This window comes from Balaenoptera physalus (assembly GCF_965194825.1).
Source record: "Balaenoptera physalus genome assembly, contig: SUPER_7_unloc_5, whole genome shotgun sequence".
In the NCBI taxonomy this organism is placed as follows: Eukaryota; Metazoa; Chordata; class Mammalia; order Artiodactyla; family Balaenopteridae; genus Balaenoptera; species Balaenoptera physalus.
In genome coordinates this window covers 494,196-638,374 of record NW_028126530.1, presented here as the reverse complement: position 1 = coordinate 638,374, position 144,179 = coordinate 494,196, and positions in this window count along the sequence as shown.

Genomic DNA, 144,179 nt, shown 5'->3' with positions numbered 1-144,179 from the left:
CTTAATCATTCAACCTGAATGGCTTATCTTCCTCTCAGAGCTTTGAACATTTTAATGATTCAGTATCCTTCTTTTTTAGAAGAGAGAGAAGAGAAAAATCACTTGAGCAGTGGAAAGAGATCCCTGGGGAGCTCTTGTGTATGCTGCAGCAAATGCTTTATTAGCTAAAGTTCCCACTGATGGAAAATTCAGACATAGGAAGAGCTCCTACATATTGGAAGCAAATTTGAGAGTTACCAAAAAATATCGTCAGAATGGAATGCAAAATTACTGTGGCAACACTTTTTCATCCATATATACCCAAGTCATAATAAGTGAAATGGTCAGTGAATTACATCGCCAATAAGTTTTCTATCCTGAGATTAAATAAATAATAAATACATGAGTCACTTATGAAAGGAACCTGACTGTGATATCTAGGGTCTTTTGAAAACCTTCCCCTGTCAAACAGTACAGGGCACCTTTAAACTGAAAGGAATTAAATCTCTCCCTGTATGAGTTTCCTAGGGCTGCTGTAACAAAGTACTGGAAATTGAGGGGCTTAAAACAACAGAAATTTATTCTCTCATAATTCTGGAGGCTGGAAGTCCAAAATCAGTGTCTTGGCAGGGCATGGGCAGGGCAAGGGTCTCGGGAGAATCTCTTCCAGGTCATTCTCTTAGTTTATGATGTTGTCAGTAATTCTTGGAGTTCTTTGGCTTGTAGATCATCACTCCAATCTCTGCCTCCACTGTCATGGGGTGTTCTCCCTCTGTGTCTTTATTTCATCTTCCCTCTGTGCATGTCTCTTCTCTTCTTGTAAGGACTCAGGTCATATTGGATTAGGGTCCACTGTCATGACCTCATCTTAACGTGATGACTTCTGCAAAGACCAGATTTCCAAATAAGTTCACATTCACAGGTTCCGGAGTAAGAACTCCAATATATCTCAACGTGAACATGACAGTGGCCTGGAAGGACAGAGGTGGCTATCGTCAAACGATGCTTATCGTAAAGGAAAAGAGGCACTTTCTCATTTTGTTTGTTGTGCCCACTTTTTGTAAGGGAAGAAGAAGATTAATCTGGAATTGATGAGAAATTGATAAGAAATGCTCTGGACACCATGGCAAATGGAATGTGAGAAAATGAGCAAACAACACCCCTGAGTACTACAAGGAGTGGCATCTAGAAAGGGAGGCTGGAGTTTGTGTCAAGGTGAAGAACCGTGGTTGGTGTCTGACATTTACTGAGTGTTTATTGTGAGCCAGTCATGGTTTTAAGCATTTCAGGTGCATCATGTCATTTAATCTTTCTCCATGAGTGTCTTCATTTTACAGACGAAGAAACTGAGGCTCAGAGTTACACAATGGTCAATTTCTGTGTTACTCTGGAATATTCTAAGGTATGATTGAAGTAGCCCTTTATTTTCCTGTTTATTATTATTATTAATTATGTGCAGTGAGATGGATTCCCAGAACACACAGAAGAAAGAGAGGATGAGAGGGAGGAAGACTTTACAACGCAATCGTGTTCTTGGTGGGGCAGAGGCAAGTCTGGGTCACCTCAGGGCTGGGTTTAGGAGGTGAGGGTGCACCCAAGGGCAGTGGTCAGAAAAGACCTGGAGAACTGCTGACCTCAGGATCCTGAATGGACACCTATGTGCTGTGGTTTTGCTGTTGTCCCAGCCTAGGCTGTAGCTCTGTTCTTAGGGATCTGCCATCTTTGCTCAAGGTTCCACATAGAAACAAAGATGCTGGATTGTTTGGTGCCTTTGTGAATTCTGTCTCCCTACTGGGAGTGAGATGTAGAATAGACACAGATGTTCCTGCCAGGTTTGGAAGCCAGCGATGAGGAGTTCAGCGTTGGACAAAATGCATTCCCTGCTTCATAAAGGGGTGTGGACTTGCTCAGCTCAGGACCTGGGGCGTCTTGGTTCAGGGAAATGAGAGACAGAGCAGTTCTAGGCCAGGCTTTGCTTTTCTGCCCTCTTATCTGGACACAACCTCTCTGAGCATCAGTTTTTCCTGAGTCTTTGTCCTTTACTGGTCCTTTCCTCAGTCATAGGAAGCCCTCAAGATGCATCAAGATGTATATTATTCCCTAAATCGATCTGAACCCAATGCCTGGTCCTCAAGAAGTACGTTAGGCCAAGAATCAACCAGGGAAGGGGAGGAAGGATGAAAGGAGGATGCAGGGGAGAGGTGCACAGGTAAGAGTCCTAGCTCAGCTGTCACCTGCAGAACAGAAGCAAGTGGCCTTGATTGTTCACACCTCACTTTACCTGCCTCCAGATTGGAGCCTGAAGAGCTTGACTGGATTCAGTTCTCTCTATTAGAAAGTTGTTAGGTCATTTTCAAATGTCATTTTAATTTATTTTCTCATTTACACTTACTTTGGTTTTGCTTTCTGCTTTTTTCTCCTGATTTTGGCTTTATTACTTTCAAGTAACACTTTTCTTTCAATCACCATTTTCTTCTTCTTAATGCCAGTTTACGTTGTTTGCTAAGGGCTGATTTTGTTACCTTCACTCCTGTTTTGTCTATTTGACAGCCCCCTGAGATGATCTGTTTACTGCACTGTGTTCCCCAAGAAACAGTGGGGAAGCTGCCTAACAGACAATCTCCTGGGAGACTTTCCGCTACCCGTTTTCAGTGGGAAGCAGTTTCAGTCAGAACTGGCTCGCTCACCATAGCTGGGTAATATAAGCATCCAAATCACAGGGGGTGGGAGCACGTGGCCTCTCGGCGTTTATCTTGATTGAATCGTGGGTGTGTAACTTTCCGTCGTTGTTCAGCTCTTGATTTCTATTAATGATTCAGAGTTCATTACCTTAAGATAAAAAAGGTGTTCCTGCTGGCAAGAGCTAGATAAGATTGTGGGCAATTTGAGACTCTCACTGTGTGAAGTTGATGATGACTATATTCCCTGGTAAGAACTGAGAAATTCTCTCCTGTCCTGCCACCGCGTGACACCAAGCAAGGTACAGTCGCAATGGGCTTTGTGTCACTGACATGAAATTGAGGGTGGGCGTGGTGGCACCCACCCAGAGTGCCCAGGAAATCTGCAGCAGTGGCTGGGACGAGTAGAGTTTCCCATTACCACAGGGAGTTCATAGGCAGGAAACTTTCTGTTTCTCATTGTATCAGTCTGGGTCTCATTGCTAACATTTCACCTAAATGAAAATGCACTTTTACTTTGTTTAAATTTTTCTTGTGGTAAAATATACATAACATATAATTTACCCTTTTAAGTATTTTAAGTGGCATTAAGTACACTCACATTGTTGTGTCACTATCACCCCACTATTCATCTTCAGAATTTTTTTGAGAGGTAAAACAACTAATATTTACTGTGTATATTTTTTATACAATTTTTAAAGGTTACACTCCATTTTCAGTTATTACAAAATATTGGCTCTATTCTTCGTGTCGTACAATGCATCCTTGTAGCCTCTCTTACACCCAATAGCTTGTACCTCCCACTCCCCACCCTTTTTTTGCCCCCCTCCCCCCGGTAACCACTAGTTTGTTCTCTATATCTGTGAGTCTGCTTCTTTTTTGTTATATTCACTAGTTTGTTATAGGTTTTAGATTCCACGTGTAAGTAATATCAGACAGTGTTTGTCTTTCTCTGTCTGACTTCTTTCATTCAGCACAATGCCCTCCAAGTGCATCCATCAGAACTTCTTTCATCGTCCCAAACTGAAACTTGCTACCCATTAAAAACTAACTCCCCATTTCCTTTCTTTCTCCAGGCGCTGGCAATCACCATTTTACTGGCTTTATAAATTTGAATAGATACCTCATATAAGTGGAATCATATAATTTTTGTTCTTTTGTAACTAGCTTATTTCACTTAATGTTTTCAAGGGTCATCCATTCTGTGGCATGTGTCAGAATTTCCTTCATTTTAAGGCTGAATAATATTCCACTGTATGTATATCCCAGATTTTTTTAATCCATTCATCTGTTGGTAGATATTTGGATTGTTTCCACCTTTTGGCTATGGTGGATAATGTTGCTGTGAACATGAGTGTACAGATATCTCCTTGAGACCCTTCTTTCAACTTTTTTGGATATATACCCAGAAGTGAAATTGCTGGATCATATGGTAATTCTATTTTTCACTTTTTGAGGAACTGCCATAACGGTCTTGCAAGTGGCTGCACTGTTTTACATTCCTACCAGCAGTGCACGAAGTTTCCTATATATCCTTGCCGACACATCTTATTTTCCATTAAAAAAAAAAAATAGCCAATCTAAAGGGAGTGAAGTAGTATCTTACTATGGTTTTGATTTGTATTTCCCTAACAAACATCTTTTTCTGTGCTTATTGGGCATTTGTGTATCTTCTTTAGATAAATGTTTATTGCAGTACTTTGTGCATTTTAAAATCAGATTGATTTTTTTGTTGTTGAGATGTACAAAGTTCTTTATATATTCTGGATATGAACCCCTTATCATATATATGATTTGCAAATATTTTCTGTTGTTCCATTGGTTGCCTTTTTCACTCTGTTGATAATGTTCTTTGATGTATCCAAGTTTTAAATTCTGTTGTTATGTTTTGATATTTCTTCTTTTTCAGTGTAAGCATTTACAGCTATATGTTATACTGTTATCTATTTTGGCTTATGTTGTCTGTACTTTTGGTTTCATATCCAAGAAATCATTGCCAAATCCAATGTGATGAAATTTTTATACTATGTTTTCTTCTAAGTGTTTTATAGTTTTAGGTCTTATGTTTAGGACTTTGATCCATTTTGAGTTAATTTTTGTATATGGTGTAAGGTAAGGGTCCAGTTTTATTCCTTTACATGTGAATATCCAATTTTCTCAGCACCAATTGTTGAAAAGACTGTCCTTTCTGAATACATGGTACCCTTGTTGAAAATGATTTGTAGATCACTTTGTGAAACATTGACATCTTAAAAATATTAAGTTTTCTAATCCATGAACACAGAATGGTTTTCCATTTATTTGTGTCTTTAATTTCTTTTAGCAATGTTTTGTAGTTTTCAGAGTACAAGTCTTTTGCCTCCTTGACTAAGCTTATTCCAAAGTATTTTATTCTTTTTGATAATGTTGTTAATGGAATTGCTTTCTTAATTTTATTTTTGGATTGTTCCTTACTAGTGTATTGAATTGCAACTGATTTTTGTGTATTGATTTTGTATCCCGAAACATTGTTCCCTGATTAGTTCTAACAATTTTGGGGGGGGGGTGGATCTTTAGGGTTTTCTACATATAAAATCATGTTGTCTGCAGAGATAATTTTACTTCTTACTTTACAATTTGGATGTCTTTCATGCTTAATTTCTGTGGCTAGGACTTCCAGTATTATGTTGAACAGAAGTGACAAAATCTAGCATCCTTGTCTTGTTCCTGATCTTAGAGGAAAAGCTTTCAACCTTCACCAAAAATTATCATGTTCAGCGTGGGTTTTTCATATATGGCTTTTTATTATGTGGAGGTAGTTTCTTCTATTCTTAGTCTCTTGAGTGCTTTTATCATGTAAGTGTGCTGACTTTTGTCAAGTGCTCTTTCTGTATCAGTTGAGATGATCCTGTGCTTTTCCCCTTCATTTCATTAATACTATATATGACATTGCTGGTTTTCTATATATTGAACCACCCTTGCATTCCAGAAATAAATCCCACTTGGTCATGGTGCATAATCCTTTTAATATACTGCTAAATTGGATTTACCAGTATTTTGTTGAGGATTTTTGCATCATTGTTTATAAGGCATGTTGGTCTACAGTTGTCTTTTCTTGTAGTGTCTATGTGGCTTTGGTATCAGAGAAATGCTGGCCTCAGAATGAGTTAGAGAGTGTTCCTTCTCCTTTAAGTTTTGTAAGAGTTTGAGAGGATTGGTGTTGGTTCTTCTTAGTTCTTCTAAATATTTGGTAGAATTCATCCATGAAGTCATCTGGTCCAAGGCTTTTCTTTGCCAGGAAACTTTTGGTTACCAATTAAATCTCCTTACTAGGTCTATTCAAATTTTCTGTTTCTTTTTGATTTAGTTTTGGTAAGTTATGTGTTTCTAGGAATTCATCCATTTCACCTGGATTATCCAGTTTTTTATAGTACAGTTCATAGTAATCTCTTATAATCCTTTTATTTCTGTTAAATATGTAGCCATGTCTTTGTCTTTATTTCTGATTTCAATTATTTGAGTCTTCTTTTTTTTATTTTCCTTAGTCAATCTAGCTAAAGATTTGTCAATTTTGTTGATTTTCAGAGAACCAACTCTTGGTTTCATGGATTTTTTTCTATTGTTTTTCTAGCCTCTCTTTGTTTATCTCTGCTCTAATCTTTATTATTTCCTTCCGTCTTTGAGCTTTCAATTTAATTTGTTCTTCTTTTTCTAGTCCCTTAAGGTGTAAGGTTAGGTGGCTGATTGTGATATGTTTCTTCTTTTTCAATGTAAGCTTTTACATTATATTTTCCTCTAAGTACTGCTTTCCCTGCATCCCATGAGTTTTGGTAAGTTGTGCTTTCATTTTCATTTTCATTTCATTGTTTTCTTGATTTCCTTTAGTTCTTTGTTGGTGTATTCCTTTAACGTTTTGAGCATACATAAGATAGTTGTTCTAAAATCTTTTTCCAGTAAGTCCAAAACCTGTTTCTTGAGGTATGGTGTCTGGATATTTATTTTGTTCCTTTGAATGAGCCTAGTTTTACTGTTTCTTTGTATGCCTGGTGATCTTTTGTTGAAAACTGGGCATTTTAAAAAACAGCCACCTCTCCCAGTCTTCTTATACTTGCTCTACACAGGGGAAGACCTTTGTAATCAGCCTAATGTGATGTCTTAGGGTCTTTTCAGGCCTGTGTTGTCTCTGGACCAGTGCGTGTGTTTTTTTTCCCCCAGTTCTCCTATTTATACATCTGCTTTTAAATGTCTTGCTTTTCTAAGAGTCTCACTCTTGCTTACTCTTGGGGCCTTAGCTGTTCTATTGTACTCCTCAATCAGTAATCTCTTGTCCTTGGTGTCTGTGAGTCTATAGTTACCTTTGCAACCGTTTTTACAAATCATACCCGCTGCTTCCCATGGCTCCCTTATTCTGAGATCTAAGCCATTTTTGTTTGTCTGAACTCTGAGTTAGGTGTCAAAAGACCAATCCTTAGGCAGCCCACAGACAGGTTAGAACATTGCAGATCAGTCTGCTCTCTCTCAGGTTTGCAAAAGGGGGCTGGGGATCTGGCTGCCACTTTCCTCAAGCTGCACTAAAAAGTGACTAAAAAATGCCACAGGTTTCCTACACTTTTAAATGTGACATTTTTTTGATGGTGCGTTCGCTTGGTTGTTGTAGATCTTTGACTCATTTCTATAGTTTGTATAATGCCTTTTTAGTCTGTTTCTGGTTATGTACTTAAATCAAAATAAGAACATATTCTCGTCACTGCTGGAAGAAAAGAGTCTTTACTCTGCCAACCTGTCACGTGTGATGGATAAAAGGGCCCTTAGGACTGCACGTGGACACTGTCACTTTTTACAGAGAACCAATTGACCTTGTATAACTGGAGATGCTTCCCCTCAAACACAGCTCTGCTCCCTCTGCTGAGGGTGGTGTCAGTCTCTCCAGATGCTGCTGGAAATGGAACACTGCATGCCTGGACACCCCACAAAAATAAAGGGTACTGACGTGCTCCCAGGCCAATACTTGTTCAGGAAGTGAGAGAAGTACTGTAGATATAAAAACATGCCAGTTTCTAAGGCAGCCTTCACTCCACATAGGAAGTACCTGGCCAGGATTTGATTTGATAAAAAATAGTATCACAGTTAGAAACCAGACCTGACCCTGAGCTCCTTTAATGACTTCATCTAATGTCTCCCTGTTGACCCACCCAGGCCTTATCTTATCCTGTGTCTGGCTATCATTGGCTCTGCCGGTCCCCTAAGCCCTTCCCTGCCCCAGGATCTCCTCTCTCTAGGTGCATTTCAGGTGACCTACACTTACCAATTTCTATCAGATGTTTCCTGAGGGCCATCTGGATGTGATCCTAACAGCCCGGGCTGAGTGATGCCACTTTGTGGAGTCACTAAATGACACATTTCTGTGGGTCACGTCCTCCCAGCCCAGCGGCCCTAACAAGCACCAGCACGGAAGCTGCTGGCAAACGCTGGGAGGAGCCCTCAGTACTGCAGGGAGCTGCCGGGGGCAGCCTCTCAGGGCCCCACACCCAGGGCTCATCCCAGGAGACACTCCTGAGGAGGGGAAGGCAGGGCTGTGCCCTTGAGGAAGGAGGGACCGCTCACCTCTCTGACCTCGGGCTGGAGAAGGACGAGGGCTCGGGACCGCGGAAGACGGCAGGGAGCTCGCCCTCCTCCCTGAGAGCTCGGTGAGCTGCATCCAGGCGAGGAGGTGAGACCCTGCTCACTGCCCCTCCCTCCGGAATGCAGTCACTGCTACTGAGAACTCTACCCCAGCCCTGATTTCATTGTGGCTGGTTAGAAAAAAGGGAAAACAAACAAAACTAAAACCAAAACCTGACTCTGTACCAGAAGATAAATGAACTTCCATGTGTATGTAGCACCTTTTAAGGATTTGTCTAATTCCAAATGAAATGATCTCTATTTTAACTCATTACTGATTACTAATTTTCTTCATTTCAGATACAGTCTATAACAATAGATTCCCGTCTGTGTTCTGAAGCAAATCCCCCAGCCTCGCCTCCCACCCCTGTGGGGCCTGGGGAGGGGGGAGGCATCTTCCCCCAGAGAAGGTGGGCATATTCCCCCCTCTCCCCCGTGCCTCCCTGGGCACCCCCTTGCCTGGGGACTGCGGTCTCCCTTCCTTACTCTCACACTCAGGGCCCCTCACAGAGTGGCCCTGACCTGACTCCCCAGACTCTTCTCACCATCCTGTTTCCTAAACTTCAGCCAAGTTCCACCCAGCATCCTGCTTGTCGGGAGAGTGTACCGCCTTCTTCCAAGTCCAGGCCTCTGCATGGAGGTTTGCTCTACCAGAAATGCCCCTCCTCTTGTGGCAACAGTTTAAATTCCTCGTTATTAAATTACAAATCTGCAGCCTCCTCCTCCTTGAGCATTGCCTGATTTCCTAGCAAACGTATCTGCTGCAATTCCCTGCAGAATCACGTCAGGTCAGGGGCCACTTGGTGCTAGTTTCGGTTCCTGCATCCCAGCCTGTGCATCCCTGAGCACACAGCTCCGTCTCATTTGTCTCTGCCTTGGGTGTTTCCTCATCAGTTAGTCTCCGTAAACGTTGTGAGTGAAGTATTTTCTACATTTCCAGGTATAAGCAGCTGCCATCTCATAAGGTAACTTTCTTAAAAGAAGTGATTCACGGTGTATAGAGCATATTGTAGTTTAACCAGTGGTGGGGGGCAGGGTTGATACAAGTTTCTTCTCATTATTCCTAATACCAGCTCACCAGAGTGATGCTTAAAGGCAAGGACAGCTATGCTAATTTTTGCAGAATAATTTTTAATTCACAAAAACCATTCATTCTAAGACTGAAAAGTTGTATGTGAGATAAGCGTATCGTTAATACATCCACAAGCAAATTTTTACAGCCCTGGGACATTACGATGCCCTTAAATCCTCTTGGAACAGGTTGAAAGTTAAACTGCATTGAGGATTTCTGAATTGCTGATACTATGATATACCATAGTTCTATAGTTCATCTAAATTAATAAAATGAGATTTAAAAATCATATTCAAAATTGAGCAAAAGCCAAACTAACTCTTTTCATATTAATTAAATGATAATAGTGAGAAGTATGATTGTCCCTTTCGTAAAACATACCAAAATTATATGTTAGATTACATTCACTTAGCACAAAATGTCTTTCAAAAATAAACTGTAAGCACTAAACAATCTGAGGGATACACCTGCACAATTTTAGTTGCATATCTGCGTGTACATGACTGACATCCCTGACAGCTTGTAATTCATGTTTTAAAAAATGATTCAGTATTTTAAAAGAATATAGCAGAAGGATAGCTTCTTATGCCTAAATCACCTGTTGTGCAAAGTCCTCACTCTAGTGCATTTTACACAATAGGGTTTTATTAGTCATAAACCATGGCTGACAGTCCTAAGCGCCAGTGTAAATGGGGAGGATGAAAATAAAGATGGGGCCTGAGAAACTGAGCTATTGTGAGCCAAGGTCCGGGAAACAGACTCTCTAATAGCTTATTGGGTGTCTAGGAGCCAACAGAACCTTCTAGATAGTCTGTATAGGAAATCATCTAGCTTTCCCAAACTGCATACATTTGGAATTAAAATTCCATTTGCTGCCAGTATCATTGTAAATGGGGGAGTAAGTCCCCCTTGTAGGGTCTTTAAGGGCCACTGCAATATTTCTGCAGAAGAAATTACAGGGTTTATTATACTCACAGGTCCTAGAGGAGAAGACAGGGCGCACCTCACCATTCAGCAGCCACCTAGCAGGTGGGGAGTCGAGAGAGAGTGAGGACCTTGGGCAAGTCTGGGTGGAGCAGAAACAAGGCTTGAGGAGATTTCATTGTTTCTTGGAATGTCTAGGTCACAGTCGGGGAGGGCAAAAAGGGAATCTTGCGGCAGGAACCAGCCTGGGCACACCCACGCACCTGGTCCCCTGGGTGTTGAGGCAGCAGGAAAATAGGAAATTTAAAAAAAAATTTACAATCCAATCATCTTCACTCTTTATTCTCACTTTCAACCTTATTTTCCAAAATATACAATCCTTAGTTCTCCGAAAGTTAGGGAGAGGAAACTGGCTTCCTATTAGTTAACGGTGATGCAACATTGAAACACTGGACATCCTGCTGAGGTTTCCATGGTGTCCGCTGGGCTCTGCAGCACCCAGCTCCTGGAACTTTTCAGACTCCTCAGTGAATTCATTATTGTTTAACAAGAAAAGAACACCCCGTCTTTCTGTTTTTGTTCCTTCTGTCACTGTTTTTATTCTACCTTGCCTCATTCTACAAACCATCGGCCATGGAACTCCTGTATAGTTTTTCATTGTACATAAAACACCAATACATCTTCCATCGTGGAGGTAGTCAGGGCAATCACTGTTACCTCTCTTTTGCGCAGAAAAATGGAGGTTCATGGAGATTAAGAGATGTATACAAAGTTGGAATCACAACAGGTCAGGAACTCTAATTTAGTTCTTTGGACTTAAAAAAATATTGTTTTCTCCACAAATTCATCACTGCCTCACTAAGTTTGTATGTGCAGCAAACATGGACAGAAGGCTCTTAGGTCTGGGCATTCATCACTACCTCCAGGGAGGGAGCCCAGGGGCAGCGGTGCTGAGAGCTCTCACTGCCCTCAATCTCCACCTTTGCTCCCCTGAGCTCAGGTAGGACCCTGTGGGCAACTCATATGGCCCCCCAGGGCTCTCCTAATGGGTCCAACATTGAAGCCAGGACACAGACCCCATGGGGCCTGTAAACTGCCTGCCCATTTGCACAAGGATGACAGGCAGACTCAGTGATAGGACAGGCAGAGCCCACAGAGAAACAGTAAGGAAGTCACCTGCTCCTCTGTGCTTCATTGAACCTTTGAGAGACAGGCACGGAACCGAAAATGCCATCCTTGTATCAGGACACCTACCACACTTATGTCACTTTCAAACACAAAGTCAAAGAGACTTTATGTCACTCAAAAACACCAAGTAAAAGCTTCTTCAAGACAGGAGGTGAACAGAAGAATTCTATCTTTGACTATTCCTACAATATTTGTAGTGAGTATTTAACATGAAAAAGTAGTCAAAGTATTTTTCTTAAAATCACCTCCTATGCAGCTATATAAATCTTTAAGTAAAATAGTCCAGGATAGAAATATAATAGAGACTGCACACATTCATGAATTTATCTGCCTCCTAACAAGCCCAACTTGTGAAGTGTAGAGCATTTTATATGTTAGAGGCATAATTATAAATCGCTAAAATACCCGCTTGATCACACTGCAGTACATTTTCATTGCTTTACTTGAATGCTCACCTAAGATATTTCTCTGAAATGTACTCAGAGCAGAGACAGTTATACAATGAAAGTGAGAAATTGTAAGAGCATAACACTGTCTTAGAAATAGTCCATGTAGAAACCACTTACCCCAGCACAGTCTTTCCACATGTTTTATGTTCTGTCCACAGAGCCAGCCCATGGCAGCTCATAGTAAGGCGGTCAAAGAGAGTGTTCTGTCCTTTCCCTCTTACCTACTCAGACATCAACATTTTCTCCTGCTCTTTCTGTGTCAGCTGCTCTCAGGTGAAAATAAAGGAGGTGAAAATGTGAGCTTTCCTAGGAAAGCTCTGCCTCTGTCTCCCATCCTCTTCAGAGCCTTACACGGCGCCTGCTGGCAATTGTGGTTCAAGTAATATTGTTGGATGAATAAACGGATGAGAGACCCTGACTTGAAAGATTCACTTTGTTGTACAACAGAAACTAACACAGTATTGTGAAGCAATTATACTCCAATAAAGATCTATTTTTAAAAATAATTAATTAATTAATTTTTAAAAAAAAAGAATGCCACAAAGGGTAGTTCCATTTCAGAAAGACACTTCTTAAGATTGAAAAGTCTTTGAGATTCACAGTAAATCAATATTTCAATGCCATGGTGCCCCCTTAGACACTATGGGGAAGACTAGAAGGGATATTTTGAAAGACACTGCTATTTCTAGTATATTTCAAATCGTACCTCATGGTTTGCCCAGTGATTATAAATTTGATGCTGTTCATCATATAGTCCTTCTGTATAGTGAGGCGAGCGGGGGCTACTCTTCGTTGCAGTGCGCGGGCTTCTCATTGCGGTGGCTTTCTCATGTTGCAGAGCTTGCGGGCTCTAGAGCACAGGCTCAGTAGTTGTGGCGCACGGGCTTAGTTGCTCTGCAGCACATGGGATCTTCGTGGATCAGGGCTCAAACCCGTGTCCCCTGCATTGGCAGGCGGACTCCTAACCACTGCGCCACCAGGGGAGTCCCTGTAGTTTGTCTTCTATAGACGTTTATTCATCTGTAGTAGCCTGTAGTAGTCAGGTGTTAAGTAAGTTTAAAGCATTAATTCTGCTATCTTGCTTTTTTAGCATTTTTGTGAATGAGATAAATCTTTGCTTTTACTTATTTGTAAAGAGTATATTATATTATATTACATTCTATATTTGCATTTCTGAAATTTTTATAGCTAAGACATGATAAAAACATGGGAAGATCTGCTAAACTAAAATGGGGAATTTTCTTCTAAAACTTCGATCTAATGTCTGTGAAATAATCCAGAAGAGAAGTAATAACAAGCAGTTTTCTTTATAAACCAGGGAACATCAGTGAACTCTTCCTTGCATTTCAACCAGTCAGACTGATTGAATTCATATTTAGGTGAGAGTGATTACGCTGTCGAGACAATTAAGTGAGGTGATCTAAGCCAAGTGCTTGGCTCAGGGCGTCATTTATGGGAAGCTCTCCACAAACACACAACATCATTATCATTATTATTTCATGAATAATTTGATAATATATTTGCTCCTGGCTTGGATTCTTCTCTCTTGGATACTTTTGCTAGCACAAAATTTTTTTTCAATTATTGTAAATTTCACTAAATTTTGGAAACTGCTGATGTTTTGTTGCCTAATGGTAAAATACCATCGGATTCTGATTTGAAATGGTACATAGAAAAACTCCTCTCTCATGCAGTTAAGAAGTGATTAGTTAGCAGTGTGCAAAACATTCAGGTAGAAATAGTGCCTCCAGGAGTCTCTATTTCAGAATTCCCCAGATAAGGGTAAACTCCCTGCTCCCTCATGTAAACCGACATGTTCATGTTATTGTAGCATGGTCTGTCATCCCGTTGGTTTGGAAGGAAACTAGGATGGTAGAAAGAAACATGCAGAAAGATGCAGTCCCACTTAAGTAGAACCTGTTTTTAAAAAGTGACCCTGTGATACTAGCCCATTAAAAGCTCCCTTAGGAACCTCTGACATCCCCAGGGTCAAACGTGCATCATTCAGTGGCTGTTTCATTATCTCAGTCCAGTGGGTGTCATCCTAGGCACAAGCTCCACCATCACCTTTATTTTTGTTCTTCACTCTGCCCAGATCAGAAGCTGCAAGTTGTTAGGGAACCAAAAGTGCAGCCCCACTAGAAATGGGTAAAAAAAAAACCCCAAATGTTTGTTTAGATGATATTATCTATCAGAGCTGGAGAGACACGAAGCCAATCATGAGAGAAGAGTCTCTGCTGTATATTAATGTGAACTTTTCTGGAACAACATGCTCTCTTTAGCTTTTCCACATGTCTATAATCACTAAGGGCTTGTCTAGCTACATGAAAAAAACAAAACCAAAAGCCCCACAACTGCCTAGAAGCTTATCAATATCAGAAGGGTACATCATTTTAAGTCCATTCAGTATAACACCATGCAGCTGTTAAAAAAGAATGAGCAACACTGAGATGTTCTGACATGGAAAGATCTATAAGACTTGAGTGGTTTAAATGGAAACAGGAGGTTGGAGAATAATTTGCAAAATATGATTCCATTTCTCTTAAAATGCATGAAGACAGCTCATGAGTGTTTGCACAGATTAAAAATAGGTATGACTATGATGGTAAAGGACTAGAAACACATCCACTGATGGTGACCCCTGGGAAGAGGGTGGGCAGGTGGGTAAGAGATGATTTACATGTTTTATTCTGTACACTTAGTCTTGGAATATTTTATAAGAATGCGTTGATGTCTATAAAGTAAATAATAATAAGAGCAGATACTTAGCACTTACTATGTGCCTGGCACTGTTCCTCAAAGCATGCTTCTGAAGTGAGTACTGTAATCATTTTACAGATGGAAAAACCGGGACACAAATGGGCTGAGAAAATTGTCCAAGACCCCCCATTTAGTGATTTAGTGATTGACAGTGAGGTAAACAAATTTATTCTATAGCATAAAGAGGGTTGGATCACATGAGCTCTAAGATCGCTCTTATTTTTTTTAAACGTTTGTTGTTGTTCTATTTTATTTTTGGCTGTGTTGGGTCTTTGTTGCCACGCATGGGGTTTCTTTAGTTGCACCCAGCGGGGACTACTCCTCGTTGCAATGCACGGGCTTCTCATTGCAGTGGCTTCTCTTGTTGCGGAGCATGGGCTCTAGGCATGTGGGCTTCAGTAGTTGTGGCCCACAGGCTCAGTAGCTGTGGCCCACGGGCTTAGTTGCTCTGCGGCATGTGGGATCTTCCCGGACCAGGGCTCGAACCCGTGTCCCCTGCCTTGACAGGCGGATTCTTAACCACTGCACCACCAGGGAAGCCCTCTAAGATCTCTTGAGTGATCATGTCTCAAAGGGCTAAGAGGCTGGGCCATGGATTCAGATGTCCCTTGTAATAATCCAGCTCTGAAACTGGCTAGTTGTTCACCGGGGGCAGGTAACTGAGTCCTTCTGAGCCAGTTTCCTTATCTGTACAAGGTAGAGTAGGCACTGCCTCACAGCATTACAAGTGAGGACATATAGGGAGGAATGCCTAGAGACCCAGTTGGACCCTCAGAGTTGGTATGGAGATTATTTTAAGCTCAAAACATTTGGGAATCAACAGATGCAGAAAGAGCTTTCCTTATTTGACGAAAAGCAGACATTTCTGAGAAATGAGGCTTCTATGATTCCCTCTTCAAGACAGGTCTACTCCCAGGAGAGAAATCAAGAGTTAACCTACCACAAATCCCCTCTCTGGGGAGATTCGCATAGAAGAAGGAAAGACCCCTTGAACGTGCAGACACAAAATAATCACAAAATTACTTATCGTTCATTTATTCTTCTAAAAGAATAGAAGTCCTTTCTTCCACTTTCCTTTTCTCTGCTAAGTTAGATATATAAACCTCTAACTTTAAACATTTAGTGAGATAGTTACTTCTCTTGTTAGCTCCCATATATATGAATAAACTTCTTCTCCTGTTAAACTATCTTTTGTCATTTTAATTTGCAGGCCTCTAATTACTAAACCTAATAGGGCAGAAGAAAAGTCTGCTTCCTGACACTAGCAATTGGTTGGTGAATGATACCATCATTGCCTGTGACTCTGAAATCGCAAGATCATAGATTAATCTGCATATCTAAAGAGTCCAACCTGTACTCTGAGGTTAAAAATAAGATCATCAAAGCATACTGAAGTATGGATATAAACATTTTGAAATGATAAAGACCTGGCTGTACACATAACATGTTTCTTCAATTCTGTTAAATTTTATGTAGGTGGAAATTTTACTGCAGAAACAAACTCAAAGACTGAAATTACATGAATAGAATATGGTGTAGCAAAATTTAGAGCTGAGCAAATGTGACATATAGTTAACGAGATGCATGCTTTTTATTATGTCACATTTTAATTAAAAATGAATGGTAATCAGTTCACAATAGTGACTTCAGTTGATCCTGCTTCTACATGGTTAAAGCAAAAATAAGCTCCTGATCTGCTCTTCAGAAGATTAACTATGGCCATGGTAGATCTTTTTCTCTTTCCCTTTTGGAAGAGAAAAGGGGAGGGTGTCCCCAGGTGACAGGGACTGGAGTCTTGTGGGCCCAGCACACTTCCCTGTTGGGAAGAGGAAGGAGGAAGTATTTGCTTACGTTTCCCCCAGTGCCTGGAACCTAAGCTGCAGCTTCCCTAGAACATTGTTAATGATGAGAAGGATCTCATGGCAGAGGGATGGTGGCCACCGTGCCTAAACCAGGAACCTGATGCCTTCCCTGTCTTAGATTGTGGAGTTTCCTACCAGAAAATCTGAAAAGAAAGGATTTATGGGAAGCAGTAAATGCAGAAGTAAAAGACAATTTTTTTTAAGCAGATATTCATTTTTAATTATTTATTTATTTATTTATTTATTTTTGGCTGTGTTGGGTCTTCGTTTCCGTGCGAGGGCTTTCTCCAGTTGCGGTGAGCCGGGGCCACTCTTAATCGCGGTGCGCGGGCCTCTCACCATCGCGGCCTCTCTTGTTGCGGAGCACAGGCTCCAGACGCGCAGGCTCAGTAGTTGTGGCTCACGGGCCTAGTTGCTCCGCGGCATGTGGGATCTTCCCAGACCAGGGCTGGAACCCGTGTCCCCTGCATCGACAGGCAGACTCTCCACCACTGCGCCACCAGGAAAGCCCAGACAATTTTAATAAGCCATAAAAATGGTTAAGTTGGTGCTGGGTTGGAAAGAGTGGCTTCTGTGTTTCTTAAGCTTTTCTGTACTATTTGAATTTTCTAGCCAAGTGTGCCTATGTCTATTATTTATTTTTTAGGTCACCAGGGATTTTCTGACTAGTGAGACCACAGACTACATTTTTTTTCATTGTTATTTTCTATCAAAAAACAATGCAATACATACCATTTTTAAAAAGGAAACAAAGAAGAATTTCTAATCATGCATCAATAAAAAACAAAAGAGCACAAACATACATATATATTTTAACATATTGAGCAGATCAATATGTTAAAATATATAAATGTTTGCATAGTGACCTGAAATAAATAGATTATTTAGTCATAGACCTTTTCATATGCATTCTATAGTAAGTCTTCTGAGAGATGAACTTTAATCTTTCCATCCAGAACTTTGGAGTATCTGAGATTTTGCCCTATTTGCAACAAGTTAAGCTGCCGTTTTCCATGGATGCAGGTAGAAGACAGAAGACTTATGGGTCAGAAACAAAGGACTCTATTACTTACTTGGTTACTCATAAACCACTGCAGCCAGCATGGGCATCCGAATATTTGCCTTGGTTCTCCTTGACCCTGAGTCACACAGGGGCTGTGTGGCTAGGCCCAGATGGATGCCTGCACACACAGTGGGTTATAATACAAGAGTTCAGGGAATCAGAATCTTTTGGGAGGTAAGCATGCTTGCCCTTACCTCTGGAAGAAGACATTATCTTACAAGGCTGTTTTCTATATAAACATCCTTGGAAAGATAGCTGAGCATAAAGGGCTGTCGGTGCTTCTGTTTGTAAGATGTGCAGAAATGTGAGAAGCCCATGGAGAATTGTCTTACCTCTGCTCTGACTAACACACAGCCTTTTACTTTTCTTATGAAATGGCAATTATATGTTGCAAAGGACTTATTTCACATTTACTTAAACTTAGTTTTCAAATATATATTTCTTTGTCCTATTCTAAGATTAACTTCTCTTGTGTAAGAGTTAATTTTGAAATTACAGTGTGAACCGTATGACCTTAATCATTTTGGTTTAACAGTATTGCTAACTCAAATTTAAAAAGCATCTCTATTTTGTCACTAAAACTACCAAAAGAGCTTTAAATACACAATTAGTTTAAAAACAGCTGTTTGATCTTGACATATTTTTTTTAAAGAGCTTTTTCATATGGACCATTTTTAAAGTCTTTATTGAACTTGTTACAATATTGCTTCTGTTTTATGTTTTGCTTTTCTGGCCCTGAGGCATGTGGGATCTTAGCTCCCTGACCAGGGATCAAACCTGCACCCCCTTCATTGGAAAGCAAAGTCTTAATCACTGGACCACCGGGGAAGTCCCAATCTTGACATATTTTTAAACATATTTGGCTAAATCCTATGTAAGTTAACACTTCCTCTGAAATCGAAATTGTGACAAACACTGTAAGAGAGCTACTATTTTTTGCATAAATGAGAGCAAAATCTTGTGGTAGTAAGTATGTTTCCCTTACAAACACAGTGTAGGATAAATCTAAATATTCTGATTTGAGAAGAAAATTTTGAATGGAGGAATTTTTCATTCCACTGTTGCAGGATTGTCTACTTTTCCCTAATATTAAAATGGACAGTTAGCCTCTTGAAAGAGGTTAAAAATCCATACGGAATGTCTCAGAAGGGTTTAGTTGTTCAGTGGCTTTCACTCTTCCTCACAAATTATTTAAAAATGGAATTTTTGTTCAAGATGTCTACCATTAGCGTGAAATTTATTTTCCAGTTTTATTGAGACGTAATTGACACATGACACTGTGTAAGTTTAAAGTGTACAACAGAATGATCTGATGTATGTATATATTGTGAAATGATTACCACAATAAGCTTAGTTAACAAACATCACTTCACATTGTTACACATTCTTTTTCTTGTGATGACAAGTGTGAAGTTTGATGCTTACCTGGTTCTCTTCTTTTGGACTTTGGCAAATCTAAGAATTAATCCTACCACACATACCCTATACTAGTCTACCCAAATCTAACAGTTAGTACAGACATTAACACATTTATTTGTTTGTATGTTTTATTGAGTGCAAGATAATAATCTCATTCTCAGAAGCAATGAAATCACCGAAAGAGCCAAATCTTGAGAAAGCCTCGTAGAGTTGCCCTGTTACTAGATAAAGCGCTTGGAATATATAAGTATGTTGTGTCACGCGTCTTCCTGTGACCTGTGATTGTTACTTGAAAGTGTGGAAATGCAGAACAGATCTCCTGTTATTATGAAAGGCCCATCTGTGACAGGTGGAAAGGAGGACGCTATGTTAAGAGCTTGTTCTGTGCAGTTCTCATGGAGGTGACTTGTGTCCTATAGGGAATGTCTCCAGGCTGCATTCCACTCTGGGTTCTTTGCCTCTGGCAGTTCTCCGTGATCACTCCTGTATTGGGGTCCCCCACGCCACTCCCAGGCTCCATGAGTCACTGGAAGGACTCATAGGAATCAGCCTAGGGTTATATTCACAGCTGTGATTTCTTACAGCAGAAGGACACAAAGTACAGTCAACAAAGGAAAAGGCAAGTGGACCAAAGTCTGGAGGAAACCAGAGGCAAGTTCCCTCGAGTCCTCTGCCAGTGGAACCACACAGGACACGCTTAAGTCCTCCAGCGATGAGGACAACATGTGTGAAATGTTGCCAACCAGGGAAGTTTAGCCTCAGCCTAGGAGCCCAGGCTTTTATGGGGGATGGTCATGTAGGCACCCTCTCCCTGGTACATATCAAAATCCCAGATTCCAGAAGGAAAGCAAGTGTTCAGCACCAACCACATTGTTTGCATAAACATCTTAGGCAGCAGTGAGCCACTCTTATCAATTCTGGGAGTGGTGAAAGCCCTCCCAAAATTCAGGTGCCTAGACACCAGCAAGCCTTTCTCAGGATGGTGACTCAGGCCTGCGATGTTATCACTCTTATCTCTTTTGGTTCTGATTTTTTTTCTTCCTTTCCTTCAGTCTTTCTTACCTTCAATCTTATATTCTATTATTTTAATAAGATGATCTGATTTAACACCCTTAGTTTCTTACATGACAGTACCAGCATGGTCCTGCGCTAAGGTGGACAGAACACACCAAGTCCTTCTGAAGCTCTGGAGGTTCTGCTCCTGAGGAGGGCACGACCAAGGCCCTTCATTCATTACCTAAGAAATGGTCATTCCCTAGTAAGGCGCTTAATCTGTCACATTTCAAAAATAAGTGATGCCACATTTCAAAAATAAGGACTCAGGGTGATTTCCCTGAGTCCTTAAGAGCGATGGCTCATAGAGGACACCTCTGGACTGGCCCTCTCTATAGGAGAGAACAAGGAGCCTGCGCTAGAAAGAATGGAAAGGCCTAGAAATGACCAATTGGCCCTGAAAATTGAGTCAGTGGACAAGTGTCTGTTAGGCACGGACGGTGTGGAATGTGGTTAAGGATGGTCTGAGTTAGCTAGGAGGTACCATCGTGGTCCTTCTCAGACACAAACTCTTCCGGGAATTCAACTGGCAGACACAATTAAACTTGAAAACTTCCTGAATTTCAACAATGCCACCGAGTGCCTTCTGCTTGCCAGAACTAGACTGGTCAGTGATGGTCTGAGGAGAAACTTAAAGTACTTTGGAAATAAGGCAGACTTAGAGAGTGGTAGCGAACATGGCACCCACCTAGCATACAAACCTTGTGAGACCCTGAGGGTCATGAGTATAACGGATTGTGGCTGAGCCGGAAGGGACTCACCGATCCAAGTCACTCAGCAAGGCCACCACAGGCCAATCCAGAAGCTAAGAGTATTATTTTCCTCGGGCTGCAGTAACAAAATGCCACATTCAGACGGTTAAACAACAGAAATTTATTTTCTCACAGTTCTGGTAGCTGGAAGTCCCAGATCGAGGTGTTGGCAGGGTTGGTTTCTTCTGAGGCCTCTCTCCCTGGCTGACAGATGACTGTCTTCTTGCTGTGTCCTCACATGGTCTTTCCTCCGTGTGCACACTTCCCTGGTGCTTCTCTGTGTCCAGATTTCCTCTTCTAGTAAGGACGCCAGTCAGATTGGATTAGGACCCACCCTAATGGCCTCCTTTTACCTTAATCACCTCTTTAAAGACCCTTTCTCCAAATACAGTCACATTCTGAGGTACTGGGGGTTAGGGCTTCAACATAACAGTAGGTTAAAGGAATTCCCTACCATTTGAAGTAGTTTAATGTTGAACTAAACACATATTGGTATCACTTTAAGTCAATGGAACTTCTTAATGAGAAATCTTCCTAAATTTTGTACAAATGACCCAATTTGCATATTACTATTTTCAACATATACAGGAGGCCACTGGGTTAGTGCTATTCTCCCAGTAGTCCTAAAACAGTCTAGACTCACAGTTAAATACTTTAATTCCTTTAATTTCATTAATTTATTTAATTCCTTGAAGCTGCTAATAGAATATGCCCACTACCCAGCACTCCTTTGAGGCATTCCTTAATAACACTAAGCATACTTCATTTTCTTCTTTTGTGTTACTCTTGAAGTTTAGAAGCCAATTCATTTGTCAGAACTAAATTTGTGCCATGTATCAAATAACATACTTTTATTTGCAGTGTTCTAGTATTGTATTCAACAGCCATATATTGATTTTGAGACAGGCTGGGACCTGGGACCCTTTGCTGGGACCTGGGGCCCTTTGCTGCAGTGTTGCAGTGCTTGCACCTCGACACACCTCTCCTCGAGCAACAAAATAACAAAGAAACTGTATGGGACTAAAAATAACGACGTGCATGCCCAGTTGGGGCAAATTCTGGACAAAAGATACAAAGAGACCAAAAAACCCAACTGCCACTTTTGAAGATCCCAGAGCAAAAGCAGGGTACTGCACGTGCCGCCTGCACACAACACCACCTAAGCGGTGGGCAAACCACCTAAGCCACCCTTCTGGCCCGACCCCTGGACACACCCCTGCCCTCACGCCATATAACAGGGGTCCCCAACCCCCAGGCCGCAGCCTGGTAGGAAGCAGGAGGTGAGTGGCAGGGGAGAGAGTAAAGCTTCATCTCCTGCTCTCCATCGCTCACATTACTGCCTGAAACATCCCCCCACCCCACCCCCTGCCGGTCCGTGGAAAAATGGTCTTCCATGAAACCGGTCCCTGGTGCCAAAAAGGTTTGGGGACCACTGCCATATAAGCAGCAAGCTCGCCCCCGCTTAGGGAGCACGCAAGCAAAGGAACCTGTTGTTTGTTCTCGCTCCCCCCTGCTGCAGCAGGGGCCCCAATAAAGCCTTGCCTGAATTTCTTGTCTGGCCTTTGATCAATTTTTATTGTTTAAGGACGCCAAGAACCCTGGTCGGTAACAATTTCAAAATACGGTCTTGATGTCACTGGAAGTAATTTTTTTCTGACTTTTTCTCTGTTTTCAACATCTTTGCCAGCAAAAGATATGTTCCCAGATGTCTTCTAAAATGTTTTCTTCCTGATCATTTAGAAAGATTGGGAACGAAAGAGTATTGAGAAACTTGAGCTGTACTTTTGCTGCACAGGAAGGGTGAGCTGTGTTCCATCCTAGATTAATAATATTTCAAGCAGGAGGGAAAAAAAAAAAGTAAAAGCCTATAACTTTAGCAATGTGTTTGAAAAATACTTGATTTCAATAATATTTCTATCATGCTTACGTTGCAGCTGTCTAAACAATACAGATAACAAAAGCATGTCAATTAAAAGCAGCATTTAGGACCCAGTTTCACAGATCTGCATTGGCCCTGGGGTTCGGATTATTTCAGGGCCAGGCGCTGTGAGTTCCTGTGTGGTGTAGTTGTGCTCAGCCATGGGGCAGGTGGGTTCCCTCTTGCTGTAGGAGAAGGTGGTGGGACACACGGAGATGGTTATCTCTTTCTGCTTTTGACTCTCCTGACTTGTTTCCACCAAGAGGCCATAAACCCAAACTGGAAATACTGATTAAGTGCATACTTTTTCCAACACATTGACCACAACTTGAGATTTTCATGGCGGAATATATTACCTAAATGTCTGGAAAGCAAATATTTTAAGTGCACTTTAGGTAGATGTTTGCTTACTTTAATCAATCAGAAGGAGAGATTATTCTTTTCCCTTCTGGAACGTGTTGAGGTAAACTTATCTACAGAAGGGAAAACTTTAGAGTTCACCTGGTACAAAGCACCCGCATCCGGATAAACTAAGGTTGTTACCGAGTCCAAGCTCGCTGTGCTTGCCCCACGACAGGCCAATAAATCAGAGATGACGCATTGAGGGAAAGAATACGACTTTATTCGGAAAGCCAGCAGACCGAGAAGACGGCAGACTAAAGTCTCAAAATAACCATCTTATCGGGGTTTGGATGCCAGTTTCTTCTATAGCACAGAGATGGGGAGGAGATGAGGAGGTAAAGTAAAAGGGCCATAAGTTTTGCGAATATCCCCTGGAATGGCCAGCCTCAGGGAGGGGATGTGTTAATTTCTTTTTAATTGCAGCCATCCACAGGTGGACAGAGTCCGTATGTTTCTCTGAACAAAGGCACTTTGGATTAACATTCAGACAGAGGAACAGGGTTCCCAGAGGCAGGCCATTATGTATCCTTTTAGTGAACAAAAGCAGCGGAAGGCAAAGGTTAAAGTAAAAGAAACAGATCCACCGTGTAGTCAGATTTGGTTCTTCCCTGTAACAAGGTCTCAAAGAGTGAGTGACTCCCTCCAGGTCACATATAATAATAATATATAAAACAATAAAAATTATTCTGGTAGAGAAAAGAATGCAGAACTCTAGCCACTCTAACTCCTTAGTTAAAAAATGAGATTTATTTGCAGGATAAGAATGATGCTGCTGTTAAAAACAATAATAGAAATAGCAAGTTTGAAAACTTTCACGTGGACCTATTCAGGTGCTTAATTGGCATTTAAGGCCTTCTAAGTATCTGTACTAGCCTCCTTCAGGTCAGCCTGTGTTGCTGGGAAACTGCTTTTCTCACTACTCTCTGGACAAAACTCTGGGTCTAGTTTCCATTATTCCGTGGAGTGTTTTTAGATCCCACCCGTTGTTAAACACACACACTTTTGTTATTAATACAAGAACAGATTTTTCAGAGTTTTTTCTTTGTCTTTTATTGTTAAAATTTTTTTAATTGAGGTATAATTGATGTAACATTACATTGGTCGCAGGTGTACAATGTCATGATTTGATGTTTGTAGATGTTGCAGAGTGATCACCGCAATAAGTCCACTTAACATCCACCACCTCACATAGTTGCAACACTTTTTTTCTTGTGATGAGAATTTTGAAGAGCCACTCTTCTAGCTACCTTTAAATATGCAATACAGTATTATTAATGTACATAGTCACCATGCTGTGAAAGTTCCATCCCCATGACTTACTCATTTTATAACTGGAAGTTTGTACCTTTTAACCTCCCTCACCCATTTGGCTCACTCATCCCCTGCCTCAGGCAGCCACCAGTCTGTTCTCTATCTGTGAGCTTGACATTTTTTTGTTTGTTTTTTAAGGTCCCATATATGTGAGATTATATGGTATTTATCTTTTTCTGTCTGGCTTATTTCACTTAGCATAGTGCCCTAAAGGTCCATCCATGATGTTGCAAACAGCAAGGTTTCATTCTTTTTTATGACTGAATAATCAAAAACAGATTTTGTATTGGTTCTTTAGTAGATGCCAGCTTCTGATATCAGCCTTTAGGTGAAATTCTTGTTAATCTTTTTATGTGTGATTTTATGAGTCAGAATTCAGAAGAACATTTGGATTTGCTATTGTAGGCAGATGTTGAAAATTCAGGTTTTTAATAGAATCTTGTACTGTTTTGTAGATTTTACTTTTTGGATTTGATTCTCAAAAAGAAATCTTAACCTGTAAAATGTTTCTTACTTCCTTTTCTTACCAGGAAGAGATATTAGGAATCATCTAGGAAACAAATGTAGCAGTTTTATGCAATTTAAGCAATAAAAATGAGTTTCAAAATCCTCCTTTACTACCAGTAAAGCTTGAATTTTGTACTTAAATATAATATTTTCCCCCTTCCCCTTTTACCCAAGATTTACCCGCCTATTAATGTGCTGCCCTCGTTGTCTCGGTGAATGAAGTGGGCTATTGGAGAAGGTATGACCAGAAAGGATCATGCCGATGTATCTAACCAGCTGGTACGTATGTTTTCTCCAGGATTGTGTTTAAAGAAATGAATACTTTCTCAGTTCATTCTGCTGTCTTATACCTCTTGTCTTTCTTCCATATCACTTTTCTTCTCCCCCCATCAAAGTAGAATTTTAATATAGAATATATAATACAGAAGACTGGAATACAGAAACATTCATTAGAGCCAAACAGTCTTTTTCATAAGGATAACTGCTCATGACAAAGATTAAAGATCACATGCTTGAAACCCACCTCTAATGCTGTATGAGGTAGTTTTTAAATAAAAAAGGCATAAGACGATTAAGTTTTTAGTAGTAACCTTTATTATAGAGTATTTCTGAAAGACTATTCTAACTAATTTTTTGTTTAACATATTAGGCAATCACCAGAACGCTAAGGGATACAGCTGTGTATATTCTATGAAATCCTTGGTTTCTATAGTCCTGAGATTGTATACCAAGCATAATTAAAGAAAAATACATTTGACCTTAAAGTAGAAATGATAAATAAACCTACTGATAACACAGATATTTTTTTTTGAATAGAATTTAGAGATGGATTTCTCCTATTGTGTAAGTTGTGATTTTTAAATGCTCTACAAAATGGAAGCTCATTGATATATTGAGGGAGTGTATTTTTTGTAGAGTGTTAGTAATGTCTATGTATTGCATGCCTGAAGACTCCTTTCTTAGTGAGACTACTGTATAATAAAGTCTTTCCAGTACTTGCATATGTGAATTATGTTTGGAAATAATGTGAAATACTGTGAAGATAGCTACAGCAATACACTTATATAGCCCAGAGTACCGTTACCATTTATAAAGGTTCATGTAAACCTTCTTTTCTCTTTAGTATGCGTGCTATGCTATTGGTAAGGATGTGCAGGCCATGAAAGCCGTAGTTGGAGAAGAAGCCCTTACCTCAGATGATCTGCTTTACTTGGAATTTCTGCAGAAGTTTGAGAGGAACTTCATTGCTCAGGGTAAGATTACTATTTTCCTATGAATAGAAACCGCATCATATGTAGTTTTGAGGACTTCTTTCCTAGTCTGAGAGAATTTACATTGGTCTCCATACAGTTTTCCTTCTGATGAGAGAAGAGGTTCTTCCAGCCGCCTGCCATGTCTTTGTTCTTAGCCCTCTGGTTCCTTCCCCTCTACCTTCGATGTCTTTATCCCTTTATTTAGCTCCTGTCTTATTTTTTATCTTCCTTACAACCGGTCTTCTGCTCTCCTACCTCCATTGCCGCTTCTCCTCCCTCTTAACCTCTCTGCAATGCTCTCCCCTGGCTTTGGGGGTTTTGGACTTTCCCAGTCCATCTGTTTTCATCCTCCTGATTTCTTATCTTCCTGCTTCTTAATTGTTAATGTTCCCAAAGGCTTAATTACCTGTTCTTTCTGCGCTTTTTTTCCCCTATGCTGACGACTAACTTCCTGTGTATGAGCCTTTACCCTCTTTCTGAAGCTCTAATCCCACATCTCCAGCTAGGAAGCCTGTGTTTATGCCACCATCCTCTCTGGCTCAGCGTGGTGAGAGCCAGAGTATTTTCCCAACTGACCACCTGCCTAGCAATTCCCTTTTCAATTTCTGTCTACCTCTGGCATGACCATTACCCTAGTTAGCCCAAGCTCAGGAATTGGGCATTCTTAAGCCTCTTCATGTATTCTCCAGTCATCAAATATTTGCTAATTTGCATTGTTCTCCTTTGAAACATCTTATCCTGTTCTCTTTTCATTCCTATTAAAAAAACTTAGGCCAGTGTTTCTCAAAGTTGAATATGCTTTTGAATCTACCAGGGATCCTGTTGAAGTGCAGATTCTGATTCGGTAGGTGTGGGTGGGGCCAGAGAGCCTGTATTTTGACAAGTTCCTGGGTGACATTGAAGCTGCTGATCTCTGACCACTCTTTGTGTCCCAAGACCTAGTCCAGACCTTTGTCCCATCATCCTTGACCGTTAGTGCCAGCATCTTCACCAGTCTCCCTGACTCTCTATGTGCCATTGCCGGGGTAAATTGAGTATTAATTTTATTGATTGTCCTTCTGTTAAAAAGTCTATAATGGTTTTTATTACATAGCATGTGTAGGGCTTTCAAGCTGTTTTGTTTGGTCTCTTCCCTGCCACCCCTGCTAATGCTGGTAAACTCTATTTTTGACCTCAGTGATACTTACAAACGATGTGTTTGTTTATTTTGGAATAATGCATCAGCTGCACACTTAGGATTTGTGCACTTTTCTATTTGTGTGATACATTTTTTAAGTAACATTAAAATCCCCAGAACATATGATTGTTGGGTTTTCTAAAAAAAAAAAAAAATTTATGCAGAACCTTAATATCTTAAAAAGATAAAAATTATTCGGGTAGAGAAAAGAATGCAGAACTCTAGCCACTCTAACTCCTTCGTTAAAAAATGAGATTTATTTGCAGGATAAGAATGATGCTGCTATTAAAAATAATAATAGCAATAGCAAGTTTGAAAACTTTCACATGGACCTATTCAGGTGCTTAATTGGCATTTAAGGCCTTCTAAGTATCTGTACTAGCCTCCTTCAGGTCAGCCTGTGTTGCTGGGAAACTGCTTTTCTCACTAATCTCTGGACAAAACTCTGGGTCTAGTTTCCATTATTCAGTGGAGTGTTTTTAGATCCCACCCGTTGTTAAACACACACACACGCACGCACGCACGCACACGCCCAACGTCTCGCCTGCGGGCTTTCTCCCTTTTCTCTGATTCCCAGGGGTACTTACTGTCTAGGCCCTCATTTCCACATTTGGTCACATCCAGTCCTGGGAGACCTGACTGCTTTGTGTCTCTTTTTTATACTTCATGCTCACAGTGCTAGACCCATAACAATAAATTTTGAAAAACGCTGATAAGTTGGAAGTACTTGGCCTTTATTCATCTAATCTCAATGTTTTGTAAGGTCCTTAACGAAAAGCACACTGTCTATGAGACTTTGGACATTGGCTGGCAACTGCTCCGAATCTTCCCCAAAGAAATGCTGAAGAGAATCCCTCAGAGCACCTTGAGCGAATTCTACCCTCGAGACGCTGCAAAGCATTAGCTGCTACTTCATCGCTGGCTCGATGCTCTTGTGAAATACTGGTTCTGTTTTCTTTATTCCTTTTGCACTCGCCCATCCCCACCTTTGTGTTGGAGTTTACTGTGTTGCCCTGTAATTAAAAACAAAGAATAGGTAACATATTGTGCCAGTGTTGCAATGTTTCAAACTGCTAACAGACTTTAAAATATCCCCTGTTCAGAAAACCTGGACCTGCAATGCTTTGTTTAAAGTAGCTGAGGGTTGGAGGTGAACTTTTCGTACTGATGTGTGTATTTGTACGTAGTGGTGTAGTTAGCTGCCTAGTGTCCTCATTATTTGGGTCTCTCAGACCTTCCCTGTCCACCCCCTCCAGAGTATCACTATCTGAAGTTCTAATGCTTTGATCTCCAAACTAGGGACAAGATAGGGTCTGAAAGACGCTTCCTCTCTGAGCCGAGACGCTTTCCTGAGCACTTGTTTTTAGATTTCGGTGTGCCTCTGGGTCTGCTCTAGGCAGACGGCTTTTCCTGTCCACCTGCTGTTTCCTGTTTAATGAATAGATTAGAAAAGGAGTTTCCTTTTCCTCTTTGGTACGGATAAGTTTCAACTCCTGTGTCTTACCGTTCTCCCTCCCTCTGAGTAACACAGAATCATGCAGCTTTTGCCCAACTGGCATTGATCTGATAGTAGTGAGATGCCCTGTCTTGATGATCCCTTACTGGGTTTCCATGCAGAGGAATCATAATGAAAATAATTAACAGAATTGTTGGTTGGAAAGAGTTGGGATACAATTTTTTAAGAAAGAAAAAACCTATATCGGTTCTACATTCGGACATGCTAACAGTGGTTTTAAGTTTCTAAAGTGTTGACCGGATGCTAGAGGCAAGGTGGGGAAGAGAAAGCTCTTCTGTGTATGGAGTTTTATATATATATATAATCTATGGATATTTTAAACTCTGTTAGATAGCAGCCTTTGGAAAATCCCCTGTTTGGTCCTGCTTTCTGACCTATCTGCCTTTTCAGGGTAATCTTGAGGCACAAGTGATAGCATTTAAAAGCTTTAGTCTTTTAATTCCTCCTCCTTCCTGCTGCGAGCCCTGAGCTGTCTTCTATGCACTTCTGACATGTCTACTGTTTGGTCTCTCTGTGTTCTTTGTTACTTGGGTGCAATAGCAACTTCTCTGTGCATTCCATCTTTCTTTCAAGTTGTGTAAAGTTCTTCACTTTTTTTCTCTGAGGGTGTAGGGGGTGGGGGGAGTCAGCATGATTTTATATATATATATATATATATATATATATATATATATACTTTTTTTATGATTATATTTTAATGTAGAAAATGTGACCCGGATATAAAATGAAGATAAATATTAAATTAAATGGAAGTTTCCTAAAGTGACTCTGTATCTTCTAATCAGAAAAGCAATAGCAACAAGCAAATATATAATAATGCACCTCTCTTTGATTGACAGTTTTGAACATCATGACCAGTATTGTGAACCAGCCCCTTGATTCACAATATTATGAACCATGTCCCCTTTACAGGGACATGGCCCATGTTCTGTACCCTCTGCCTTTTAGGCTGCCCTTTCAAGCTCTTTTCAGTAATACCTCTTCCAACATATTGTAGTTTGATCCAAGGTTGAGAGTTGCTAGGGTGTGGGGTTGTTTGTTTGTTTATTTGTTTGTTTTGCAGATCGTTAGTGGCTGTAAGTTCTCTGAAACTTGAAGTTTTGATTCAGGGTCCACTTAGCATTTTCGAGAGTTACTAAGGTGTTTTATAGCATTCTTTGTTTCAGACATTCTCAGGACCTCTAGAGCCTGTCTGCCATGAATGAAAGAGGGTAATAAATAGAAAATGAAATACATACTGAAGCAAGCCAAAACTTGCTTCAAATAAAATCTGAAATAGATGGTCCAGTATATAAAGAAAACATACTGGTTAAAGCACAGGATGTGGCATCACGGTGGCCTCCCATTTCTTTCCCCTCTTCAACTCAGAGTGACATTTAGGAGATGTAGAGGAAGAGGCTCAGTCATAGCAAGAGTAGGTAGACCTGTGTTCTGATTCTGGTGCTGCCACTAAGTGTATGGTCTTGCTTAGTCATTTAACAGATTTGTATTCCTTTCAGGGTTATTATAAGGACTAGAGATTTTGCTTTTTATATTGCTTTTTAACTTACGTAAAAAAAAAAAAAAGTTTGTTGTATTGGCATGTGTCTATTTCTGTATTCTCTATCCTATTCATTGAACTATGTATCTATCCTTCCACCAATACCACACTGTCTTACTTATAGCTTTACAGTAGGTCTTAATATCCTCTAACTATATTCTGCTTTCTCAAAATTGTGTTACTTGTTCTGGTTCCTTTGCCTTTACCTTTTGTTCATACATTTTAGAATAAGCTTGTCCATGTTGACAAAAAAATTCTGTTGGAAGTTGACCTTTTATTATGTTGGGTCTTCCAATCCATGAATGCGATATGTCTCTCCATTGATTTAGGTCTTGTTTGGTTGTATCATACAGATCCTCTATTAAAATATTTATAATCAAATATTTCATGTTTTGGAAGCATTGTGTATGGCATTGTGTTTTGTTTTGTTTTTTAATTTTTCTTTTTTTCTTTTTGTCTGTGTTGGGTCTTCGTTTCTGTGCGAGGGCTTTCTCTAGTTGTGGCGAGTGGGGGCCACTCTTCATCGCGGTGCGCGGGCCTCTCACTGTCGCGGCCTCTCTTGTTGCAGAGCACAGGCTCCAGACGCACAGGCTCAGTAGTTGTGGCTCATGGGCCTAGTCGCTCCACGGCATGTGGGATCTTCCCAGACCAGGGCTCAAACCCGTGTCCCCTGCATTGGCAGGCAGATTCTCAACCACTGCGCCACCAGGGAAGCCCCGGCATTGTATTTTTAGTTTTGGTTTCCAGTTGTTCATTGTTAATATTTGGAAATATGACTAATGTTTTTGTGTTGATCTTGTATCCTGAGACTTTGTTAAAGTAATTGCCACTTATTAATTGCTTCTTAGAGATTTCTTGGGATTTTCTATGCAGACAGTCATGCTATCCATGAGTATGGACAGTAATATTTCTTCCTTTCTAATCTGTGTGTCTTTCTTTCTTTTTCTTGCCATGCTGCACTGGCTAGTACCTACAGTACTAAGTTGAAAAGGAGAGATGAAAGAGGACATTCTGGCCTTCTTTTGAATTTAGGAGGAAAACATTCATTCTCTCACCATGAAGTATGATGTTCACTGTCGGTTTTTTGTAGATATTCTTTACTGGGTTGAAGTAGAGTCCTTCTATTCCTGAGAGTTTCTGACATGAATGTGTGCTAAAGTTCATCAAATGCTTTTTCTTCATTAATTGATGTGGCCATGTAGATTTTCTTCTTCAGTCTATTAATATGGCAAATTACGCTGATGCTTTTTGAATAGTAAACCAAGCTTGTGTTCCGAGAATAGACTCCAGTTGATCAGAGTGTATTGTTATTTGCTTCCTTCTTCATGTGTTGATTTTATTGTGCAATTTTTTTCCCGTTTCCGTGTGTGAAAGCTTAGATTATTGATCTGAGACCTTCCCTCTTTTCTATTCTAAGCATTTAGTGCCATTCGTTTCCCTCTTAATAATGTTTTATCTGGATCCTTCCACATTTTATGTGTTGTATTTTCATTTTCACTCAGTTCTATTTATCTTAAAAATTTTCCTTGAAATTCCTCTTTAACCATGGATTATTTAGAAGTGTGCATCTTAATTTCCAAATGTTTGGAGGCATTCTACTTCTCGTTCTCATTTTTATACAATTTAAAGCTTAGACTGTGGACACAGTGGAATAAAATGCGATTATGTTTGTTTAGTTATTTTATAGAGGTTCTTCAAATATCACTGGAGTGAAGTTTTCAAATATTAGTTTTCCATAGTAGTTCTCAGTCTTTTGCACTTGTAACCATAAGAGAGTTCCCTAAAAATATGTAACCCTGGCTGCTGGAGCCATGTTTATCAGGGGAAGTTCACAGTCACAGGAATAGTGGGTAGTTTGTGGGTCCCCACTGCACACTTTGTTTTGGGCCAGCACACAGGGATCCAGTAGGGATCCAGGGTCCAGGAGAGGGACCCAAACTTTGGGCTCTGGTGTTTATATTGCAGAATCAGGGAAGCCCAGGTCCCGTGTGGGCAGGAACTAGGACCAGCACTGGGACACACAGGACCCAAGTCCAGTCCCTCTCCATGGAACGAGCACTCAGGCTGAGGGAGGCCCAGCCTCTCTCCTGCTGGTCAGGGCTGAGCCAAGCTGCGGTTGCAGCTGTATTGCTCAGTAGGCCCATGGCTGAGTCACCAGCTATGACAGCCGTAAGCCCTGGCTATGGGGAGTGTCCATGAAGTCTTGAGGAAGGCCGGCCTTCCTCCTGCAGGGAGGCAGTCTTGAACAAGTCAGCCCTGCCCTGTCACTACTTCAACAACCCAAATTTTCATTACTCCCTCTTGCTCCCCAACCCCACTCAGATAAAAGCATAGTTTCTCATGGGGTGGCCAACCTTTTATTTTTCAAACATTATCAACATCATTTCATCCAAGAAAGGACATTCGAACCCTAATTAACTAAGAAGCACATATTGCAGAATAAGCTCGTTTGCCCTAAAACAAGACCCTTCGCTATTTCCATGGACCATCCTTGATTTCTCCATTTTGCTGCTGAGTAGTGCAAAGTTGGTGCTCAAGAACTCCTTGGATGATGGTGTGCTATCAACAGCTGCTGTGAACGCAAGCAGCTGGCACCCTCGGTGGCTATATGGGCAGAGGAGTTGAGGAGACAGTAGGTGATGGCTCTGTGCTGTCAGTGAGGGCTGTTTCCTGCCCGCACCCCTTTTAATCCCTTTGTATCCCTACCACCTGAGGAATGAAGGCAGTGATGAGTTATTGGCAGAATTGCCCTGTCTGATAAGAGGGTCACCTGCAAGCCAGAGGGCCCAAATCCTCCCTGGAACACATCACTCCCTACCCACCACTTAACAATTCCCTTCAAACAAAGGTGCAAATTTGTAATAGCTGTACCGTTAAGATATGCCGTCTGTGATTTGGACAACTGTGACTCCTTGGCCTGTTCTTGGAGGAACATGACATTTTGTAGGGAGAACCCAGGCCAGGTGGCCAAAGTCTCTGTCAAGTCTGTTTCTTCAGCCAATACTTGGATTCAAGTTGAGGGTGGTGATGAGTGGGCCTTCACCATGATAGCCTTTCCCTGGTATCACTGGCCAAGGTTCCCTTTGGTGAACATTACATACAAAAGCTTGCCCAGCACATGCCTCGCTCTCAGCCGAGCCGTGGCCACGCTGCTCCTGGGATTAGGCACCTCCTTTGCACACCCTGTGGATGGTGCTCATTTCCTTGATTCTGTGAATGGGGCATTTGTTAAACTATTATTTCTTTTTTTTTTTTTTTGGCTGTGTTGGGTCTTCGCCTCTGTGCGAAGGCCCTCTCCAGCTGCGGCAAGCGGAGGCCACTCCCCATCGCGGTGCGCGGGCCTCTCACCACCGCGGCCCTTCCCGCCGCGGAGCACAGGCTCCAGACGCGCAGGCCCAGCAGCTGCGGCCCACGGGCCCAGCCGCTCCGCGGCACGTGGGATCCTCCCAGACCAGGGCTCGAACCCGCGTGCCCTGCATTAGCAGGCAGACTCTCAACCACTGCACCACCAGAGAAGCCCTAAACTATTATTTCTTGATGTCTGTGCAAGTTTCAATTCTGCAATTTCTATTTCCTTCTTCTTACGGATTGAAAAACACTAGTGAAATTCCTCATCTTACAATCTATGCTCCTTAACATTAACCGTAGTCTTCTTAAAGTCCTTGGTCTTGCTCTCTCAAAGGCTCCCTGGGGCTTGATTCCAGTGGGCTGGTGAGGTGGACACCACTGAGCTTGACAACATGCCATACTCCACCCAAGCCTGGAGATCTCCGGTGTCTGGGGGAAAAGGCAGGGGCCGTGAGACAGGAGACAAGAATGGAGGTAAATTCAGGGGTAAAGCCCAGGGAAGAGTCCATATGTCAGTTACAGGTCAGCTATGGGCCCTGTGTCCGAGAAGACGCCCCTCAGTGTGGGATGACCAGCTGCTCTCAGAGAGAACGAGGCTCCTGGCCCCGGCTTCTCATGTGATACTGGGGCAGATCCTATGCACAGAGGCTGTGGCCTGCAGGGGGCGTGTATGAGCACCTCTGCAGGGTCGAGGGGCCAAAGGGGGCCATGGGCAACCTCTCCCAGGAGAAGTCACCTGCCCTGGGCCTGGGGCATCAGTCCCTCAGACCCACACCATCTACCTTTCTACCTGGGTTCCAAGCCCAGCAAGGCACAATCCTGACTTCCCCAGTGTAGGATTTCCCCAGTGTGTGACAAGCCAGGCTGTGGCCACCTACCCCGAGGGTATAGTTCAGCGGGGCAAAGCACGTCACTGCCCCCTGGGGAGGCAACTACAACAGAAAGGTGAGCTTTGGAGAGCAAGGGTCAGGAGTCAGGGAGGAGAGGCAGAAACCCAAGAAAGGACCCATCGCCTGAGCCCACATCCTTGTCCACCTCTGTGGGGTCAGTCAGCCTCCAGTGTCTGCTCTGAGATCACAAGACCCCACAGTACTGGCCATCACAACCACCTGCCTCAGAACAAAACAAGAGGGCACAAGAGCAGGAGGCCCGTATGATAAGCGTGGTCCGTTGAGGAGGTGCTCCCGGGGCCAAGTGACAAGACATGGCTTCTCAGGGCACAGCTGCCCCCAGACTCAGCATAAATGTCTGGGCTGTGAGCCCATTGGTTCTGGGAAGGGCACCAGCATAAGGTGAACAGATGCTCCATCCTGTGGGTCAGGCAAGCCAGGAGCCTTTGACAGTCAGCCTGCGCTACACCCTCATACTTCACAGGGCAGGAGCCTCGGGTGGGGGGGGGGGGGAATGGGGCCTGCCCTGAGGTCACAGCAGAGAAGGTTTGCTGCTGGAGGGCCACACACAGGACAGCTGTATAGAATGTGATCAAAGGCTCTCTGGTGCTTCATGCCATTCAAAACCAGGGGTCTTAAACAGCCCGAGGGTAAGATACCACCAAATCCTTGCTGAAATTTCTGAGCCCATCCTCAGATCCCAAATTTTGCCCAGATTGCCAAAAGTTTCCTGGACTTCTGGTCAAGGACCCGATTCATCTGTACTGCTCAGTGCACAGCAAGATTGCCAGGACGGGGCCTAGGGATCTTGCCCACACAACCGTCCCTGACATTTGCTCCTGGAGAACCACCTGCCCAGCTACCGACATCTCCTCCTTCCCTCTCATCAGGCTAAATGCAACTGGGAGAAAGGCAACACAAAAGGAGGCAAATGTGGAAACATAAACCCGACAGTGCTGTCTCCCCCAGCCAAGACTAAGAGTCCATGAGTCTACCCGCTGCACTCACCTGAAAGCCCCCACATATCACCAGGAGCACAGAGAGCACACAGGCCATCAGATACACCTGACCTCAGTTTCCTCCTGAGAGAGCACTCAGGGGCCTCCCTGGGATTTGGAGGTGTCAACAATTCACTGCATTGTGGCTTATGCCACAGAGCAATTTTGAACAAGGATTCTAGTACCGGTAAACTTTAAGCACTGCTTTAAGTCCAATCACTTTCTGTTTAAAGAGAGAGGACTTGGGACTTCCCTGGTGGCGCAGTGGTTGGGAATCCGCCTGCCAATGCAGGGGACATGGGTTTGATCCCTGGTCTGGGAAGATCCCACATGCCGCCGAGCAACTAAGCCCGTGCTCCACAATTACTGAGCCTGCGCTCTAGAGCCCACGATCTACGACTACTGAGCCCGTGTGCCACGACTACTGACGCCCGCGCGCCTAGAGCCCGCGCTCCGCAACAAGAGAAGCCACCGCAATGAGAAGCCTGCTCACCGCGACTAGAGAAAGCCTGCGCACAGCAACGAAGACCCAACGCAGCTAAAAACAAATAAATAAATTAATGAATTTGAAAAAAGAGAGAGAGGAATGGAATATTTTAAACAGAGACATATGAGCCCTTTAAAGGGCAAAAACATGTTGCTTACAGCTTTTCACATGGAAAAGGAAACAAAAAGTGACTGGGTTTGCCGTTTTCCTTGAATTTGTCTAGTACTAGCACTAGATAATATTGACGATCTTCACGCTTGATCACAAACAACATGATGCTGTAATATTCAAACTGTTGGTGAAACTTTTTTAATCTCATGATTTACTCTGGAACAATTGTGTTGACATAGGTACTGATGGTGCAAAAGCAAAGGTGGCAGAAGTGCTGGCACCTTAACCCAAATCAAGGAGTAGCACCAAACTGTACTAGTTGGGCTTGTATTCACTATCATTCACTTGTATTAACAGTGCCAGTTCCAGTTAAGAATGTTCTGTCTTCAACAGTAAAAATGATTGATGTTAGTAAATCTTGACCATTGAAATTGAATATTTTATAGTGGATGATGAAATTCAACATACAAACATCACACATCTGTATATCAAAGGGAGTGGGAAAAAGTTAGATCAGATACTGACAAAGAGGAAGTGGATGACATGGATGATAGATGTGAAAAATTAGCTAAAATGTAGCACAGAAAAGAAACGGTCAGAAATTATGAATGAGAAATATATGGACCTAGAGTCTGCTGGTGGCTTGATTTTGGACTTTGCAGCCTCCAGAACTGTGAGAAATATACGTCTTTTGTTTAAGCCACCCAGGCTGTGGTAGTTTGTTATAGCCTTTTGAGCTAAGACATATTTTAGTACCAAGAAGTAACAAATACCTAAATATGTGGAAGTGGCCTTGGAATTGGATAGTAGGTAAAGGCTGAAAGAGATTTGAAGTGCATGCTAAAAAAGAGCTGAAATCGCCATAAAGTCCTTTCAGCCTATACCTATTAAAAGTGATTCTGGTGATGGCTCAGAAAGCAAAGAGGCACACTGGAGAGAAAGTCTCCATCTTTGTAGAGAATACAGAAATAATCATGAACAGATAGAAATATGGACGTTAGATGCTATTCTGGTGAGGTCTCCAACAGAAATGAGGAAGACATTATTAGAAATTGGAGGAGAGGCAATTCTTATTATAAAGTGGCAAAGAACTTGACTGAACTGTGTTCTAGCGTTTTTGGGAAGGTAGACCTTGTAAGTGATGAAATTGAATATTCATCTGAGGAGATCTCTGAACAAAGTTTGGAAGAAGTAGCTTGGTTCCTCATCACCGCTCCTAGTAAAACACATCAGGAGAAAGATAAATTGAAGACCAAATTGTTAAGCAAAAAGAAATCAGAACTTAGAGATTTGGAAACTTCTCAGCCTATCCATATTTGAAAGTGAGAAAGCTTGTTCTGAAGAAACTCTAAGGGTGCAGCTGAGCAACCCTTTGAAGAAGAGATCATAGGTGTGATATTAATTTAATTAGTCATCTCAGCAGAGGCCAGGAGTAGAGAAGGGACACTGCCAGTTTGAACGAAAGGGGACAGAGAAAGCCAGGCAGAATGAGGAAGGCTGTCAGAATTCTTGGATTCTACAGAATGGGAGACTAGAGCAATTTGGCTGTGCATGTGTACTCCTCTTGAAGAAAAGGGAAGAAGGACCCCAAAGGTGATTCCGAGGTCATCGGGTCTGTCAATCCCACCACAGGCCCAGGGGTCTCAGTTTCAAAGTGTGAGATTGTCGCCCTCACAGAGAGTCATGGTGTAGGTGGAGGCCCTACAGAGAGCTGCAGTGTGGGTGGCACCCCACCAAGCTGAAGGAGTGGGGCTGCCCCACCGAGCTGTGGGGATGATGTTGCCACCCCAGTGGGCCTGGAGGGCAAAGCATCAAACTAAAGAGGGTTATTCTCGTACCTTAAGATCTAATGGGACTGGCCTTGCTAGGCTTTGGACTAGCTTGGAAACTGTCACCCCTTCCTTCTTTGCTATTTCTTCCTTTTGGAGTAGGGATGTCTATTCTATGCCAGTCCCAACATGGTATTTGGAAACACTTAACTTGTTTGGGTCACAGATTTACAGCTACAGAGGAATTTTGCCTCAGGATGAATAGTACCTCCTGTCTCACCCATATGTGATTTAGATGGTGTTTAGATCAGACTTTGGACTTTAAATTTTACAGTTGATGTTGGAATGAGTTAAGGCTTTTGAGGCTGTTGGGATAGAATGAATGTATTTTGCATACAATAAGGACACGAATTTTGGGTCCCAGGGGCAGAATGCTATGGACGTATATCCCCCCCCACCAATTCTTATGTTGAAGCCCTACCCTTCAATGTATTTGGGGATAGGGCCTTTGGGAGGTAATTAGGGCATGGGAATGGAGCTTTCATAATGGGTTTAGTGCCCTTAAAAGAAAAGACACAAGAGAGATCCCTCTTTCTCTCTGCCACGTGAGGACGCGGTAAGAAGACAACCATCTGAAAAGTAGGAAGAGAGCTCTCACCAGGAACTAAATATGGCACCTTGATCTTGGACTTCCAACCTTCATAAGTGTTAAGAAAGTACCGTCTGTTTTTCAAGCCACCAGGTCTAGGGCATTTTGTTATAGCCGTCCAAGCTGATGAAGACACAGAGAATATATAAGATGGTCTAATATACATATATCCAGGGTTCTAGAAGTAGAGACAGGAGAGAATGAGTAGAAGTAACATATGAAAAAGATAATATTATGTTCTAGATGAGATGAAGAATGTGGATTATCAGTTAATGAAGCAAAATAGATCACATGGAGGATACATTTTTTTAACCTGAAACTAATCACACGTCAAGAAACTGGAGAACACAAAAGACAACAGACAGTCTTCCAAAAAACAATCAGCAAGGAAACTGATCACCCACCATGAAAGGGTGTATTGATGGCATAATTTGAAAAAAACAGTAACAAAAGCCATATTCGATGGAATAAATACTCAAAGTTCTGAAAGGAAAAACTTTTCCTCTGGAACTGATTACCCTGTCACATTATAATTTCTAAAAGTTCACCAACAAGGGAACTGATAAAATATTTTTAATGTATGCATACAATGCAAAATTATAAATAATTAAAAAATTAAAGAACATCTAATATATCCATTTTTCTTAAAGTAAGAATGTTGAAAGAAGAAGCCAAAGGCAATATGATTTACATGACACCATATATAACCAAAAATATTGTTATTATACATAATTTTGATTATCTACTGCTCTGCTAAAAGCATAAACATTTTTATAAGATGGATATATACCAAGTTCTTGATGGTAGCTATCTTTCTCATTGTTGGTGAGAGGTGTAAAATGGGACAACCCTTACGGAAAACAATATGAAGTTTCCTCAAAAAATTACAAATATAACTACCATGTGATCCAGCAGTCCCACTTCTGGGTATGTATCCAAAAGAATTCAAAGCAGGATCTCAAAGAGATCTTTGCACACCCACATTCGTCGTAGCATTATCCAAAATACCCAAGACGTGAAGAAGCCCAAATGTCCATCAACAGATGAAGGGATAATGGGGGTCTAAAAACACACGGAAATATTTCCTTCCTTGAAATAAAAGGAAACCATGTCTCATGCTACAACATGGATAAACCTCTAAGACATTATGCTAAGTGAAATAAGCCACTCATCAAAGGACATATCATAGCCACTCACATGAAGTATCTACAGTAGTTAAAATCATAGAAACATACAAAGGTGATTGTCAAGATCTCAGGGAGGAGGAGGGAGAATTAGGGAGTCTCTGGTGTCCCAACACCCGCCTGGGTCCTGGGGAAGGAATCAGAACTCAGAACCGGGAGAAGAGGCCTTGGCCAGCAGGGAAGGGGGGGTGAGGCCCAGGGCGGGTCCACAAAGGATCAGAGCATCTGAGTGCATTAGGAGGAAGGGGCTTCAGAGGTGGGCCAGCACAGGCCGTGACGGGGGCTAAGCAGGCTGCGAGGGGGGGCAGTTCAGGGAGACAGCAGGGGTCTGCTCCCTGCCCCTCATTGTTTGCTCGTCTCACCCTTATGAGCGGGTCATTTCCCCTGCTCTGATGATTCAGTCTCTGCCGGCAACCACAGGACGGTGACTGAGGCCTCTACACTCCTCAGCATGGATCCCAGCTCCCACCCAGATCTGGGGCCACAGACACCTCTCCCCACCCCTGCTGCCCCTGTGAGCAAGCTGTTCTTGTGAAACACGGTCATAGTTTGTCAGGAGGAACTGTTTTCTATGGGAATACAAATCAGTCTTGATACCAATACACACACATGTCCAGCCATGGGTGGAAAGGGAAGGGACAGTAGTTCTGGGGTTTCGTTGCACACCCCTAGGCCCCTAAGGCCAGTCCCCACAGCCACAGCCAGATGGGTCCTCCTCCCTCAGCTGAACGAGATGCTGCTGCACAGAAATCCCACAAGTCCCACAAAGGGGCCCCACTGTCACTACCCTTATACACACCTGTAACAGGTGCCCCATGAACTTCCCCGCGCCCATTCCCCTTGTTGCATCCTCATTGGGATTAAGAGGTAGCTGCCTCAACCACGCTCCACATTGCAATAATCCCAGTGGGACTAGAGAACGCTCCCGCTATGACGAGGCAGACAGTCCTGTCCCCATGGCCAAGACTTTTCCTGTCTGGTCAGGCCACCCACACAGGAAACCCTGGATGAGCGGAGGGTCACCCCAGCGCCATCGCCTGGCCACTTCAGGGAAGCAGAGAGAAGCTCCATAAAGACAAGGGCCGTCTCCAGGCTCCGTCCTAGAAACTGGTTAGTGTCCAGAGGGCTGAGAGGCACAAAAGCAGCTCTCCCTCCCCAGACGGTTCAGGGATGCAGAAGATGCTACAGATGCCCCAGAAGGCCCCTAGCCAAGCAGGCTTTAGAGAAGGGGATGATGAGGGGGTCCCTGGGGAAAGTGAGAGCTGTGCGTTCCCAGGGGCAGCCTGAGGAGTCCTTGTCTATGTGGAGGAAAGGTTTGGTCACCTGTAGATCCATAGCTCCTGTGACCTCCCTCACCCTTCCTTCCTCTCAGGATCGCTCTCTGTGGAGCAGCTCCACACGAACAAGATGACAGTGGCCTGAGAGCATTTCCCACCAAAACTATCTTTATTCACCATTTTCATACATCACTCCAAAGGTCCTGCCCACACCCACCTCCCCCACCTCCCTAACCCCCCACAATCCCACTCCCCCTCCCCGCCCTGGTGGTCCTGCCCTCCCTCCCTTCCCCCCACATCCTCCAGGATCAGCACTGGGGTGAGGAGGAGCCCCTAGGCTCCCGTGGGGGCCGCCCTGGGGGGCTCGCCCTGGAGGGCCGGCCCGGCTGTTCCCTACTAGCTGCAGCGCTTCCTCTTCCTGTTCCTCCTCTTCCCTGTGACAAACGGGTCACGCTTTCTCTTTCTCGGCTGTGAGGGGCGAGCCAGCCCCAGAGCCAAGGCTGGCCTCGCAGAGACCCCGTGGGCAGCCCCGGGGATGGGCAGCTTCTCAGCAGCGGCTGGGCGCCCACACAGAGCCCGCTTCTTCGACTTGGGAGCGGCTGGTGGAGCTGGACTGAGGCCCCTTCTCTGAGGGGAGGGGGCCTGGGGAGCACTCTGGGCCCCCCAACCTCCAGGGGAGGCCAGGCCTGAGGCAGGGGCACGACTCTGGGACAGCCGGCAAGGCGGCAGGCCCTGCGGAGAGGCCAAGAGGGAGGCCAGGCTGGGGCGCTCCTCCTTGTCCTCACCGGCCGCGTCCCTGGGCCTTCGGGCCTCCCGAACAGGAGGCGCCACTCTGAGAACAGACGCATCCCTGGGTCCCAGTCGAGGGCCAGTGCGCCTTTTACCCTGGGGAGGGGAGGGCCGCCCAGCCCGGGATGGAGAGACCTCCTGACGTCCTGGAGAGGGAACAAAGACTTTGGGCCCGACCGGGCCAGTGTCTGCTCGGATGGGCCTATGAAGAGCCTCAACATCAATCTCTGGTGGGCAGGCTTCATCACTGACCCCTCGACGGCGGTCCTGGTCGTGCCTCTGGGCACCTTGGCCAGCGTGGGACTCAGATGGACTTGAGCCCATTCCGGGTGCACTGTGGCTCGGGGCTGCCGGCCCACCCTCGTCCTTTTTCAAGGCCAGGAGTCGTTTCTGCACCAGCTGGTAGGAGGGAGGAGGACAGTGACGGCTCCACGCGCACGTGTGAGAGGAGGAGCACTGGGCAGTGGGACAATGGCCCTGGGGGGGAGGAGGGGACGGGTGACCCCAGGACTAGACTCCAAATCCAGACACGGTGGCATTCCTGCCATCCTCCTGCACCTTATTCCCAGCTGTGTGTCCTTCCCTGCGCTCCCGGCTCCCCATCCTCCCCTTCCTATCACCCTGCGCTGCACCCACCCCAGAGAGGGCCCTTCCCCATGCCAGGCCTCCGAGGCAGGGAAGGGATGGACAGAGCCATGTGGGCCTCCTGCTCTGGGGCCCTACCTCTCCCCTGCTCACTGGGGTCCCTCCGTGCCCTGGTCTTCCTGGGTGTCCCTTGTCTCCCCTGTTCTACCTGCGATCCCTCCCTCCTCGGGCTCCCCTGGGCCACCTGGTTTCCCCTGTCCCCTGGATCACCTGGGGTCCCCCCTCCCCTGGAGTCCCCTGGCTCCCTAAGTGTCCCTCTCCCTCCCCTGGCTCACTTCTTCAGGGGTGAGTCCTTCCTCCTGCTTCGACTCCTCAGCAAGGGCCGAGACATCCAGCTGTGGGTCTGGGGAAAACAATTCTGCCGGGAATCGAGGGTGAATGACTGCCTCCACCTCGGACAGAAAGAAGAGGCTGTGAGCATCCTTGGCCAGGAGTGGCCTGTGACACAAGAAGACCAGGAGGGAAAGTGAAAAGCAGAGACCCACCCCCACTCTCCTCCACAAGGCGAGGATGGTCAGCACACACACACACACACACACACATGCACATACACAGTCACACAGAAAAGAGCACATATACAGATGCACATACACAGACACACAAAGGCATACACACAGACACAAACATATACACACATACATCTGCGTAAACCTCCCCTAACACCAGGCTCAGGAACAAGGAGCTGAGCTTAAGTCCCATCGGCCTGAGCAGAACCCAGATCTTGGGTGCTGAGAGTTCCATGCCCTGGCATCTTGTAGACCCCAGGCTCCAGGCCCAGCCTACCTTGGTGACAGAGTGTTCCCGGGAACGCAGCTCGTCAGTGTAGCTCAAGAGACACGGGTCCAAGTAGGTGTCGTCCTCTTCCTGCTTCAGCTCATTTCCGGCCTTTCCACATTCTGCATGTGACTTGCTTGGGGCTGAGTGGACGGGCCCCACCAGCGCCTCCATCCTGTCCACATCCTCCTTCACAGCCTCAGGGGGAATCTCCTTGGGCGCCTTGGGCTCCGGGTTCCGCTGGGATCTGTGTGGCTTCGGGTGCGAGGTCTGGGCCCTGGGGCCGGACATCCTGGGAGCACAGGCTGAGGCAGAGCAGGAGGAAGGGAAGGAAGGTGAGGGACTCCCGGTCCACCTCCTGACCACCGAGCGCACGTTGGTGAGGGCATTGTTTGGGGGACGTTGATGTGGGTGTGGGAGGGGTCAGGACCATCTGAAGCCTCATGCACAGTTGGAGAGGGGAGGTTAGGGGGTCATCTAAGAGAGTCACAAGTAAGGAAGTGGGGAACCTCCAATTTTCTAGGGGTCTCCCCATCAAGCCCACTTCTTAGGCAGACTTAGTGTGGGGTCCTTTGAAAGGGAGGTGTGAGAGGAGTTACAAAACTGACCAAGTCAATACCCCCTAGTGAAAAACGGCAGCTGAGACCCCCCCCCCACCCCCCGCCTCGGTGGCTGTTTTGGTTGAAAGACCAATGCCCCTGTCTTGAAAGAAAAGGATCCACATGGGGACGGTGGCCAACCCTAGGCCCCTGTTACCTGTGCCTTCAGCTCCAGTGGGAACCTGGGTGCCTGGCTGAAGGCCCACTTTCGGGGCTGGGGGCCCCCGAGGATCCAGCTTCGGTGGGTCCTGCGCGCACTGCATCCACTGCAAATTCTGAATGTGCATATCCTCCTCGGCTGCAAATTCCATGAACCTGGGGGGTGACGGAGGCACAGGCCACCCTGAGAAAAACGCCTGGGTTCTGGAGCCCAACAAAGGCAGCCAAGAATGAGGCACTGGGAGAGGATGTGCCTTGGGGCCGTCAAGGCCCTGTGAGGTGCTGTCCACAGGAGAGAGCTGCTCCTGGAAGTGATAACAAGATCTGGGACCCTTCCTGCCTCACCAGCACTGCAGGGCATTCAACAGCATAGACCCAGGTCGCTGAATTGAACCAGGTCAACGGGACACATGGCTGACCCAGGGGGCACCCTCCTCATGCCCCCGTCCCCATCCAGGACCACATGCAGGGCTGCCAGCCAGAGGCTGGAACAGGCATGTGCTCCCCACAGGGGTCCTTGCCCGAATCCAGGACCCTGGGCTAGGACTGAGAGTCCTGCAACATAGACCTGGAGACAGGGCCCAGGAGAGGCTGGACGATGTGGATGCTCAGCTTAGAGGAGAGGCCTTCCCTTCCTCTGAGAGGCGCTCGTTTGTTTGGTTTTGTTTCTTAAACCAAGGGGATTACCATGGAGCAAACACTGGAAGGGCCGGAGACCCTTGGGCTGACGACAGCTGGCTTCCCCAGCCTCTTCAGGGATGCCAGGGTACCCACTCAGGGCACTCTTCATGAGGAGAGGTGGTCCCAAATCTATGTTAGTGGCCGCCAGCCACCCACCACTAAGGAAGCAGCAGGCTGGCGGGTGGAGCTCTTTCCCCGGCCCAGCCCATATGGCCGGAGTGGGACCCCTACTGGACTCACAGCTTCACCCTGCCCCGTCCTGAGACCTTCATGTCAAGGTAAGGGTAGGTCAAAATCAGGGGAGGGCAGAGCTCCTGGTGGAGGAAGGACAGAAGTCTCAATCTCTCAAGGTGAGGGAGGGGTTTCTGGGGGACAGTAGGGCCCCTGGACTGCGGGGACCCTGTGCTGGGTGACAGCCCTTCTCCTCTGTCCTCTCTGATGCGCACCCCCACGGCCAGACCCTGCCCTCACCCACTCGCCTCACCCTCCACGCAGCCCCTGGGCCCAGGACGCTGACTCACTTTTGCGCCGTCTCGTAGTAGATCTTCCGGTCAAGGTTGCTCAGGCGCCGCCATTCCTGCACGGCCCTCCACAGTCCCTCCTCCAGCAGCATGGTGGGATTCAGGCGGGCCACGGATCGAAGCACTGGGCTGTAAGCCCTCGGGGTCAGTCTCCGGGCCCAGCCCAGCCCCCACCTGCCTGACCCCACCCGCCCATGTGGACCACACATCACTGAACCCAGAATGACTGAGCAACAGGAGGGTGAGAGGCGGGCGTCTGGGAGGGCAAAGACAAGCCTTCCCGGCCACTGCTGTCACCGCCTCACACTCACTCAAGGATGACCATCCACTCCCAGGCTAGAGCTGGCACATTGTGCCTTGGGGAGCTCTTTTCCTCCTCAAGGCTGCATTTTCATAATAAAAATCACTATCATCAATGAGGCATGGCAAGTGCCAAGCAATCTGCTCACACTTCATAGATTAGTCCAAGGCGTCTTCTGCACAGTCCTCTGAGTGAAGTGTAATTGTCCCCTTTTTACGAGGGACCGGAAGTTTAGGATGGAAATGCCTGCCAGGCTCACAACTCTAGTGGGAGAGAGCCCACGCCCTTAGGAGAGCTCTACCATCACCCTGTTCCTAGTGGAATTCTCCACAACGAAGTGGAGGCATGCATAAAGCGCTCTCCTGGGCCCCGCGCTCCTCCCCCTCCTCTGAAGTGACCTCCCCTGGCCATGTACGCTCAAGTCCTGTATGAAGGACACGGCACCACAGGAGAGTGCGGCATCCGCTCCTCGGCTCCTCACCTTACACCACGACCCTCTCTGACTGCAAGTCTTCAGTCCATATTACCATGAGAATCATGGAAGAGCAAGCTGGCCAGACTCACAGGGTGGTGGGGCCAGTTGAGATAGGGCACATGTCAGTCCTGATGTCACGGACTGGCAGGCCCACCCATGTGACCGACAGTGTGCCTTCTCATAGCATGGACATCGCCCTCACACCTTCCTTCCAGTATCCCTAGAAACCTAACGTGCGAGTGCATCCCCAGTTCCTCTTTATCTAAAAGCTCCCATAAGCTCAGGACCCCCTGAGCGTTCACTCACATGAGAAAGCAGGAAAAAGCTTCTGCATCAGGACTCAGGCAAAAGTGTCTCCGGGCCAGGGGCTTGACGTGCTGCCAACGTCGGAAGTTACTGTACTCTCTCTGGGGGTTAGAGGAGCCATCCTGCGAGGCGTTGGACTGGTTGGTGGCCAGGCGGCCCTCCCTGGAAGTGCCATGTGGCCATGGCCCAGAGTTCACTGGGCGAATGAGAGGGGCCAGCTGGGCAGCTGGTGGTGGAGCTTGAGGAGGAAAGCCTGGGGTCCGGCCTCCCTTGCCAGCCTGACTAACTCCAACAGCTGAAGCAGTCACAACGGTCCCCATCACAGGGGTTGCTACGAATACGGGTGCAGGACATGAAGCACTCCTGCTGAGGGCCCCTGCCGCGCTCCAGTTGAGGGGGGCCTGAGTAACGACAAAGGTCTGAGTCTGGGGGACCTCCACTGTCCTCCCTTGTGACCTGACTTGAACAGTGAGGTTGCAAGCCCCAGGGGCACTGGGGCCACGGCCACCATTAGCCACCAAAGGCGTCCTGGGGAAAGCTGGCAACAGCAGGCTGCTGCCAGGAGGGAATGCTGGCGTGATGGGACGTGGCAGGTGCTGCTGCCAGGGTGGCCGGTGCTGGGCGCCAAGAATGGGTGGAGGGAAGGGCACTGCCGTGAAAGTAGACAAGGAGGCCCCGGGGCTCATGGTCATATCCGTTCCCAGCACTGCAGATGCTGTGGAGGCAAAGGAAAGGAGTGAATGCAGGAGGAGAATGGGCACGTGGCACTGAGGCTTTCTGTGGCATCAGAGTGTAAATCTCCACAGGGGAGGGACACTTGGACAAGGGAAACTGTGCAGCGTGCAAATGTCTTCCAGTGATTTTCATGCCCTGACCTCCAGTTGAGAATTATTCCACTGCTGACCCCGCGCCCATCCACCAAGGTCCCTGACCCCTGTCTGCCGAGAAGAAATCGCCTCAGCAAGCACTGACTTGGAGAGCCTCCCTAAGGCACCCCCTGGCACCTAAGCCTCACAGGCTGTCTCCCAAGACCTGGAACTGTGTGGACATCCGCTCTGTGAGAAATGCCCCTCAGCCGGCGTACTAGCAGGTAGGGACCTTCTCCAAAGTAAGTTCTAGGCACCCAAAGGCCCTTTGTGGACAGGTATTGTGTAAAATATTAGGGCCCCACCTCCTCCTCAGTCCTCCTTTTCCTGATGCTCAGTAGAAATCCCCTCTTTCTTTCCTAGCCTCACAAAACAAAACAAAATGCTGGAAAATATCTCTCTAATGGAATCCCGATACAAACCCAGAACACTGGCCCAGAATGCACCTGCATCTCAGAACAACCCACAGCAGACACGTAACATGGGCCAGGTCCTGCCACCCCCTCCCCAGTGCCCAGAGTCACTGTCATCACTCAGGAGTTCTGTTCCTAGGAGGCGGGGGTGGGGGGAGTGGTGTGTGAGAAGTAGGCACGTGTCCCTTAGATTCTGTCATTTCACAGCCAGTGATGGCTGCAGAGGATTAAACAAGGGCCAGGGAATTGTCATGTTACATTGGTCATGGGAGTACAGACCGCCTGTGGTCCTTCCCCCTCCAGCTCCCAATAACGGAAAGACAATCTGAGAAGCAGGCATAAGCCAGTTGCCATGGCGATCAAGTTGTCTGGATCACATCCCTGTTCAGGAAAACAAGGTACACACCACGCTGCACCTAATTAACCGGAACAGGTGTCATAGGACGTTTAATAATAACACAGAAGATCGTCTTCCTGCCCCTGGGCTACACTCCTTCCCCCTTTAAAAGAGGAAGCAGCCTTCACAGACATTCCACCCGAAACAACCCCACTCCACATCTGTCCCCTGTCCATGAAGGAGTGACAGGAAATATGAACAAACTCTTCCTCTCAAGGCAGCCTGAGGGTCCACCATGAGATACTGGACGAGATGAAGTAGGTCTGAAGTACTGCGATTCCACAAAAGGAAGAACAATTCAGAGCAACTCAGGAACCTGAGCCCTCTCTTGGCTGAAGTTACACGGTTGCCCATCCCCTGTGGAATCCAAAGCAACAGTTGCCTGAACTGAGAAGTGAGCTCTGGGCTGGGAGGAGTGGACGAGGTGTGGGCTGCGGCAGTTCGAGTAACCTCCTGCCTAGCTCTCGGAGAGGACACTTCACTGCAGGCGTGGCCACACACAGCCCCACTGAATAGCTTTCTCACCAAGACCATCTCTCCCCACGGCCCCCTGAGACACAGTATGCTCCTGTTCAAATCCCGTAGAAAGATACGGTGAGGCAAGCTTCAGGCGCCTCAGGAACACAAGACAGGTCTAGGCTTTCCTCATGACCCTCCCTGTGTCACCACCAGGACATCACACACATCCTTACACACACGTTTCAAAGTGGCTGGTCTCCCTTCTAGAAAGAATCAACCTGCCTGCTGCCATCCTTTCTCCATAGCCAGGGCGATTCCTCTTGATCCACCTCCAATGACCCCTCCTCCCCAGTGCAGTCTCAGGTTTCTTCAGGCTCCCCAGTCTCCCAGGTGAAATGTCCTTGTGTGTCCAGGGCTCTCTTCTCCCTCTACTTCAGTCCAACTGTGTGCCCACCGTGAAGTGTCACGTGTGAACCCGAAGGATGGGAGGGATGGCAGGGTCTCTGAGAACACACCCCCAGCCTATAGGCTTACCTCCTTCTGAAGCCATCCTGCAGGCTTGGGCACGGACTACTGCTGCCTGGTAGCCTCCATGAGAAAAGTCAAGACCAGGACCCAGAGAGTGACCTGCTTCAGCAGACGCTCAGGATCCAAGTGAAGGAGGGCCAGGTTTGAATCATAAAAGTAGAATGTGGCTGAAACGTTCTGCAGTGGGGGAGGGGCAGAGGGCACGTGGGTCTGGGTAGGGTGGGGGTGGGGAGACATTCCACGAGGGCTCTGGCAGGTAGGCAAGAACCGGAAGTTCCTTCCACCTCACACAGTGGCAACACAATTGGCGTGGGCCTCTTTACGCAGTTTATAGACTGTTTTCTTGATTCACGGCACCGAGGTTGGACTTGACGGTCCCTTCCTTTCACTTCTTTTTCCATCAACCTAGTTTTGTGTCCCTCAACACACTCTGCTTCCTACCTGGCTCTTGACTTACTTCAACAGAGACTAGACTTCCTGAACAAAATTCAGAACTGTTAGTCTGATAAACACTTGGGTATTTATGGCCACATGGAACTGAGTATTTGCAATTAGGATTGTCTCAGCAGATCCAGTGTCTTTGACTGCTGTATGTACATCACTCCTAAGGGAGTGGTCCTTGTGCTCCAACCAACATCCAGCAGGACCAGCCTTACTAATGTTCCTTTGTGCTGGAAAGCCCCCGTCCATGAAAAAACCATCATGCAGCCCCCATGTCCAAGACCAGAATTCACTAAATGTCTTTCTCATAGTATTCCATGGTTGTAAAAGATTTAGTTTTGTACCTTTTAAATGATTTTAGTATAATATTTTAAGCGAGCCACACCTTCTCATGGTTCAAAATTAAATTGTGCAAAATGGAATATGCAGTGGCGAGTCCTCCTCCCACCTCTTTCCCCTGTCAACCCAATCCTCTTTCCCGGAGGAAACCAGTGTTATCTCTTTCACTAAAATCTTCCCAGAGATACGTCATGCAACTAAAAGCGAAGGCAATCTGTTTTCAGTTTTTAAAATGCCTTCATTTTTTTTCTAGTTGAAAATTCATATATGTTCCAATATATCTGAGGATATTTCCAATGATTGTCTTTGTACGGGTATCGTGGCTCCTCTGTTTCTGCACTAGATTCCCAGAACAAGAATTTCTAGTCTCTTAAAATTCAAAGCACCTGAAAGAATAGGGTGGCTCGATCTAGTAAAGAAAAGTAACAAATGCCTAACTGAATTTGACTTTTGAATTTCACATAAACAATGAATTCATTTTTAGTACAACTTTGTCCCATGCAACATTTTGGACATAGTTTTACTGCAAATTATTTCCCTGTTCATCTGAAATTTACATTTAACTCGAAATCTGTATTTTATCTGGCAACACTACCAAAAATTCAGAACATACTAAGCTATTCTCAGTTACTCATCCTTATGACAAAGAGAACTTGGAGTGACGAGACTCAAGTGTGCACCTTGGCTCCAACAGAAAACACAACTGTAAACATCCACAAAATCTGCAGGCTCTTTGGATGAAATGGATTTGGAAGAGTCATCATATAGCACTGAACATCTTGGCTTCGTAGCGGTAAGGACAGAAGTAAGGAACAAGAAGGCAGAAAATCTTCTTCTCTTTCCTTATGTTAAAGGGACTAAACACCCTAGAGCCCTGGTTTTTCTAGGTGTTAAAAGTCCACTACCCATGAGATGAATGTGCACCTTGACACAGTGCCAAGAGTTTATCCACCAGTGTCCAATCCCCAGACAAGCCCACTTCCATCGAAATCCTAGCCTGCAAGCCCTGCTTACAAGTTTGTTCATTTCCTGTCTGCATTACATACACTTGCTCTTTACAATCTAGGCTCATCATTGCATATGGCCCCATCTGCATGGGAATCATGGTAGCATTCCTTTTACAAAACTTGTTTGATTATGATTTTCATATTGAGAATCCATGTCAGTCAGTTTACCACTATCAAAATGATATGAAAGAGTATTCGTGTTTTGTGTTGTGAGAAGAGAGGACTGTTAGGAAACTTGTCAAGGGAGATGAAGGCTGAAAACCTCAGAGGATGGCAACCAAATCACTTGGGAGACGAGATTCTCTCACTGCTGTAGCTGCAGTAGAACTCCAACTGATTGTGGGGTGTTGGGGAAGGAAACAGAGGTTTAGAAGGACTGTTCCACAGTGTGAAAAAGACTCCTGTTGGTGCTTAAGAAGTTCCTTGCCCCTTGTCAGGAAAAACTGACTCCGAAGAAGATGAGAAGATAAGGTGAGAATATTTCAAGCAACATCATGGTGAACTTTACATCTAAAGAAACTGCTGTCGGGGGCTGAAAAAAATAAACAGTTTGGGAATATCGCTCAGTACTGGAGCTTTTACAATGAAGGAAAACGCATATGATTTTCACCCAATAACTTCATACTAGAGGGATGGTGAGGCAAAATATTGTACCCAGGCACTCGAGAAAGGCAGGCTTCCTTGTTGCTTCCTCCCTTTGTTCAGTCATTCAACCAATTATTTACAAGAATCTCACTCATAATTCTGATACAGGATTTGAAGGACTCTTCTCAAGGCCACTGATACAAAAATTGCACTGTGCAAAAATTAGCCAGTCCCAATTCTGCAATCACTTTTGTAATACTTCAAAATCCCACACCCCAGAGACAGAGATCATCAAATTAGCCCAAATGTAATTTGGGAAGAGCAGTCACAGAAGGGAGTATCTAAAAGTCCTTTGGATCATGATCTCTGACTATTCCTGCACAGAGGCTGCCGGCAGGCGTTGACTACTGAGAAGAAACAACTCTGGACATGCATCACAAGCCTCAGAAGACAGTTCATCTTCCACTCAATCACGAAACATTAAAGAAACGAAGAGATACCATGTTTGTGTCTGGTGGAGTTTTCAAGTCTGTGCACTTGGAGGCGCTTAGTGCTGTTAGATGTGAGGGGTCTTCAGAGGCATCCTGTTGAGTGAGAAATGCTCTAATCTTGCAATTGACCAGAAAGAGGATCTGATGATTGAAGTTTCTTTGGGAAGTATTACAAAGTTAGGGCAGTAAGTTGATCCCGCTACTATTTTTGTTGTTGTTGTTGTTTTTTAATGCCAACTGAAAGTCTGCAAGATATTACAAAAAAGGAGGGAGGGAAAGTAAAATTGTTCCCATACTACCTGCTGTGTTGAAATTGGCCCAGATTGTCCACTCTCTCTCAAAGTTATTAAAAAAAAAAAAAAAGCCGTACAAAGGAAACACCTGTGAATCAACATTTATTGAAAAACCTCCATGTATTAAATACACTGAGAAAAAATATTCTAGTAGAGTAAATGCGTTTGGAAAAACTCTAGGAACGGAGTCAGGAGACAGTATCTTAAGAGTGTTTCCCAGGTCTGAATTCTTTGCTAGAATTGTTTAACGGAAACTTCAGGCTTGCTAGGAAAAAGGACCTACTGTTTTTTGAAAGGCATAAACAAGAACCAAGGAACTGCAGTCCAAAGGGCATGAAAGCACTTGCCCCAATTGGAGGCTACTGTGCTTAGAGCAGAGCTCTCCAGAACTCTTTGTAGCTAAGTGCATGGGTTTCACGTGTGCAATAGAAAACTCACGAGTGCACATCTCACAAGAGCTGGTTTTAAGAAGAGACCATCACGAGAGTTCCCGGCGAGGAGCGTCGCCAGAGACGCTCCGCAGCGTGCCCGACACTCCACCTCGCTCCTCTCTGGCAGAGAGCTGCCAGAGCAGGTCCCCGCGCGCCCCGCGCCTGCACGCCTGCGCACGCTCACTAGGGCGGGGCTCTCGGGCACGCGGACCGCCGTCCTCCAACTGCTCCTGGCGTCAGTTGGGGCAGTCGGCTCCGGAAGACAGGAGCGCATGCGCGAGCGTGGAGGGTGGGGCCCCAAGGGCCGTCCGGCGGGGGAGGGGCCTGTCATGGCGGCCTCGAGAGTCAATTCCAGGAACCCTGAGGTAAGGGGTACGGGGACTTTTGACCCCTCAGGTGTCACCGCTCTGCGCTGTTGTTCACCCTGTGGGTTATTTGTGCCCTTGTCCGTGTAAGGAGACTCCCCACAATGTGGATTCACGCCCCCATAGAGCTCGATTCCCTTGAGGGGTTTACCCCAGGGTTATTGGCCCCACTGGAGAGCCGGCTGCATGAAGTGTTCAGTGATTGCGAGGCCTACAGTGGGGGGGAAATAGTGTGTGTGAGCTATTAAACAGGTGCCGTTCTAGGCTGCGCGTTCTGAAGAGTACAAAAGCTAGAGGGACGTTCCTGCGAGTTGAAAACCCTCATCTGGTTCCAAAGGTGTAGCTCAGGTGATTGGAAAATGAGTGAAGAGCGAAGGAACACACTCATGGTTTCACTAGTGTCTTCCTTCTTATCATAAAAACATCAATCACCACTTATGTCCAAACTGCATTCTTTTGTCAGTGATGGGAGCAACTTTGCTGAATGTGGTAATAAACATGTATTTGTAGTCTGATGTCACATCATGATTGATTTGCAAGCATAGATGGGGTCTGTACATATTTAATTGGTTGGTGGGAATCTGATATGTAGTCAAATGTGTGGGTTGGTTTTGTCTGTGGATGTTTGTGTCTGAAGGGAGGTCGTGCCTGTGTTTTTGTGAGAGCGTGTAAGAGTGAGTGTTGTACTTGGAGGGTGTTGAGATGTGACGCAGGCATACTCAAGGAGTTGGTGGTTAGGTGTTTGTAATTAGGTGTTTGGGGAATATGTTTACATGTGTTTTTTTCACCCATGAATTTGGGGATTTATGTGTGTCTAATGGTGGATTTGGAAGGATTATCTGCATGTGCATAAGGGCAATGTCAGGAAAAGTAGTGGTGTATATTACTTTGGGTGTCCAGTCTGTTTATTTTGTATATTTGGGGAATGTAGGATGATCATTTGTGTATTCAGGGCATGTTGTATGGTTATGGGGTGTTTGGGTGTGTGCATTTTCAGGAGCTGTCTATGTATATTTCGATGTGTAGAGGGCAAGTCTGTGGCTATTTTATGGGACTGGTGGATGTTGTATATGTAGGTATGTTGTGTTTGTATGATTCTGTATTCTGCAAGATGGCAGAGTTAGTTCTGTGTGAGATGTTGGGAATGTGGGGTTATGTATATGCCAGTAGTGTGGTACTGTATGTGTATTTGGAACAAAGGGCATATAGGGTGATATTATTGCATATTTGTAGTGTACTGGGTAATTGTGGTTCTATTTGGAACTTGTGGAGAGTTATGTGTTAAATGAGTTTGTGTGTGTATTCAAGGGGCATGGCCACTTGGAGGAATATTTGCTGAGGCTGTGCATTTGTAATTTTCGGTAGGAGCCTCTGAAGCTTATGTATTTTGGGAAGTGAGTATATGTGTATCCGATAAAGAGGTGGGGTTCTATGTTTCTACAGGGAAGTTGGACAATTGCATTTCTATGTATTAGAAATATGTGATACGGGTATTTGTGAGTACTTGCATATGTGTGAGCTGGCTCCTAATAGCTAGGGATAATTTGATATATGGAAGTTGTTTCATAAATGGTTTGCTGGAGACACTTCCATGTATCTTACTTGTGTATTCTAATCTGTGTGTGTGTCCATCATCAGGTTCATGCATTATCAAAGTTTGTTCATAAGGTATGGAGTTGTTAGGAGTATTCAAAGTGTATATCTTTGGAGAATGCTAGGGTGTTTATACATGTGTTTGGTAGGAGTAAGAGGTGGTCTGTCTATATATTCAGGGTGAGGGTAGAAATATATATGTATGAACACCCACACACACATACACAGTTTATATGTTGGGGTAGTGGCGGGGAGCTTGTGTTCTGGAGAGGTAGCATAATGTATAGTGTTTGGGAGGGGATCTGTATGTTCAGGGCTTGGGAATATTTGCATGTGTGTGTCCATACGTGTGTGAGAATTGTGTATGTATATTAGTAAGACTGCAGAGGTTGTTGGTGTTTTTCTGTTTTGAGTGTGTCTGAGCATTTGGGGTGTATACTCATGAGTAGTTTGTGGGTGTGTGTATTTGTGATTTGTGAGTATATCAGGAGGCTTAGAGTCCTCTATGTATCTATTTCAAAATGTAATGCCTGAAGAATTGAGTGGTGTTGCTTGTATGTGTGTTCTCAGTATTAGTGAGGTGGACTTATATGTACCGTTGACCCTTGAACTACACACGTTTGAACCACACGGGTCCACTTATAGTGGATTTTTTTCCCAGTAAATACTACAGGACTACTACACGATCCATGGATGCAGAACCACTGCATGGAGGGTTGGCGCCCTAACCCCCAAGTTGTTCAAGGGTCAGCTGTATTTGATAAGTATAGGTTATTTGTGGCTGTGTGTGTTTTTGAGTTCCTGGGGCTTCTGGGGTATGTATTCTGGGGGATGTGAGAGTTTAGTTTGTGTGTTTGGAAACCAGTAGACGGTGTAGGTTATGTGTGTGTGCAGGAATCCTGAAGTATATGTATTTTAGGGCTGTGGGACTGCATATGGGTCTTTTTTGGGTTGCACGTGAGACAGTTGTGTACTTGGTGAGCCTGTGTGTTTAGGTACTCAGTGTGTACATCTGGATGGCATATTGGTTGCACGTGTTTGTTTTCAGGCCCATGTTGTGCGTGTATATATAGTTGTGAGAGTGGAATGTGAATATTCAGGGTGAGTAAGGTTTCGTTTGTAAAAATTTACATAGTAAGAGGTGGTCTGTTTGTGTATCTATTCAGGGTGAGGGTAGAAATGTACGTGTGTGTTCAGGATATATATATATATGTATGTATATGTACAAACACATATGTATATGTGGTATCCTTTTGGTTGTATATCTGTGGTGGGAGTTGAGGGGTCTACTTGGGGTGTAAGTGGATTGTGTGCACAAATTCATAGGAAAAGGTATGGGATGTGCTGGAACTGGTTCATACTATCTTGGGATAGTCAATGGTGCATACCTCTTCCCAGCTCTGTGTTCAGTGATGTCAGGTGGGTAGCTTGAAATTGGTCATGCTGGGAATATTTATACCATGTAGATAGCATAAGTGAAGTCTTTCCCACCTTTCTCGGAGAGTTTTTTAGCGCTTCCCAGCAGACCACTGATGTGCGTGTTTGGATGTATGTATGTATGAAGCAAGAATATTTGGGCATCGGTGGATACGTATGGGACACCCATGTGAATTGTGACTGGGGCACCTGGGGCTATGGGCCCCTGTATATGTGCATTGACCCTGGTAATTGTGAATCATTGCATTGCTCCTATCAGGTTGGTCTGTTCTTTAGGGCCAAAGAATCCCCATAAATGTTGTAGATTCCCAGTAGAAATCATGCAGATGGATACAGGGGTGTCTGTACCTTAGTCAGGTGGACACTCCTTCAGCATTTGTGTGGTCCTAGCATCTGGGTCCCTAGAAGGGGGGGCCTGGTGGACAGATGGCCATGCAGAGCAGAACCTTCACAGGTGTGTTGTTGGCGTGACAGGCAGCAGTCAGAAAGTCACGGGGCTTCCTGGATAGGAGGTCAGATGACCAAGGGCTCTCCCAGGAAAATACCCTGAGAATCAGTTGGACAGCTACAGGCGTTACTGGCTCTTCTGGGGCACAGCTGACGTGCAAGGACACCCTCCACATGGGGTCCAGAGCCACGTGTCCCTGAGCCCAACTGCCCCAGGGTGGTGGGAACTGTTGCGTATCAGGCTGGTCAACTGTATCACTAGGTCTCAACCAACCTGTCTCCATGGAAATCTAAGTCCTCAGGGGTAGGCAGGACCTCTAGGGATCAGTGAGCTGACTAGGACAGGGGTGGGGAGGCTTTGTCCCTGAGGGAGAGTTGGGGACTGAGACCTGGAGAGCCTGGGGAGTCCCACTCTGAGGAGATATGGCTCTGTTGTTCCCAAACCCTTTAGCCATGTTCTCTGTTCTTTTCTGAAGGCTCATGATGCTTCTAGCAGTGGGAAGCTTATCTCAGTTTCATGTTTCTCTGATAGGATGAACTGACCCTTTTATTCACTATTCCACATCGAGCTGCAAACCCATCAGATGGAACCACGTGATCATTGTGGCCACCAGCTGACCCCACAGCCACCTTGTGCCTCCCTTGGACCCACCCAGGAATTTCTGAGCCTTCTTTATGGTGAGTCTTGTGGCCTTTTCTCCCTCATTGGGAATCCTCCTGCCAATAAAACATGCTGTGAATGTTAACAAAAGGAAACCTCAACTAGAATTGGAGTCTGGAAGGCCCGTAGAGGGAGCTCTCATGCCGTGTCACTCATCATCAATTACCCCAAGAGGAAGAGGTCATTCACTGACCCCAAACAGGAAGTGCGACCACTTTACTACCCCAGCTGGAGGAGGCAAGACTTCCTTCCTGGCCAGCAACAAGAAATAGAACATAGAAATAGCTAATAGAGAATTCCGCAGTTTAGCCAATGAGAAGCCATTGTCACCTGAAGTTTCACTTTCCTCCAGTGAACTTTCATTTTTTCCCTTGATGATGACTTTCTTTCCTTGTCCCACCCTCTTTACTTTGAAATCCTTCTGGGACTTTCCTGGTGGTCCAGGGGCTAAGACTCTGCTCTTCCAATGCACGGGGCATGGGTTCGATCCCTGGTCGGGGAACTAAGATTTCCACATGCCATGTGGCGTGGCCAAAAAACAAAAAGCCTTCCATGTTGTGTAACCCGTTGGAGTATCTCCCTTTCTATCAGATGAGATGCTGCCTGATTCATGAATCGTTTAATAAAGCCAATTTATTCAAACTTCAAAGTAAATCTTCACATTTACTCAGTTAAATTTTGTTTTTTAATACATTGGTGGCATTCAGAGGTGGCCGCTAACAGTTTCATATGTATCCCTCCAGAAATGTTCTGTATCAAAATAGGTATGTGCACTTTTTTAAAATCCACTCTTATGATTCCTCTTGCTAACAGGATGATCTTATGATTAAATGCTTATCTTTTTAAAAAGAAAAACATAAATATATTGGTGGCAGTGATGGGATCTGAAGCAAATTTCTGATAACATTTGGGACAAGGAGAAACAGGTGTAGTGCCCACAACTCCTTTGAGTTCACTGTCTTTCTTGCCATTCCTGAAGGTTGTTGGTAAGCTCCTCTTGGTTTGAGCTCCATTCTCTTTGATTGAGTTTGTGCTCGCAATCTAATTGGCTTTCCTTTACAGGGCAGGTCAGTTTGTCTGGTAGAGGATTCTCCCTGAGGCCAAACCCCTAGCCTTTCAGATGGAAATTCCCAGGACACAGTAACATCTCTTGGTTATTGCCAGTATATTTTTGAGTGGGAAACCCTAGCCCCTAATTTTGTTCCCTGGATTCCACATTGGGCACTGCTGGCAGTGTAGTCTGCACTTGCCCATCTGTTTGGAATCAGCCCTCAGTTTCCATGCTTGGAACTGTTGGTGGCGGCTATAGTTCTCCATTTTGTTTGGCATCAGTTTGCAGTCCCCATTCCTTGGGATTTGCTGGTTGGATCTTTTTCCTCAGTCCAGGGATCCCTGGGAATTGGTGGTGGTGCATACCAGGCCTTCTTTTGGCCAGGACATAGTGACATCTCTTTGTTACTGCTGATATATTAAGGCGCAGTTCTTTTGTGTGTTCTTTTGGGTTGACAAAGGCTAGCTAAGGAAATGAGATCCTTTATCACCAAAGAGTTGAGAATGCCAGCTTCTGGCACACCTGCTTATTTTATATTTGAGAACTATGGTCCTGGAGGCTGTAGATATTTAGAAAGATGGCAAAATTATACTAATATTGAGCTAGAATTACAATGGTCATTGTGGGGAATGTTCCAGTTAGACAAGATTGTTCATTTAAGGAAAACACTAGAGAGCAAGTGTTCCCAAATTGGACAGGGAGAATGAGATGCCTGCTTTAGTTGGTATGTAAAAGTTTACAGAAGGTTTCAAGATTCCAAAATAGCTTCGTTTAGAGACTTAGAACAAAAAGCTAATGAAAAATTGAAGAGACAAAAGGTACCTGAAACAAAAGACCATAGGACGGATGTGACTGCAGATTGAACTCCTACTGTCCCCCCCTTTCCTTTTTCACCTGAGTACTCTTGTTTTACTCATTTTCTGTCTGAAATACTTTTCTATTCCCAAGAGAATATTTAACAATTGCCATTTAAAGTAAAACTAGCTGAGGTTGCAGGTGAGCCCCCTCAGGTGTCCTTTACCCCTTGGTCAAAGACTGAACTGAGAGCTATAGTCAAAGAATTCTCTAAACCTAGCGAGGAACGCCCAACATTTTTTGAAGAATTTAGAGTCACTGTCACAGCCTATGTCCCCAAACTGCTAGATCTTTATCCGCTTGTACACATGTTGGTAGGACTGGGGGAAGCCCCAGAATGGACGTGGGAAGCAAAATGACATAATCCCTAGGATGATATTCAAGATCCTCGACCTAAAAAGGCTTGCAGAATAACAACTAACCTTTTATAAGCTATTCCTAAAATCTTCCCTGCTCACACTTGGTCTATTATTAATTGGCCTAATAATGATTGGCCGATTATTCACTCATACAAACAAAAGAGGGGTGAATCTGTGGAAGACTTTAGAGCCAGTTTGTAGGCTCTCTTTTTACAGCATTTGGGGTTCCAAGCAATAAAAAGGCCACTCAGCCTACTTTAACTGCCCTCTTTGTAAATGGATTATCTTCTGAGATTAATGGATTGATAAACGGGCAGAAAATAGGCTGGGAGGCTGTAGGCCTGACTGAACTCCTGACTATAGCTGAGAATTTTGAAAGGACCTTGGAGTAAGATCACAAACAGAAATCCACCAAGCTCATAGCCTTACAGTTACAGCAGCTCTAAGGCAAGAGACACAAAATAACACCTAGGCCTCCCCCATTACAACCTCCTAGGGGTCCATGATCAATTCGATGACCCAAAGTTGATGTTTCATTTGTAATCAGTGAGGACACTGGGAAAAAAGGTGTCCTCAAAGGTCCTATGCAAACTCTTCACAAATGCTCTCATATCTGTCTCAAAGGGAGGGCCCCCCCATGACCCGCTCCCCTAGTTGGCAGAACTCCAGAGGTTCTCTGGTAAACTATTACCAGCAATTACCTTAAACAGCCCAGAGGAAAATAGAATGAAAATTAATGAAAAACTGCCAAATTTTAGTTGATACTGGAGCTATGCTTTCTACTTTAAACCCCACTCTCATATTCTACTTTGAAATCTACATTAAACCCTAACCCTAACTGTAAACGTAATTACCTAACCCTTTAACACCCTAGCCCTAGCCCTAACCAGATCTGTGCTTTCTACTCTAAATCCCACCCTCAAAGAACAACAGGTCCCTCTGAGTCAAGAGGATGCTTCCATGGTGGGAGTACCTAATAAAGTTCACAGAGAATTTTTATCTCAACCAAGACTCCTTTTTGCTATGCAATATACCCCAGTTAACCTATTTGGTAGAGATCTCTTTTCTAACTTAAAAGGGCCAGTACATTTTGCCTCCAGTGGAGATCTCACCTTAAAGTTTCCTGATCAACCTGAACCTGATTATTTATGTTCCTTACAATCTGTCCTGGACATAAAAGAGGAAGTTCAGCACAAGTTCTCTAATTTGATGGAGATGCCTGCAAATTTGGGGGCTACTTCTGACAGCGTTAACATCAGAAGAATAAAAAAATGCAAACCTATAAAGATTCAGATAGATGTAGCTAAACCTCTCCCTAGGTTTCCTCAACAACTATTAAAGCCTGCGGTCATACAAGGTCTCACACCTATTGTAGAAGACTTAATTTCCCGGGAGGTAGTCATTCCTGTACTCGTCCCTGCAGCATGCCAATCTTGCCTGGTTGGAAACCTGGCAGGATGGCGATTTGTCCAGGACTTGGGAGCTGTTAATAAAAATAGTTATTCCCTGTTTTCCTGTTGTTCCAAACCTAGCCACCCTTCTGTCACAAGTTTCAACTGACTTGGAATGGTGTACCGTTGGAGACCTTTGTTCACCTTTCTTCAGCATCCCGGAGACCCAACAGCCAATATCTATATGCCTTTACTTGGAACAATCAACAATATACCTGCACTTTTATGCCTCAAGGGTTCACTGGGACCCCTTCTTTTTTCTCCCAAGTACCTCACCAAGATTTAAGTACCCTCTAGTTCCCTGAGAAATCCACCTTTTTACCATATGGAGATAACCTCCTGCTGTACTCAGCTACTGTAAAGATTCCATAAGGCATGCATAAAAGATTCCATTTATTTGCTGCAACAGTTAGCTGAGAAAGAACACAAAGGAAAAATTACAATTATCCCTAGACACTGTTCATTACCTAGGACATAATCTAAGCACTGAAGGAATTCAGCTATCTGCAGAGAGAATTCGGCTGATACAGGAACTTCCTAGACTCACAACTAAGTGCTAGCATTGTGGATTTCTAGGTTTAGCTGGTTATTGCAAGCTCTGGGTTCCAAATTTTGCTCTGTTACCTCTTCCACTCTATGAACTTATTAAAGATTTAGTCCCTGAATCCTTTGCTTGGGAAGATAAACATAAGCAGGCTTTTACAAGGCTAAAACAAGCACTGCAAGAGCTGCCTGCCTTAGGGTTCCCCAAATGATCAGGTTCAGGTTGATCCGGAAACTTTAAGGTGAGATCTCCACTGGAGGCAAAATATATTAGCCCTTTTAAGTTAGCAAAGAGATCGCTACCTAATAGATTAACTTTAGGTTATTCAAAACCTTTTACTTGATTTGTGCATGAATGGCATAATCAGGCCCCGCGGAACTATGTGAGCATGGTAGTAAACATAGGCCTATTGCCTATTATAGCATGCAACTTGATTCAGTTGCTTATGCCTATCTCAGTTGTCTTAAGGTTATAGCCACAACTGCAAATTTAGTGGAAGCCTTGGCAGATTTGACTCTAGAAAATGAAGTTTATTTGCAAACTCCACACATTGTCCACAGTCTTCTTAACTCTGAATTGGCAACGTTTCACTGCAAGTGTCACAAGATTCACTTCCTGTGAAATCCTGCTTTCACCACCTAATCTTTATCTTAAACTTTACAACGTTCTCCATCCTGCTGCACTACTACCTCTGTCTGACAAAGGTGAGGACCATGACTGCAAGGTAACAGTGTCCCATGGGAATTCCCTGGTAGGCCATTGCTTAGGACTCCGAGCTTCCACTGCAGGGAGCGCGGGTTCGATCTCTGGTCGAGGAACTAAGATCCCACAAGCCACGTGGCGCAGCCCAAAACAAAAACAAACACAAAAACAAAACAAACAAAACAATGTCCCATTTTGTGACACCGTGTCCTGAGTAAAGATGTTACCAAGTCCAAGCTTGCTGTGCTTGCCGCACGACAGGCCAATAAACGGGAGATGAGGTGTTGAGGCAAGGAATATGACTTTATTCGGATGGTGACAGGGAATACCTGGAAGGGAGTTTTCCTCTTCCCTGACTCATATGCTGCCACTTCCCGTTTAGGGTGTCCCAGTCAGCCTCGGTGGGGTCAAGGGATGATTTGCAACAGCAGCAAGAATTGCAGCAACATAGGAGGCACTTACCTCAGCGGCATTTGCCCGCTCGGGGTGCCATGATGCCCCTGGTAGAGCTGCCTCTGTCATGGGTTAGGGCTGTGTGGGGAACTCATGGATGTATGTTTGGGGTATAGGACGGTTTGGGGTAATAGTAAAGCTGTGTAGAGACTGTGTATGTGTGATCTGGGGAGAGATGAGGGGCCTGAGTGCCTTTATGAGTGTACGGTTGGTGTAGCATGGTGCGGCTGGGTGGTGGGGCTGGTTCTGGGTGTTTTGAGGCTCTGTGTGCAGGCATTTGAGAAGAGGTAAGGGTATGCATTTTAATGTTTTGTGTGTTGGATCTGTGTGTATTCAGAGTATAGGGGTTATACATATGCTCATCCTGTAGGGTAAGAGTTTAGGGAGTGTATTTTTGGTGTGGAGGAATTTGCAGAGACTGGGGATGTCAGTGTAAATTGGGGTTGTTAGCTGTGTGTGTATAATCAGGGGATGTGACAGAGGCTGTTTATAGTATCTCAAGAGGGAGATGGGTGTATGTTTGTATTGGGGGTGTGAGTTCATCATGTGTTCTGGGGGGAGTATTTAGGAGAAGGTTGGAAACCTTGTGTCTCTCTGATGGTATTTTGTGTTTGTCTCAGCTTCTGAGGCATTGTACATACGTGGATGTTCACAGCTGTGGGGGGACTGTATGTGTTATATTTGGATTTTGGGGGTTGTGTCTTATGTTAAGAAGTATGTGAGTTTGGTTTGAATGTATTTGGCTATTGTTGAAGGGTTTGTGTGTTTGCATTGGGGGGTTATATGGGGTTGGGTGGATTTTTGTGGGATGTGAGGATTTCGGAGTTTGATTATCGGGGGCCGTTGGGGGTGTGTTTTTGTATTCAAGACTGTGGCTGTGATTTTATTGGGGTTTGTAGTGCATGTATATTGGAGCAGGAGGGTTCTGGGCACACAGGCATCTGCTTATAGGTAGGGAGTTTGTGTGTTTGAGGATGTTTGGAGCTCTGTGGGGCTGTGTGATGGTGGCACAGGCGACTGTGGGCAGGTGGAGTGTGTGTTGGGCTGGAAGGGAAACTCGAGGGCATGTTGGTGACTGTGAGGCGCCCATGTGAACTCCCACGTGGACTGACCTTTGTTCCTTCTGACCTTCTATGGCTTGTACCCATCCTGATCTTCTGTGGCAGCTACTCCCCTGGAATGGTCAGCAATACTCTGCTCATTCTTAGCCAGATGAGTCAGGAAATGTCACTTCCTCTGGCAGCTGGATGTGTCTCTTGCAAGTGAGTGGTCCTGGAGTCCAGGGTGCAGGACTGGTGGACAGATGCAGAGTGAGGCTGATTCCCCCGTGAGCCCTCTCCTCAGTGAGGTGGCCAGGAGGTCAGGGCTGTATCTCCAGAGGGTCAGACATGGCCAGTCCTCTCTAGAATGTGCTGGAGGGGCCAACTCATTGAACGGACCCTGCCAGGAGATAAACAGACCCCGAGGACAATTCCTAAGGGAGAAGTCTATACCTACCCATCTTCCACTTTCTCCTTTGGATGGCCTCTACCACAAGGTAAAAGCTAAGCCCCCTCACACGGCCCTTCTTGGCCTGGTCTTACTGACCGGCCAGTCTCTCCCCACATCCTGGCTCACTCTGGGCCCTCTGGTGATACCAGCATGAGGCCCCCCTGCATGTCAGTTCTCACCTCCTTGCCTTAGCCCTTGCTGCCCTTGCTGTTTGCCCTGCTCTTCCTCCCCCAAGGCCGTGAGTCACCTTCTCCAGGTGGGAAGGATCCACTGAAAATGCAACTTTGGGTAATTACTGCATCACCTGAGTCTCTAGCACGTGCCAGGCACTATGACGCTTGCCAAATCCATAAAAACCCCACAAAGCGGATGTGCTATTAGTTGCACTTTGCAGGTGATGAAGCTGAGGTTCAGAGGTGAGCAACCATGACCAAGTACCCTGTATGTACCAGAATATCAATCAGACTGGTCAACGTATCCAATAAAGCCAAACATTAGTCTGATCAGGACGCCTAGATGCCAGGCTGTAAAGGCGCAAAATATGTCCCAGCCAGAGAAGGAGCAGTGCCAAGTACCCCAGCAAAGAAGCAGAGTTCATATCCTGCTTTCTTAATCAAAATAGCTGCAGATCAACCCACAGTTTCCTACTCTGTTAATAGGAGGAAAATACCAATGTGCGTTGCCCCATAAAACTACCTTAAGACAGTATGTATGATCCCGAGTGCTTTGGTAATGACCCCAAATCATCATCATGAAGTTGGGATACTTCTTAAAACACTGCAAGTCTTACACACTGGCATATAGAATCTGTAAAGTCAGTTCTTTGGGTAATGATGGTAGATAGAAGTGGCCCAGAAGGACAGAAGACAGAAAATAGAGCAGAAACTATTTGTCCAGAGGTGACAATGGGTCATAGCCAAGGTTCAAGCATTACTAGGGAGGTGGTGAAAATAGTAATGGGCATAGAGTGTAATAAGTCAAGGATATCTCATGTAGTTTCCAATGAAAGTTTGTGAAAGACATATAACTAAAAAGATAATAGGCTGGGAGGTGAAATAGTACAAAACATTTGATATATTTTTTACAAGGATAAAAGAAGATAGAAATGAACATTAAAGAAGTCGGTCAAATAGAAACACTGTAAGATGGTAATAACCTCACAATATGATGAGGCAACTTAGATTTATTTTGTTTAAATAAATTGGTAGACTATATTTAGAGTAGTTTTAAGTTTAAAGAGAATTTGAGCAGAGTATAGAGTTCTCATACACCCCCTCACATCTATTCCCCAAACCAAAGTTTCCCCTATTATTAACATCTTGCATTAGTGTGGGGCATTTTTTACAATTGATGAGCCAAAGTTCATACATTACTATTAACTAATATCCATAGTTTACATTACAGTTTACTCTGTTGCATATCCTATGGGTTTTGACGAATGTATGACAAGCGTTGACCATTACAGTATCATACAGAATAGTTTCAGTGCCCTACCTTTTCCAGGATGTCATATAGCTGATATCATACAGTATGTATCCATTTCAGTTTGGCCTCTTTCATTTAGCAATATGTGTTTAGGGTTCCTCCATGTCTCTTCCATTTAGTACTCTTATAGCTCAAGCTGCCATAACATAATACTATAGGCTTGGTGACTTTAACAACTCACAGTTCTAGAGGCTTGGAAGTCTAAGATCACGGTGCTGGCCAATTCAGTGCCTGGTGAGGGCTCTCTTCCTGGCTTGCAGACAACTGTCTTTTCACTGTGTCCTCACATAGTGGAGAGAGACAGAAAAAACTCTCTGGTTTCCTCTTACAGGGGCACTAATAGAGCCTAATCCTCATGACATCATTTAATCTCATTACCTGCCAAAGGCCTCATCTCCAAATACCATCACTTTGTTAGAGCTTGAATATATGAATTTTGGGGGGACAGAATTCAGTTGATAGCCTCATTCTTCTAACAGTATAAAATATGACGAATAAAGAAAGCTCATCATTAAATTATCTCTTTTCTAGAGTTTCTGTCCCCATGTAGTTATCAACTCCTGGGTAAGATAGCCTGGGAAAGCAAAATTTTAAAAAACACATGAACAAGTTTTTTTGAATCTCAAAATGATTTGAAGGCAAGAAACAGTGTTTGAGAGAAAATTGGGGAACCTTACTTGCATAAGAAAAGGTGATATTCCTCCTGTTCAGAGTTGAATGCCATTTTGGAGCCAGTCAAGCCAGGCTGAGGAAGCACATTCTAAGCAGAAGCAATAAAAATTGTGTGCAAAGAGCCAGGCTTGTTCTAGAAATTAAACAAGCCCCACTGTGAATGTGGAAGAGTGAATGAAGGGATGAGAAGCAGGATAGGTGAATGGAAACTAGGTTACAGAGGCCTATGAGTACAGATGGGCATATGCATGTAAGAACACTACTCATGGCAGGGAAAGAACCACCTGGATGTATCAGAAGGAACAAGTTCTTAACACTCACAAAGGGAAAAAAAAAAAGAAAGCCTGGTCTTCCCAGCTAGAATGGAAAACTGTTTAATACATGAGTATTCAGAATAGTTTTCAATCCTGAAATGTGGGGAAAAACTTAACATGGTCTAAACATTACTTGGGTTCCACCTAAAAAGCTTAAAAGCAAGACTCAGAAGGATAAAATTATTTTTAAGTAATTTAACTGCATCCCAGAACAAAGTTCAAGAATATGTACAGAAATACTAAAATATTTAGCACCAGAAAAAGAAAATCTACAGTGACTGTCATCCAATAAAAAAATTACCAGGTATATCAAGAAGCACGAATATAGAACCACAATGAAGGGGAAAAAACCTAATTAAAACTGACCCAGAAATAGAAAAATTAAAGCATTAGTAGACAACAAAACTAAAGTAGATATTATAATTATATTTCATATTTTCAAGAAGCTACAGGAGGGATTGGACATGTAAAGGAAGGTATTTTTTAAAAAGCAAATCAACGTTTTAGAGATTAAAATTAAAATAGCTGAGATTAAAAGTACATTGGATAGAATTAACAGTAGATTAGACATTGCAGAAAAGAATTAGTTAACTGAACAAAAAGCAATATACATTATTCAAAATAAACACACAAAGAAAAGAAAAAAAACTTTAAAAAGATATGAATATCAAGAGAATGGGAAGTCAAGTCATACATGGGGAGAAAAAATTTGTAAAAGACAAATCAGATAAAGGATTGGTATGAAAATATACAAAGAACACTTACTGCTTACCACTAAAAAAAGAGGACAACCTGATTAAAAGTGGACAAAAAATCTAAACTGACACCTCAGTAAAGAAGATATAAAATATCAAATAGGCATATGACAAGATGCTCAACACCTTATGTGTTTGGAGAACTGCAAATTAAAACAGCAATGAGAAACCACTATGCAGCTATGAAGAGGACAAAAATTCAGAACACTGACAACACCAAATGCTGGTGAGGATGCAGAGCAGTAGGAACTCTCATGATTGCTGTAGGGAATGCAAAATGGTACAGACTCTTTGGAAGACAGTTTGGCAGTTTAATAAAAGAGTAAATATACATTTACCATAAAATGCAGCAATCAAGCTCTTTGGTATATACCCCAAAGAGCTGAAAATTTACGTCCATACAAAAGCCTGCACATGAATGATTGTGGCAGCTTTATTCATAATTGCCAAAAATTAGAGGCAACCAAGGTGCCCTTCCATAGATGGATGGATTAAAAACAAACAAACAAACAAACAAAAACCTGTTCCACATTCATACAATGGAATATTATTCAGCAACAAAAGGAAATAAACTACCCATGAAAAGACATGGAGGAACTTAAATGCATATTATTAGGTGAAATAAACCCATCTGAAAGGGCTACGTACTGTATAATTCTTAACTATATGATAGTTTAGAAGGCAAAGCTATGGAGACCGTAAAAAGATCAGTGGTTGTTGGGGGTTTGGGTGGAGGAAGGGAAGAGTAGGTTGAATAGGTGGAACACAGGGGATTCTTAGGTCAGTAAAAGTATTCTGTGTGATATTACAGTGGTGGATACATGTTGTATTAGTCAGAATTCTCCAAAGAAGCAGAACCTATAGAATACATGCATGTGTTTGTAACAGGGAATTAGCTCTTATGATAATGGAAGCTGAGAAATCCCACAGTCTGCCATCTGTAAGCTGGAGGCCCCAGAAAGCTAGTGATATAATTCAATCCTAGTCCAATGGCCTGAGAACCAGGGGAGGTGGTGATATAAATTCCAGTCTGAGGTCAGGAGAAGATGAAATATCTCACCTCACACCATGAGGCAGGAAAAAGGGGCAAATTCTTCCTTCCCCCAGCTCTTGTTCTATTCAAGCCCTCAACAGACTGGATGATGTCCACCCACATTGGGGGGGGGGCAATCAACTTTACTGAGTCCACCAATTTCAATGCTCATTTCACCTGGAAATTCCCTCACAAAATATACCCAGAAATAATTTTTAATCTGGGTCCCCCATAGCCAGTTAAGTTGACACATGAAACTAATCATCACAAGTCGACCCTGTGTCAACATGACACCCATATGCATCTCCTCAAATCTTACTTAATCCCCAAGTAAGACAATAACAAGGTCTTAATTCCACTTAATATGATACAACAATTCTGAGTCCAATCAAAATACACTAACCCTATCCCCAGAAGAGGAGGTAAATCCTTGTGATATAACTTAAAGTACTATAATGTAAAATTAAGAGTACTTACATATTATGATATAAGATCAATCCAACTCATGTTACATAATAAGGGAATATGAGAGAGAAAAAACAAATACACACTTAACACAAATATATTCATAGCAAAAAAAAATGGTGTACTCATGACAATTACAGTCCTCGTTTCTGTAAGTGGTCAGTTATAGCTGGTCTTTGTAACTACTTTCTTATACCCATTCTGTATTCTTTCTATCTTCAGCAAGCACCTCAGCAGATCGTGGTTCTTCCCTGGTGGGTGACCAAATCCTTCCTTCTTGAATAGTCTGGGTCATTAGTAGCCCTGCCTAGACTGGGTTGTTGTAGTTTTCCACTGAGCTTAATCAAAGAACATGGTAATACTAAGGGATGCCTTAAGCGATCTACTATATCCAGATACACTTTTCCTTACCCGCCGGTGGGGTCCGCATTTCTGGGGGGCCGGGCGCCTCAAGCCGCAGAGGGGATGGCGGCTCCGTTGCCATAACGGAGAGCTGAAGCGGCAGCAGCAGCGAGAGCAGGGAAGAAAATAAGGCGGAGGGAGGGGACGCCGGAGAACCCGGGGGTCGCTCAGGCTCGGCCGCGAGGAGGCCCGGGGGTTCCTGCGGCTGGTGCCCTCTGTGGCCCGAGGAGGGGGCCCATGACGCCGCGAAGGCGCGGTCTCTGCCCTGCCCAACACTCGGCGGAGCGCGTCTCTCGGCTCCCGGCTCTCGCTGCTCAGCCGCCGCGGCCGCCGACCCGGGCGCAGCCCAGGAGACTGACCTCAGCGGATAAGCGGCGGCGGCGGTGGCGCCCCGCGCTCCCTCAAGAGTTCTTTATATGTTCTTTATAGATACAAGTTCTTTATCAAATATGTTACTTACAAGTATTTTCTCCAGTCCATGGCTCCTATTTCGATTTTCTTAACTGTGAATGCTTTTTTCAAAGAGCAGACATTTTTATCATGATGAAGTCCAGTTTATTGATTTTTTCTTTTATATATTGTGATTTTAGTGTCATATCAAAGAAATATTTGCCTAACCCAAGTTCACAAAGATTTTCTCTTATGTTTTCTTGTAAAAGTTGTATAATTTTAGGTTTTACAATTAGGTCTACAATCCATTTTGAGCTAACTTTTGTATAAAGTGTGCGATATGAATGAAAATTTATTTTTTGTTTACACAAGGATCAAATTGCTCCAGGACTATCTGTTGAACAGACGATCTTTTCTCTACTGAGTTGCCTTTGTAGCACAAAATCAAAACTATTATGTCATGAGTTTTGCCCAAACCCAGTCAGATTCCCATCTTGAAAATCCACCTTAAACCATTGGAGTTCAGACCCCTAATCTTGTAAATATGTTCCCACAACTCCTGCTTCTGATAACTGCTAAGATTCTGCCAAGGTGTGGTGTTCTCACTCGCTGATGGAGGTTTAAAAAACTTAGCGGTGCTTCATGGAGAGATAACCAACTGACAAATTCCAACCCAATCTGATAATTTCTTTATTTTAAATTGAAATAATTATTTAAGAATGTGTTTAGATAGGAGATATTATACATAATTAGGGTTCATTTTGTCAGGTGTGATTTCACAAGGAATTTTTTTATCATAACTTAAGATTTACTGTTGTGAAAAATATTTGACAGTAGCTTTTGAAAAGCACAATTAGTCAAATTTGCACTTAAAATTATAATTCTTTTATTTTTCAATTAGAACTGTTTATCCTTTCATATTTAATAAGGGCTTCATAGGAGTGCTTCTCACTTTTATTTGTTTATTCATACAAAAATTACTTTTGGGAAACATTAGTTTGTAACACTGCAACAAGAAACTACAGGAACTATAGGACTAAAAACAGTAACATTTGGTCACAGCAACTCGTGGCAAACATAATATAAACTACAGCTTAGAGACCACGATGGTATAGATTAAATCTTTGGGATAGAAATGAGTGATCCAAAATGCATTAGGTTATAAAACATATTCTTATTAGATTCTTGTATTTATTTTTGTTAGTAATTATAAATATAAGCCATTTATTGAAGTCTCATGATATATCTAGCCGTGACCATTTTCCAGGAAGTGTTTTTATAAAATACACGTGATTTTATTCTCATATTAAAAATGTGGATACTGAGGGCTTCCCTGGTGGCGCAGTGGTTAAGAATCCGCTTGCCAATGCAGGGGACACGGGTTCGAGCCCTGGTCTGGGAAGATCTCACATGCTGCGGAGCAGCTAAGCCTGCAAGCTACAACTACTGAAGCCCGCGCCTAGATCCCGTGCTCTGCAACAAGAGAAGCCACCGCAATGAGAAGCCTGCGCACCGCAAGAAAGAGTAGCTCCCGCTTGCCGCAGCTAGAGAAAGCCCACGAGCCCAAGGCAACCAAAAATAAAATAAATAAACATAAATAAATTTTTTTAAAAATGTGGATACTGAGATTTAGAGAGCTCTGGTGAGGAGCAGAGCTCCAACGCCTTCCTTGTCTCCAATCCTGTTGGGCTCTGTACCCTCTCCTTCCCTAGGTCCACAGAGCCTCAAGTCTATTGAAACTGATTTGGTCCTCTCTCTTCAACGTCAACCTGCCTGTTTTCTTTGTTACTTCTTTGCTCTAATACACTACCCAGGTCGTGGCTTGGAGGATTTGTATGCAGGGTTATTTACCATACACATTTAGGAAACCCCTCCCCGTGTGTTCTTCGGTCTCTGGCCATGGCGTTGGCAGTAGTCTGGGCTCACTCTCACTTATCACTGAGCCTCTGATTGGAGTCCTGGCGGCCGAGGCACTGTCACTCATGACAGCACAGCCTTTCTCCTTCGATACTTTCATAATCTGAAAATGAAATACACATCTTTCACTGGTAGATTAGAAATAGAATTTTCTTCTCTACTTTTCGTTTGCAGACTAGGTTTTAAAGCCTCAAGTGACTGTGTGAACTTTATCTTGTCTCTGCCAGCTGTCTGCATCAGCAGCATGGGGTGACTTTGGTTGCCAGACCTTTCTCATGCTCTCCACCCATCAAATGGCTTCAACCCAGGGTCCCAGGAGTGTGTTGGTTTCCTGAGGAACAAAATCCTATCTTCCAATAGAACGCTTACTTCCAGCTACTCACTGGCACATACAGAGTCATACAGAGTTTGTAAACCTAGCTTTTCTTCTTACTACTTGGAGATTAATCCTATAATGCCCTCATTCTTCCAGAACAATAGTTCTCCACATGAGAAATAAACAATTGCTTCTTTAAGCCACATTGAGCCACATCTGGCAGGAAATGTTGTACTGAAAATTGGAAGATCTAACTGGTGGCTGGATTTGACATCGCTGAGTCTTTTGTAATATTCTCTGCTTCATTTTGCTGAGAAATGAAAGTTTGCATTAGGTGGTCTGGAGTTGTGAAACACAAATGTGGACATATGGAAAAAACTCTCAAAGCTCTTTTTATTTTTCTTGAAGTGACAATATTGCCTTATGTTTAAATCCACTGAGTAGAATAATATTACTTATTTAAAAGCCTACATATTTTCAGCTTTATAATATCAGGCACGCCTATGGAAAGAAGCCTTTCATCAGAGAGGGGAAATAGTGAGTATTTAGAATGACAATTGTAATTTTAGCAGTTTAACTGGGACTTTTTATTTTTTATTATTTGGTTAAAGGGCCAGATAGTAAATATTTAGGCTCTGTGGGCCTGCAACTCCTGAACGCTGCCACTGCAGAGTGAAAGCAGCCTTGGACTGTACTTAATGAATGGGTGTGGCAGTGTTTCAATGAAACATTGTTTAGACAGGAACAAAGCAGATTTGGACCTCATGCCAGTTTGTTGACCCTTACCCTAGAAAAAACTCTGAGTTTCACATTCTTTTTTTATATCCCCATGACCCTCCTTTTTAAAATCATCTGCCATCTATACCGTGCAGTGCAATGTTAGGTTGCCAGATTTATATTTGTTGATTGTAAGTATGTCTCCCAAACTATATATTTATATGAAATTCAAATTTATCTGGGCATGGTGTATTTTACCTGGCAACCCTATCCCAGTGACCTTTTTCCCACATATTCCACCTTAATTTGGAGCTTGATGTCCTTCCCTAGATCAAAATCTTCTTTGGAAAATGTCTGAAGTTCTTAAAGATCAGCTGAGGGGGAATTTAGGGCCACACTGCCTTTCCTACAATTGCCTTTGTCGCATGTTAGGAACAATAATGAAGGAAAAGGAACAAAGTTTTTGTCTCAGGCTAAATACAAACACATCTGTACTTGTGCAAGAGAGGTTTGGTGGAGCCGTAATTTCCTTTCCATTCCCTGAACATCTGCCCTGGTCACAGGTTACCTATTGTTTCTAGGTAAGTGAATCCTGATGGAGTCAACATGGAGGACGATATTCAGAGAGGAGGCGTCTTAAAGGGATATGATACAGAAGAGAACCTACCTAGTACAGAGTAAATGCTTCAGTGCATACATGTTCATTATCATTCCCTAGTCCTTTAACATCCCAATTATTTCAATTCATTCAATATAAAATATTCAAAGAAAAATTCTGCCCATATACTCTGTACTTGCTTAATAAATAAGCCTCATTAAAGTTAAAATTTAGAAGAATGAGACTATACAAGTCACAAGATCAAGGTATTATTTCAGTCATTCTAAATGATGTTGGTATTTGAGTTCAAATTACATTGCACGCTGGCTCTGAAAGGGGCGGAATTATTTTCCAGAAAATGTTGGCAAAGATCTGCTAGGCTGTGAGAAGTTGGTTCTCATGTACTCTGGGCTGTGAGAGAACACTGTGTCTTTTCCCATAAACACGAGGGAAGGTGAACGGGCTCTGGGGACTTCTGATGGGGAAGATAATGAAAGGTGCCTTCATACCTCAGCTGTTCAGCACCATTAACCTTCCCAGTAATTGAAACACACAGAAGGGGGTGGTAAGTGAGAGGCCTCCCTCTCGTCTATTACCTGGCAGGTACAATTACTTAAGCCTTCAAATAAAGGAACGACTTTAGGTTCCTTTTCAACCATTCTTTACAAAAAAATCAACCAAAGCTTTTTGTTTTTTAACTCTAATGTTATAATCATTTCTTTCTTTTGATTTGTGCCTGTGGATTAAAGCATACCCAGCTCAATAAGGTGGGCATTTGTTATTTAATTAATGTAACTAATAAAGTCCACCATGTAGAAAAGGTTACAGCAACAAAAAAAAGAGGTCTTAAAGGTTTACCATAGGAGACCAATTTACGATTCAAAGTGGTTTTAGACTAACAGGCAAAAATAAGATTTCATTTTCCACATGGAAATGAAAAATACAAATGCAACATTTTAATCTAGTTCAAGCTGAGGAATAACATCATATTGTAATTACAATACAAGGAAAATGAACCTAATCCTATAAATGTGTGTATGGACATGAAGGAAACTAGTTTTCATCAGTTATGTCAATGACATAACAATAGAGCAATGGAAGTGTGTGTGTGTGTGTGTGTGTGTGTGTGTGTGTGTAGGGAGTTGTTATTAACACTTCTCTATGCGAATTATACATGTACATATAAGAATGTATTTCTGTGATAAGACAAGAACATCTAGAAAAGCATTTTAAAAAGTAAATATCTTTGCAAAAGCTAAAAGTTCCTATAATTAAAAAGCAAGTCATCCAGCTCATGTCACATACTCACAGTATCATCCAGTGGCATTTACATCAAAACTTGCTATTATAAGTTAGATTGTATTTGCTTTTGAATCTACTTGAATTATGCAGCCATTATTTGAGCTAAATTACAAAAATGTTAAATGTTTCTATTATCTAAATCACGATGAAACAGAAAGATATTTCAAAGTTTCTGATACAATTTTTTTTTCTTTTTTAAAGGGGAAGAGGAGGAAATGAGGAGTCTTTTTTTTTTTTAATTGATTGATTGATTGATTGCTATGTTGGGTCTTCGTTTCTGTGCACGGGCTTTCTCTAGTTGCGGCAAGCGGGGGCCACTCTTCATCGCGGTGCGCGGGCCTCTCACTATCGTGGCCTCTCTCGTTGCGGAGCACAGGCTCCAGAAGCGCAGGCTCAGTAGTTGTGGCTCACGGGCCTAGTTGCTCGGCAGCATGTGGGATCTTCCCAGACCAGGGCTCGAACCCGTGTCCCCTGCATTAGCAGGCAGATTCTCAACCACTGCGCCACCAGGGAAGCCCTCTGATACAATTTTAAGTGAAAATGGTGAGAAAGTGAAGCTGCCAGATGGCAAATATTTAATTTCTGCTCAGTTTTCTTCCATCACAAATACCCTGTGCTGGGCAGAGACTGAGGTCTAAATGGTCCTCATTCTTCACGCTCCTGGATTCACCCTCTTTGCCACATGGCTTTTCAGCTCCTTTTACTGAAGAGGCAGAATCTGTTCTCCCGACGCTTGATCCCGAGTTAGGTTATGAGATTTACTTCGGTCAATGGAATGCCAGCTGATGTGACACACGAAGATCAGAACAGACTTGTATTTTTCTGCTTCTTCTCTTAGTTCTGTGCCACCGCGGTGAGAGGTGCCTGGGTTTGTTTGCTGAGCAATGATACACAAGTCCAGTCATCTCAGATGGGGCCATTCTCCATCAGCGGACAACAGCCTCCCCAAGGCAGGTGCGCAGGAGACCAGAACACCTGCTGAGCCAAGAGTGTGGTCTTGAGACCCCTGAGCTCAGTAAAGTGGTGTCTGCCACTGAGGTTTCTGGTTGATTCACAGCATTATTATGGCAGTAAATAACGGATATTGCTGCTTATGTTTTTTAACTCCCATTTTTCAGTTACATTTCTATTTGGAATAGTGTGGTAAAGTAGATGTCAATGGATTCAATGTTTTTCTAGAGTTTCTGTATTCCTTTTTAAAAACAGCTTTGAGATATAATTCACCTACTGTACAATTCACCTACTTAAAGTGTCCAATTCAATTGTTTTTTTGTATATTCACAGAGTTGTGCATTCATCTCCACAATCTATTTTATCAATTTTATTGATAAAAAAAATTTTGGAAATTTTATCAATTTCCAAAAAAAGAAATCTTTCTTTTTCTAGCCTACAAGTCTCCCATCTCCCACAGCCCCAAGCAAACACTCATCTACTTTCTGTCTCTATAGGTTTGTCCTTTTTGACATTTCATATCAATGGGCTCATATAATATATGGTTCCTTATGACTAACTAATTTCACTCAGAGTATTTTCAAGATTCCTCTACATTGGAGTACTTCATTCATCAGTACTTCAGCCTAAAAATATATCACTGGAATTATGGAATAAACTTAATCCTTAAGGGTGTATTTTTTTAATTAACCAGCACTATTACGAGTTCTCAGTCTTGTTTTCAATTTAAAAAGACTTTTAATGATAATCATTAAAATGCTTATGGTTGAATTTAGATTCAATTCTGTGCAATAATATCAAATTGGTTATAACACAATAAAGGCCGTATATGAGAAGCCCATAGCTGATGTCATACTCTGTGCTTTTCCTCTAAGATCAAGAATAAGAGAAAGATGCCCACTCTCGCCACTTTTATTCAACATAGTATTAGAAGTCCTAGTCAGAGTAATTAGGCAAAAAAAAAAAAAAAAAGAAATCAGCAGCACCCAGCTGGAAAGGAAGAAGTAAAATTGTCAATATTTGCAGATGACATGATATTATATATAGAAAACTCTAAAGACTCCACCAAAAAAACACTGTTAGAACTAATAAACAACTTTAGTAATGTTGCAGAATACAAAATCAATATACAAAAATTGGTTGCATTTCTATATGCTAGTAATAAAACAATACCACTCACAATTGCATCAAAAGAATAAAATACCTATGAATAAATTTAACCATGGAGGTGAAAGACCTGTACATTGAAAACTATAAGACACTGATGAAAGTAACTGAAGGAGACACAAATAAATGGAAAGATATTCTGTGGCTCAAAGATTAGAAGAGTTAATATTGTTAAACTGTCCATACTACCAGAAGCAATCTACAGATTCAATTCAATCCCTATCAAAATTCCAATGGCATTTTACACAGAAACAGAGCAAAAAAATCCTAAAATGTGTAAGGAACCACAAAACACCCTGAATAACCAAAGCAATCTTAAGAGAGAACAAAGCTGGAAGCATCATGCTTCCTGATTGTAAGTTATATTACAAAACTATGGTATGGTATTGGTATAAAAAGAGGCACATTGATGAATGGAGCAGAATAGAGAGCTCAGAAATAAACGCACACATATATGGTCACTTAATTTATCACAAAGGAGCCAAGAATATACAATGGGGAAAGGACAGTCTGTTCAACAAATGGTGTTGGCAAAACTGGACAGCCACATGCAAAAGAATAAAACTAGACTACTACTTTACACCATACAAAAATTAACTCAAAATGGAATAAAGACTTGAATTTAAGACCTGAAATCATAAAACTCCTAGAAGAAAACATATACGGTAAGCTCCTGGACATTGGTCATGGCCATGATTTTTTGGATATGACACCAAAAGCAAAGGCAATAAAAGTAAAAATAAACAAGTGAGACTACATCAAACTTAAAAGCTTTTGTACAGTAAAGGAAACCATCAACAAAATGAAAAGGCAACCAATTGAATGGGAGAAATATTTGCAAATCATGTATCTGATAATGGGCTAATATCTAATATATATAAAGATCTCGCACAACTCAATAGCAAACAAACAATCTAATTAAAAATGGGCAAAGGATCTGAATAGACATTTTTCCAAAGAACACATACAGTTGACCAACAGGTATAGGAAAAGATGTTCAACGTCACTAATCATCAGGGAAATGCAAATCGAAACCACAATGAGATATCACTTCACACCTGTTTGTATGATTATCATCAAAAGGTAAGAAATAACAAGTGTTGGCAAGGATGTGAAGAGAAGGAGACACTTGTGCACTCTTGGTGGGAATGTAAATTGGTACAGACAGTATGGAAAATAGCATGGAGTTTCCTCAAAAGATCAAAACTGGGACTACCATATGATCCAGCAATTTCACTTCTGTGTATTTGTACAAAGAAAATGAAAACACTAACTCCAAAAGATATATGCACACCCATGTTTATTACAGAATTATTTACAATAGTTAAGACATGGGAACAACTTCAGTGTTCATTGATGGGTGAATGGATAAAAAAATGTGATACACACACTGGAATACTATTGAGCCATTAAGAAAAAGGAAATTGTGCCATTTGTGACAACATGGAGGGACTTCGAGAGCATTATGCTAAGTGAAATAAGTTAGAGAAAGATAACCTCTGGTCTCACTGATATGAGTAATCTTAAAAAGAAAAAAAAGGAGCTCATAAATACAGAGAACAGATAGTTGGTTGCCAGACTGGGGGGGTGGGGATGGGGGTGGGAAGTAGGTGACATGAGTGAAGGGGGTTCAAAAGGTACAAATTTCCAGTTATAAAATAAATAAGCCACAGGGATGTAATATATAGCATGGTGAATATAGTTATTAATACTGTATTTCATATTTACAAGTTGCTGCAAGTAAATCTGAAAAGTTCTCATCACAAGAAGAAAGAAAAAAATCTGTGACTGTGTATGGTGATTGATGGTAACCAGACTTACTGTGATGTTCATTTTGCAGTACACACAAATGTCAAATCATTGAATTGTACACCTGAAACTAATATAGTGTTCTATGTCAATTATACCTCAATAGAAAAATTCTTAGGTCAAGATCAGATGTTGATTTTAATTTTAAATTAGAAAAGGACTTTTAAGGATGCACTCAACTCTGCCTCCCTCTTCCTACCCCAAAGGAGTAAAGAAAAATTGTGACCTTTTATGCCTTTCATAAAATTAGAAATTTTGTTTAAAGGGTATAATATATCTCAATTTAAAAAGTTTAAAAAAAAAAAGAATTTTTTTTCCTGGACACTCATGTAGTTGATTCTGTGAATTTATCCTTCTTTGTGATATGATAGAAGGAAGTTCTAGAATCTCCCTTTTCTCTCTATGTATGCACCTCAGCTGCTGCCATCAGTGGACATGTGTGCAAGATGCTATTGGAGACTGTGGTGCTTGAATTGGGTAGAATGCTGGACAGCTGACTCTGCACTTCATTTTAACGTTAAGCCTCTCTGATTCTACTTGTGCCAGAATGTCAGAAAAAGTGTGTTGTTTATGCACAATCCTGTGAAATGTTTATTAAGCACTTTTGGAAATACCATGCAGTATTGCTTTTATACTTCAAGTTCTTAGTTGTGGTTTGTTCTATCTTAGATACCAGTGTTTGTTAGTCCCCAAAAGTCCTCCTGGGTTGAAATGGGCTGAATTGGAAAGAAATAGTATAAGCAGATAAGGTAGGGGGTCTATGGAGAAAGAAAACCAGGCATGGCTTTCTGGACATAAGAGAACACCTATTAATTTAGTACAAGCCATTTTGTGATCTAAGCCTGGCCAGAGTGCTTGCCCTTGAACAGGTCTCAGTAATGAAGGATCTTAAGGGAAAACAAGAATGCTGACTGTTATCAGGCAAGAGAAGTAGCACTAGTAATAATGTATCAGTTGTAAAGACTTCCAGTTCTGTTTCCATGGTAAAGATTAGCCTGAAGCACTCAAGCACCAGGTCAAACGGAACCTAAGGGATGATGGCGTTGACCTTTTCTGATCCTCCGGATTTCAATCAACTAAAGCCTGGGCTCTGCCTACCTCCCAAGCCCTTTCATGAATATACATGTACCCTTAGCTTAAAACTTCCCCAGTTTTGCTGTTTGGGGAGACACCGCTTTGGGAAAGATCCCTAGTGTTCTACTTACTTGCTGCAAGTAACAAATCCTTCCTTCTCTCACTCTTTGTGTTGGTTGTGTCTTTTGGCTCGACACCCACCAAGAGGCAAACTTAGTTTTTCGGATAACAATATGAGGCTGACTATTCTCTAGCTGAGATTTATGTAATTAGATGCATAATCCTTTGGTTGTTAAAACCAGGGCTTCCAAGGGCTAATTATAGGGAACATAGCTCATCAGAGATAACCTGCGAAGACACCGTGCAGTGTGTTTTTTATCACACATGTGATAATTCTTCTCCCTGCAGTCTGTCTCTCCATAATTGTTCTTCAGGATTTGTTGCCTGGGGGCTTATGGGAAAAATGACTCCTAATAGAAATACTATTCTATTTTATTCACAGTATTCTTTCAGAGGATTTAATGATACATCTGTTCCCATTACAAGAGGAAAGTTAAATGTATTCCCAGATTTAGATAAAACAGGCAGAAATAATTTACAGGGAGAAAACTGCTGAATAAAGAAGAAAAATGAATGGAGTCATGTTTTGATCTATGGAGAGCATTGAGAAAGGATTTCATTCGGGTGGGGTGAGTTGATCCTTCCTCTTCTCGGTAGGGAATCCTGAGTGCACAGACTGCTCCCAGGTGAGCAGGAAAACAGAAGACTTTGGTCAGGAAATGCCAAGGGTGTAGTTTCACTTAGAATATACTTTCCTAGGCAGCCTGTCTGCACTTACACATATGAGGGTCCACACACTTCTGAACATCGGAAGTTGATTTCTTGTCTTTTATTTGTGACGTGTGCTGATTTCAAGTTCTCTTTTGTGTTTGGTGTGAACTCTGCAGACACATACATATATGCGCATGCGTGATTTGTGGGGTTTGAATCATCACTTAGAGAAATGTGCAAGATTAGATCTACACATTTTCTTCACCTTTGCTTTGTTTTGATTTTTTAAAATTTAATTTAATTTTATATTGGAGTATAGCTGATTTACAATATTGTGTTAGTTTCAGTTGTACAGCAAAGTGATTCAGTTATACATATACATGTGTCCATTCTTTTACAGATTCTTTTCCCATATAGATTATGACAGAATGTTGAGTAGAGTTCCCTGTGCTATTCAGTAGGTCCTTGTTGATTATCTGTCATCTTTCTTACATAAAAGAGCAAAGGGCTGTGGAAACAGGTCACAGAATGCAGCGGACTGCCCCTGACCTGCAGGGATTTAGCTTGGAGGCCTTGGCGGTCCCGTTAGGCATCCTTTCTCCTCTGAGCCTGGAGCTCTAGCATCAGCCTACCTGATCCAGCGCCCTGTGGATGAGCATGGTGTTAAGTACTTGACATTCATTTTCTCCTGTAACCCTTGGATCAGCTGTCTGCTGGTAAGACTTCTATTATCTTATGAAACAGACAACGAAGCTGAGGATCACAGATGCTGAGCAGCTGCCGGGGGTCTCACGGGTGGGTACCAACTCCCAGGGCAGCTCTGGGGCTGGTACGTGGAATGCTCAGCAGTTTCCATCCCTTTGTGGGGGTTTCAGACCTGTAATTTCATAATGGCTCTATGACTGGCTATCATCACCATTCTACACACAAGAAAAGTGAAGCACAAAGCCACGAAGTCTCCAGCGAAAGAAGGCAGCTGGAAAGGGGTAAAACCAGGAGTCGCATCAGCTGTCTGCTAGCAAGTCCCTGCTTTGGGCCCTGCTTTGCCTGGTCTCTTCAAGCCTCCTCACCTGGGGCTGCCCTTGTCTTGGAAGATCATGTAACAGCCCCCGTGCTGTCCAGTGGTCAATGCTGTGCACCGCACAAGGACATCTGCCTGCAAATCTCAATCCCTCGTGGGCTGTTTCATCTCTGACTTGGAAAATCCATCCTGAATGTCTGCTCAAGTAATTTACCAGCATTGCCCTTTTTGGTTTTAATTGACATCAATTATTGAGGCGCCTTCTAACCCATTTTAAATGGATTTCCCATGAACAACTGAATAGAGTTTTCGCAGGTGACAACTTTTCTGTTTCAGAGACCTGAGGGCCAGTGAGAAGGGGTTTCAGAGCTCAGCTGACCTGGTCCAAGTCTGGCTTGCTTTGTGACACATCCATTAAACTCTCTGAGGTTAGTCTGTCTATCCATTAAATTGGCATAGTAACATTTACTTCAAAGGAATGCTGTGACCATTTATTTAGATTACACACACACACACACACAGACACACACACACAGACTGTCTGTTGTATAGGCTTTAACAAATATTAGACACTTAATGTAAATCATTAATTTATATTTGCTTTATAAATTAGAAATACCATATTCAGGTTCTGGGACATGTATTAGGCACTAGGAAAATGTCTGACTAATAAATGAAGGTCACTCTACCGCTTGTGGCTTTTTTCAAGGTTCTAAATGCACCCTCCGAGCAAGCTTTGCTCAGTGTTTCCCAGGACTGCTGATTGATGGGGTGGGTGGGAAGAGTTCCTGATTCCCAGGGGCCCTGAGTAGGAGTGGAGAAAGCTGGAAAGTTGGGATCAGAATCTACATATTTGGGTCAAATTCTACTTGTAAATTCTGTGGCCTTGCCAAGCTATTTACATTTTCTATTCCTGTTTTTGTTTCTTACCCAGGTTGCAGAATAGAAATAATAAAAACAGCTTTTCTGCTTTGTTCTCAGGCATATAATGCCCTACTCAAGGTTAAAGTTACTTTCATATTCTGATCACTTTGGATGGTGCAAGAATGCCTGGACACTGTTCCTAAGTCTCAGCACATTTGTCATGAGTCTGGTCACAGTTTTAGGAGAGTATTGATCCTAGTGATGCCATGCTCATACCTCCTTCATTTACATCTGCTGGCAGCCTCTTTAGGAAGTAGAGGAGGCCATGTGACTTACCTCAAGGTCATGGGTCTTGAAATCCTTCTTCCTCCATGGGCCATCAGGCCTCTATCTGTATACTCTGAAACAATTTATCTATTTATCTGCCTATCTATCTATCCATTTATTTATCTATCCATTTATTTATTTATTTAAGATGCCTTTTATATTCCATCATTTTTCAATATGAACTTTTGGGTAATTGTATTAAAGAATTTGAATGGAAAGGAATACACATACAGTATATAGAAGTTGATTCAAAACTCTTCATTCTTCAATTAAGTGTATTCAGTTTACCTACTTAACATAAGGTCACTTCCCTGATGATATTTGGAGTAAGATTCCTTCTCCCAGGATGCCAGTTTTTAGTTTTATATATCTGCTGACCACAATTCTCAAATCTCCAAGTAGGAATATACATAATAAAATGCTGACATTATAGTAGAAGTCGGGTCGGTGTTTTAATTAATTATTTTTTACTTTGAATATTTTCCAGCTTTATTGAGATGTATTTTGACACATAACACTGTATATATAACCGTATATATTTCGAAATGATTACCATAATAAGGTTCTTTAGGTTTTTATTTTTAAATATGAATCATTAAATGAGTTGAGAAAACAAAAGCAGTCTTTTTTACAACAGTTCTCAGTACATGTAAATATTTTCTTCAAACCGGGTTAGTTACTTGTCCTAACTTCTTTTCAACCAAAAAAAAAGAAACTCACATTTTTCCTACCATCGGTGTTAATGCTCAAGCATCATCAGCGTGGTGAAGCTCGGTCTCAGACTGAAGTCCACTGACCTGCTCAGCTGTTCAGAGTGGGAAACCAGCCGGTGAAGGAGCTAGGACCGCGGATTCGGATTCGGAGCGAGTGCAGGTTGAAGACCTTCACCGACTTGACTCGCACTTCCTCCCGCCACCGCCAGGAGCGCCCGGGATGCGTGGAGCTCGCAGCGCGGCGGGAGCGGGTGGGGGTGGGGGTGTGGCTGCAGGTTGGGGCTCCCGCCCCGCCGGCTGCGCGGGTTCGCCGAGCCCGGAGGAGGGAGCGCTAGCTACCCCGAGCGGGAGGGAGCTTGCAGACTCCGGCTCAGAGCAGCTGTCTGGACACCTTGGGTTTTGGGGTGGGGAGCCCAGGCGACTGTGAACATGGACTCCGCCGCGGGAGCCTGTCTCAGGATGCTCTTTCTTTTGTCTGCCCAGCCCTGGAGTACATTAGCAGCAGGGAATACTTGTGAGTACAGCAAATCTTTTAAAACTTATACTGACAACTGAGAATTCGTGTTTTTTAAAAAAATAATTGAATTTTACAAATGGAATCACTGGTCTGCTTCTGAAAATGAGGCATTTAAAAAACATCGCAAAGTCCCAACGCTTGGATAGGATGGTTTACAATGGTTTTTCCACTTTTCAAGTCTGTAATACACAAAGCCTGTTTTGACTTGTCTGTGAGCTGAATTTTGTCTGTGTGCTGTTGTTTTGAATATTCATTGAGAAAGCTCAAATTCTAGTAAAACCTAAAATTAGCATGAGAATATTGAGGCGGAGAGAGACCAGAGAGAGAATAGCAGGAGATGAGGAGAGAAGAGCATGCCAATATGTCATTTATTTCTTTTTACTATGAATACATTTTGCAGGATTTATGTCAGAAAGGAAATCGTTGTCCGACCTGGCCGGGTCCTGCATTAGCGTAGATGTTTGCAGTTGGCGCCCTGCGGAATCGGGTACCAAGAACTCGGGCGCTGCAGCGGCGGGCAGGCTCCGCAGCAGAGCCCAGGCGGCAAACCTGGTTAGTCCCCAGAATTATGAGAAGGATAGACCCCTCAGAATTAGAAGGCTTTTGCTTAAAGGAAAAACATAACCTGCCATTCAGGTTCATTTGCAAGTGCACATGCTTGTATATTGTGATGTGCTGTGTTTCTCATTTTGTTGGTTCACTGAAGATGTATTAACCTCTCAGTTCTGGACTGGCAATGTGAGTCTGATCTAAAGATGCTAGCCAAATTGATTCAGCCGACCTCAAGGCATTTTAATCTGGAAATCGGAAAAAGTTTTCGAAGTGTTATTCAGATTGAAATCTCCATCACAGGGCTTTTCTTTCCTTGAGGGATTGGAAGAAAGCCCCGTTAGTCCTACATCCACACCCCATCCCCATCAAGAATTTTTTTTAAATCAGGTTGTAGGGAGTAAGGCAAGCTATTATGCATTTCAAGAAAGTGCTAGTAGGCATGTTAGAAACCGACCTTGCTGCTGGGTATCCAGTGTTATCTGGGGGTGGGGTGGGCTGGGGAACTCTGCCCTTACCAGGAAGTTTGTGCTAAAGTGAAAAGCATATTGTACAAATAGTTACCCTTCCAGCATTCATCCATATATGCCCCGAGGCTGTGATAAGTTTGTGTTGTCATCATTTAGTATCAGCTCATTTAATGCCATATTATATGAGTCACTCCTGAAAATGAGCCTTAGTCTCCTTTAAGAAAATACTGCTCCGTGTTTCAGACAGAATTTTAATTTAGCTTTGGGCACAATTTCCATGAATTAATTAAAATGGAGGCATTTACATGAAATCCTTAGGTCCTGCAGTAAAGCATTTATCACTTTGCTAAGAAATTTAAAATGTAGTACTAAATGATTTGCTAGTATAAAAGAATTGTAGAATAATTTAACATAGTACACTGAGGTGCAATTAAAAAGTCACCAGAGGTCACTCTTACTTAAAGGAAACATGGCTTCAAAAATCCTCCCCTTATAAGAGAAGCAGAGTGCTGTGCTGCCTTTCTTGTCTCCTTAGTTGTGATTACAGGATATTGCAAGATCAGTTATTTTGATATTTCTTTATTTTCTGTTTGTATTTTATTCCCTGAAATCCACAGAGGTATCATGTTCTTCATACTGAGCATCTTTTTTAAGAGTCACATGCTCTGAGGTGCTCCATGTCTGAATATCCAGGCAGATAGCCTTTTCTGAATTGAATATATCTCTAAGCTCAGTTCGTCTGGGTCTCTGGCTGACTCTTCAAATGTCAATGCTAGTTTTCACTTTTCAGCCTCTGTTTTATTTAGATGTGTTTAGTACTCTGATTAAAAGTTCAGTAAGTTAAAAGTACCTATGTAAATTTGCATGGCTAAGAACATTTTAGATACTATAGAGTCCTTGATCACCGCAAAGATGGCTACTATAGTTGTTCAAGTGTCAAGTATATATTTAAATGTCTTTGCAGACTTAAAGATTCATAGAGGGTACACAAACTGTGTTTGATAATTGCTTGCTAATCTCATTTGACAGTATCCTTTGTAGCAGTAGAAGTAATGGTGAATGAATCTTATTATAGTCTAGATTAGCTAATTTGACCAATTGGATTTTTCCTTAACTCTCGAATATTTGGGAGGTGTTTGTATGTGTAGATGTATATACAAGCAAGGTATTTCAAACCCATATTTGAAATTTGTTACTACATAAATCAAGGTAGAGGGTTCTTTTAGTCCTGTCCCATCCTTTGAGAAATTCTAAAGAGGAGTTTGCCAGCAGGATGGGATTTAGGCTACCAACAAGAAATCACGAACACCAGCATTTGCTCAAGTCTTTTGATCGCTAACCTTTTATTCCTAAGAAGTGTTTTAAGAACTCAAGTAATCTTTTCAGACAAGACTTTAAGACTAACAAAAATGAAATATTCTTAAGCCCTGATAAAATAATGAGAACTGTATGTAAATTTTTAAAAAGGTAAAGATCTTCTCCCCAAAAGGATACAGTGACATTTTTCCTCTATTTACAACTGGTTCTCAGTAGTAAATTAGTCAGACGGGGCGGGGGGGGGGGGGGTCAACCTGGGTGAGGTTCTGGCATAAGACATACTCTCATACAGGACTTGGTTGAAACATTTGACATCTCAGAAATTATCCATGTTTTGACATGAATCTTTATAATTAATGGGAAATTTTAAGTCAGGAGGAGTCTACACAGGGCGAGAGTAATGTTTCTAAATAGCCAAAAACATGGGCTTTTTTTTTTTTTCTCTTATTCTCTGTCTTTTTGAAGGTAAAACAAGTTGAATGGACAGCATCCTCTAGGACCTGATATTTAAAAATTGTGCATCTCTACTTGGTCTGCCTTCTAGAACTCTTTGTATTTAGTCAAGATGAAAGTGTTGTTCTAATGGAGTTATCCTCTTAAATGGAATGCAAGAGGAAAGTTAGAATATAGATTCCAAGTTAGAGCCCTGTTTTCCAGAAGTTGTTGTGCAGACAGTGGTTGGTTTGCTCACTTCCTACCATGAGCCACAAGTGGAAGAGGGCAGTAGCTCTCTGTTTTAGGATTATCCCTGTGAATCTACTATTTGTTTATGAACTTTCAGATCTTTTGGGGGGGGGGGAGGAAGAAGAGATATAATCTGAATAAGAAAATGTCAGTATTTTGATTGCATATTTAGTATTGTAAATCTGTCTCCTGGATCGCATGTCACTTTGAGGAGTAATGTTCACTCTTTCCCGATTAAGGAACAACACAATTGGAAGTTAATTTACAGCTGAATTATTTTCCCCATATAAGTAAAGTGCCAGCTATAGCTAGTAGCTGCTGTCCTCCCTAACTCTGCTCCCCAGTGAAAAGAAAAAGGACGGAAGTCTCTGAAAAGGACTGAAGCCAGTGTTAGACATTTCAGCCGCTGTTGATGGTGATTATTTGACGTAAATGATGATATTTGTAGACCCAGGGGTTCAATTTAGTGAGTGTTACACACTCATCCGCACCTTGTTAAATCTCAGTACTTGTAATTTTCTCTAGAAGTCTTCTTTTGTTTCCTTCCCCTGTCAAAAGTGCCCTTCTTGTTGTGAAAAGAAAAGATGTATTTCTGGCCCACTACAGGTGGGGCACACAACTTGAATCACTGTTCTAGGAGTGGTAATCAGGATTTGTTTTTATCCAACAATGTCTCCTCCCTGTTATGTCCTGCATATGTATGAGAGGTCTCTGCCCTTGGTTGGGGGAGCAGATCAAGCCCATTTTGTTGGCCAGCATGGGAGACAAACATCATGTGCTCTTCATGTAATACCTAGTGCTTGATCTAGGCAAATATATTAGCACCTCAATTTGAAGATTTGTATCAGATTTGAATCCTTTCTTCACTGGAGCAATGGCTCCTTATGTGCTAAAGTGTTACTGTATCATCTTTAATGAAAGTTTATTAATATGATCCTCTAATAGATATTATCACACAATATTATTCTTTTAAAATAAAAATAACATACATCGTATAATAGTGAGACACTTGTATAAATTATCCTAACCCAATAACATGATTAACCTTAAGAATTTGGTATAAAAATACATGAATTGCAGAATGGAGGAACTGAACATAATGCTACAACTGCTAAGAAGTATAAAATCGTGAGAATTGATTTAAGTGAATGTCTAATAGTGTGTTTATCAAATGTCTCTTCTCAAGGGTATTGGTTGTCAGAACTCCTGTCATTTCAATGGGCACAGATTCTTTGTAATTATTTGCTAAGTGTCATCAACATATTCTATTGCTATGTGAGCACAGTCAATCTCAAGTAATGCCATGTGTGCTAAGACAATACAGTCCATAAAGAAGTTTTCACCTTGGGTAATATGGACTAAAATCCTGCTGCTGTTTTAATTGGTGCAGGCTTCTTTTTGTCTCAATAGTGTGCTTAGTGGTTTTCTAGAGTGAGTCGAATCCTCCAAGTTAATCAGGATTATCCCTGTGAATCTACTGTTTCTTTATGAATTTTCAGATCTTTGGGGAGGAAGAAGAGATATAATCTGAATAAGAAAATGTCAGTATTTTGGTTGATATTTAGATTGAATTACTTATGTCTACCTATTTCTGAAAGGCATTAGACCATATGTAATATGTTCCTTGGTTTAAGGAGGGAGCCTATCAGAAGATGTGCCCCTGGAGCAGGTGAATGGGGAATCCATTTGTGATTCAGTGAAACATGTTGGGGAAAATGAGCATAGAATATGGAGAGAGGTATTTAGTAAGCACTGGAGCTTGGACTTGTTGGAAAGAGTCTTCAACAAACTGGTAAACGGACCGATTTTTTTAAAAAATCATATTTGAATAAACTTCCCAGAAATACTGAGGTCAGAATATTTTTGAAAACTTCGGGAAAACAACAACATTTTTTTCTCCAAAAAAACTTACAAAGTCCATGTGACTGTCAACACAGAGTGACAGGCAAGGCTAGAGCTGTGAGGGTCCTGAAGCTTATGCAACTGGGGGAGACTCTTTAAGCAAACAAACAAACAAAATGACCCTAAAGACACATTATCAGTGACCCTCCCACGCCTGAAAGCCTGTTTTGGGGAGAAGACTGGAGCTCAAGAATGTCTGCTCCTTTGAGTTGATTTGGAAAAAAACCCCCAAATCATTCAAGAGTACTAAATAAAGGACATATTCACTGACAAAAATCTCAATTAACTGAGCAAATTTGAATTTGAATTTTTCCCTTTAAATCAAAATCAGAATTTGAATATAAAAGTATACTTATAAAAGTATAAAAGAGTTCAAACAATTTGGAATGAATAGATCCAGGGTTTACCTGCAATTCTAATTCTAATCCTGAAAAACAAATATGAAATTAACCTCTGGATCTTCTCCCCACTTAACTTTTCAGAGCCTTTAAAGGCTTGGCTTCAACATACAAAGTTCTTCAGAGTAACTTCCAAAGTGTCCCCACTCAATCTGCCTACCTGGGGCCCGTTGTGGTGCTGATTGCTATAGGCTCTGTTGCATCATATTGAATAACTTTTAAAAACGGAATTATTTATGTCTACCTATTTCTGAGAGGCAGGAAACCATATGTAATACGTTCCTTCAAAATATCATACTTGTTTTTTCCAGTTTGAGTTCTATGGCATAAGGTTAAAATCTTTGTGCTAATTAAAGTTATACACAACTTGTAAATACTGTAAAAACGAACACAACATTGTAAATCAACTATACTCCAATGTAAAATAAAAAGTTAAAAAAAGAGAGGGTATGATAGAGTGACCTTTTGACATTATGCAGGAACATTGTTTAATAGGCCCACATGATTGTTTAATTACCTAGAAGAATGCACCCATGTCTGACTTGGTCATTTACCATTTGATTGGAGTTTAGACGCTGAAATTGATGATTTCTTTCTTTTTTTTTCAGGTACATATGGTAATTACAAAGGTTTTATTGCCCTGTAGGACATTGATCAGTGTTTTTGTAACCTAGCAATCTCATTCTAATGTTCTTGTATAAATGCCTGTAAATTCCTAGTTTCTCAAAATGCTCTTTTACTGGATTAGTCATTAATGAGTTTATGATTCTTTGGCATGCATTTGTTCTATATTTGTACGTGTTGTGTTTTTAACTTTTTGAAAACAATGCTTTGACATAGAGATTGCACATGTCTGGTAGGTGTACACATAACCTTGTGTGATAATACATGTGCTTAGTTTGAGTGTTGCTTTACAATAAATTTCCTTTCTGGTTCATTAGAAACTTTACTTTTCAATAATAATATAGGGAGTCTGGCTCGCCATAAAAAATAAAAATATTCTCCTTAGTTTCCAGGTAATGGGTATTTTCAGTGTACTGATTTGAAATAGAATTGAAACATAAAGTACTTGAAATTTTGAGTAGTTTAAAGTTAGAAACTATATAATTTTTATTTAAATATATGTCCGTTTAATGGACCAGTTTAAAAAAAAACCTCCCTCCAAGGCTGTTAATCACAAATGAAAAAATGATATATTTTATCTAGGCTATGGCTTTTATTGTTTTTACTCGGTAGTATATCAGGAAAAGATACTCATGGAGGATGTGCTAGTTATAGCTAACTCATGGAGAGAAACTTGAAAAAAGTTTGTTTTTTAAACTGGCAAATATGATACTTTCGGATGAGTCATTTTAGGGATATGGTAAATGGTGTATCGGATATTTAAATTTGTGTGTTCCTAAGTTGTATCACCTGTGGTTCCATCTCTGGCCTTAGTGGCTGTCACCTGTGGAGACACCTGTGGAGAAGGAATTTTTATGCCTTTTTAGTGTTCACTGGACCACTGTGGGAGGAAGGGGCTGGTGAACCTTGTTTGGAATCAGTGGCAGTTTCGATAACCTCAGAAGCCACTTAACGCTGTGGCATAGACCTAGGGTCCCCACATGCTCGTTTCAGTAGCATCTCATTACTTGGGGTGTTCGAGACCCAACAGAGGGTTTCTCTGGAGCTTAGGAGCAAGCAGTGACATTGCTGCTTGGATGATGCAGGAGCGACCTGCTGCCTTGAGACATAAGACCAGGTGCCACCTGCAGTTCTCAAGGTTGTAATTAGTTTTTATTTTAACATTTATAAATCCTCAGGCAGCCAAAGAGCTTGATAAAGTTAAGCTAAATACACTCTTCCTCGGAGTGGTGAATTGGTGGGAGAAGTGGCAGAATGAACCATGTGTGTGTACGTATGTTTGTGTGTCTTAAGGGAGGCTGGTTGGGTAGAGAGACCTGCCGAAGGAATTAAAAACCACTGTCAATAGTTGTAAGAGAGGCACAGATTGGATTAGGTGACAATCCAGTTACGTGGGATTGAGCTATTTCTTACTTGTTACAATGCAGAACGGATATTCTCCACTTTGGATTTCTGAGCATGTGAGCAATCAGGAAATACAAAGACATCTGCCCTGACCCAGTTGAACCCCAGTTGAAACTATTGCCTTCAAGTGTCGGAGGTGTTTTGTGTTCTAGGATATTGCTATGCAGCCACCGTTAGAACCAGCAGCACTTAACCTGCCTCTGAGGCCTTCCCAGGTCCTGGTTCCTGTTAATACAGTTCTAAGGAATGGCTGGTAGGATTTTGATTTAAAGGCGAGTAGATATAATAAAGGGAATCTGATTAGCATGCGAAAATAATTCAGTAATTTGATTCAGGTCAAAGAAAGTAATTTTAATATAAACTTCTATTATGGAAGAAAATATTTTAAGAACTGTTAACTATTTTAATGTCTCAGATTTGGCTGATGTAAGAAAAATAATATGTTTCTATAGACATCTGTTCAAATGTTTGGAGATTATCAAAATTAAGGATTTGTCATATAGCTTTACGTTTGCTGTGTCTTTGATGATTAGAAACTTGAGAATAAGGACATTGCTATACACTAAAAGTATAATAATACAACATAAAAAGAAAAATATAGCTGTGTAATGTCATCAAGCTGGCTAGCTGCTGTGTGTCTGTGATTCTTAGGCTTCTCTGCAACGTTGTGTTAATTCATGGAAGTTTTCTTTTTTTAATTAATTAATTAATTAATTAATTAATTTTTGGCTGTGTTGTGTCTTCATTGCGGCACTGAGGCTACGGGCTTTCTCTGGTTGCGACCAGCGTGGGTTACTCTTTGTTGTGGTGCGCGGACTTCTCATTGAGGTGCCTTCTCTTGTTTCGGAGCGTGGGCTCTAGGCGCAAGGGCTTCAGCAGTTGTGGTGCGTGGGCTTAGTTGCTCCGCGGCACGTGGGATCTTCCTGGACTAGGGATCGAACCCGTGTTCCCTATATTGGCAGGCGGACTCTTAACCACTACTCCACCAGGGGAGTCTCGATTCACGGAAGTTCTGATAAGAAAACCTGTGAGCCTTGACATTTCAGAGCACATCCTTTTCTATGGTGTGAACCATGCCGTCATTGCGAGGGGTTAAAAAAATTGGGGGACTGAAAGAGGATATGTTGACTAGAGTTTAGTTAAGGTATGTATAAGAGAGTTTAAGGGAGCAAACGCCAAATTACTCTTTGCTTTCTTAAAGTGACAAGGAACATTTCTGAAAAATATTTTTTCTGGCATAGAACACAGTAGAATTGACAGATCTCAGAGTCAATTACCTATTAGAGGTAAGTCAAATGATCTATTTTGAACTATGGTACAAGGTTAACAAACATAATATTGATTTTCCAGATTATAAGAATAAATTTTGGATCATAATTATTTACTATTCTTTTGTCATGATGAACTACTGATCTAGTTTAAGAAACCTGAAAACCTGATCTTTGGGAGATTTGCATCGCTATGGACTGATTTCACTTGTTCTTCTTGTAAGTGATAGGATTCATTTGTTGGAAGATAGGCTGCATGTTTGCCTAGGGAAAGTTCCTTTTCCTCATGAATATTGCTGCAAGGTGAAGCAGGAGTGGGGAGATACATCCTGCAGGCTATTGCGCATTTGAGCATGAAAAGGACATATGTTGTATCTTAATCACCATCCCAATTCCCTAGGGATGAGACTGGCTTACCCACCCTCCCAAGGCCTCCTTCCCAACCCCCAGCATCAACATGCCCAGAGCCTTCACGAGCATCTTCTTCCATTTTCTTAGATGGAGGTGATGCCGAATGACTTCCTGGGTTGACTTGCGTGGATTTGGCCAGCCAAAGAGGTGTCCTTCCTCCTTCACTACTTCCTGTGGGATCCATCCCCCTGAGGTCTTCCACTGTTATTCCATTTCCCAGGTGTAAGAGGGACTGAAGTGGGAGGATGGCAGTGAGAATGAAAAAGTGACACTGCACACAAAGAACACTTTCAGGACTTAATGGTTGTTTGATTCTATGTGGAGTAATAAGAAATGGGAGTGTGAAGGACTGGGGTATTGGCAAGTGACTTAAACAAAACGGGGAATTGTTGGTTCACATCATTGCATTTCAGGCAAGGTTAGATCCAGATGAGGCTGTGCCATCAGGATCAGCCTCTCTTCATGTTTCCGCTCTGTCTTCCCAGTGTCAGCTTGATGCTCAGGCAGGAATCTGCTTGGTAGCTCCATGTCCAAGGTCGACCTTCCTAATCACAGTGATAGAGAGAATGCTTTCCTCTATTTGGACTTTGGTCCTTATTACCCTGAAGCACTAAGCATGTATTTATTTGTTTATTCCCTCAGCTCAAGCTCCAAGAAAGCAGAGACTTCCTCTTTCTTTTTTGTTGTTATTCCTACTTCCTAATCCCCAGAGCACAGGGATGGTCCTGGAAGACAGTGGGTTCTCAATACATATTTGTTGGATAAGTAAAAAGGTGAATGATTCTCTTTCCCCAAACATCCAGCAAGATCCCCAGATCTGACTTCCACTGTTTTGTCTGTGTTGTGACTGCTCTTATCCAGCTACTGTGACAGGAAAGGTTGGCCCTCATGGCCAGTGGTGGAGCCAGGAAGTGATTGCAACTTGATCCTTGACCAGGTGCTTTGACTGCATCACTTTGACAAGAAAGCAAAATGCACAATCCATTTAGGTAATTAGTTTAACATCTATTATGAAAAGCACTAGCTTTCAGGCTCTTACTGGCTTCATAGAACAGATGCTTGGTTACGTGTCTCCCTCCTTAATCAGATTTTAAACTTCCTGAAAACAGAATCACGCTTCTTTGTTCCTGCAGTGCTTTGCTGATGGTACTCAGTAAGTACCAAATAAATGGAGAAATTAATATATTTTAAATATGCTACCTTGAAAGTATATAGAATATCTGCAGAATCCCCCTGTGTATTTTATAATCATTTTTTAGGTGGCCTAATAAAAATGAATTTTTATGTGACTATCCCTGAGCTCTCTACTAGCCAACTGATTTTGTTGAGGATTTTTGCATCTATGTTCATCAGTGATATTGGCCTGTAGTTTTCTTTCTTTGTGACATCTTTGTCTGGTTTTGGTATCAGGATGATGGTGGCCTCGTAGAATGAGTTTGGGAGTGTTCCTCCCTCTGCTATATTTTGGAAGAGTTTTAGAAGGATAGGTGTTAGCTCTTCTCTAAATGTTTGATGGAATTCCCCTGTGAAGCCATCTGGTCCTGGGCTTTTGTTTGTTGGAAGATTTTTAATCACAGTGTCAATTTCAATGCTTGTGTTTGGTTTGTTTATATTTTCTATTTCTTCCTGGTTCAGCCTTGGAAGGTTGTGCTTTAATAAGAGTTTGTCCATTTCTTCCAGGTTGTCCATTTTATTGGCATAGAGTTGCTTGCAGTAATCTCTCATGATCCTTTGTATTTCTGCATTGTCAGTTGTTACTTGTCCTTTTTCATTTCTAATTCTGTTGGTTTGAGTCTTCTCCCTTTTTTTCTTGATGAGTCTGGTTAATGGTTTATCAATTTTGTTTATCTTCTCAAAGAGCCAGCTTTTAGTTTTATTGATCTTTGCTATTGTTTCCTTCATTTCTTTTTCATTTATTTCTGATCTGATCCTTATGATTTCTTTCCTTCTGCTAACTTTGGGGGTTTTTTTGTTTTTCTTTCTGTAATTGCTTTAGGTGTAAGGTTAGGTTTTTTATTTGAGGTGTTTCTTGTTTCTTGAGGTAGCATTGTATTGCTCTAAACTTCCCTCTAGGACTGCTTTTGCTGCATCCCATAGGTTTTTGGTGATCGTGTTTTCATTGTCATTTGTTTCTAGGTATTTTTTGATTTCTTCCTTGATTTCTTCAGTGATCTCTTGGTTATTAAGTAGTGTGTTGTTTAGCTTCCATGTGTTTGTATTTCTTACCGATTTTTTCCTGTAATTGATATCTAGTCTCATAGCATTGTGGTCGGAAAAGATACTTGATATGATTTCAATTTTCTCTAAATTTACCGAGGCTTGATTTGTGACCTAAGATATGATCTATCCTGGAGAATGTTCCATGAGCACTTGAGAAGAAAGTGTATTCTGTTGTTTTTGGATGGAATGTCCTATAAATATCAATTAAGTCCATCTTGTTTAGTGTATCATTTAAAGCTTGTGTTTCCTTATTTATTTTCATTTTGGATGGTCTGTCCGTTGGTGAAAGAGGGGTGTTAAAGTCCCCTACTATGATTGTGTTACTGTTGATTTCCCCTTTTATGGCTGTTAGCATTTGCCTTATGTATTGAGGTGCTCCTATGTTGGGTGCATAAATATTTACAATTTTTATATCTTCTTCTTGGATTGATCCCTTGATCATTATGTAGTGTCCTTTTTGTCTCTTGTAATAGTCTTTGTTTTCACGTCCAAATAGTTATTTTATCTTTATATATGTATCTAATGAGGTACCTGAGAATGCACTGCTTTATTCAATAGTAATCTAATTTTTTAGTTACTTGTTAAATATGTGCGTGCACGCATGCGTGTGCATGCGCACACACACACACACTTCCTAAAATGATTGGGTTTTCTACTCTTGTAACAGCAGTGGCCTGTATTTTTGAATAAACATGAACAATTAAACATAATGATTGTTTTATGGAAACTTTTTGGTCAGAGACCCAAGTTTTCAGTGAACTGTTGCTATTAATAATTAAATAATTTTTAGGTAAACATTACATTAAACAGCAATGCTATATTATAATAGTGTACCTCAGTAGATTAAACCTGAAAATATTTACCAGGAATTAATTGTTTTAAAACTTTAGGTGTCATTTGGATCCAAATTCTAAAATATAAAATTTTCCTTTTTCCCCTATATATTTTGTGTATATTCTTGGAACTCTACAAAGAAGTTACTGTCTTGTTTTTTTTCATCTCCGGCAAAATGAGAAAAGCGGTATTTTATGGAGGGATCATTAACAGGTACTTGTGCTTTGAATGGATTGATTGTACTTGCTGCCTTTAGCTATGAACATCTTTTTGACAACTGTCCCCTGTTGAATATCTTGGAGAAAAGAAGGAAGAGAGGAAAGGAGGAAGACAAGGAAGAAGGAGAGGGTGGGAGGAGGAGAGATGGATGGACAAAAGGAAAGTATTTCCAAATTGCAAGACAGCGTATGAATGGAGTTTTATCCTAGTTAGACAAGCTTTTTGAAACTCCCAGTTGATTATTTAAAGCACCAAATACACATTTCTTTGCAATGATGTGTATTCTCTTTTCTCATTCTACCACAAAGCAGTGAATCTTTAGCTTTGGAATATGTTGGTTATTTTATTTTAAATTTTTTCCAATGAAAATGCCCAAATTACCAAACATAGTGTAAAAATTTCTTGTGTAACGTAAACCTTGTCCTAAAATTTTAACAATTGTTATAGTATTTATGGATCAAATATTATAGTATAGGTGTTATTTTTTTGTTAAATTTTGTAAGTTTTTAAAGTTACATGGACTTTTAGAAGACGCACTCCTGTAAATATAAAGGAACATCTCACCCTTTCATGTTCATCACAGGTTTTTTAAAAATTTGTGCAGCAGTTTTTAACTCTTCTACAATCATATAATACAGAAAGAAATACATAATTTTGTCTCCAATTTTTAGTGGAGAAAATTGAAGGATAAAAAAAATCTCTAAAGTTTCAAAATAAATTATTCACTCAAAAAATATTTATTAGGGGGCTTCCCTGGTGGCGCAGTGGTTGAGAATCTGCCTGCCAATGCAGGGGACACGGGTTCGAGCCCTGGTCTGGGAGGATCCCACATGCTGCGGAGCAACAAAGCCTGTGAGCCACAACTCCTGAGCCTGCGCGTCTGGAGCCTGTGCTCCGCAACAAGAGAGGCCACGATAGTGAGAGGCCTGTGCACCGCGATGAAGAGTGGCCCCCGCTTGCCGCAACTAGAGAAAGCCCTCGCATGGAAACGAAGACCCAACACAGCCAAAAATAAATTAAAAAAAAAAAATTTTATTAGGTCCTTGCTCCATGAAGCAACTTATATAGCAGCAACATTTGTAGAAGAAAATTATGTGATTTTGGCAATTACAGTAATTTGGTAATTCACGTGAACAATGTATGAACAGAAAAATATAAAATTGCACACTTTTTTATTGAGTAAATTTGACTTGTAACATTGCATTTGTTTAAGGTATACAGTATGTTACTTTGATACATTTATATATTGTTAATGTGATTGCTGAAGTAATATCACATTATATAATTATAATACACATGATCACGTTATATAATTATAGTACAGTATTACTGTCTATTTATTATACTGTTCATTAGATCTTCATGGCTCATTTACCAATTCTTACAAGTTTGTACCCTTAAAGACCATCCCTCTTGTCCCTGTCCCTGGTAACCACCGTTTTATTCTGTTTTTCACAGGTTTAACTTTTAGATTTCACATGTAAGTGACATCATACAGTACTTGTCTTTCTCTATCTGACTTACTCTCTTAGCATAATGTTGTAGCAAATGGGAGGATCTCTTCCTTTCTCATGGCTGAATAACATTCCACGATGTATGTATACCACATATTTTTTTACCCATTCATCCACTGATGGTCTTTTGGGTTGTTTCCGTATCTTGGCTATTGTGAGTAATGCTGTGATAAGCATGGGAGTGCGTGTATCTTGTCAAAATCCTATTTTCATTTTCTTTGGTTGTATACCCAGAAGTGGAATACCTGGAGTATATGATAGATCTACTTTTAATTTTTTGAGGAGCTTCCATCTAGCTTTCTATAGTTGTTAGACTAATTTACATTCCCACATCCTCACCAGCATCTGTTGGTCCTTGTCTTCTTGATGATAGCCATTCTCACAGGTGTGAGGTAATGTTTCACTGTGATTTTGAATTGCAGTCCACTTAGGATTAGTGATTTTGAGCATCTTTTCATGTGTCTCTTGGCCATTTTGATGTCCTTTTCGGAGAAATGACTATTTACTTCTTCTTCCCATCTTTTAACCAGATTGTTTGTTTTCTGTTATTGAGTTGACTGAGTTCCTTATATATTTTGGATATTAATCACTTATTCGATAAATGGTTTGCAAAATTTTTCTCCCATTCTGTAGGGTGTCTTTTCATTTTGTTAATTAATTTATTCTTTTGATGTGCAGAAGCTCTTGAGTTTGATGTAGTCCCATGTTTTGATTATTTTCTTTTATTGTTTGTTATTTTGGCATCATGCCCACCAAATTATTGCCAAGACCAATATCAATAAACTTCTCCCCTAACATTTTCTTTTAGGATTCTTATGGCATCAGGTCTTATGTTTAAGTCTTTGACCCATTTTGAGTTAATTATTGTGAGTGGTGTGAGATAGGGGTCTACTTTCAGTGTTCTGCATATGTTTCTCCAATTTTTCCAGCACCATTTGTTGCAGAGGCTATCCTTTCTCCACCGGGTATTCTTGGCTTCCTTGTTGAATACTAGTTGACCGTATATGCCAGGGTTTAATTCTGGGCTCTCTATTCTGTTCCGTTGGTCAATTTGTCTTTTTTCCCCCCAAGTACAATACTGTTTTTCTACTCTGGTTTTGTGGTATAGCTTGAAATCCAGAAGTGTGGTATCTCTGGCTTTGCTCTTTTCTCTCAAGATTGCTTTGGCTGTTTGAGGTCTTTTGTGGTTCCACACACAGTTTAGGATTGTTTCTTCTATTTCTGTGAAGAATGCCTTTGGTATTTTGGTGAGGACTATGTTCAATTTGTTGATGGCTTTAGAACTATTGGTATTTTAACAATATTAAGTCTTTGGATCCATGAACATTTGTTTGTGTCTTCAATTTCTTTGATTTTGTTTGTGTCTTTCCATTTGTTGGTGTCCTTGATTTCTTTCAGCAGTTTTGCAGTTCTAATTGTACAGATCTTCCACTTCCTTGGTTAAATTTATTCCTAAGTATTTTATTGTTTTTGATGCTATTGTGAAAGGGATGGTTTTCTTTATTTCTTTCTCAGATGCTTTATCATTAGTGTAGAGGAATGAAATTGAGTTCTGTACGTTGACTTTGTATCCTGCCAATTTACTGAAATTGTTGATTAATTTCAATAGTTTTTTGGCTGATTCTTTGGGATTTTCTATGTATTCAATCATATCATCAGCAAATAATGACAGTTTTACTTTTTCATTTCTGATTTGGATATATTTTATTTCTTTGTCTTGCATAATTGCTCTAGCTAGGACTTCCAGTACTATATTGAATAAGAGTAGTGAGACTGGGCATCCTTGCCTTGTTCCTGGTCTCAGAGGAAACACTTTCCATTTCTCTCCATCAGGTATAATGTTACCCTTGTGTTTGTTATACATGGCCTTTATGTTGAAGTATGTTCCTTCTATACCCAGTCTGTTAAGGGTTTTTATTATGAAAGGATGTTGTTTTATGTCAAATGCTTTTTCTTTCTCTATTGAAAAGATCATGTGATTTTTATTTTTTCTTTTATTGATGTGATGTGTTGGATTTATTGATTTGCATATGTTGACCCATCCTTTCATCCTAGGAGTAAATTCCGCTTGGTCATCGTATATACTTTTATTAATGTGTTCTTGAATTTGGTTTGCTAATATTTTGTTGATGTTCATCAGGGATATTGGTCTATTGGTCTATATTGGCCTATGTTCATCAGGGATATTGGTCTATAGTTTGCTTTTCTTGTGGTATCTTTATCTGGCTTTGGTATCAAGGTAATGCTGGCCTCATAGAAGAAGTTTGGAAGTGTTTTCTCCCCCTCAATATTTTGAAAGAGTTTGAGGAGGATTGGTATTACTTCTTTAAATGTTTGATAGAATTATCCAGGGGAGTTTTCTGGTCCTGGAGTTTTCTGTGTTGGGAATTTTTAAATTACTGATACAGTGTCTTTACTCATTATTGGTCTGTTCCTACTTTCTATTTCTTCCTGATTCAGTCATGGTAGGTTGTGTGTTTCTAGAAATGTATCCATTTCTTTTAGGTTGTATAATCCATTGGCATATAACTGTTCATAGTAGTCTCTTATGATTCTATGTATTTCTGTAGTATCAGTTGTAATGTCTTTTCTTTTCATCTCTAATTTTATTTATTTGACTCTTCTTTTTTTTCCTGGGTCTAACTAAAGGTTTGTCAATGTTGTTTATCTTTTTGAAGAAACATTTTGTAGTTTCCTTGATCCTTTCTGTTGTTTTTCTGGTTTCTATTTCATTTATTTGCATTCTGATACTTACTATTTCCTTAGTTCTGCTAACTTTGGGCTTAATTTTTTCTTCTTTTCCTAGTTCCTTGAGGTATAAAGTTAGGTTGTTTACTTGAGATTTTTCTAACATCTTAATGTATTTATTGCTATAAACTTTCCACTCAGATCTGCTTTTGCTGCATGCCATGATATTTGATATGTTGTGTTTTCATTTTCATTTGTTTTGAGATATTTTTTATTTCCTTTTTGACTTCTTCTTTGACACAGTGATTGTTTAGACGTGGGTTTACTTTCCACATGTTTGTAGATCTTCTCATCTTCCTCTTGTTGTGGACTTCTAGTTTCATACCAATTGTGGTCACAGAAGATAGCTGATATGATTTCAGTCTTCTTAAGTTTGCTAAGATTTGTTTTGTGACCTATCATATGATCCAGCCTGAATGTTCTATGTGCACTTGAGAAGAATGTGTGTTCTGCTACTGTTGGATGGAATATTCTATATGTGTCTATTAAATCCATTTTTTCTAAGGTGTGGTTCAAGTCCAACGTTTCTTTGTTGATTTTCTGTCAAGACAATCTATCCATTGCTGATAGTGGGGTATTGAAATTCCTGCAATTACTGCATTGTTGTCTATTTGTTCCTTAATATCTATTATTACATACTTGTATATTTCAGTGATCAGGTTTTGGGAACGTACATATTTATTATTGTTATATCTTCTTGATGTAGTGACCCCTTTACTGACCTTCTTTGTCTCTTCTTACCTTTTTTGGCTTGAAGTGTGTTTTGTCTGATACAAGGATGGCTATACCCACCTTCTTTTCATTTCTATTTGCTTGGAATATCATCTTCCATCCTTTCACTTTGAGCCTATGTGCCTTTAGAGCTGAAATGAGTCTTCTGTAGAGAGCATAGAGTTGGACCTTGTTTTTTCAGCCATCCACCCACTATGTGCCTTTTGATCGGTGAGTTCAATCTGCTTACATTTAGGGGTGATTATTGCTATGTAAGAATTTACTATTGCCATTTTATCTTTTGCCTTCTGCTTATTTTGTCTCTCTGTTGTTCCTTTTTTCTTCTCTTTCTGTCTGCCCTTATAAGTTGGTGGTTTTCCATGGTGATTTGCTCACTCTCCCCTCTTTTATGTTTATGTTTCTGCTCTAGATTTTTGCTTGTGGTTACCATGAAGTTTACATAAAACATCCTACAGGTAAAATAGCCACTTTCCTGCTGATGCCAGTTTATCTTCATTCACCTATAAAGGTTTCATCTGCTTACTCTTCCCCTTTTATATTTTTAATGTTAGAAATGATCTCTATGCTGTGATTTCATTACCAAGTTGTAGTATCTATAGCTATTTTTAATGCTCTTTTCCTTTAACCATTATATTATAGTTAAGAATTTAATATACTGTTCTAGAAAAGATTTACAGTATTCTAATTATGAGTATTTATCATCTTAATCAGAGTTTTGTGTACTTTTGTCTTTTTGTTTCAGCTTGAAGAGCTCCTTTCAACATTTCTCATAAGGCAGGTCTAGTGGTGGTAAACTCCCTCAGCTTTAGTTTGTCTGGGAAAGGCTTTAATTCTCCTTTATATCTGAAGGATAACTGCCACATATTCTTAGATGGAAATTTTTATCTTTCAATATTTTGAATATGTCATTCCACTATCTATCTCCTGACCTTCAAAGTTTCTGCTGAGAAATCTACTGTAGCCTAATGGGGGTACCTCTGTAGGTTGCTGTCTTTTTTTTTTCCCCCTGCCTGCATTTAAAATTGCTTCTTTATAATTCAATTTTGACAGCTTCATTAAAATGTGTCTTGGAGGTCTTTCTGTGATGAGATAACAAGATATTCTGTTAGCTTCGTGGATCTGTATATTCATCCCTTCCCCAGATTTGGGAATTTCTCAGCTCTTATTTCTTTAAATAAACTCTGTCCCCTTCCCACTCTCTTCTCCTTCTGGGATGCCCATTATTCTTACGTTTCCCTTTCCAATAGAATCAGATATTTCTCATAGGCTTCACTTTTTAAAAATCTTAGCTCTCTCTTTTCTTCCACCTGAATTATTTCTATATTTCTATCCTTGAGCTTGCTAATTCCTCTTCCACCTGATTTGCTCTATTTCCAGTGCATTGTAATGCATTCTTTATCTCATTTGAGTTCTTCAGCTCCAGAAATCTGTCAGATTCTTTTTTAGAATTTTAATCTCTTTGGTAAAGTATTCCTTCTGCTTGTTATTTTCATTCCTAATATCATTGCATTGCCTTTATGAGTTTTCCATTGAATTTTTTCGTAACAGCTATTTAAAACTCTTTATCAGTTAGAGCACAATATTCCATACCTTTGGGTTTGGCTACTGGAAAATTGTCTTTCTTTTTTTTGTGATACCGTATTACCATGATTCCCTAAATAAAAAATGGAACACCATTTTTATTTAGTTAAGACTTTGTTTACTTTGATCCTAAGAATGCAACAGGTCGGTAGTTAGGAGCTTTCCTTTCCAGAAGGTGGCGCTATGGCACAAGTTTTTGGTTTCTCTTACCAGCGTTAACTAGGGGCTTCTAAGATTGGGAACCCACACAGTTAAAACAAAACAAAACAAAAACAACAACAAAAACAATGCGTGGTGGCAGAATGTGGGCGCAGGGGGGAGGTGTGTGTACTTAGCACTTGGGGCTTTGTGGGTGTCCATGGCCTGGTAGAGGTATCCTCAAGTTGGGATGGGGGCGGTGTCCCAGGAGTCCTAGGGTGGTCGGTCCCCTTGCCTCCAGGGGCAGACAGCAGGAGACATTTTACTTCAGTTCTCTTTGTCTGTCTACTTACCTTTCCTTTCCCTCTGCCCATTCACTGCAGTCTCTCCTCAGAGAGAGCAACTGGTCCCGCCAGCTGTAACACACGTGGCTGGGCAGACTTCCAGTCACTGCCTTCATCCTCCAGCTCCTCTGCCAGAAAGGTGGTGCTGGCTCGCTGCCAGAACAGCAGCCGCCTTCTGTGCTGTCACAGCCTCCTGCCACCAGCTCTGCAGCCACTTACCTCAATCCCTGCTACCTGCTCCATGGTCCAATCCACCCACTTTGGATGCACAGGTGGATGGATCTCTTGGATGTCGTTGTATGCTGTGGATAGGTGCTTTTTTTTTTTTTCTGGTTATGGACGTCCTAATAGTTGTAAATCAAAGGAGAGAGAGAAAAAAGGAACGATTCACACTATCATGATACTGACGTCACCCCAAAACTGCATATTTCATTGCTCTGTGACTATTTCAACAATTTGAGTAAGTTGTGTGGAATATTAGACTTTGCCCCTTAAATGGATATTTCAGATTTATATACAAGCAAGGAAGTTTTCCAGTTAATGAGCTATGGATAGTGAAAGTCTTTTTAAACTAAATATCTAAAGTAATATCAATACTAATATGAGTCAACAGCTGAGTTTCCCAAGTGCATCTTTCTGGGCACTAGCGTGATAGGGCTTCAGATTTTTGAAAGTATGTCTTTTACACTGCCCAACTCTCCAATTCTGGTTTAATAACCACAGAACATAATACAGATACCAGGGCTACTCATATGAAAACTGCAATTTAGTGCACACTCCTGGTGGCCACGTTGAGGGTCTCTCCTGGCACAGTTGAGGTTTTCATCCACTGCAGAGATCTCTCAGCTCCTGTCCCGAGTGTTGTACATTTTCTTCTCTGAAGAACAGAATGTGTCTGCCTTAAGTACACAAATAACTCCTCTCACTAAATCAGAATTTCAGGGGCAGGGATGGGGAATTGCCCCTTGGGTATCAGTGTCTGAAAAACTGCTGTGTCTATTTCTCCCCTGAATTTCATTGCACAAAATTATACAATCTTGATAAATCTAGACATGTTACTTCTAACACAGACATGTTCTCATCTTTCCATTTGTGAATTATTTTTGAAAAATATCTGAGTGTGTTGGATTGCTGAATTTTACTGACATGCCCTGTTTAAGCAGGAATGAGAATGCCTTCTGAAATGAATACTTCATTGGCAGTCCCTTCCTATTAGTGAGAACCCCTCTTCTCTATCTATATTTTCCTGGGTCCCACTATCACATACCTACCCCACACCCAGCCTGGAAGTTAAGACCGCATGATTTTTCTGTTAGGATGAACTTGGCTGTTTCAGTGTTTTAAGCTCAATATATGTCAGGGTTGAAATATAACTTAGATATGGAGATTTAAGAAAGTTGCTCTCGGACTTGTGATCAATTTAATTCAGCAAACATTTATCAAATGCTTACCATGTGCCAGGCACTGTGATAGAAGCTGAAGAAATAAAGATAAATAGTGGTTCTTTTAAAAAAAAAAAAGTGCTGTTCCTGTATGAGAAGCAGTATGATTCATTAAACTGCCACAAGTTATAATTTTAGAAACACTCCCACCACTGGGAATCTGTTCCTTTTGTCGAGTATAATTTTTCAGCAGTCATGAGTGAATAATAATTGGGATAATTAAAATTGACCTTTAAAACAGGTCTAAATCCTTGTCTGCTTAGGGTGCTGAAGCAGGACAATCCATGAAAAACTACAGCCATTCTCCCTCCAGATATTTGATTCCTCTGAAGGCTGGTAGAGTCACACACCCTTGCACAATTTTAAAACCATGAAGGGATAGAACTAAGTTTTATAAATGGGCTCCAGGATGTATAACTGGGGGGAAAAAACCCTGAAAGTTTCTCTTCTTTCTCAGTAAGTTATTTAAATCATAGCACTTATTTTTAAGTGAATACTCAGGGTAGTTGATAAAGAGAAAGCCCCCCTGCCCTTTTTTAAAAATAAACTTTATTTTTTGAGCAGTTTTAGGTTTATGTAAAATTGAGCAGAAAGTACAGAGATTTCCCATATACCCCCTTCCCTCACACATGCTTAGCCTCTGCCATTACCAGCATCCTTCTCCAGAGTGGTATTGATACTTTTTTTAGTTTACAATTGGTGAACCTGTGCTGACACATGATAGTCACCCCAAGTCCATAGTTGATGTTTCACTCTCGGTGTTGTACATTCTGTGGGTTTGGACAAATGTATAATGACATGTATCCAGCATTATATTATTATACAGAATAGTTTCACTGCTCTTAAAATCCCTTGTGTTCCTCTTATTCATTCCTCTCTCCCATCTAAACACTGGCAACCACTGATCATTTTACTGGCTTCACACTTCTGTTTTTTCCAGAATATCATATAGCTAGAATCGTATGGTATGTAGCCTTTAAAGACTGGCTTCTTTCACTTAGTAATATGCATTTGGGTTTCTTCTGTGTCTTTTCATGGCTTGATGGATCATTTCTTTTTATTACTAATGTTCCACTATATGGATGTACCACAGTTTGTTTATCCATTCCCTACTAAAGGTGTCTTGGTTGCTTCCAAGTGTTGACGTTTAATGACTAAAGCTGCTATAAACATTTTTGTGCTTGTTTTTGTGTAGACATAAGTTTTCAACCCCTTTGGGTAAATACCAAGGAACAGATTTTAGATTGCATGTAGGAATACGTTTAGTTTTGTAAGAACCGGCCAAACAGTCTTCCAAAAAGGCTGCACCATTTTGCATTCCCACCACCAATGAGAGTTCCTGTTGCTCTACATCCTTGCCAGCATTTGGTGTCATTAGTGTTCCAGATTTTGACCATTTTCATAGGAGTGTAGTGGTATCTCATTGTTGTTTTAATGTGCATTTCTCTGAAGACGTATGATGTGGAGCATCTTTTCATATGCTTCTTTCTCATCTGTATATCTTCTTCGGTGAAGTGTCTGTTAAAGTCAGCTTAGGACCATTTTTTAATTGGAGTTGTTTGTTTTCTTATTGGTAAGTTTGAGTTCTTTGCATATTTTGGATAAAAGTCATTTGTTCGATGTGTATTTTGCAAATATTTTCTCCCATCCTATGGCTTGTGTTTTCATTCTCTTGACTGTCTTTTGCAGGGCAGAAATTTTTAATTTTAATAAAGTCCATCTTATCAGTTCTTTTCTTCATGGATCGTGGCTTTGTATCTACAAAGTCTTTGCAGAACACAAGTTCATCTAGATTTTCTCCTATGTTATCTTCAAGGAGTTTTATAGTTTTGTGCTTTACAGTTAGATCTGTGAACCATTTTGAATTAATTTTTGTGAGGGGTAAAAAGTCTGTGTCTAGATTCATGTTTTTGCTTATGGAAGTCCATTTGTTCCGTTACCACTTATTGAAAAGACTATCTTTGCTCTATTGTATTGCCTTCACTACTTTGTCAAAGGTCAATTGATTATATTTGTGTAGGTCTACTTCAGGGCTCTCTGTTCTGTTTCACTGATCTATTTGTCAGTTCTTTTGCCAATACACTGTCTTAATTACTGTACCTTTATGGTAAGTCTTGAAATCAGGTAGTGTCATTCCTACCACTCTGTTCTTCTTCAATATTGTTTTGGCTATTCTGGGTCTTTTGCTTTACCACATAAACTTTAGAATCAGTTTGTTGATATCCACAAAATAACTTGCTTGAATTTTGATTGAGATTGCCTTGAATCTATAGATCAGATTGGGAAAAACTGAAATCTTGACAATATTGAGTATTGTCCATGAACATGGAGTATCTCTCCATTTATTTAGTTCTTCCTCGATTAATTCCTCAGAGTTTTGTAGTTTTCCTCATATAGATCTCATGCATATTTTGTTAGATTTATACCTAAGTATTTTATATTTTTTAGGTGCTAATGTAAATAGCATAGTGTTTCAGATTCCTAATTCCACTTGATCATTGCTGGTATATAGAAAAACAATTGACTTTTGTATTTTAACCTTGTATCCTGTGACCTTGCTATAACCACTTATTAGTTCCAGGAGTTTTTGCATAGATGATCTTGTCATCCATAACAAAGACATTTCTTTCCTAATCTGTATCCCTTCTATTTCCTTTTCTTGTCTAATTGCATTAACTAAGACTTCTAGTAGGATGTGGAAAAGGAGTGGTGAGAGGGAAAATCTTTGCCTAGTCTTGATCTTAGTGGGGAAAGTTTCCAGTTTCTCACCATTAAGTGTGGTGTTAGCTGTAAGTTTTCGGTAGATATTCTTTATCAATTTGTGAAAGTTCAACTCTATTCCTAGTTTACCAAGAGTTTTTACCATGGATGGGTGTTGGATTTTGTCAGATGCTTTTCTTCATCTATCGATAGCACCATGTGATTTTTCTTTGTTAGCTTGTGGATGTGATGGATTACATAAACTGAGTTTTGAATGTTGAACCAGCCCTGAATACCTGGGACAAATTCCATTTGTTTCAGTATGTAATTCTTCTTCTATTTTTTAAAAATCTGTTAAAATTTTTATTTTATTTTACTTTATTATTTTGTTTTTGGCCACACCGTGTGGCTTGTGAGATCCTAGTTCCCTCACCAGGGATTGAACCCGGGCCCCCTGCAGTGGAAGCATGGAGTCCTAACCACTGGACTGCCAGGGAATTCCCTGTAATTCTTCTTATACATTGTTGGATTTGATGGCTAATATTTTGTTGAGGATTTTGCATCTGTGTTCATGAGAAATATTGGTCTGTAGGTTTCTTTTCTTGTAATATCTGTGATTGGTTTTGGTATTATGGTACTATTAGCCTCATAGAATAAGTTAAAAAGTATTCCTCTGTTTCTATCTTCTAAAAGGGATTATGGAGACATGGCATGATTTCTTCCTTAAATGTTTGGCAGAATTCACCAGGGAAGCCCTCTGGACTTTGTGCTTTCTGTTTTGGAAGGTTAGTATTATATTATTAAAATAATTATTTGAATTATTGTTTCAAATTTTTTAATAGATATTTGTCTTTCTCCGTCTGACTTATTTCACTTAGTATGATAATCTCCAGGTCCATCCATGTTGCTGCAAATGGCATTATTTCATTCTTTTTAATGGCTGAGTAATATCCCATTGTATATATGTAGCACATCTTCTTTATCCATTCATCTGTCCTCAACAAAATACTAGCAATCCAAATCCAACAGTACATTAAAAGGATCATACACTATGATCAAGTGGGATTTATCCTAGGGATGCAAGGATTTTTCAGTATCTGCAAATCAATGGCTGTGATACACCACCACAAGTTAAAGAATAAAAACCATATGATCATCTCAATAGATGCAGAAAAAGCTTTTGACAAAATTCAACACCTATTTATGATTAAAGACTCTCCAGAAAGGGTCCTAGAGGGAACATATTTCAAAATAATATAGACCATATACAACTAACCTACAGCTAACATCATACTCAACAGTGAAAATCTAAAAGCATGTCCTCTAAGATCAGGAGCAAGACAAGGATGTCCAGTCTCACCACTTTTGTTCAACATAGTTTTGGAAGTCCTAGCTGTGGCAAACAGAGAAGAAAAAGAAAAGGAATCTAAATTGGAAAAGAAAGAAGTAAAACTGTCACTGTTTGCAGATGATATGATATTAGACATAGAAAATCCTAAAGGTGCTACCAGATAACTACTAGAGCTCATCAATGAATTCAGTAAAGTGACATTTTCTTTGCTGAGGAATTTTTAGTCTACTTTAGAACATAATGCATATTGAAAAGATGCCATTTATATACAGTTGTGTATAAACTGGATTTGAAAGTTCTGAAGAAACTAAGAGCATGCATCACCAAGGAGCTGTAGTAATCCAAAGAGATTTGTTTGGGACTGTTTTTTATTTATGGAGGGGGTAGATTTAAGTAGTTTTAGGAGGAGGTCAAGGGTCTGGAAAACACTCAGATAGTGTCACTTAGATTGAGAGGATTAAGGCAACTATGTTTTCCCCAGCTATGGGAAGTTCCAAATTTCTAAGATTTTACCTGGAGAAAAGAATATATATATAATTTTTAAAAACAGAAGCTGAAATATTGTTTAATAATTTCAGTATAAAGCTGTTCTGTTGGCAGGACAAACAATAGGCTATTGATTAAAATGATGTTACAATAGGTACAACTACTGAGACAATGTTTGCTCATTTAATACATAAGAACTTATTCTAGAAGCATGCACACAAGGATGCTCTGAGCACTCTGATCTGAATCACACATAAATCATGAACAATTACGGTGTGTCTGTATTTTCCACAAGACACGTTACAATGGATCATCAGTTTCCCTTTAGAGTTCCTAAGCTTTTCTGAGAACATTTGAGCTTCTGAGTACATTTGAACTTTTGAAGGAATAAGTGCATTTCAAAACTGAGATTATTTCATAGAATAATTTCTTCTTAATATGAGTGTTATTATGAAGAGAAATAAACTTGCTTTAGCCTATTGAACTGTAATATTATCTGTCTATTTTCATTTGTTAATTCTTACAAGATTATTACTTGTACTCACCTCATTTTCCCCCTAAGTGGTAAATAGTTGTACTTTTCAGTTGTTTTGCCATCTCGTTTGTTAAAAACAATTATTTATGAATAATTGTTGTAGCTTTGAAGCATTTCAGGATTCATCTTTTTTTTTTTTGGATAGAAATAGTATGTATCAGACTATTGATAAGAATAATATTCAGTGGAAATCAAATATTTTTTAATGATTCCAGAAAAAGAAAATTAAATTGTGTCTTAACAATTTTGGCTCCAGGAATCGTAGTATAAAATATAGACATTTCAGATTGAAAACAATGGTTTAGGAGATTTTTGGGTGGCATCTGAGACTTCACCTTACTTGAATGTAATTTAGTTAAAAACACAGTGAATGTACAGAAAACACTGTCCAAACACAGAGCAGCTCTTTTCCAAGTACCTTATTGGACATGGTCACGTTTTTTGATCACGTGCATTCTCAAATTTGACTGTGTGGAAGTGAATTGGAACAACCAATTAGGGTTTTAAAGAAAATGATCACTTTTAAAATTGTTTCTCAAAGGCAAAGATGACTTCATAAGAGTGAGTACATCTTACTCTTTTTTTTTTTTTTTTTTTTAAAGGCTAAGATTCATATGCCTTCTTTTGAGGAAAGAATAAAAAATGAGAATATGGCTTGGAACGTTGAATGCTGCCTTCTGTATCTCTCTATAGGGAAAACGTCCTTATAGAATATTTTGAAGAAGCTTATGTGATGACTTGTCTTACCATACTGAAAATAATAAAAGCAAACACTATTGATCCTCATAGAAACCCTATGAATTGTGTGATTCCCCTTTGTCCAGTTGTGTGATTCAGTTGTGTGACATCCTCATTGTACAGATGAGGTAACTGAGGCTTAGGGAGGGCCAGTGACTTCCCAAGAGTAGGCAGCTTGGTAAATGTCATGCCCACACCCTGTCTGGCTCCAGAATCTACACTTGGTCCTCACTGTTTCCAACCCAGAAAGGAGAGACCCCAATACGGTGAGATGAGAAAGATGTGAGCAGAGGGGACTGAGTGGGGAGCATCTGGGGAGACTCAGAAAGGAAGCCATGCTGGGGGGGGTGGGGGAGGCTGGGAAAGGAGCAGGCTTCCCAAGCTAAACAGTTGATGGAGATAATCTTCATTTACCCTCAACCAGCTCTGTGACTTTGAGCAGGTTACTTAGATCCCTGGGACCCCTTTACCTAAAGGGGGAATGATGCAGGCCTGGTCTGCTCAACAGGCAGGGAAATTGTCCCCTGAGAAATTGTCACGTTAACATTCGAGTTAGCACAGCTGACTGTGGATTGTGGATGATCCCAATCTTCTGGAATTTTCTGAATGGCTAATAATGCCCCAGTAATGTCTCAACAGCTTTGTACTTGCAGTGCACACACTCACAACGGGTGCTTCTTTGCTCTTCCTTTTGCCAAGGACCCTTCGGGCACTTTGCTGAAGCCTGACTCCTTCTCACAGCAATGCTTGTAAATGCATAAAATGTATACATAGGGTTACAAAGTAAATAGTTATATTGAAATGCTGATATCAATGTACTAGAAATTGTAACATAGTGTCTTCTTAGTTATTAGCGCATTCAAAAACAAGATCTAGTGGTGACTTTAATAAATACTGTTATTTTGAAGTAAAGGGGACCATAAACAATATTTCTAGATGTCTTGGACAACGATTGCTATTAAAATATCTGTAACTTATGTTGGTAACATATGCACGGGCACTGGTGAATATAGTCTGGTTTGTCTACATTTGTGACTGAAGAATATGCTAAATTTTAGCTAGAGGTTAGTGAAAATAAAGATATAATTTTTTTCTATTCATCTCAACAGACCCCCTATATCATATTTGTACCACACGTTAAGAACCCCTGAGCTGTGTGGTTCACTGCTTCAAGTTCTGTGAAAAACCCTCCTGAGCTTTGATTGAACTTCTAATGAATCTTTAGATCAAGCTAGGGAAAACCAGTACCTTAAAAGTAGTCTTCCTATTTGCAATCATTTTAGTCTGAATTATGTAGTTTTTCTTTAATGTCTTTCAATACAATTTTTATAATAATCTCCATAAATGTCCTGCAAATTCTGTAATATTCATTCTTAGATACTTTATATGTTTTGTTAGTATTTGCTATTTCTATTTAATTTAATTTCTAACTATGGATAAGTTTAGAAATACTATCAGGTTTTGTATAATGAATTGTTAAGCTAGCCAATGACTTTCAGAATTTCTACCTCCATAATCATATCATCTGGAAACCATAACGGTTGCTCTTTTTTATCCAATTTTGTGCTTTTAATTTTTAAATTTTCTCTTACGTACTGATAGGACTTACAGTGCAATGTTCAATAGAAACGGTGGTGTCTGTGAAAGTGTTCTTTCTGATTTTCAAGGAAATACTTTTAATATTTTCCCATTTAGGAGTGATGTGCTGGAACCAATTTTTAGCAGCTAGCAAGAGCCAATCATTAACTTTTCATGAATTTTGCATGAAAATACAATCATTATTAAAAATTAAATTATATAAACATAATTAAATCATATTAAAACAAAAGTAATACATTCTGAAAACTCACCACTTCCTACTTTATTTTATGTCATCTTGCTGTTATCAGTGCTCTTGAGGTGATTTACATACCTTGTGTCTGCGTGGTGAAAATACTATATAATGATTCTTTTTCCAACTTCCTGGTCAGTGACATCACGTTGATAGCTTTGAATTGGCCATGGTACGAGTATTTACACCATGGAAAGTGGCAAATGCTGCCAATCAGGGTTTTTAATTTTCCTTAAGAGCCTGTTGTTCAATGTTTACTAACACACCTCTGATCAAGACTGATGTTTGCCACAGGCTCTAGCATTTTCCTAGCCTGTTAACTAAAAAGAAAGGAAATTAAGGAAGAAGAGAAGGGAGGGTGGCAGGGAAATAGGAAGGAAAGGAAAGTAAAAGGGAAGGAAGAAGAGAGGAAGAGAGGACAGGAAAGCTTTACTCAGTGTATTAACCCGCACGTGGTGTTTCCCCCCAGATAGCTGTGACGCTCCTCTGGCGTCTGCCCTGCCCCGGGCTTCCTTCAGCAGCTCCTCAGAGCGGTCCAGCAGCCACGGCCCTGGCTTCGCAAGCCTTAATCGCAGAGACGGTGAGTCTGCAGCTGTCTTCTTGTCAATCCACGCTGATTCTTTCCCAGAGAGAATTATATTCATTTTTAGTTCATATTCCTTCTTATAGGTCAAAACTTAATTATATTGAGTTTAATGAAACTGAAGAAAGCAGCAGGTTCATCATATCTGCTAGTATTCCTCTGCTAGCTTTCTTCTTGCTTATGATCCATTTTTTGGTTTGTTTTGATATCTTCCTTCCCTGTTGATTGCCAGCAAATGATCATCAATAAGATTTATGAGAAGGGAATTATTGGAGTCTAGATTTTTTCCGGGGTTATCATCCCTTTTTAGTTTTAGGACCGGCGACAGAAGGGTGACTAGTCAAGTGCGCTGGTCATGAATAACTACAACAACACAAGAAGGAGCCAGTGCTGCAGCCACTGGGGAAAACTGAACAGGCCACCGCGTGATGTTTGCGAGATGTGAGGCTGCCAAAGGATGTCATGGGAAAATGACTCCATTCCCAGGACTTGGCCTGGGAGGAGACCAGGTGAAGGCTGCCACTGAAAATAAAGATTCCCTTCCTATTAGTGGGAAGGGAGTTAATGACTTACTTTTTGGAAAGGTCCATTTTTGCTACTTGAATGTTGTCCAGTGAATTACCTCTTCTATTGCACAAATACTAATTCAGTGGATTAAATAAGTGAATACATACACTTCAAATTCAAATGCTTTGCTACTTTTTTTGATTAACTTTTATTGGAGTAGGGTTGCTTGACAATGTTGTGTTAGCCTCCACTGCACAACAAAATGAATCAGCCACACCCGTACAGATATCCCCTCCCTTTTGGACTTCCCTCCCACTTAGGTCACCACAGTGCCTTAGGTAGAGCTCCCTGTGCTATACAGTATATTCCCATCAGTTGTCTATTTTATACATAGTATCAATAATGTATATATGTCAATCCCAGTCTCCTAATTCCTCCCACCCCACCCCTTTCCCCCTTGGTATCCATACATTTGTTCTCTACGTCTGTGTCTCTATTTCTGCTTTTGTTTTGCTACTGTTTTAAGGGATAGATTTTTTAAATGAAAGATTAATTCAGAAAGTAAAAGTTAAAATTAACTGTGTCCCATGTAAACGCACTGCTGTAAATTCTGGAGATAATACTAAGGAATGGAGTGTTTTCCTCCCTTTCTTTGACATTTCTAAGATCAGAGTTAAAGTCTAGCTTGAGCTTTACTGTGTCCTTAAGGATCAAATTTGGGAACCTAGTAAGTGATCAAATAGATTGGCAGGGAAGAGTAAGAACACAGGTGAAGAAATTCAATGAGCTCAGGATGGGAAGGCATGTCCATTAATTGTCCAGCTTCATGGTCTTTTCCCAGGAAAAAGCATTTTGTGGCCAGATATTTACTCCTCAAAGCATCATTCATAATCATTTTTAGCACCCCAGTAAAAATATATTCTCATTGAAACCAGATTTCAATAAGATCAGTTATCAAATTACCCATTTTCGGTCTGGTGGTTATTCTAATATCAGCTTAACATCTAAACTTTCCAGTGGTTTCCCTAAAATTGTAAAAACTAAGTAAGCCATATTTAATTAGTTTAAAGAGGCCCGAGGGGCTTGTGTGTTGTGTTTCTAATTTGCATGTGTAGAGTCTCTTTATGATTCAGGCCTCCAGTGCTATCAATATGGTGGCACTGGGAAGTTTATAAACATTAGAAGGGAAAATCCTGAAGCTTAAGATGAACTTATTTCCATTATATTTAATTAAAAAACTAATAACTCAGAATATTATAAGCCATCATTATAAAATGGTAAGTACAAAGCTTATCTTTTATATTTAAACTACTCTCTTTGCAAATTTAAATTAATTATTTTAAGAGTGGCAATCAACTGATGAGGGTTTCTTTTTAATGGTTGTTGCTACTCTGATTGCATATAGTGTACATTTCACTAAATATCCCTAGATATTACCACCTGATTTCAGACCCATTTCTAAAGCATGCTTTAGACAGCACAATTTATCAATATTCCTTCTGAAGGATTATCTATATGTGTTTTCTGTTAAAAGCCAGCATCCCAGAGTCTTTATGGACATTTCCTTTGCCTTGGTAAATGCTAGAGAACATATTAGTTCACTTTAGTTTAGATTATTATGATGTAAAATGTGGATAGTATGAAATGTGGATGAATATAATGAGGGCGATGATGCTTCATATATAGTAGTTTTAGCTTTTTGGAATATTTTGTGTATGATCTAGTGAGGAAAATCATGTTAGACTCCCTGATTGTATGGTTAAAATTTCCTTGGTCTGTGTTGTGGTATTTGGAAGTTTTAAAGAAGGTGGTCTGTCTTACACCCCTAGTTTCTTATTTTGCCCATAAGTCATTGCGCTTCTAGAATGTTCATTAAGAATTAGAAATGTCTCAAATATCACAGCTTCCACCAAGAACTTTATACATAGCAGCTGATCAATTCATCTACCTGATACATAAAGGTAGTAAGAGAATAGTCTATACATAATTTTTGATTGTATGTGTGTTCATATATATAAATTTGACCCACTGTATAACCCCCCCAAAGCCAAATAATTCAAACTTTAAGGCATTTGATGATTTTAAAGTACTTCACTGATTCAACACATAACAAATGTTAATTAATTGACTAGAACTTATTGCACATTTCATGTTTTCTCTTTTACATATTTTTTACTTATGCAGTTTATGTATTTATTTTGTTTTCTATTAATTTATGAAAAGTAGTAAAATATTTCTTAGAAAAGACTTTGCAATAAATAGAAGAAAGAAGTCTACGAAGGATATTAAGAGGAATGAGCAGAGAAGTTAGGAGGGATCCAGGCGTTTCTAGGGACAGGTGGGCCAAAGCAGAGAGATGCAGACCTTGCATCTTTGAAAACCATGATTCCTGAGCATGTTACCACCTGTTTGCCAGTGTTTTCTGTGAGCTCCCTAATGGAATTGTTGGTTATTGTAGAGATAGTAATGGGCTAGTATCATCACTCAACATTGGACTAAGTGCTCCTGGAGTTTACTTTTGAAATTTCTAGTCTGGTTCCTCTAGCATTCCCATTTTGAAGTCTGGGATTGGGTTCCAGATAATACATTTAACAAAGTATCCCCTCTGAGGTCATACACCTTACCTTTTTATACAGAGAAACACAAATTACTGGAAATGCCTGAATGTATAATTTTTCAGAACTGATGGATTTTTTTTAAGGGGTAAAACACAGACACGTACATGTATTCATATACCTATTCAAGAAAATTAATGCCATTAGATAAAAATGTAAAGTTCTTGAAGCTTTACATCTTTACAGTCAAATTGGGTTTGACTATTCCTATTAGCTGAATTTCTTTCCATCAATATTAAATTGATATTTCCTAGAATTACAAGTGACCTAATATTTCTCATATAAAATCAAGGTTGCTGAAATCTGTGTATTCTAAATAAGAACATGCTATAATATTGACTTCATTTTTTTCTTCTCAAAAATCTCCTAAAGGAACTTTATGCAGTTTATCCAAGTTTATTCAAAACAAAAGTTAAAAAACCAAAACCAAAAGTAAAAAAACTACCTTAGAGTAAACCATGCTGGACTTTCATTCTAGATCTTGCATGTGAAAATAACCTTTTGTTTTTACAATTATTGTTACTGTAGGTGACCCTTCATGAAACTGGCTTTAGCATTTCAGATGCTGCTTTCCAACTCCGGATAACATGTTCTTTTTAGCCACGTGACGTGTCCTCTTTAGTCACCGCAGGCATGGTGGTGAGATGAGTGGTCTGGCCAGAGCTGATTGAGATTGATTAGGAGGAAGTGTACACACATTTTGTTCTCCTTTTTTGTTCCCCCAAAGTGCTTGCATAAACAATCATCCCCAGAAAGAGGGACAACTCCATCCATGGCCCAGATGCTGAAAATCACGCCCACTAATGCGGCAAGCCACTCATCACTGACAGCAGAAATGAGACTGCTTTAAATTTAACTTGATCAAAAATGGCATATCAGATTACCATATTGTGTATTGCAAACAGAAAGTAGATGGAGACAAGCTGAACTGACTGGATGTTTTCTTTTCTCTTTGTAATTCTTCACCTTTCCCGTACCGAGACATTGATCATATTTCCTCACAACAGACTTATGTGTTGGTGGAGCCAGGAAAGATTTTGTCTAATGCTCCCAATACAATTAATGGCTGAGCATATTAGCAACAATTCTCAGCGTTAAGATATTTATTTCTCACTTTAGGAAGTACATTTACTAGTACAAGTTAATACTCCAGGTTTTAGCAGGAAATAAATACACGTGATTCGATTAGGAGAAAATGCTTAGGCCTGGGCATCAGACACTAAATATTTTCTTATAACCTGGAACGTCTGATTATTTGGACTCTGCAATATCCCAAATAAGCTATGATGTAAAATTCACTGTTTTTTACAAAGAAATGTTAGAAAATGGAAAGAGTGAATAATAATTTAAAATATCTAGACGTATATCAACTCCTGATATAAATCAGAATATTACTGAATACATCAAAAATGTTTGATGCAAATCTTATAATAATAAACTTGTCCCTCATATTTTTTCATAAAATCGTAGTTCTCCAGTATTTCTATCTTTTATTCACAGGCTAGGTGCCTGGTAGAACTGGTCAGTATTCCCAAATACTAGTCTGAGCAATTCAGATGGCAATAAAAGGGCTTGCAAACCAGATTTTTATAAAGGCATATGAATGTACTGGGGAATTTTTGCCTCTGGATGTCAGATTTTTCATTCTGTTTATCTGTGCTTCCTAAAAGTTTTTAGACCTATTAGGGCCAAGACACATTCTTTTTCCGATTTTTCTTAACAAATGATCCTGCAGATGCAACTGTGGGTATTGAGTGCAGTGGACAGGCCAAATGTAATAGCATCCATGTAAAATACACCCATGTACTAAAGCACAGAGCACTGTCTTGGTGACCATGCAACTTTATTAAATCACGGCCTGATGGTAGCATGTGAGAGGAGAAGCCCCCAAATCCCAGGGTTCGTGCAGACCCTGCTGTACAGTTGTCACACAGAACTCATCTGCTCAGGTTTTCCCATGGTCCTTTTCAAGGTCTGGAGTCTCCAGGTTACCTCCATAGAACCTAAGATGCTAGATGAGACAAACCAGAACAAACCAAACGTGTTTTTCAGCGTTGTCAACAACCTTCAGGGAGGCAATGTTGTCATTTCTCTCTACCAAGTAGCCCAAATTATAGCACTACCCCCAGAATAAGGCAATCCTCAGTCTCTTTTGAATTCAGTGGACTCTTTGGAATGGGTGAGCATCTTCCAGGGATGCTCAGATTTCTTTGTTCCTCCTTCTTTCCAAGACAGTGTTTGGGTTTACAGAAGGGCTGGTGCCCTCATGCAGCTGGATGGTGGGGCTTCTCACGTTGGGGCTCAGCTCCTTGCTATCTGCTGAAGGGAGTTTGTCTGCTTTTAACGCTGAGGGTTACTTGGCACCTGCTCCTGAAGCCTGTGGCGGATTTACCTCTTGGTAAGACCGTGTTCCCAGGGAACAGGTCATTGTCCCTTCCGGGATCTTTGCGATGTCACTTCTTGCCTCCCTGAAGCCTGACCATGAGTCTCATTTGGTTTCCAGCCTGAGCAGCCTTGGTTACAGGTTTAATTTGCCTTTGCCAAGTTGACCTTCTGTTCAGATCCAGTCAGACTCTCATCTCACTTCTGTGCCCCCTTTTGATGGCCTGTGGGCAGTCTGGTTCACCATACCAAGGGGAAAAAGATCGTCAAATGGTTTTGTTCTGGCAGTTTAGTCCAGAAGTAACCTATCACTTCCACTCAGAGCTTGTTGGCCAGAACTGGTCACATAGCCCCACCCAACCACCAGGGGGCGTGGAAATCGCAATCCTCCAAGTGCCTGGAAGGTAGAAGAAGGGAAATAGTTGGCAACCATTAGTAATGACTACACAGCCCCCTACAAGGTGATCTCCCAAAATTCCAAATGGAAGCCAAGACAAAGCCTTTCCACAGCTTGCTTATTCCTCTCACTTTTCTGATCCCCCTGGGACTTCGCTCCTGAGCAAGGTGTCTGAATCACCCTCCCACCACCTTTTGCCCTTCCTCCATTTCCTCTCTTTCCCACGATCGTCTGGGTTCCCATCTCTTCTTCCTGCCAAAGAGGGAGACAGCACACGTCCTGTTTCCTATTTTCTTAGTTGGTCTTTGCCCTCCCTGGCTTCGCTAGGGCTTCATGGGATAATGATCACCGGCTAACAGGATTTACCGGAGAGGAATGAAAAACACAACAGTTTATCCTTGCAAAATTATGTCTGTGTTTATTATCTGCCCAGTAAGTATCTTATGGTGGCCACAATTTTGCCATAGTATTTTTCCAAAAGTAAGTACTGCCTATGACGTACTTGGCAACTTCCCAAAAGATATGTGGAAGCCCTTCTAAGCACTATCCAAATTCAAAAATAGTTGTCTAGCAAATTCTACTCTGTTCTTTTCCAAAGTAATCACTTTTATATCATGTATAATATACAAAAATGTTCATGAAAATTATTTATTTAACAGTATGTATCCTTGACATACACCATGATGTCTTTGTTTCCTCCACTTTTAATAAATATTATTGGCATCCCTATGGAGATATATTTTATCCCATTACATACTGCTTTACTCATCCAATGCAATTACATTGCCTCTTGTAGGGATATTCCCTTTTTCTTGTTTGGAGTCACTGATGAAAGACGTACCAAGTGAGGTGACCTTCAATCCTGCCAAAGGGGTGAGGTTCAATTAGCAACCTTTCATGAGGCATCTGGGATCACTAATGACCAAAGCACACAGGAGTCTTGAACTTCTGGTTTAACTTGTGGCACAGAGACTGGTCCAGGAAGGCCACAGCCAGTGGCAAAGGCTAATGGAATATCTCAGTGGACCCTGTGGTCAGCTACTCCCACCTTTGCTCTGAACATTAATGAGGAGCTTCTGGACTAGGGGCTGACTGGAAGATGGTATTTCAGGGGTTCCCTGTTCTCTCTGTCCTGTGATCCTTGCAGTAGACTCTTCCTTGTTGCCGTGTTTCCTCCAAGGAAATCCAGTGGAGCAGGCTTTTCTCCGACACAAAATAATGCCATACTTTGCTGGGGATGAATGCCTACCCCCCAAAAAATGCACCTTTGTCAGTAGTATTTACATTTTGTGATGCTCAGACCTTATCCTTTTTGCATTCTCATTTTACCACTCTATTTTGTATAGCAGCTCGTCTGTACATATCTCTTTTTATCCAAGGCTTTCACAGTGTGCTTACAAATTGTAATGAATTCAGCTCCATAACATCACTAAAGAAAATGTAAGTTTTACCATCAATGGACTTTTTTTCCAAAGGCTTCTGGTTAACTGAGCAGTCAAGTATGGATGGATAATTTAGTACTCATGGTTTTATTTCTAAGCATCTCACCCTTGCATTTCCTGACATGATCCTACACTGAATTTAATTAAAAAGAAAAAGGAGCTCTTGCCTTAAGAAGAGTAACGGTGTGTCCCTGGGAAGTGGTGGGGGCCTTGGAGCAGAACGCCTGGCCTCCTGCCTTTCTGGGCATCCTGGATTCCCTACTGTTCTCTACATATCAGAGGGAGATGCAGCTATTCTGAGTGGCCTCAAGAATGATCTGGAATCATATCTGTTCTGAATAACTCAGGGGGCCTCTGAAAGATGCACAATGATGCTTTTATAGAATTAGACCAGATCTCAGAGCTGCATCTCTCCTAAACATGAAGATTTCCCGGGAGATGCACAAATAAACTTGGTCATACATTTTATTCAGTCATGAATGAGGTATTTAGTACATGTTCGGATGGTTTATAGGCTTGCTGGGCAATTCGTATTTTATTTCTAAGGTGAGAAATTAGCAAAATCATCTTATAGTCTTGTCAATACAGAACTTCAAACACATAAGAACTGCAAAGCCTGAGATCAACTCAGATCTGAATGCCTCTCTACTGTGTGTTTCTTTAAAACTTGGTCAGGAGTGTCTATGAGAGAAGCAAAACAAAACACACAGTAGCAGTGGATTTTTGTTTATTTTATGCAGAAAGAGCTGCAGCGATGAATGTTAATTGCCAAGGGCATTGAAAGTTGTCCCTCGGGACACTGCACACAGAACTTAAGGGAGTCACGTGCGAACAGTCACACTGTACTTTTTTTCTTTAATATCACTGGCATTTAATTTGAATCACAAATTAACAAGTATACACTTATTTTTTATTTAATTTTAAATTGTCTGTTTACAAAACCATTACTGGGTATGTCTGCATTTAGTAGAGGAATCTGTTTTACAATTAGGCAGCTCTGTGTGATTTTTTCATTATGGATGCACTTTTTGGAAAACTACCCGTTGTCTCCTGCTCAGGCTGCTAGCAGACTGCAGGAAGCACAGCAGAAAGGGAATCAGAGGTTACCTAGACAGGTCCAGAGGGAGGATTTCTGCATTTTTTACATCCTGATAGCCAGAAATGGTATATGTAGAGAGTTGGAATTGCTCCTTAAGAAATCAGAGCTGGAGCAAATGCTTAAATTTCCCTCAGCAATGTAGGCAGGGTTGTGACAAAAACACCAATATATAAATCCCAGAGATCTCTGAGTGGGATGGTCAGGGAGCATCCCCAGGGCCTGCTGCCCTATGGCCCCTTTTTCCTGGGAACATCTGTTACTCCTGCTTATCTCACCCTCTCCCCACTCACCCAGCCCCGCCTGGAATCTGGAATGAGTTTTCTGTGAATTAAGATGCATTTAAGTGAGGAAAGAAATACACAGAGCTTGATGAGCTCCCATTTGAGACAATGTAATGAAGATCTTGGAGGGAAACTTCCCTTGGTTACAGTTTCAATTTAGCCATTTACTTGCTTGACATTTAGATGCCCTGGAGATAGGTTAGTCTGTTCACTTTAGATTATCCCACTTGACTTTGCTCCCTTTGGTATCTTTCTGCTCTGGACCTTGTTCCAACTTGAAGAAGGCATGAGCTATTCTCCTTTTCACCTCTGGGTAATTTCCACCTCTGGGTAATTTCCCCCTCTGCACAAAGCTGACACTCATTATGACAGTGCATGCCCCCTGGCCACCAGGGGCAGGGGTCATTTTCATCTTGATCAGTGACCAGAATAATTAAGGCCCTAGCTGAGAGTTTCCTGTTCAGCCTTTCCTCTCCCCAAAGACACAAGTCACTGCCTGTGTCTGAGCCAACGAAAGGTGGGGAAACAATCACGCAGGCATAACTAGAGACAGAAACCTTCCAATATATCTGCCAGTGTATCACTATAAAAGACAGTCTGCTATTGATGAGCAAACAATACTGAATAACTGACACATCACAGGGATATGTTCTTAGAAGGGGTAGAGAATGAAAAGGGAGCTAAGCTTTAACAAAATACCCTCACCCCAACCTAAAATGATTGTTTTTTGCTTGTCTGCAAAGCAGAGACTGTAACACCCGTCCCACTTGCCGGGTGCATGGAGGAGTTGTGAGGTAGCACTTAGAGCATCTGGGAGGGTCCTGAACACATCACATGCTTGTGACAAGTTTTGGCTTTCCTCATTTTCTCTCCTTTATCTAGTATAAAGTGGCAGGTAACGGGCCATTCAGTAATGAAAAGACTGCAATGCCCCACACTCTGGATGTCACCCCTCTTTCACCATGACTGTCTCCCGTCTTGCGATCGTGTATGGGAGAGAAAGTATTGTGCTAGATGCTCTAACACAGCTTCTCGTTGAATTCTCATTGCAGCCCTAAAGCATACCTATCACACTTTGCTGGGAGGGATGTTTTGTGTTCAGTGTCCTAAGCTGTGGAACCTTGTTCTGTGCAAGTCAGACCCTCTGGACATGTTTTCCTTTGTATGAATTGTGACACTTCATTCAACTAAGGGGCTGAGGCAGGAGACAGGACGGTGACAATGGAAAAAGACAGTCTGTGGTGTGGTCAGGGGAAGAGCTGGGTGGGAGGGCAAGTGCCTTTCTTGTGGGTTCAGCACTGGTGACTCCAAAACAGTAATTGCAAATCCCTGGGCTCTGTTTCAGGGGGTGTTGGTTCCCAGGGGGAATTTACTGAAGATTTGCAACATTGAATAATGCAGGCTGATCAGTTTCAGAACCACTGCTCTGCAGCTAAGAGCTGGTGGGGCGGCTGTGCTCAGGCGTACCCACTTTAATGTTGTTTCAGTGTATTTTGTTTTGTTTTCCATTACAGAACAGTGATCTCCCTTACCCGTCAGTAAAACTGTTCGGGGCTCCCTAACAGTCCTCAGGTTATGTTTGTGCATTTCCCACTTTTTCCAGTCATTAGAAAAATGGGCATCTACCCCAGTGGACTGCGTGCATGGGCAAATGCACAGTAATTCAACATCATCACCCTACAGGGGTCTGGGGATTACGCCGTGGCTGTGTTACCCAGCTGAAATGAATTGCTTTGCAGCACAGGGAATTCTGCAGTTTCATTACTTTATCAGAGTACCTACTTAATCAGATAGCTTAATTTGCATACCAGTAGCACCTTCTCACCACAGGTAAGGAATATGAAATGTTCAAGGTTGATTACCTGCAGATGGTGAAGAGTGGCTGACAGAGACGTGGCTGCATCTGTGGGAGAGGCTGGTCCCAGGGCAGATGCTGGAAGCATGCTGACGCTTTTTACTCTGTTGCGTTTCTGTACATGTGGTGCCCGTGTTGATGATACTTCCCGCTTCAAGAGAGATGAAAGATGACAGAGAAAGATTGTGAAATGCAAAAAGAAGAAGTATCTTCAGTACATTCTTTACAACCTTGATACTAAGAATACAGGACATTTAGCAGTTTCTCAGAGATTGAAACTGATTCATATAAAACTTCAAATGTAGAACCTTTAAGTTAAAATGATCAGCTAAAAGCCTACACCTAATTTCTGACTTCTTTTGGCAATTATTATAAAATTACAGGCAGTTGCAGAGTAATGTTACTTGGGACTGTTAGTTAACCCTCAGCTAGAACCCAGAAGGACTTATCATTCATCAAACATTAGATGGGACCTTTGCACAAATCAGTAGAAGTAGCAGGGAGGTGTTGGGTGGTGATCAATCTTGTTATTAAAGACAAAGAAAGACTGAAAACTATCACAGGTTGGAAGACACTAAGGAGACAAGGTGACTAAATGCAATGTGGGGTTCTGGAACAGAAAAAGGGAGTTAGTTAGTGGAAAAACTGGAGACATCAAAATAAAGTTTGTCGTTTTGTTACCATTGTACCAGTGTTAATAGCTTAGTTTTGATCAAAATACCATGGTGATGTCAGATATTAACATTAGGACACACTGAGTAAAAAGTAGACAGGAACTCCCTATCCCATCTTTGCAACTCGTTTGTAAATCTGAAATTATTTCAAAATAAAAAGTTTAATAATGCATTACAGAACAGCCAGAGTTGTGGCATGTTTAAGATGTGGATCAAAGGAAAAGACATTGTGCTTGTGGTTGAGAGGAAATTTTGGAATTTTGGAATAAAGATTGCAGGAAATGAGGAAATCTTAGAAAGAATTTGAGTTTTAAAGAATTTGTAAGCTTTAAATTTTGCTAAGGGTTATACACGTAGTGCCATTAGCGGAGGACATAGTGAAGCAACAGATGTGCCCACTTGCTAGTTTCACCTCCACAGCCTGATGTAAGCGCTCCACTTCCATTTTCCTTTGAGCTGTCTTGTAACCATGTCACACACCTCCTGACATGTACTTGGTCGTAACAGCTTTTGTAAACAGGACATGGATGTTAATAATAGCCCCTAATAAAAAAGATAATAAATGTTGTCTAAAGTGTCAGACCTTATTATGAGAGCCTCAAATGAGATGTCAGGACAATGGGGAAAATTTTTTTTAAAGCTAGTTTTTTTGTGTTAGGGACTGTTTACATGACACTGTGTTTTCTAGACATGGATAATTAGCAAAATATCAGTTCCAGAATGCATTTCAAACCTGTTTCCCAATTTTTATATTGCATAATAATTTAAATTCAGAAAATTTAATATGACATCTAAATCCAAATTCAAAACTCATGTTTCTGTTAAACTAGAAGAACAAGATATATCAATCATACATTCACAGGTATCCCTAATTCTTCGGTGTCTCACAGGCACTGGAGAAGACAAAGCACAGTAATTTCCACTCTGCACCTATTGTCTTGAATACCTGAGAAACTCCTCCTCATTCACTTCCTCTGGGTTCTCTCTCACCCTCCTTGCTACCTTTTTAGAACTCTCCCTCCCTGCACAGAAATCACTTTCACCTCCACCCCTCCCATATTGCATTTCAAATTGTTCTTTGAAATGTCTGCTTCTCCTATGAGTCTGTAAGCACCTTGAGTGTAGGGCTATGCCATAGCCATCTTTGTTATCCCAACATTCAACATGGTACTTCCTCATGCTGGGAATCCAGAATTAAGGTTTTCTAGCTTTATTTTCCAACAAAGGAAAGTTTGTTATTTTCCAACAAAGGAAGGTTTGCCCTTTGTTTATGTCCAACAAATGGCAAGTCATGCATTGAAGCCAATAAAGACACTAGTTCCAAGCACTGATGTAATGGCATGGTGTTTAGTTGTCCACCTATTACATTAAGCAATTTCACTTAGCGGGACACCCCAATACCAGAGAGTCAGGGGTTATGAACTAAGAAACAAAACAATTAATATAGGCTTCATCCATTTACATTTAACCTGTGTTTTTATTTTGTGTTTGTGTGTGTGTATGTGAGTGTGTTTATATAATTATGAGGCGCATTATATAATGCAGAATTTGAAACTATGATTTTCATAAATCTTATTTATGACCCCATTCTTACAGGTTAATATAGATTTCAAAGATTTCTCTGTCTTTACCGGTTTTCTTATTTTTATTCCCACAAAAAGGAGCTGGTGGCTGGTCTCCCCTTGTGTCAAATAAATACCAGTGGCTGCAGATTGACTTTGGAGAAAGAATGGAGGTCACAGCTGTGGCCACCCAGGGAGGATACGGGAGCTCCGACTGGGTGACCAGCTACCTCCTGATGTTTGGCGATGGCGGGAGGAACTGGAAGCAATATCGACGAGAGGAAAGCATCTGGGTATGTGCTTTATTGAAAAGCAGTCTGTCGGAGTATGAATTATGCCAGTTACTGCCTGTTGCTGCCCATCTGTCAGATCAAGTATAGAACCAGAGCCTCCTAAGTTACTTGAAAATGTTTCCACTGAATGTAAGCCACATGTGACGTTCCAGAATACACCGTCCATGGCTAATTTATGAAATAAGTAAAACAATTTTATAATGTAGCGAAATATTGAAAATGTCTTCCCATTATTCCTTTAAATAGTGTGAAGTCTAAGGAATAAATAAGTCACATACAACTGATTTTATTTTTGTTTTATAACAAACACAATAGTTTATATTTCCTCAGCATTTTTAAATAAAGCAAATTCATTTTCTCTGTGCCCTCTGATAAACTGAAATTTCTGAAAGACCCTGAACATGTAAAAATAGATGTAATGGAGAGTCTCTCTGTGGAGGACTTGTTGAGGGATATGTTGAGTTCCTGCTCCAACAGGACCTTGGGCACCATGTGGCCCCTTGTAATTTATGGACAATAGAGCCCTAGGATTCTTTGGAATCATAACTGTTTTACATCAGTGACATAGTTTCTACTTCTGATTACATATCCATGCTTCTTTTAGAAGAATTAAATTTTGTTTGCTTAACTTTTTGAATATTAAAATTTATGTAATTTATTCTATATTTAGCATTTCATATCTTTAAATCACAGTCTGCTCTGAATGAGAAGCTCTAAGAGTAGAGTGTTGTAAAGGTCTGCAGCAGGTTTGCAATTGGCTGATGGGGTGTGGCCTGAAGAAGATTCATCAGGTGGAGAAGAAATTACTTTTTTCTTCTTATGAAAAATATAATTTAGATGGTTGCCAAGAGCCAGGGGAAGGGAGTAATGGACTGTAAGTGTTTTAATGGAGACAAAGTTTCAGTTTGAGAAGATGAAAAAGTTCTTGAGATGGAAGGTGGTGATGTTTGCACAACAATGTGAATGTTAATGTCCAGAACTGTACACTTAAAAGTGGCTAAAATGCTAAACTTTTTGTTATGTATATCTTACCACAATAAAAAATACACAGTGTATCTTCCATTTAATTTAGGCTAAGAATGTTGTATCACTTAAGAAATTTTTTTTCTTAATTGTCAGAGTAAGAAGAAAATTGTCAGCTAAAAAGCCGTTATGTCTTAGCACGTAGCTTATGTATAAAACTAACAGGCAACAAAATGATAATATTCTTTGTGTAACAAACTGCCCTCATTTGAATTTCCTTAGAACTCTGTAGCTTATTATAACTTAATGGATTGTGGTCTACTTAATTTCTTATCCCTGGAGCTTTTATTAGTTAGTCAATAAATGTTGATGCAAATTGAATCAAGAAAAACTAGTTAGTTGTCTAATACTAGATAAAAGAACAAAGTGGGAAGGGCTATGTGAGTGTTTTTAGGGCTGGCTGACCTAAGGTTTCCAAACAAGTAATTGCCATGTGTATGATCCGAAGCAGATATTAATGTTGTGCTTATTCTAAGAACACCAAGTCCAAAGCAGGGTTAAGGTCAATATTGCTTAAGTAAGTTAAAGCTTAATGAAACATCTACTTACATAGAGAACTTTTGTTCAAAATTAAATATTATTTTTCAAAATTAGTTAACTAATAGTTAATGCCTACTTATTCTTCATTGTATTAATTAAGGTTCATATTTTCGCCCCGCTCCAATCCCATTTGATTGAGCAACTCTAACAATTCTTGTTTTTAGTTAAGCAGGTTGGAGAGGAATCAAATGTAAGCATCACCCTCTGCTGATTTCTTTAAAGGTCAGGCACCCTTGGGGAAGTAGGGTCAAGAATATAGTGGCATTATTAATCCTAGATCATGCAGGTGAGGGCAGAAGTGGACCCCTCAATCCTATCCATCCTGTCACACAATAAACATGGGTAAAGTGGCCTGCCTTACACTCCTGCTGAGCTTGCATCCCTCCCTGTGTCCCCAGCACTTCATGGTGCCTGGGGCCAAGCACGTTGGTAAATGTTTGCTGAATTAAAACGAATGAGTGGAATCTACGTTCTGGCAGGATACCTTCCTTGGCTCCCTGCTCTGTGCTTCTCTGTAGCCCTTGGTCTCAACTTAGTGATCCTTGAAGCTCCAGTGGAGGTGTTTCTCCTCTCTTACAGTTTGAGCTCCTTTAGGAAAAGGGCTCATCCTCACATCTTCTGCGTGCACCACCATGGGTTAAGTGAATTCTTCTCCTAATCTGGGCCCGACTATACACAACTGGCATTGACAGCAGTAAATCACACTAGTTGATGATTCTGACATTATACTCACAGTTTCTTTAAAAAGATTGGGCTGGTTTGGCTGCTTTCCAGACCTCTCACAAAATGTCAGCTGCTCTTAAAAATCAACCATATACCTTACCAGAGGTTCTACCCCTTCTTCACGTGGTTGTTTTAGATATGAATTGCTGATGTTAACTTGAGAAAGAATTTAAGATTTTAAAAAATGTCCTTGGGCTTCCTTGGTGGCGCAGTGGTTGGGAGTCTGCCTGCCAGTGCAGGGGACACGGGTTCGAGCCCTGGTCTGGGAGGATCCCACATGCCGCGGAGCAACTACGCCCGTGAGCCACAATTGCTGAGCCTGCGCGTCTGGAGCCTGTGCTCCGCAACAGGAGAGGCCGCTACAGTGAGAGGCCCGTGCACCGTGATGAAGAGTGGCCCCCACTTGCCACAACTAGAGAAGGCCCTTGCACAGAAACCATGACCCAACACAGCCATAATGAATGAATAAAAAAAAAAAAAAAAAAAAAAAAATGTCCTTGAGATATTATACTCTTCATTAGTGAAAGTAATATGTTTATTCATGGTGCCATTTACTTAATTTCCTATCACTGCTTTAACAAATTTTCATGGATTTAGTGACCTAATACAAGACAGAGTTATTATGTCATAGTTCTGTAGGTCTAAAGTACAGTAGACCTGGCTGGGTTCTCTGCTTAAGGCATTTTTCCTGGAGCCTCTGGGGAAGACTTGTCCTTCAAGGTGTCTGGAGAGTCCCAGAACCTTCCCCAGGTTCCATGATTTGCTGGGAGGATTCACAGGACCAGTGTGTAGTCATACAGCTATGATTTAGCACAGTGAAAGGACACAGAGCAAAATGAGCAAAGGAAGGGGGTGCTTGGGGTGAAGCCCAGAGGAAATCAGGCCCAGGTTTCTACAGTCCTCTCCCAAGGAAGTCATATGGGACTAGCTTAATCCCCCAGCAGTGAGTTATAGAAACCCACATGGAATATTACCAACCAGGTGAACTCATGTACTGGGGGCTGGTCATGTAGGCACCCTCTGCCTTGCATGTAACAAAATCCCAGACTCCCAGAAGGAAGGCAGGTATTGAGTAGGAACCACACTGTTTGAACAAACATTAGGCACAGTAAGCCACCTTTATCATTAGAGTCTTGGGAATGGGCCAGCCTTGCAAGCAGGCCTTTCAGAGGGCAGCAGTCAGGACTGCCCTCCTGATGCTTCTGCGTACACACTCACTCACTTCCTTGTGTGTGTAGGACTGAGACACTGATCTCCTGTAGGTTGCCAGCTGGGGGCTGGTCTTTGCTCCTAGAGGTTTCCCACATCCCTTATGCTTTCTGTGTGGCCTGTTCTTGCAGCAGGGGGTCAAGTCCCTTTCATCTTTAAATTGCTCTTTGTTCTTGTTCTTCTGCTGCACCTCTCTGATTTCCTCTTCTTCTAGCTGGAGAAAGTCCTCTACTTTAAGGGCTCATGTGGTTAGACTGGATCGACTTGGGTAATCCAGGACAGTCTTCCTAACCATAATCCCATCTGCAGAGTCCCTTTTGCCATGCAAAGTAATATATTCACAGTTCCTTTCTTTAGGGCCTGGACATCTTTGAGGCCTTTCTGCCCACCCCACTGTATTTATACATCTCTGATTTTTTTTTTCTTTCTGCATTTGGTATCCTTTCCTAGCAAACACATTTCTCATTGGATCCGAAGATGTTTTCCAGAGTCATATGAAGTCATGTTGCAGGGGTATCTGAGCACCTGCTCGCAGTTGGTGTGTCACAGGTGTCCCCCCTGAGAGACTGCTGCCCCGCCATCACTAGTGTAGCTCTCACCCACAGCAGTGTCCCCAGCTTGTGTTCTCGCTGATGTAACCTTGACCCCCAGCAAGAAAGACTGTGTATTGGCTTTCTTCTCAGGAAGCCTCCTTCTACTTTTATAAGAAAGTCCAAATCAAGCACTCCTTCTCTGGCCTTAAAAGTTTTGTGGATGTTCTCCCTGTCATAATTTTTTTAAGTGACTTTTCTTGTTCTTCTGGGTCTGTCTGCTGTCTGTGCTAACTCTGTCCGCTAATACATGTTAACTCTTTCCAAATTCCGAAAACTCTGAGAAAAAGGTCTATCCTAACTCCTTACTGAAAATGGACATGAGATGATAATAAGACAAAAGGTCTTTACTTATGTTCCTTTGGGCAAGTTGTCCATATGCTTTGCCACATGTCTGCCATGGAATATTAATTAATATGTGAAATGCAATGTATACCTCTCTAAATTCTCAAAATTATAAAATTGAGACATGGCTGGCCACAAAGTCTTTGACTAAAAGATTTGAGGACTGCAGGTCCAGTTACTGAAGGTTAGTTATCCAAATTGACTTTCTTAAAGAAAGAAATTATGTTCTTCACTGGTGATATGGTCCACTTTAATATTTTTTCTTAATGAGTGACTGCTTCCATGGCTGAGTTGGATTTCTATGTGAAAATAACCAAAAAAATTAAACAAATACTCAGATCTGTGAAATACATTCCAAAAGGGTTTTATTTAAATGGAAATATAGGCATGTGTCTTACATGACAGAAAAGGCATCACCATCTCTCACCAAGGGATGCACTACATCTCACGACATACAAACTCTTTTGATGTGCAGAGTAAATGTCCTCACTTGAAATGTAGTGGAAGAAGTATCACTGTTGGAACAAGTTTAGAAGGGGTGCATTTCCTATACGATGTGAACAATCATGGTTTATATCGGTCATTTAGTAAACCAGGTGGCTTGACCAAGCTTGGTGCTAAACGTCCATAGGACTTAGAAGATGAGTTTGCAACTTCAGCCCAACTAAATCAGGAAGTGGCCAGAGTCTTAGGACGCTGAGGATCATAGAACAGCATTGCAGTGAGCAGTGCAGCAGATCAGTGATCACTGACAGAGCTCACTAATGTTTATTTTCTACTGTTTCCCTGAGAATATGTCAGCCAACATTTACATCAATCTACTGTGACTCTTAGATTCATTACAAGAATTTTGTGGGGCAGCCCTTGCGAACCAGGATTCTTACCTGCAAGCTAATGTGAGCTCTGAGCTCCCTGGGGGCCTCTGGACCAGGCTGGGGAGAGGTGTGGGCGCCAACCACTGTCCTGCTCTGAGTCTGGGTCTGTGAGCATCCCTGGTGGGCAGGAGAGATCTGTGAGTGGGCAGCCTAGAGCGCTGGCAGTATTCTAGAGGGGTGTTGGGGCAGCTCCATCACCACCCTCCTGGGCACCTATTTGGTCTTCTTGGGACCCTATAGCAAGCCTTGTCCCTCCCAGACCACCTGCCTGCCCTGACTCTGTCTCTTCTCCCTCCCCGTTCCAGTTGTTTGGGAACAATGGGCTGACTCAATGAGAGCCAGGCCAATACCCACCTCTCCTTTCGGGAGACCGTGCCTAATGGTGTCCACTGCAATGGTGTCCTCTGTTGAGGCTTATCTGGCCCAGGGACCACTGGGTCCCTATTGGCCATGGGGACCTTTCCTCCTGCAATTCCTGGGTGTTTTTTCTTCTATTTTATCAATACTTTGTCTTCATTCTCATCTCCTTACTATTTCTCCCTCTTCTCCTCTATCCTTCTATTCTTTCCTTATGTATTTTTTTCACCTATCATTAAATACTTTTCTCCTTATTTCTCTCTTCTCTCTCCATTTTTCCCTATATCCCTCTTCTATCTGTATTGTTACAAATTCTAGAAAATCAACTTGAATCAGTCTAGGTAATTTGGGAATCCGACCACACGGAGAAGGGGAGGATTTAGCTGGGTCTCTGGCATGGCTGTAACTAAGAGGCAGCCCTGCCCTGTGCCTTCTGTGGATTAGCTTCTGGCATTCATTTTCCTATATTGGTTCAAAAATCTGAGGAAATGCTCGGACTTACTTGGCTCTGGCTGAGGGGAGTCTCAGATCTCACCACCTGTGAAGAGCTGATCTGATCAGGACGGCTCCCAGGCCACCCTACACTTAGCACCGAAGCCCCTGGATTGGGGGGTGGGGCCATGTAAAGACTTGATGTCCACCCTAATGGGGGCACTTAGAAGGGAGGGATGCTGGGAGGGCCATATTATCAAATTTCCTGTTCTTTGTCTCTCTCTCTCTCTCTTTCACTCTCTCTCCGTGACCTTTTGCTTTCTTTTCTATTTCTCTGCTTTCCTCTCCTTATACATCTTATCTTTCTCCTCCTCGCCTTCCTTTTTTCTCTATGAATTAAAGGACCTAGATTGCTATGAGTCCTGCTACTCAACATGTAACCTACGGACCAGCAGCATCACCCGGGATCTTGATACAAATATGGAATCTCAGCCCCCACCCCAACCTATTGAATAGAATCTGCATTTTAACAAGATGAGCAGGGGATTCCAGTACAAGCTAGATTGTGAGAAGCACTGACTGGGATGAACCAAGTCCCATCTGTGGGGGAAATTGTTTTGCCCCTTAACTATCCTCCAGCTGCCTGGATCAGAGGAGACTGTGCCGCCTGCTCTAGGATGCAGCTTATCCCACGCACGTGTTAGCCTGAACAGGTGATGCTCTCTGTAACAGGGCCTCAGGAAGCTTGCTCCAGTGCCCTCTGACTGCAAGACACCCTCTTTCTTCCTGATAGTCACCAACCTAGGGGGGCGGAGCCCAGGTATTTTCTCATTGTTATCAGTGAATAACAATCAAGTGGTTAAAGTTAGTCCTATCTTTGAGAACTATAATATTTCCTGAATCGCTATACTCTGCATTCATTAGGAGTTTATTCTTCATATTAAAAACTCATCAGAACTCTAATTCAGAAGTTATATCCTTTATGAATTTAAGATGGAAATTGTTATTCAAGATGCATTGAATTAAACTTAGAATTTAAGTGCATTTTTCTTCCTATGCAGGCCCTCTGTGTGAAAAAGGCATTCTTCTAGGAAAGGACTGGCAAAATATATTTGAGAAAAATAAGAAAAGAAATTACTTGAAATAAACATCAGTTCTAGTATAAATAATTCTATTTAATAGATTTCTTTCGCCTTGAAAAAATAGGTAGCAGTAGGTGCTTAAATGAATATAAAATAGACATAGCAAATCGTTTGAACCTTTGTTCTTCTCTAGATCATTTCCAACCTAGAACACCAAGTAGACTAATTAATAAGGCTAATTAATATTGTATTGAAAGATTCACAACAATCTCACAGTGCTCTAAGAGAGCAACAAAGGTGACCCCAAATTTGCAGGGCAGAAGAAAGACACGGAAATACTGGAAGCATGGGGGTTGGGAAGGGGACTGTTTGTTATACCTGCACCACTTCATTTATTTAAGAGAAAGAGCTGATGCACATATGGCAAAATATTTACCTTGTTAAAATAAATCTAGATTATCAGTACATGCATATCTGTTTTGGGGGTATGTTTGAAATATTGCATAATCAAATTAATAAAGAATATTGGATTCAGGTTTAAAAGAATTACGTTTACTTGGTATAAATAGAAAGATCATATGACTGTGTAGTTTCAGAATAAAGAGGGATAAGAACAGTGTCAAATCATAATAAGAAACACTGGACTCAGAGATAAGGAGGGTTTGTATGTAAGGAAGCAGACACTCTGCTAAGTGTGAAGCTCTATTGGTAGAAGGAGCGGAAATTCTCTTGACAGAGATTCCTGCTAATTCAGTCATTTAAATATATGTTGGTTTATTTCAGGTCTAGGTTAATACATTTATTGCTAATGAGTTGATGACTCAACAGAGCCAAGCCCCACATCAGGTAGGAGGTTGCAAAGAAGGGTCTGCAGAGTGTGCCTTGGCTGTCTGAGGCTTGTGCCAGCTCCAGGCTTGCCGATTTCAAGTTTGGCTCTGAGACTGGGTGGTTTTGGGCAGAATAGGAGCAGCCTTTCAATGATTCTGTATCGATCTCTTCCATGTACTTGGCCTTGTCAGGGACACGGCCCTCTCCGTCCTAACCATTCACCTCATTACGTCAAGCGCATTGATCCCCGAGGCAGTGACTTTGTACCATGGACAGTCTTGTTGATTGCACTTACCATTGTGGACCACAGTCGAATTTTCTGTACATGTCTCCCCCTCCTGGGCTCTGAGAGCCGTTAGGTCAGGGGTTAATCTCCTCAGAGGGCGAGGCCTATTACAGATTCTCAATAAGGAGTTGTTAGATTGAGTTAAGGAAAAGTTGCTGTTCTCAAACAGACCTCAACCCAGATGGTTAGTTAAGTTAAAACTTAGCCAACTGTGTGATGCTGCTTGTGTGATGAGAGGCTTTCGGTGCCAAGCCTGAGTGTAACAAGAGGCTTAACACTTCTTCCCCACAAAGTTGTACAAGGACGATGCCCTACTGAACCTGAGAGAGAGGTGGTTCCATTTGCCCTTCATTGCAGGTCTCAGTGACAATAGAGATAAAAGCTGGATTTGGTCTGTCGAAAACTCTCAGAGCAGCTGAAAAGGTTGAGGCAGAGAAGTGAATGAGACACCTGAGCTGCTACCACAAAGTAGCCGATGGGTCCCTGGAAACCCAGGATCCAGTAACAACTGCCTCTTGCCAGGGCCAGCTGCATTCGGTGGGTGTGGAGCGTCCTTCCTTCCATTTGTCGATTACACTCCTTCCCAACTTGAAAACCTTCACTCAAATCCCTTTTACTCTGTACTAAAATTGTGTAGACACGCCCTTCTTTTTCTACTCCTAGGATTTTTCATTTTTATTTCTCAGGTATTACTTTTCTTTTGCCATATTTATTCACCTCGTGCTTATTTCACATCAATTGTGGCATCAGGGACTACAGCTTGTTTATCCCGATATCCTTTGTACCTACTTTATTGCTTTGCAAAAGTAACGATTTTGCTCATTTGAATTGCCAGGTGTTATCAGGTTGGGAGGGAGGGGTGTGGTGGTGAGTAGAATTTTAAATATGCAGCAGGATAAATAGCAACTCTTGAGACATCTTACAAATGACAGTTTTACTTTTCCTGGAATGAAGTAGTTCCAGAAGTGGTGTTATTAGAGATATATGGAAATTAGGATATATTTTATGAAAACGGTAAATCTTAAACAGTAATATGAACAGAGTATGGCAGAGCTGTGGGGGAAATAGCTTTATAAGTAGACTTTTTTATTCATTTGGGAGATGGCAAAAGTATTGTTTTTGATCAAGAAAAGTAAATGATGGAAAAAGTGAATTTTTACCAAAAAAGGTGCTCCGGCAGCAGACTCATTGAAAGGAAGTGCTGCAGAGCCAAGTTTTGGGAAGGTGGAAGGCAGGACAGCCCAGGGAGCATCTCACCAGGGTTTCATGGAAATTCTTCCTCGTGACTGCAGTTCTGGCAGCTTAGCTTCATAGGATGTTGTACTAATAGTGGGTCTCATAGGGAACGACAGGCAAAGTCTACAAATTCTACAATTTGCACACATAATGTAAATGTACAGAAGGCACAGATATGGTATGTACTTCAGGCTATTCATGGGTGATTTCCTGGGTCTGTTGTTTTGACATAAAAGACTCAAGTGGTTTGGTACCAAACTAATTGGGATCTTGAGAAAATGGCCCACAGCAGAGGTGGAGTGTTTAGAGCACTGCTGTGTTCACAGCCCTTGATAACGCCTATGGTTTCTGCACTCTGCAGTCCTATGCCACTTAACAGTTAGAACAATTTTCTGCCTTTGATGCAGACCACATTTTATATATTTGTATAGACAAAAGCTGAATGATGAAATTTTAAAATTTTGCAAAACAGAAAGACAGGCTTTGAGTACTTTTTTTAATATTAATATCACAGTCTCAAAACTCTTGAGATGTTGAGAATTTCTGATCAGCAAACCTCAAACTTTCAGAGTGGCTAAGACTAGGGCAGCAGTTGAGAAGCTGGATGCTGTTCAAGCATGTTTAAGGGTCTCAGACAGAGAGAAATATTGGTTTAGACCAGGGGCCAGCCAACTTTCTCTATAAAGGGACAGATAATAAATATTTTTGGTTTTGTAGACCATGCAGTCTCTGTTGTGACTGCTCAACTCTGCTGTTGTGTGAAAGTAGCCAGAAGCAATATGTAAATGAACGAGTGTGGCAGTGTTCCAATACAACTTTATTTAAAAAGCCACACAGCCAGCTGGTTCTGGGTTTAGGTTGCTTACCCCTGGTCTAGTCCACTTTGTATCTATTTAAGGTATGATGTATGGATTCAGTATGAAGAAATGAAAATTACAACATCAGTGTGACACAATGTAACCTCTCCCACTTGAACTCCACAAAACCTTTGCTAATACTCTTGCTTAGGACAGTCCTTTTCAAACTGTGTCCTAGAAAAACTTTCTTTTCATTTTAAATGTATGCATGTAATTTGATGTCTTTCAGAATAAGATATAGATAGTATACATCTGATCTATGATATTATTACATAGCATTTAGCATAAAACTAAGGTTAAAAAGAGAATCAATTTAAAGAAAACTATTAAACCAATAAGAAGTGTTATACTGAGTACTTAGTGAGTGCCTGACACTGCTTCATGCGCTTTATACATATTTATTAAACACATCCTCACAACAGCCCTCTTATGCCCAGTTTACAGAAAAGGACACTGAGGCATGAAAAGTTCAAGTTCACTATCCTCAAATCACAGAACTAGTTAGTGATGTAACAAGGATTTGAACCCTAGCTGTCTGGCTGCAGGACCCACACTCAAACCACCTCACCACAGTACAGAGGATTCATGTTGGAGGTGAATAAAGTGATGATACAGGATGGGAATCCTCCTCCTCAGGGCGTGGGAAGCAAGCACTCTCAGACAGTGCTGGTAGGAGCATAAAATGGCCTAAGATGGGGATATGCCCAAAGCGTATACCCAAAGCGGGATCTTGAAGAGACGTTTGTACACCCATGTTCATCACAGCATTATGCACGTCCTTGGAGGACAATTTCTATAAACTTAAGTGTTCAAAAGCACCCGCTAGTTAGAGCGCTGAAGATGACAGCCCAAAAGGAGTAATGCTTTGAAGTCCTGTCAATATATCGTCTACACCAAGTAACAATTCCACTTCTAGGAGTTAGTCCCACAGGAACACTCAGAGGTGCACAGAAAGTGCCTGTAAGAAAACTAAGTGCATTGTTTACAGTCAAGATCCAGTTTTCTGTCAATAGGTGAACACAAAGAAATTACGATACTCCATTTTATGGAATAATATAGTATTATATGGAATTCATTCCTTTGAAAACAATGAGGTTATTTAATTAATTGATCTGTTTATTTATTTGAGGTAACGTTGGTTTAAAACATTATATAAGTTTCATGTGTACAAGATTATCAAATGCATTTATTCATAATGAGATTTAAGAAACCTTTTTTTTTTACAGCTAGGAAAAGGGATGTATTTATTGTGCTCCCATTAGAAATTTCCAAGATGAACATATACGTATATGTGCATGTAAATATATATAGACTATTTCTGGAAGCATACAAGATAAATTATTAATAGCATTTCTCATTCTGGGTAAAGATATGCCATGAGTACGCAATGAATGGTATTTTTAAACTACATGCGTATATTGCTGTTCAATTCAATACCAGGTTTTGAAAGGATTAGAGGAAAAAAAGCAAAGGAAATACAAAATAGTTTTTTAATTGTGGTAAAAAAAACATAACATTAAATTTACCATCCTTACCATTTTTAAGTGTACGGTTCAGTGGTGTTAAGTATATTCACATTGTTGTGGAATAGATCTCTAGATCTTTCTCAACTTGTAAAGCAAACTTAAACCCACTAAACACAAATTTCCCTCCCCATCCCCTCAGCCCTTGGCAACCATCTCTCTACTATCTGTTTCAATGATTTTGACTACCTTAGATACTTCATATTAGTGAAATCATACAGTATTTGTCCTTTCGTGATGGTTTATTTCCAGTAGCATAATGTCCTTGAGTATCCATATTATAGCACATGACAGAATTTCCTTCTTTTTAGGGCTGCATAATATTCTATTGTATGTATATCCCAGATTTTGTTTATCAGTTGCTATGGTCTGAATGTTTGTATCCCACCAGAATTCATACGTTGAAATCCTAACCCCTTAAGGTGATAGTATTAGTAGGTAGGGGGTTTTGGGAAGTGACTAAGTCTTCCACTAAGAAAGGGCTTAGTGACTCATAAAGAGGCTCCAGAGAGATCCCTACCTGATTCCAACATGAGAGAATGCAACAAAAGTCTGAGACCCAGGGCTTCCCTGGTGGCGCAGTGGATGAGAGTCTGCCTGCCAATGCAGGAGACACGGGTTCGAGCCCTGGTCTGGGAAGATCCCACATGCCGCGGAGCGACTAGGCCCGTGAGCCACAATTGCTGAGCCTGCGCGTCTGGAGCCTGTGCTCCGCAACAAGAGAGGCCGCGATAGTGAGAGGCCCGCACACCGTGATGAAGAGTGGCCCCAATTGCCGCAACTAGAGAAAGCCCTCGCACAGAAACGAAGACCCAACACAGCCATAAATAAATAAATAAATAAAATTAAATTAAAAAAAAAAAAAAGTCTGAGACCCAGAAGAGGGCCCTCACCCAAACTTACTGGCACCCTGACCTCAGACTGTCAGCCTCTAGAACCGTGAGCAATAAATTTCTATTGTTTGTAAACCACCCAGTCTGTGGTATTTTGTTATATCAACTTGAATGGACTAAGAGATCTATTCATCCATCTACGGGCAGTTGGGTTGTTTGCACCTGTTGGCTATTGCGAATAATGCTGTGATAAACATGGGTATACAAATATCCCTTCAAGATCCAGATTTCAGTCGTTTTGGACATATACCCGGCAGAGGAATTGCTGGAGCTTATTATGCTAATTCTATTTTTACTTTTTTTGAGGAACCTTCATATTGTTTTTTATAGTGGCTGCACCAGTTTGCATTTCCACAAGGGTTCCAATTTCTCTGCATCCTCCCCTAAATAGTGTTTTTATTTGGTTCCCTTACCCACTGAAATAGCCTCAAGATATGTGGGGAGATGCAATCCACATGGACCCTGAGTGCTTGTGTGCTCTTTCTAGATAGGCTAAGAGTGAAGGCTCTAGCTGCATTTTATCCAGGCCATTCTCAGGGTGTGCTAGCGAAACAGCAGTCCTGAGAGATGAGAGGCCAGCCTTCCCCAGGCAAGGAGCAGGTCTGCATCTTCTCATTACAAGAGCAGTGAATCCCCTGAGCGTGGTGCTTGATCCTCTAAGGCAGCCCACTGCCTGCAGCATCATCCGTCCTGGACCCTTTGCATTACCTGCAGCACATAGGGAGGTTCATGGGAAACCGAGGCAGTATTCACTAAGCCGTGTCTCTGCCACGCGAACAGCTTCCAAAATGGTGCCGTTTCTCAGATGTCTTTCTGGATGACCATGAACTATACGACGCTCAGTCTCTCTGTGCTGGTGTTTGGAATGCTTTCAGTTATCGTCTTTTCTCTTTCATGGTGCTTTTCTGCTGATCTTGTTTCCCAAATTATACACTCGACCTAAATTATGTCAAATATAAGATCTGTGTACTAACTGTTAGAAGTCAAACCATTTATATGGCCTTTTTATTAAACATAAAAAATATAAAAATATGCTCATTACTTACTTGAGATTTTCAGCTCAAATTGGGATTTACACTTAAGTTTCCTTCATGTAAGTAGATTCTAAGTCATTTCCACAGTGAAATATTCCTAATACAGGCTTTTAGATGATATAGATAAGAGTAAGTACTATTTCAAGTTAAGAAAAACCTTTTTGGGTGACTTTCTTCTTTTTTAAAAATTAATTTTATCGAAATATAGTTGATTTACAATGTTGTGTTCATTTCTGCCATGCAGCAAAGTGATTCAGTTATGTATATATACACATTCTTTTTCATATTCTTTTCCATTATGTTTTATCACAGGATATTAAATATAGTTCCCTGTGCTATACAGTAGGACCTTGTTGTCTATCCATTCTATATATAACAGTTTGCATCTGCTAATCCCAAACTCCCAATCCATCTCTCCCCCAGCCCTCCTCACTCTTGGCAACTTCAAGTCTGTTCTCTATGTCTGTGAGTCTGTTTCTGTTTCCTAGATAAACTCATTTGTGTTGTATTTTAGATTCCACATAGAAGTGATAGCATCTGATATTTCTTTTTCTCTATCTGACTTACTTCACTTAATATGATAATCTCTAGGTCCATCTGTGTTGCTGCAAATGGCATTATTTCATGCTTTTTATGGCTGAGAAGTATTCCGTTGCATATGTGTACCACGTCTTCTTTATCCATTCATCTGTCGATAGACATTTAGGTTGTTTCCATGTCTTGACTATTGTAAATAGTGCTGTAAAGAACATTGGGGTGCATGTATCTTTTCTAATTATAGTTTTCTCTTGATATATGCCCAGGAGGGGGATTGCAGGATGATATGGCAACTCTATTTTTAGTTTTTTGAGGAACCTCCATACTGTTTTCCAGAGTGGCTGCACCAGTTTACATTCCCAGCAACAGTGTAGGAGGGTTCCCTTTTCTCCATACCCTCTCCAGAATTTGTTATTTGTAGACTTTTTAATGATGGCCATTCTGACTGGTGTGAGGTGGTACCTCATTGTAGTTTTGATTTGCATTTCTCTAACAATTAGCAGTGTTGAACATCTTTTCATGTGCATGTTGGCCATTTGTTTGTCTTCTTTGGAGAAATGTCTATTTAGGTTTTCTGCCCATTTTTCAATTGGGTTTTGTTGTTGTCGCTGTTATTGAGTTGTATGAGCTGTTTGTATATTTTGGAAATCAAGCCCTTGTTGGTTGCATCATTTGCAAATATTTTGTCCCAGTCCGTATGTTGTCTTTTCATTTTGTTTATAGTTTCCTTTACTGTACAAAAGCTTGTGTGTTTGATTAGGTCCCATTTGTTTATTTTTGCTTTTATTTCTATTGCCTTGGGACACTGACCTAAGAAAACATTGGTACTATTTACGTCAGAGGTTGTTTTGCCTATGTTCTCTTCTAAGAGTTTTATGGTGAGGTGGCTTTCTTCTGGCATATATAAGGGTAAGCTAGGGCTTCCCTGGTGGCTCAGTGGCAGAGAATCTGCCTGCCAATGCAGGGGACACGGGTTCGAGCCCTGGTCTGGGAGGATCCCACATGCTGCGGAGCAACTGGGCCCGTGAGTCACAACTACTGAGCCTGTGCGTCTGGAGCCTGTGCTCGCGATGGTGAGAGGCCCAGGCACCGCGATGACGAGTGGCCCCAGCTCACCACAACTGGAGAGAGCCCTCGCACAGAAACGAAGACCCAACACAGCCAAAAATAAATAAATAAATTTATTTTTTTAAAGAAAGGATAAAATCAATCAGTTCAATTTAAAAAAAATAAAAATAAAAATAGAAGGATAAGCTGTCTCTGAGATTATATTACATTGGTTTGGATGCATGGACAGGAGTGCATCTGTCTGCCATGCACCCTAAATACCTATAGGGTGAGCTCCGGACCTGAAGCACATGACTCATCTTCCAGTCATTTTCCCAATTACCCTGTGGTGTGCTTGAAAACCTCTGCTTATTTTATTGGCATACTCTACCTTTCACTTTGTCCTTGAGGAGGGATCAGTTAAGAGCTAAGGAAGAGCAGTTTTGAAGAAGAGTCAAAGGTCAGGGCATTTCTCTAGAAGGAGCTGTGCATCAGAAAGAAGAAGGGCAGGTGGTGGAAATACCAGAACTTAGCCTCACACTACAGCTATGGCCAAGGGAGAGAAGTTCAAAATAAATAATGTTTGATGTACATTAGACAAATGAAGTTTATTTGGATTTGAACTCCTGTCTTCTCTTTTATGTTTTTTTAATGTTCTTAATCATTCAACCTGAATGGCTTATCTTCCTCTCAGAGCTTTGAACATTTGAATGATTCAGTATCCTTCTTTTTTAGAAGAGAGAGAAGAGAAAAATCACTTGAGCAGTGGAAAGAGATCCCTGGGGAGCTCTTGTGTATGCTGCAGCAAATGCTTTATTAGCTAAAGTTCCCACTGATGGAAAATTCAGACATAGGAAAAGCTCCTACATATTGGAAGCAAATCTGAGAGTTACCAAAAAATATCGTCAGAATGGAATGCAAAATTACTGTGGCAACACTTTTTCATCCATATATACCCAAGTCATAATAAGTGAAATGGTCAGTGAATTACATCGCCAATAAGTTTTCTATCCTGAGATTAAATAAATAATAAATACATGAGTCACTTATTAAAGGAACCTGACTGTGATATCTAGGGTCTTTTGAAAACCTTCCCCTGTCAAACAGTACAGGGCACCTTTAAACTGAAAGGAATTAAATCTCTCCCTGTATGAGTTTCCTAGGGCTGCTGTAACAAAGTACTGGAAATTGAGGGGCTTAAAACAACAGAAATTTATTCTCTCATAATTCTGGAGGCTGGAAGTCCAAAATCAGTGTCTTGGCAGGGCATGGGCAGGGCAAGGGTCTCGGGAGAATCTCTTCCAGGTCATTCTCTTAGTTTATGATGTTGTCAGTAATTCTTGGAGTTCTTTGGCTTGTAGATCATCACTCCAATCTCTGCCTCCACTGTCATGGGGTGTTCTCCCTCTGTGTCTTTATTTCATCTTCCCTCTGTGCATGTCTCTTCTCTTCTTGTAAGGACTCAGGTCATATTGGATTAGGGTCCACTGTCATGACCTCATCTTAACGTGATGACTTCTGCAAAGACCAGATTTCCAAATAAGTTCACATTCACAGGTTCCGGAGTAAGAACTCCAATATATCTCAACGTGAACATGACAGTGGCCTGGAAGGACAGAGGTGGCTATCGTCAAACGATGCTTATCGTAAAGGAAAAGAGGCACTTTCTCATTTTGTTTGTTGTGCCCGCTTTTTGTAAGGGAAGAAGAAGATTAATCTGGAATTGATGAGAAATTGATAAGAAATGCTCTGGACACCATGGCAAATGGAATGTGAGAAAATGAGCAAACAACACCCCTGAGTACTACAAGGAGTGGCATCTAGAAAGGGAGGCTGGAGTTTGTGTCAAGGTGAAGAACCATGGTTGGTGTCTGACATTTACTGAGTGTTTATTGTGAGCCAGTCATGGTTTTAAGCATTTCAGGTGCATCATGTCATTTAATCTTTCTCCATGAGTGTCTTCATTTTACAGACGAAGAAACTGAGGCTCAGAGTTACACAATGGTCAATTTCTGTGTTACTCTGGAATATTCTAAGGTATGATTGAAGTAGCCCTTTATTTTCCTGTTTATTATTATCATTAATTATGTGCAGTGAGATGGATTCCCAGAACACACAGAAGAAAGAGAGGATGAGAGGGAGGAAGACTTTACAACGCAATCGTGTTCTTGGTGGGGCAGAGGCAAGTCTGGGTCACCTCAGGGCTGGGTTTAGGAGGTGAGGGTGCACCCAAGGGCAGTGGTCAGAAAAGACCTGGAGAACTGCTGACCTCAGGATCCTGAATGGACACCTATGTGCTGTGGTTTTGCTGTTGTCCCAGCCTAGGCTGTAGCTCTGTTCTTAGGGATCTGCCATCTTTGCTCAAGGTTCCACGTAGAAACAAAGATGCTGGATTGTTTGGTGCCTTTGTGAATTCTGTCTCCCTACTGGGAGTGAGATGTAGAATAGACACAGATGTTCCTGCCAGGTTTGGAAGCCAGCGATGAGGAGTTCAGCGTTGGACAAAATGCATTCCCTGCTTCATAAAGGTGTGTGGACTTGCTCAGCTCAGGACCTGGGGCGTCTTGGTTCAGGGAAATGAGAGACAGAGCAGTTCTAGGCCAGGCTTTGCTTTTCTGCCCTCTTATCTGGACACAACCTCTCTGAGCATCAGTTTTTCCTGAGTCTTTGTCCTTTACTGGTCCTGTCCTCAGTCATAGGAAGCCCTCAAGATGCATCAAGATGTATATTATTCCCTAAATCGATCTGAACCCAATGCCTGGTCCTCAAGAAGTACGTTAGGCCAAGAATCAACCAGGGAAGGGGAGGAAGGATGAAAGGAGGATGCAGGGGAGAGGTGCACAGGTAAGAGTCCTAGCTCAGCTGTCACCTGCAGAACAGAAGCAAGTGGCCTTGATTGTTCACACCTCACTTTACCTGCCTCCAGATTGGAGCCTGAAGAGCTTGACTGGATTCAGTTCTCTCTAT